Source organism: Epinephelus lanceolatus, chromosome 19 (genome assembly GCF_041903045.1).
Source record: "Epinephelus lanceolatus isolate andai-2023 chromosome 19, ASM4190304v1, whole genome shotgun sequence".
Classification (NCBI taxonomy): domain Eukaryota; kingdom Metazoa; phylum Chordata; class Actinopteri; order Perciformes; family Serranidae; genus Epinephelus; species Epinephelus lanceolatus.
The window spans coordinates 35,378,351-35,498,578 of NC_135752.1; the positions used below are offsets into that span (position 1 = coordinate 35,378,351).

General features: G+C 40.0%; 4 protein-coding genes and 1 long non-coding RNA gene across 13 annotated transcripts; 1 reads left to right on the forward strand and 4 right to left on the reverse strand.

Moving 5' to 3' along the window:
• Positions 1-5,602: 5,602 nt before the first annotated feature.
• tacr1b (tachykinin receptor 1b) lies at positions 5,603-34,612 on the reverse strand. The gene is made up of 7 exons (XM_033646234.2): positions 34,067-34,612; positions 28,103-28,278; positions 23,849-24,043; positions 18,567-18,717; positions 18,175-18,371; positions 17,927-18,023; positions 5,603-12,120 (listed from the first exon to the last, which is right to left on the reverse strand). The coding sequence occupies exons 1-7, from the start codon at positions 34,301-34,303 to the stop codon at positions 11,935-11,937; spliced, it is 1,239 nt and encodes a 412-aa protein (XP_033502125.1). The 5' UTR covers positions 34,304-34,612; the 3' UTR covers positions 5,603-11,934.
• Positions 34,613-50,115: 15,503 nt separating this feature from the next.
• slc4a5b (solute carrier family 4 member 5b) lies at positions 50,116-98,679 on the forward strand. 8 transcript variants are annotated; one of them, XR_013488131.1, is made up of 28 exons: positions 50,116-50,284; positions 54,316-54,380; positions 56,591-56,809; positions 63,865-63,994; positions 64,289-64,449; positions 66,085-66,240; positions 66,426-66,521; positions 68,989-69,044; positions 73,182-73,339; positions 73,427-73,514; positions 73,597-73,755; positions 75,418-75,539; positions 76,267-76,441; positions 76,560-76,693; positions 76,780-76,960; positions 77,051-77,141; positions 79,828-79,886; positions 81,132-81,323; positions 84,855-84,968; positions 85,247-85,408; positions 87,750-87,928; positions 88,033-88,105; positions 88,184-88,252; positions 92,414-92,587; positions 92,851-93,006; positions 93,650-93,761; positions 95,329-95,381; positions 97,858-97,943. XR_013488131.1 is itself a non-coding variant. In XM_078162024.1 (27 exons), the coding sequence occupies exons 2-27, from the start codon at positions 54,317-54,319 to the stop codon at positions 98,159-98,161; spliced, it is 3,525 nt and encodes a 1,174-aa protein (XP_078018150.1). In that variant the 5' UTR covers positions 50,116-50,284; position 54,316; the 3' UTR covers positions 98,162-98,679. The 8 variants fall into 8 exon arrangements, 7 of the variants coding, with proteins under 7 accessions (XP_078018150.1, XP_078018149.1, XP_078018151.1 ...); XM_078162024.1 differs by lacking the exons at positions 84,855-84,968; positions 93,650-93,761 and adding an exon at positions 84,486-84,599 and having other exon boundaries at positions 97,858-98,679; XM_078162023.1 differs by lacking the exon at positions 93,650-93,761 and having other exon boundaries at positions 97,858-98,679.
• LOC117269625 (uncharacterized) lies at positions 91,280-106,347 on the reverse strand. Of its 2 annotated transcripts, none has more exons than XR_004502747.2 (5): positions 106,086-106,347; positions 97,896-98,087; positions 95,685-95,741; positions 95,344-95,439; positions 91,280-92,928 (listed from the first exon to the last, which is right to left on the reverse strand). It is a non-coding gene; the product is annotated as an uncharacterized LOC117269625 (long non-coding RNA). The 2 variants fall into 2 exon arrangements; XR_013488132.1 differs by having other exon boundaries at positions 95,327-95,439.
• Positions 106,348-107,988: 1,641 nt separating this feature from the next.
• LOC144458742 (ubiquitin) lies at positions 107,989-108,789 on the reverse strand. Its single transcript, XM_078162030.1, has one exon. It carries the CDS (start codon positions 108,650-108,652, stop codon positions 108,419-108,421), a length of 234 nt encoding a protein of 77 aa, XP_078018156.1. The 5' UTR covers positions 108,653-108,789; the 3' UTR covers positions 107,989-108,418.
• Positions 108,661-110,897, reverse strand: ubc (ubiquitin C). Its single transcript, XM_078162382.1, has 3 exons — positions 110,762-110,897; positions 108,762-109,571; positions 108,661-108,694 (listed from the first exon to the last, which is right to left on the reverse strand). The coding sequence occupies exons 2-3, from the start codon at positions 109,562-109,564 to the stop codon at positions 108,661-108,663; spliced, it is 837 nt and encodes a 278-aa protein (XP_078018508.1). The 5' UTR covers positions 109,565-109,571; positions 110,762-110,897.
• Between the last annotated feature and the right edge of the window lie 9,331 nt (positions 110,898-120,228).

The following is a 120,228-nucleotide window of genomic DNA, read 5'->3' on the forward strand; positions in this document are numbered from 1 at the left end:
TGAAACCCAATCTCACCGCGAGCTCTTTAAAATGCTGGTGGTTTGAAAAAGACGCATCAAAACTGTCTTTATTCCCTCCGATTTCCAGATCAAGTATGTTCTTATAGTGTTAAAGGTTACCATATGTCGACCACACAGAGCTCCCCTTTTTTTCACATCTCACCTGTCTGCCTCATGTGTTGGAGGTGTTGTGTACGAGCACACAGATCGAGGTAATCCTCTGATTTGAATGCAGAGGAATTTGACCTCTTTATCTGCACTAAAGCCTTTATCTTCTGTCTTCTCAGAAACACGCGGCAGGGTTGTAAGTCAAAGTCTGGTAAAAATCTTTCCTGTTGGCTTGTTACTAAATATAAGCTTGTTGAATATTGTAGCTGATATTTGTACACATTCTCCAAATACAAATATAAACTGTGGTGTGACCACCACTTTTCACAGGTCCCCAAAACCAAATTGAGTGAAAACCTCTAAGGACATGATCAGGGTCCTTTTTACAGGCTTGGTGTAGCTCCTGCAGACACACAGGACGTTATACTTGGAACTCTGTGATGTGACAAAAGCAAAACCTCAGTTTTAAACGCTGAAGGATGCACACTTTTTCTCTTTAGAAGTATAACTTCTTTATTTACCATAAACAAAACAAGTTTAATGTAAATGTTGGAACACTTAAATCTGGAGTTGCACTTTCTTTGCTGAAAGAAAAACAGCTCTGGTTTTAGTTTCCTATCCCATCTGTGTTGGCCATCATGCCCCAAACCTTATGTTGGTGGGTAATTTACAACTTAATTGCTGCTCTGAAAAAAAATCTATATGGAAATCCATGGGGTTCTTCATTCCTCACTATAAATTACACAGACCCAAACCCCATAGCGCTGAAGAAATCCCACTCCACTGAAACCGACCGCATCAGGAAGGAGGTGGATGCAGGCAAATTCTGTGGAATGGTTGTGTTTGACCTTCAAAAGGCACTTGAGACTATAGATCATGGTGTCACGCTGTTAAAGCTGAAAGCCATGGGGTTGGGTATGCTGACCTGTCAGTGGCTGAATTCTTACCTCACTGGAAGACACAGATAGTGAAAGTCAGTTTTTTTAACAGAGCTTAAGCTATACGTTATGTGGGGTCCCTTAAGGGACTGTCCTGGGGCCACTCGTTTTTAGTTACGTAATACTAACTTAAAGCTTCTCTTACCTTTCTTGCATTTCACACAGCACTCCCGCTTCCCTCCAAAGTCCCATCCCCCTCCTCCTGCAACTCCACCTCCCTCCAAAGGCCTACTCCCCCCTCCTCCATTACGTCTATGATAGATGTATGTGTTGGCAAGGTAACATTAGATACACGGAAGAAGAGAGCGAGTGTAACATTACAACCAAGACAGTCAAACGCAACCCTGGAGTCAGTGATGACTAATGAGTTTAGAATAAGGTGACAGTGGTAACATTAGATAGTAGCGTTAAAGTTACTAGTAAGTGGAAACGCACAAGGAAGATAACGTTAATGTTTCAGGGGCTAGTGAGCGGTTACGTCAGTCGGAGGCCTCCACGTGGGGAAGACAGACAGGATGCTCGGCCAATCATTGCAATCTGGTTGGAGTTTTCTTAGAACCATATGAGAATGGTATAATTATGAGTTTTCATCTTTGGTGGAATTCACTTACATTTTAATGTGCCATCAGCTTATTAATAGCATTTTCACCTAAACAAAGAAAAGTGTAAAATTTCCAGAAAGGTAAGTGTCGCTTTAAAGGATGTTTGTTCATCTGACCTTTTTCTGCATATTATTCAGCTTGTCTCGTGTCTCATAAATATTCAGTCTGTTTCTCATGCACTGCTTTCACGTATACCTACAAAAAGTAATGCACCGGAATTCACTTATAACCCACGTAATCATGAGCCAGCAATTTGTGTCTAACCCATGTAAATGGAAAGGGTGTGACCATGTGACGACGGTGCTACTGGGAGTAAAGAAGGAGGTAGTATAAATCTGTGTAATGAGGCAAGTAAACAAACTCACGACTTTCCATTTGGAAAGTTTGCCTAAACCCAACCTACGTAACTTCACTTGCTTTGTGGGATGGGTTGGACAGGATCTTCCTGGCCTCGGGCTAAACAGGGCCAGGAAGATCCTGTCCGAACCATCCCACCCAGGCCATGGCCTCTTCAATCTCCTGCCCTCTGGAAGGAGATACAGGGTTTTGGAGAGCTGGACAAACCGTCTCAGAAGCACTTTTTGTGATTAGACGTTTAAACACTTAACAGGTTTAGGAAAAGAAACATGTTTGGGATTTGTCACATTACGTACTTAACGTTAAGTTATGTGCTTAATGTAGTTACGTAGGTCAAGTTTAGGAAAAGAAACATGGTGAGGACATACCTTAAAATAATTCAAAGATTACTTCCTTTCACAAATTTTAAGCACTCACCAGATAGCCCAAGCTACCTGGCTGACTTTTCTCCAGCCAGCTTCTTTTCTGTTTCTGTGTCTGTACAGCACTGAGATAGAATCATAGAGCTGCGGGTGCCCACAGACCACCACAATAATCTTGTCCTCCATCTTTGATTCAACAATGTCGCTGGGTGCCAGTTACGTTCAGGAGAAATTCAATGCTGATAGGCTTTTGTGATACAGTGTCATGTAAGTTTCTTGCTCAAGTTAAAAAATTTCAACTGGCACAAATGACTGTTTGCATCTTTGCGGCAATTGCGCATCAGTAGCACCACCTGGCACAAATTTGCATCTATTCAGGTCTTTGCATTGAACTTGTATATAATCTCACCTCGTGAAATGCACTTTTTGTGCTCTGTGTGAACACACCTTTATGCATACTTTCACAATTTATAATTTCTTTTTAACTCATTGGTCACCTAATTGCAGATTATGTGGGTTATACACAAATTCTGTATATGTACTAACAGTGCAGAAGAACAACCTGTTTGTTGATATGTCAAACATTTTTAAAATGCAATCGCTGTTATCTAAAACAGGAAATTACATTTCCATTAGTCTAAATCCTTTTTCAACATGTGGAAATTCAATTGTAGATATCTGTTATTGTCCTAAGTGAAAAGGGTATTACTGATACCCAATTAATTAATCTGAATTAAAGAAAATGATCTGTATATCAGTTTTGACTCATCAGCCGTACTGATTAAATGTTTAAGGGGGCTTGCCGTGGGGACTGGGCTGTCTGAAAACAATCATCTGGGGACAAGAGAGCCCTCCTTTTTTGTATCAAGAATTGAACTAGGAAAGACCCCAGTGATGCAGAAGAGACTGTTATTGTAGCTGAGGACACAGTGAACTATTTAGGATGTACATATGTTTGATAAACATCTATCGGGGGAGGCCATGGCTCTGAAAGCCCTCACCAACATCTGCAAAAAGATTCAATTTTTGAGGAGCATTAGGGTTGTTGGATAGATCAACACTGAAGATGTTTGCAGGAGCATTAGTTTAATGCCACTTTGACTATGCTGCCACCTCCTGGTTTAATAGTACACTGCAGTGCATTAAAAATAAATTCCAGACTGCCCGAAATAAGTGAACAAGGGTTGTGTTGAAGTTACCTCCTTGTACTCATCTTGACTCAGCTTTTTTTTCTACAACTTTACTGACTACCAGTTAAAAAAGAGTCATACAATTCAAGTTGGAACTTACACATGAAACTGTTCATAGGTGGATGTGATAGGTGAAGCAGTATTATGTGAATTGTTGGCTGAACAAAAGCAATTTGAAGATTTGAAGAGGGCATTTTCTCCATATTTACTGGCATTTGTCAACCCATTAATCAAAAGATAAATTAATGCATTTCACAAGTAATCGATCGATAAATCAATAATGGAAATAATTGTTTGTTGTATGGTAAGCGAGTATTTATGCATGCAGCTCCTTATACGTGGAATATTCTGCAGAGGGACCTGCACCCAAAGTTGCACCCTTTGGTTCCTCTCAGCCATTTCAAAGCACTGTTGCAAGATATTTGTACACATTCTTCTATATGCCAATGTCACGGCGTGTCTTAGCTGGTCTTTGTCATCATGTGTAGTTGCCCTTTTTTCCTTTTATGGTTGACCTCTAATATATATTAACTTAGAGCTTTATGTTTTTATTCTATATTTTTGTTTAATGTTGTCTGTAACTTACACTGCTGCCTGTCTTGGCCAGGACACTCTTGAAAAAGAGAGTTTTAATCTCTAGAGGTTTTTCTGGTTAAATAAAGGTTAAATAAATCAAATAAATGTGACAGAGTGATAGCAAACCCCTGCTGTAAAGAGAACACAACCTCCTGATCTGCTGCATAGACGAAATGTTTCAGCACAAAAGGAAATGGTTAAAGTGAGGAAAAGTTTTCTACAACTTTCTACACCACATTTGGTGGCACAATCACAGCTGGAAACACAGCACTGGGCTGCTAAAAAAGACAAATACATTTGGTGGCACAAAAGGCGCTGGAAACGTAGCAATGGGTCAGTAAAAAAAAATAACACACTGTTGGTGGCATAAAAGTTGCTGGAAATGCAGTGACAGGTCACTTAAAGCAGTGGTTCCCAACTGGTGGGTCTCAGGTCCATTCTGCATGGACTGCAAGTGATTTGCAAACATGTCAAGTTTGTAAAAAACACACTTTATTTTTAAGTACAATTCATTTTTTGCCACAGTGCTTTTATTTTGAAGTGCCGTGGCATGACAGAGACAGCAAGCTAGCTTGACAACATGGCCAAATGCAAGTATGATGCTGAATATATTAAACTATGTGGACCTTGAACTAATGACGAAGGAGAAATCTGGACCCTGCTGGACCAGTTGGGAACCACTGACTTAAAAAAACACCCACGTTTATTGTATTGTCAGATCTATGTGTATGTTCAGCATCTCTTTAGGTGTCTTTGAGCGTTGTTTAGGATTCTTAAGAAAAACCTTGTTTTTGTTGTTTAATGTGAAAAAGGAATGTAGGACTGTTTCAAGTGTTGCTTTCAAAGATCTGTTGTCAGTTGGAAGAAAGATGAAGGAGATAAGTGAAGGTTTGTGTCAGGGAGTTCTTACCTTTGGGATATTTGTATGCTTGTCTGTATGACAGTGTGCTCATTGTTCATACAACCAGTTTGCAATCTGGGGTTGAAAAGCTAGATGGAGCTGTGGAGATGCGTGTCGTGCAGCAGCGTTGAGCCACTTTTGTTGTGTTCGGGGGCACCAAGACTGTGTCAACTGAGTGAGCTGTGTGAAGTCTGATAATGTTCTTGAGTGATGTCACTTGAGTCAGCACCTGTTGAAGACTACAAGTCTGAAAGAAAAAACATTTGAAGGTGTGTAGTTAGAAAGAAGTGAGCTCATCAGACTTCTGTGGCCCCCTGTTCATCTCTGCTGCAGGCTAGAGGCTCCAGGATACGTCAGTTGCCACTAACATAACACACCCCAATCTGCCAACCCACTATCAGCAGGTTGAGTTGCATTGTGGGTAATGTAGGCATCAGGTTTTTGACACAGGAAGAAGATATCTCTTGTTCTGCTGCATCAGTCTTCTGTAGCTGGAGTCAAAGCTAGTATGTGTTCGTGTGTAAGCAGAAGCCCAACTGAAATAAATAATAGCCAGCCACCACTGCAATGGAATATCATTACATTTATTATACTGACAAAAGAACACCCTGTATTACATGGTAATATTCAGCTTTTGTAAAAAAACAAAACAAACAATAACAGTAATAATGAATCAGGACATCGCAATTGATTAACTGAGCATACCGGTATTTAAGAAAATATCACAGAGTCGCACTCTTTCGGGGCATTTATTTACATCATTGTGTTGTTTTATTCAGTAAGTCCTCTGGTTTCTTTACTTTTACAGAAAACAAAATTTCCTTTCTTGTGTTGAAAACTGAATATTCAACCTTTTATCCACTGGTGAGTTAAAATGAAGGAGTGTATTTTCTTTCTTTCTTTCTGGTCATTTATGTTTCTCTCAGTGTTATTAGGGTGCTGTTTCTCCTCTCTACATATCACTGTTCTTAACCATCAGCTGATGCTGATTTTTATCACAAACTCAGCACTCATAGTTTTAATTTACACACAGTAATGTCACACTCACAGAATACATCTTCAAGTTACAGTATATAGAGAGTCATAACAACACAGCAACACTGATATAGTCATTTGTTTGTGTACATAAGTACATGGACATTGGATGATTGAATATTTTATGACTTCTTGTGCTTCTTAAACACTTTATCAAAGGGATAGTTTGGATTTGTTTGAAGTGGAGCTGTGTGAGGTACTGATTCGTAGACAGTGCATTACATACAGTACATGTTATTCCGCATGCCCCCACTTTAGATAAGCAGGCTGGAGTCCAACATGGAAGCTAAGCAATGTACTGCTGTAGATGGGAATCTGTAACAAAACATATTTTAGCCACCTTAAAAAAAAGTCCCATCTACAAAAACCTTCACTAGTTTCAGTGTATATTGAGAGTATTTCCTTTTATAGATTAATTTGGGGGCTTTTATTGCACTTATTAGTGCAGTTGCAGAGTGACAGGAAGGGGGAAAGACAGGGAGGATGATATGCAGCAAAGGGCCATAAGTTGGATTTCAATTTTCAATTTAAATTTTACAGACGTGCAATAGATGTTGTGTGTACAAAACAGATCAACAATCAAATCAAGCCCGGCTCGCTGCAAAGGACTCAGCCTATATGGTGCACACTCTACCAGGTGAGCTGCAGGTTGTTCCTATATTGAGTGTTTTATTGCTTTACCTTTCTGTCAGGCCGCCTGTTTTAACATGGAAGCTGTTACATGCTTTAGTTTCCCATCTATGCTCTCCAGTGTCAGAAATTAGCAAGGGCCATGAGCCATTTCGCCGCAGTTTATCCAAGAATGCCCCCAAAAGCCATGTTCCGGGGGCCAAAATTGTCCCCAGGTTTTCAAAACAACTATATGTATTTATATTTTTAACAGTATTACAATCTGACATTAAAGTATAATTTTATTTTCATTAAATTAATTTATCGTCACGTCTACAACTCATTTTCCAGACATAATGAACGAGATTGCACTGATTACGTGAGAGTAATCTGACAGAGAAGGGGAGGGGGCTTTGCTGTACCATAAGTATAAATTAACCATTTCTTGGGTGATCTGTGTCTACACAATCACAAATTAATGAAAAATTAAGGTAGAATGAATGTTAAATTTTAAATTAACTTACTTCCAGGATTGCATCTAAGGAATTTATAGTAATTTTGGCCTTTTTAACAGTAAAAGTAACTGTAATGTGGTGAAACATTAGTACTGCTATCAGTAGATTAATGGTTAAATCATCACATTTAAACTGGTTGAATTATAGGAAATCTGAGTGATATTTTGCAACCATAACTTTATGTAACCCATTATTTATTTCATTTATAGTGGTTTCTACTGAAGAGTGAAGACACTATCTTAGTTGGTTTTGCTTTTCATGTGTTTATTGTTAGAACATAATTACAATTTTTTGATGGCCCCCAAACATTTTGAAAATGCCCCCATTTTTTAGACCGTGGGGGCCAAAACTGCCCCCAAAATATTTTGTTAATTTCATACCCTGATGCTCTCATCATTTTAAGATCCTTTCATTGGTTTATAAAGCTCTTAATGGTCTTTGTACTACCTATTCATCAGATTTGCTTTTATGGTATGAGCCGTCAGGTCTTCTGGTAGTGGCCTTTTAATCATCCCCACAGTTAGAGCAAAAACCCACAGTGATTTCATAAGTATGGTTCACATCTGTCTGAAGACCTGAGGGCCGCATAGAGTGTTGATGAACAGCAAAGCCTGGCTTGTATTTGAACTTTATGCCTTTTTTATTTATTTTATCTATTATTAATTTGTTTTTATAGCTGGTATATTCTTCTGTTTTGTTACTTATTTATTGACTCATTTAAAATTGTTTTCTATTTTGAGTTTTTATCCTGCCTCAGGTGTTTCCTTAGTTCCCATTTTTTTATGAGTGCTGTTATAATTTTAGTCTTTACCATTACAGTCTTTACTTTGTGTGTGTGTGTGTGTGTGTGTATTCTGTTTCTATGAAAAATGCTTTATAAATCAAGTTTGATTGATTGAGTAATCAAATCCACCAAACTCCATTGAGAAAATCAGTGATTTAACATTGCTGAACACAGGAGCTGCTGATCTATCACTGCCCCGATCAGTTAGTTAGTTTGTGTCATTGTGTGACTTTGGTGAATCTAAACCAACTCTTTTAAATGCCAAAATCACACAATCACACAAACAAACTAACTAAAGAAGGCAGCAGTAGACCAGCAGCTCCTGTTTTAAGCAATCTTAAATCACTGATTTCCTCAATGGAGTCTGGCTTTGAAGAAAGCGATGTAACAGCTTCCTTTTCCTGTTGGAAATCACTGTCTGACAATAAGGTAAAGCAGTGAAGAATACTCTTAATGAAGCTTACACTTTAAACACTGTTCTCTTTTTAGTGGTTAAAATACGTTTAGCAGTAGATTGCTTAGCTTTCATGTCGGATTCCAGTCTGCTTCTGCAAACTGGGGGCGTGTCAACTGATATCTATTGTAGGTACTAAACTGTTTATGGATCAGTACCTCAGACAACCTCACTTCAAATATCTGAACTAACCCATTAAAGACACTGTCAGAGGGTTATTTTAGCCAAATAACAGCTCGTCCTTGTTGCTGAAATACATAAAGGCCATAGCATGGGCACATACAGCAGGTGGGTCGGTAACATCAAGGGCACCTCCTGTAATTATACTGAACCAATGAATGACAACATGTCAAGACATGAAAATATTTGGTCCTAATGCATTCTGTATGCTCAACATCAAGCACTCACATCACAGTTAACAGAGCGGTTAAACAGGTAAACCAGAGCAGTATGTGTACATTATATTTGTGCAGCTGTTGTCTGCGAGGCTGAAATAGCATCATTCCTCACCAGTGACGTCCCAGTTCACCCAGTCCGAAGCTTGTAAACAAATGCATGAGGGTGGTGAACCCTCTTTTCTTTCCTCTAGGACTTCATCGGCTCCTCTACAGTACATGCGCCTCCCTGTCCCATCTTCTATATTTGGCTGGCCTGTGACCTGGCTGCTGCAGACTGAACTCTGCTCAACGCATTGTCAAAACAAGGGGCTAATCCTGCCCAACAGGTGCTAGATACACACTCACACACACACACACACACACACACACACACACACAAGAGAATCTGTCCCCCTGTTTCCACACAACACAAACACTGCGTCACCAACTTGTCGTGACACTGTTGCCAAGGGGAAGCAGAGGTTCACGCTTTCCAAAACCAGCCCGAGAATGCTGGGGGTCAAGTGTCAGAGCAGGACACATGCTGAATGATGAAACGGACCAGCGTGAAGAAGACTGATGTGTTGCTATCAGTATATCATGTCCGTGGTGTCCAACAGTTTGTGCACAGCTGTGTGTTGTCACCAGTGGTGGAAGAAGAACTCAAAACCTTTGCTTAAAGCCGGGGTAGGAAGTTTCATTTTGGCATTACTGCACAAATATCCCAAAATAAACTTTGAGCATATTGTAGTTATAGTGGCCTGAGTGAAAACTAGACTTCTGCACCTCCTCTTGGCTCTGTTTCCAGGCTTTAGAAAATCTATCCTGTGGCGGGAGACTCCAGTCAATCACAGGTCATTTCAGAGAGAGTGTGTTCCTATTGGCTGTTCTACAAAGGCAGATGTGCGTGCACGTCCCGTCAGTGACAGCCTGACTCAATGGTGGAGAATCCCACTGAGAGAGTTACGACTCCAGAATTGGCAACAACTGTCTACACTGCAAAGCAACCCAAAAACGCAAGACGGACTCATCAAAATAAAAATCTAAAATAGAGTCTGAATATCAGCAATGTGTTTCAGAGATGGAGATAAACGTTTATGTAGCTAATGTTAGCGAGCGCCTTGAATCACAGTGTGTCCTCCGCCTCACTCCCCGCCACTACAGACCACCTCACTGGGAGGTGAGTGGGCAGCAGCTCCGGAGACAGACCCCTAGTTAGTGGCCGAAGCAACTGGAATCTAGCCAGCACAAACCCCAGCTCTGGTGGACTGGACAGTCCAGACTGTTTGCTGGATCAGCAAACTTTCTGTTGCTGCTGTTACACAAGTTAGACCCAGCACTGCTGTGACACCCAGTGTTGGAGGGTTTGGGCAGGTCAAATGACATGCCCCAGGGATGACATTTTTCTGTGCTGACACGTAAGTTAGCATCGCACTGGTTCCCTCGTCAAAAAGCCTCTGGAATTTTCCCATCGGATTTAGGAATGCTGCAGAAAATAAGCTCTGTGGCAAACAGATGTTTATGATTACAACATAACATTCAACAAGACAGTGAAGCCGTTTTCTGCGCGATGACGTTCTGTAGTCTCATTTAACCATTTGTTAGAAACCGCTTTTTTGTAAGTCATGTAGAAGCCTCAAAGTTCAAGAGTAGGGTATTTACTGATGTATTTTATGTTGTAGAGCAAAACGTGAGTCTCTTAAGCTTGTGTAAACCAACCTTTTGACTTTGAGACAAGGGAACCGGGAGTGCTAACTCATTTCCAGGTTTTAGGACTCTTAAGTGGGGCACTCTATTCAAGCTGCTATAGCCAACGACCCAAGGTGGGACTTTGGAGCTTGCACTCACTCTCTGCTCAGGGAAGCAGCTCAGTAGGGAGGAAGGCGTAGGGACAGCAGGGTGGCTGACATTAGGTAGCAAATTCTTGTCTTACGGAGCGACCGAATTCTTGGCAAGGAGGGGCTAAGCGAATAAGCAGCTGGCAACTGTACAATGTAAATAGATGCAAGTGTACTCATAGCCCCTCACCAGACATATTCTAAAGTATAGCACTTTGTTTAACACTGTTTTCCATCATAATAGTAAAAAAAAAACCTCTGAAAAGAGTTTAGAAGCAGATCTAGCCTTCCTTTGTCTCTGAGAAATTCTAGATCTGGCCTCTCACCCGTCCACCACCAATGCTTGAGGTGGGTTTTGCTTTCCTGTTTCTCCAGCATTACTCGCGCTACGTTGACCGATGAAAGAGTGACAAATCAGTGTGCATTAAGATGGTTAGCATTAGGGGAAACTGTACAGAGATTCGGCCATACACGTCTGAGCCTCAGTCAGACCCAGACTAGCAGACATATCAGAATGGTTGGTGTAGTTAGCGTCTTTTATTCACGTTGTTTGTTAGCTTGTAATTAGCAGTGGCTAACACAATGTTAGTGGCTGTGAAACACACCATAATGTCTGCTACAATGTGACAGTGTGTTCACATTGGTCCATTTACCTCCATACACTCACTGTGCTAATGTTAACTGCTCTCTGTAGTGACAATCTGCTTCGTGCTGGAGGTTTCGGGTTTCTTTGAAAGTGTTGGGTCGAAGTCTGTTCCCCTGTCGATGTGTGTGTCCCGGATTAGACAGCAATTGGCTTTTGCATTAGTGACATATCTAATTTAGCTGCCTGGCGTACGTTTGGATCTCCGATTTAAGGGAAGTGCACAGACATCTCTCCCTTTAGTAGAGGAATGTGAAGACACCTCTCTGGTGACAAAATATGTTTAACCTGTTTGGACTGTTTTTGTGTGTGAAATATTGTATAATCTGACCTCCACTGACATGTGACATTGAGCCCCAAGTTGACAGTGGTTTCTTTTTTGTATTGTATTTTATAACACATTAACACTTGTTTTCACTCTGATGAGTTCCCACCCACTGATGATCAGCTGTAGGCCTCTGTGTGGTATTAATGCACTTGTCTCACTGGTTAGAACAAAACACCAGAGCTAAATAATGCACCTGACCGGTACGGCAGTGTCGGAGCTCGACTGCCTCCTCGGAACAGTGAAAGCTGAAGGCAGGTTTGAGCCGCTGCTCTTCACACATCCACACTTGGTTCCCACACCACTTGATGGTGTTTCCTTTACTGGGAGGGGCTGTTGGGGCTCTTGGTAAATGTCTCTGAGCCCGAGCCGTTAGATGTGACCTCTGCGTGAGGCGGGCTGTGAGGGGGGCTGGACGGCAGCTCTGCTGTCTTTTGCTCCGTTGCTGCAGGGTTGACGGCGGTGGACACAACCGTCTCATTGCGACTGGCTCGATATATGCTCACCTGAAAATACAGATGGTTGAGTTATAGATAGATTCATTCATGTGCTCATTCCTGATTTGTTCTGATGTTTTCTGTGAAGGTCCTGTGTGTAAGATTTAAGGAGATTTAGTGGCGTCTAGCAGGGAGGATTGCAGACTGCAGCCAGCTGAAACTTCCCCTGGCTAGAAGTCCTTCAGGGTTCATTGTTCAGGTTTTTGCTGGGAGCTGAATTATCTGCAAAGGTCTCTTCCTCCCCCAAACAAACGGACCAGGGGTCTCATTTATAAACATTGCCTACACACAAAACAAGGCCTGACAGAGGTGTACGCCATCTTCTACAGGGAAAGCTGTGATCTATAAAAACAGATTTGATGGGAGAAACTTTGACCCATGCTTACAAATATTTTGGAGACGGGAAATTGGTGATACAGATGGTGAGGTGGAAGCCTGATTGTAGAAATATTTGACTTTCGTCTGTAAAATACATTTTTGTATGAATCCTACGCAATGTTTTATAAATGAGACCCCAGGTGATTTAAGCTGGTAAAAACACTGAATAAAGCAGTTTGAAAGTTTGACAAAAAATCAGTGCCCCTCCTCTGCTCATCAGGGAGTGGCTTCTAACTACTGCCATCTGGAGCCAGTGTTTGGTTTGTCCATTCTGGTCTACTGTAGAAACATGACGAGGATCTGCTCCCTATGTAGATATCTCTTTCTAAGGTAACAAAAACACAACAGTTCTTATTTTCAGGTGATTATACATTAAAGAAAATATATTATATTTGATTTCTGCCTAAATATCCCCTTAAATCCTTAGAACCATTTGATTTCAAGTGAATCTGGCATTTAGAAACAAGAAATAGGATTTGAGCTGACAAAAGACGCCTATCTCAGCGCCTGTTGTAGCATTTACAAGACTTAAACTAAGAGAGGCTCAGACATGGAGTTGCACATTTGAGGGTTTACTCGAGAGAAAGCCAAAGAATTAGTACATCATTCTCTGTCTGACAAACAAGCAGTATCAGCTGACAGATTAAGAGATGTTTCCTGTCCCTTAAGCACTGATTTCCTGTTATTCGGACAACAATCTCAGAGAACAATTGCTTCTCCTCACGAAACTTAATGTGGCCTGAATTAACACCATCATTTAGCTGAAGGATAACAACAACAGTTTAAGTAAGGTCATCATCTTCACTATACGCCTCATAGGAAAGCGACTCCCAGTGCTTGTTTTTTAAAATACACATATTGCGACTAGGGCTGTCCCGAATACCATTTGTTAACATTTGGACCTTCGGTAGAATTTATAACTTATAAATTTATAACACTCCTCTGGGGTTTTTTCGGACCTAATTTGCACAGCGGCAACCGGATCTTTGCTCTCAAACCACAAAAAAATGTGATGGCACAACAGTCTCCTTCAGTACATTATTCTATGCTTTCTTTTGATTTTCACATTGGCTAGTCATCCTGTTTAATTTGTCTTCTGATTAAATCAGAACTGCTGAAACAAGTTGTAGGAAGCCTCTGCAAGTAATTGGTTGCTGGCAGACACCCTGTGCTGCAATAAAATGGTTAATCAGCAGTGCCGTGCACTGTAGAGTCGATGCGCTGCTGGTTCTGCCGGCCTGAATAGAATATAATGTCTATAGCCTTACTGTTGTGTACAGCCTTTATAGACTGAGCTGAGTAGTGATGCGCGGGTCAACCCGTAACCTGCGGGACCCGCAAATGGACCTGTGGGTCGGGCAGCCGTAATTGTCTGTTAAATCGGTCTGTAAATGATATTTTGACATTATTGGCTATTACTGTCATGGCATCCGAAGGTACTGATGCGTTGAGCAGGTGACAGTCCACGGTCGTTTTCAAAACACACTTGTGTCACGCACTCCAAAAGAAACTTGTTGAAACTTTAAACAATAATTTATTGTACAAAACAGGGGAAACAAACGTTGACAAAAACGGTTCCATAATTCATATTGGGCGGCAGTAGCTCAGTCCATAGGGACTTGGGTTGGGAACCGGAGGGTCGCCTGTTCAAGTCCCCGTCCAGACCAAAATATGGAGCGTGGACTGGTGGCTGGAGAGGTGCCAGTTCACCTCCTGGGCACTGCCGATGTGCCCTTGAGCAAGGCACCCAACCCCCCATCCGCTCGGGGCGCCTGACCAAAGGGCAGCCCCCTCACTCTGACATCTCTCCACTTTGTGCATGTGTAGGTCCTGTTTGTGCATGTGTGTGTCTTTCAGACCTGGGTGTAATTGACAAGCAAGAGTGAAAACATTGAATTTCCCCTCGGGGGATTAATAAAGTAAATAAATTTAAACTTAAACTTAAACTTAAAATGCAAAAGATGATGAAAAAACAGCTACAAGTTAGAGGGAATAGTGATAAAGTGGTAAAACCTGGCATTGATCCACAACCTCAGACGGATGCGCTCAAGCGTGCCGTGCGCACAAGCTCAGTTGGTAGGCTTTACTATATTTTCACATTTTTAACAATGCAATTTAAAAGTTTTGATTTTTATTGATAACCTACATTTACCAACAACAAAAAGACTACATTTAGCACCAAAAAAATATGTAAAAAAAAATAAATAAATAAAAAAAAATAATTAAAAAAAAGTAAATTAAAAAACGAATATCAAATACCAAATTTTCATAACGAATACCCATAGAAACGAATATTCGAATATCCGAATATGTGGGTACAACCCATATCTCGACATTGGCGTTAGCTAGGTAACTAATGCGACGGTATGTCAACAGAGGGTTGACTACACAGTTTAAAACAAGCTTACAACAGTGATAGCACAACACTCACTAGCAACTTTCGAGCACGGTCTCACTCTGAAGTCGTCGAAATCCAGCGCTTGGGCAGTGACTTGCGGTGTCAGAAACCAACAAAAAAACGCTGGCATGATACACGGCCAGTTGCCTTTATAGTTTAACGGCGCCCAGCGGAGTCAGAGGAACACGCTGCAGGACAAGGACGAAAGTTAAGGCAGCAAACGCCCAAGTGGGGAAGGCGGGATGCTGCATGGGTCCGACAAACACCAACTTTACCCCGAGAGAGATTGTTCCTTGTCATACTCATGTAAGACTTTCCAATGTTTATTGCGGACTGCTTCCTTGTAGCTGACCTCGCCTGTCTCTGACTTCCCTGTTTCGTCTGCTCCCCGGTAAACCACTCTGCTTTCTGTCCCGAGAGCTCTGCTGCTGCCTTCCTGCTTCCTGTTTGCCTGTTTCCTGTGGCTGTTTGGAGAGATTGTCACCCAACACTCCCAAGTGAGTTTACTGGTTCAACTATCTACGGACCTCTGTGCTGTGGATTGCTTCGCAGTGTGGCTGCACATTCCACCTTTGTGTATGCACCATGGACTCCACTCATCATCGCCGCTGTCAAGACCCTCGCTGCCTACAGTCGGCTCTGCTCAGGTGTGTTGGCTTCTCCTGTGTGTACTCTTGGTTCAGGACTCCCTGCTCGTCAGACATTGCCTTCAGCCTACTCCCTCACAGTACCGTTGCACACATTCGAACTGTTTGCTGTTTGTGTGCATCCAGCAGACGCCACTGGCTCACCAGCTCTCTGCTTGGAGTTTCCACGTCCACATACCACGTGCAAGGTACCCTGGGTGCTTTGGTTGTTGACGTTCTGAGACACCATGTCAACACAAAAGGAAGTGGTTAGGTTTAGGCAACAAAAGGAAGTGGTTAGGTTTAGGCAACAAAAGGAAGTGATTAGGTTTAGGCAACAAAAACACGTGGTTGGATTTAGGCAACAAAAGCATGTGGTTAGGTTCAGGCAACAAAAGCACGTGGTTAGGTTTCTGCAACAAAAGCGTGTGGTTAGGTTTCGGCAACAAAAGTGCGTGGTTAGGTTTAGGCAACAAAAGGAAGTGGTTAGGTTTAGGCAACAAAAGCGTGTGGTTAGGTTTCAGCAACAAAAGCGTGTGGTTAGGTTTTGGCAACAAAAGTGCGTGGTTAGGTTTAGGCAACAAAAGGAAGTGGTTAGGTTTAGGCAACAAAAGCATGTGGTTGGATTTAGGCAACAAAAGCATGTGGTTAGGTTTCTGCAACAAAAGCGTGTGGTTAGGTTTCGGCAACAAAAGTGCGTGGTTAGATTTAGGCAACAAAAGGAAGTGGTTAGGTTTAGGCAACAAAAGCGTGTGGTTAGGTTTCGGCAACAAAAGCGTGTGGTTAGGTTTTGGCAACAAAAGGACATGGTTAGGTTTAGGCAACAAAAGGAAGTGGTTAGGTTTTGGCAACAAAAGGACATGGTTAGGTTTAGGCAACAAAAGCATGTGGTTGGATTTAGGCAACAAAAGCATGTGGTTAGGTTTCTGCAACAAAAGCGTGTGGTTAGGTTTCGGCAACAAAAGTGCGTGGTTAGATTTAGGCAACAAAAGGAAGTGGTTAGGTTTAGGCAACAAAAGCGTGTGGTTAGGTTTCGGCAACAAAAGCGTGTGGTTAGGTTTTGGCAACAAAAGGACATGGTTAGGTTTAGGCAACAAAAGGAAGTGGTTAGGTTTTGGCAACAAAAGGACATGGTTAGGTTTAGGCAACAAAAGGAAGTGGTTAGGTTTAAGCAACAAAAGGAAATGGTTAGGTTTAGGCAACAAAAGGAAGTGGTTAGGTTTAGGCAACAAAAGGACATGGTTAGATATAGGCAACAAAAGCACGTGGTTAGGTTTCGGCAACAAAAGCACGTGGTTAGGTTTCGGCAACAAAAGCGCGTGGTTAGGTTTAGGCAACAAAAGGACATGGTTAGGTTTAGGCAACAAAAGGAAGTGGTTAGGTTTAGGCAACAAAAACATGTGATTAGGGTTAGGCAACAAAAGGACATGGTTAGGTTTAGGCAACAAAAGGAAGTGGTTAGGTTTAGGCAACAAAAACATGTGATTAGGGTTAGGCAACAAAAGGACATGGTTAGGTTTAGGCAACAAAAGGAAGTGGTTAGGTTTAGGCAACCAAAACATGTGGTTAGGTTTTGGCAACAAAAGGACATGGTTAGGTTTAGGCAACCAAAACATGTGGTTAGGTTTTGGCAACAAAAGGACATGGTTAGGTTTCGGCAACAAAAGGAATAATAATAATAATAAATCAGTTTTATATAGCGCCTTTCAAGAAACCCAAGGTCGCTTCACAATTGCAAACAACCACAAAATCACACAGACAACCACAAAATCACATGACATGAACAAACAGAAAACACAACTAGCTGGCGAAAGCCAGCAGGAAAAAGGAAGTGGTTAGGTTTAGGCAACAAAAGGAAGTGGTTAGGTTAAGGCAACAAAAACATGTGATTAGGTTTAGGCAACAAAAGGACATGGTTAGGTTTAGGCAACAAAAGGAAGTGGTTAGGTTTTGGCAACAAAACCACATGCTTTAGGAAAAAAGAAGAGGGTTTGGTTTTATAATGTTACGTGAACACTGCTCTCTAGGATGAAAGTCAGTGTTTGTTGGACCCATCCACCACCCGTCATGCCAGCCCCTCTCGGACTTTCGCTGCCTTAAGTTTTGTCCTTTTTTCTGCTGCATTTCTCCCTGACGCCGCCGGGTGCCATCAACTATAACAGCAACTGGCCGCATATCATGCTGATGTTAAAGGATGCCTTTTTTTGTAGGTGTCTGACACTGCAAGTCACTGCCCAAGCGCCATATTTTGATGACTTCAGAGTGAGACCGGGCTTGACGAAAAGTTGGTATTCGACACCCCAGGAATAAGAATGGCCTGGCGTGAGGGTAAGATGATGCACATTGTTGTTTTCATTCTATTCCACTGATCAACAGACCCGTCATCTTCTTGATCTGTTTCTCTTGAACTCACCTGTGTTTGCAGGTAACGCGGTGATTTGAGCTCCAGCTCCTCCTTGCCGACGGTTGGAGCACAGCAACAAAACACCTGCTGGAAACCTGCTCTGAACCTGCCGGACAGAAGACAAATATGTCGTAACAGGATGGATTAAACAGGCAGGATTACAGACACAAACACAGATTACACACTAGCAGACAGAGAAACAGATCAACATCCACACAGACAGGCAGCTAGTCATTTTTACAACCAGGCTTTCCTACCTGCTGTTGAGGCAGTAGTAGATGATCGGGTTGTACATGGTGGAGCTCATGGCCAGCCACATGATGGCCAGGTACACCTGCTGGATGTAGCGCTCTTCGAATAAATCGGGGAAGAACTGATGCAGTAGGAAGTAGATGTGATAGGGCAGCCAGCAGACAGCGAACGTACACACAACCACGATCATCATCTTCACCACCTGCCACAGGGAAACACAGACAGAGTGCACGCTGGGTTTAAAATAATCTGTCAGTGTTTTGTTTTTTTCACGTGGGGATTAAAAAACCATTAAATTAAATGATAGTGTTTCGTATGGCCACAACTTGTGTGTGTGTGTGTGTGTGTGTGTGTGTGTGTGTGTGTATGTGTGTGTGTGGGTGTGTGTTTGCATCACCTTGCGTTTGGCAGTCAGCTGCTCTTTGTAGTGCTCCGAAGAGTCTCCAGGAATCTCACTCGCCCAGAGGGTGACACCCACGATCGTGTACGCACATCCCATAATGCAGAGGGGCAAGAAGTAGATCAGCAGTGTCACACACACGTAGTATCTGGGAAATGAGAGACGGAGGAATAAGATATTAATAATGTGTTGTGACTTGCACTCGAAGTACTGCCAGTAATTATGCATGCTGCACAGTGTGTAATGTTATTTAGCTGAATGTGTCTTCAGGCTGCGCGGGATTAAATATTTACCAAACCGGCAAACTGATCACAGGCTTGAGCTCACTCTGTCTGACAGTGGTATTAATAGTAATAATTATAACCATGGCTTCACAATGCCATCGAGGACACTGTGTTACGTCTCCTTCGAGGTCCAGACCAGGGCTGTTCTTTCCATTTTTGTAAAGTGAAATGACATTTTTTGTATAGAATAGACAACCCAAACACTAACTCTAGATAGGGACATTTGTGTTATCTTGTCAGCCACTGTAAAACACAGATTTGTAATGTGTAAAGTGTTTTTACCGGTTTAAATCACCAGGTCTGTTTGTTTTGGAGAGGAAGAGACCTCTGCAGATAATTTAGCTCCAAGTAAAAACCTCCTGAGCAATCAACACTTAAGGATTCATCTGGAAAACTTTTAGTTGGTTGCAATCTGCAATTCTCACCATTAAACGCCACTAAATCCCCCTAAATCTTACACACTGAACTGTCATGTGCTTGATGCCCAAAATTTCCTGAGGAAAATCTGAAATGAACTGAGGAACGAACAGATCATTTTAGGACGTGATTCAGTTCAATTTGTTTACCCAAAAGATGTTATTTTGAATGAAACGACAAACAAACAACACAACGCTAACACCTGCAGAACAAATATTTTTTATGCTGTATTCCGACGGCTGATTATTTGAAAACAATAGCTGTCTGAAAAATGACCCCCTGGACTGAAAAGCCCCTTTTACGACAGCCCGTTTATCCCAAAAACAAACAATCATTCCTCTGAAAGCCCTTCACTAGAACTAGATACAGCATTTGAGCCCCGTGAAAGTTGCGCATGAACTACCGTGTATAAAATTACCCAGATGATCGGTGCTACTTCCGCACTGTGCAGCCCATAGAGCAGGCATGCTAGAGATTTACAGCGGCTGAGTGCGACCAAGTGCGGGGGAGTGTCTCACTTCTGCCGGCCGAACTGCTAACTTCTGGTTTAGCATTCTGCTAACTTGAACAGAATGATACAATGATTGAATCTTGAGGCTCTACGAGACTTTCCAAATGTTATTGGACTGAATGGATCAATTGTTGATGGTGGGTTTTGACGCTCAGGAAAAATTATCCACTGATTTACAAATGCCTTTCACAATGTAAATCTATGGGGAAAAAGTATTTTTGGGCCACAGGGAATTATGTGACAGACCCCGGGTATTGCAAAGCTACTATGAAAATTTGCTTCTAAGCCCGGCGTACTTCCTGGGGACTGCTGTAATCAATCTTTTCTTTTTTACTCTCTATAGTGAAGCCATCCTGCTCTGCCTCTGATTAGCTTACCCTGATTTTATCACCCAAACCAAGTTCACCTCTCTTGCTTAAACCTAATTAACCAAACTAACAAGGGCAACTAGTACTAGTCAATCCAAGGCAGGGTAGGGCAGGTAAACTGGCTCCGAGGAAGGTCCGATGATCTGTGTGGGAGAGTGTGTATTTTTGGAGCGATGGGCGCTTGTGTTTGGAACCATGGGTTGTTGGACAAATAGGCTTTATGTCCAATGGGACATGTTGGTGAAGGTTCTCAGTAATCTTAAGTGCTACATCGTAGGTAACTGGACTTACTTGAGTTTCTTGAAGACGTTCCACCTCTCATCCAAGAGGCAGAACTGAAGAAACCTCTTGGATGAGAGGCAAAACGTCTTCAAGAAACTCAAGCAAGCCCTGTTGCCTATGATATAGCACTTACAATGTCTAATGGGCCATTTTTCAAACAAATAGGTTTGGAATAATGAACCGTCAAGAATGGGCAGTTCCTACTGTACTTTGTGTTTACTGCCAATCAGCTAAGTTAGCATGCTAACATGCCAAAGTAAGATGGTGAGCATTGTAAACATCATGTAAGCACATGCTGACATTAGCATTTAGCTCAAAGCCCCGCTGTCATCTTAGACTTGTGTGTGTTCTACTGTGTGAACTCTTTACAATCACAGCAAACTGAGATCTTAGATCACGGACTTCATGCATACATTCATTAACACACACACACTCGAATACACACACCAACATGGAAGTGATTTCTCATCTCCTTTTTCTGCAGAGAGGCCAGCTAAAGAAATCCAGACCACTAAATAAAAGATGCTTTAATTTGCAGAAAGGTCGAGAAGGTGTGTTGGGGAGGCGCTCATAATAAGACTCATTTTGGAGGCAAATTCGTCAAATGCCCCTTTTCCTGTTTTAGCTCCACAGATTATTTCCAGAAGAAATTGAGGACGATCCTCGCAGACAGATTCATCACCTGAACAGGAGTCATTTCAGCTGCAGGGTCTATTTTTTCATATATTAAATTAATCCCTCACAGAGTGATTATTGCGCTGATTCATCCAGGCTGCAGCATCCCTGCAGCAGCAGGTATCCTGTCCGGTGTGAGATGACGAGATCAAACCTTATTAATGTGTGCTGCAGCCACAGGATATATGTAATAAGCATGGAATAATGTCATCAAATACTTGACAGACCAGCGGCAAAAACAGAGGAAGAACTGAACCCTCAGAGCAGAATAGTTTGTTTACTTTAGTGTGAGTTATTATTCTGAATACTGATGGAGCAGGTTCAAAATGGACACCACGTTCACACCACGCTCACTGAATCAGTTTAATGGGTGCCTCAGGAATGAGTCCTAAAACCTGGTGCCCTCTTCCTGACGTCAGTGGGTTCCTTGAATGGGTTTTTGGAAATAACCCCCCCCCCCCCCCCCCCCACACACACACACACACACACATCTGTGTGTCGTTGATAAGCGAAATCTGTGTTTTACTCAAATTTCCTGACATTGTCCCCTGGATATGATGCACACAGTCGTTTGTAACTCCACTCTGCACAACACAGAAACACAACGCAGCACTAGCAGCAATGAACAGCGTTAACCTCCTTTTTTTCTTTTAAATGTGATTAAAACAAGCAGAACCGATTCTGCCACACATTGTCATGTTATCCATGTCATCATCTTTTGCTCCTCTGTTTGCAGGAGCTCTACATGCTGTCATGAGCTTAGCCTCCTGCACCCAAAGTGATGTCAAAACTTTCATTTATATTTGCCAACGCAGCCTCCACAATTCTTGACTGGAGGAAAGGCAGAAACAAGGTGTGGAGAAAACAGGGGCACGTTCACTCTCAAAATGTTGTGCGCTGTTTTACTATGGTTTACAGTTTGAAAGACATTCTTTGAAACGATGTGAAACAAGCTCCGAGGTCTGTTTTCTCTCTTTTGGTGTGTGAGTCAGAGGTCTTGCCTAATCAGCACTGGCTTGTATATAAATAAATGCCCAGTAGATCTTTACTTATCTACATTTTTTGTTTACATTTCAAGCTTGCTTTGGCAATGTGAACACATTTTCCGGGCTGATAAAGCCCCTTTTAATTGCTATTTACAAGGGAAGGAGTGATATTAAACACATGGCATGTTGTGCAAGATATTTTGGAATAGAACGGCAACAAGCCCCTGAATCTTATTTTGCCACTTTCCCATTTGTATCAGGATACTCTGCCAAATTTCATACTTGTATGACTATTTGTGCCATGGTAGTGCCCTAATATTTGCATTTACATCATTTCGCCAGAAACATGTCCCAAAAAAGGGGTTTTGGGCCCCAAGACCAAACGACCTCAAGCTGGGGGTACTCATTATCAACTTGTGATGGCCCAAGGTACAGGCTAACAGGAAATAATAATAAAAAAAGGTAGCAGAAAACATCATGACGGCTAGAAGTGGCTCCTGGCCTGTTAACCCCATCGTACTCAAAAGCTCTTTTAAACAGGAATTGTGAAAATTTGCAGGAAAGCCCAATCAGTCTTTTTTCAGCATTGGCAGTATAAAAACAAAATCGGGGAGTGCAGCAAAATGCCGCCTACCTACTTTTGTTTATACAGAATGTGCCTTTTTCGGGGCAATGGGGGGCGTGAGCAAGTAACAACACGTGTAGCTCAGCATGTGACGTAAACAGTGACGTGGGAGGGAAGCTGCAGCTGGTCAGTCCTTCGGCAATTCTCTCGTAAGTCGGCCCGTTCTTCACCGTCCCCGTCATCTGACGGTTAATGGCCTCTTCGTTTGCGAGGACAAGGAGGGCGCGCAATTCCTTGTCTCCCCAGTTGCTCATCTTTACATTGTCTGTCAGGTTTGTGTTTCCCTCTTGCTACTAGCTGCTCGCTAATTCCTGCTATCAGCTGTTTCACTGTTTACCCACGCTAGTGGCTCGCACGTGCGGCGTCATCAACAGCTCCTCCCACAAGTCATCAACAGCCCCTCCCGTTGCGGAAGGCCGCCTCAGTCTGTTTAAACTAAAAGGGTTCCACCAATATGTCTACCCTACGAGGCGGAAAATTGGGCACCTCAGATCGACCTGCCAATCTGGCTCTGTGTGTCTAAACGCTCGCAGCTTGCCGGCAAAACGGCCCAACATTCGCGGAAAATCTGGCAGTGTAAAAGGGGCTAAAGACAGTGCACTTGCGTTACACAACAGAGTGTTCAATGCACTACTGTGTTCGTTTGAATTTTACTATGCTTTGCTCCCTAAGTGACCTAAAAAATCAAATAATGACATGAACGTTGCATCAATCTTCTCTTCTCACTCTTGCAGGAAACTTGAAAATGTTGAACTACACCTTTAAAGCAGTGGTTCCCAACTGGTGGGTCTTGGGTCCGTTCTGAATGGACCGCAAGTGACTTGCAAACGTGCCAAATTTGTAAAGGACACACTTTATTTTGAAGTACAGTGAATTTCTGGCACAAAGCTTTTATTTTGAAGTGACTAACAGACAGCTAGCTAGCTGGACGACATGACCAAACTCAAATATGACACTAAATATATATAACTGTATGGACCTCTAACTGATGACTGAAGAGAAATCTGGACCCTGTGGCTGACCAGCTGGGAGCCACTGGTTTAAAGCTTGAGAGGAAAGAACACCTTCGTCTGCTGTCGGTTCAGGTTTACAGAGGCTCTGTGTTCTGCTTTGTCCCCCTCAGGTACTCACATCTTCTTGAAGTCCACCGAGGTGTACTCAGGCCAGTCAATGTAGCAGACTGTGCGTCCAGGCAGCAGCGCGGTGGATGAGAAGTAGTACTGAGGGAAGGCCAGAAGCAGAGCCAGCACCCAGATCACAGTGATCACCACGCGGGTCTCTGTAGACGTCAGCCTCTGCTGCAGGGGGTGGATGATCGCCATGTATCTGAAGACGTGGGGAGATATTCTGTTACGTTCAGGTGAGTTTGCATGTTTTGTTTATGTAATTTACATATTTGCATTGATTTCCCTGGTATCTCTCTGGCAGCCATTGGTTTCTGTTCATTTCACCACAGTGTGAAAATCAACCAGAAGAGACAGTGCCTGGGAACGAGACAAATCTACCAGCTCATGTCTTATTTGCTCTGGCAGATGCATCTGATCCCCTCCGCTTTGGACAGATTTCAAGCAACTTGGGATAAATCACAATTGTTTATCGAATATGGGGCCTTTGAGACAGTGACTATAAAGAGGAGTGTCGCTGAGGCATTTTCAAAGATCAACAAGTCAATAAAAAAAGGTTTCGGCCGTTCCTGTTTCAAATTATTTAATAGAGTGAGTAAAAACATCTTTTATCTCCAAATTCTGATGCAAAAATGGCAACTGTGTGAGTACGTAATGTGATGACTCCCAACCATGTTTCCTCTCCTAAACCTAATCTACATAACTTTCTGTTAAGTACGTAGTGTTCCCTTGAATATGTAACTTTCCATAGTACATAACGAGATGACTCCCAACCATGTTTCTTTTCTAAATCCAACCTTCATAACTTGACTTGCTGAAACCAAAACTTCATCACTTGGCTTTAGTAACTTTACTTGTCTAAACCTAACCTCCATAATTTTACATTAATTACATAACTGCACGTTGAGGACATAACGTCATTCATCATGATTTTTCGGACATTTTCTAAATATTTGTCGGACATTTTATTAACATTTTTTGGATATTTTATTAATAATATTTCGGACATTTCCATATTTTTTCGGACATTGTATTTATATTTGTCAGAACTTTTATTAATAATATTTCAGACATTTTATTAATCATTTTTTGGACAATTTATCAGCATTTTGTCGGACATTTTATCATTATTAGTTGGACATTTTATTAATCATTTTTTGGACAATTTATCAGCATTTTGTCGGACATTTTATCATTATTAGTTGGACATTTTATTAATAATATTTCGGACATTTTATTAATCATTTTTTGGACATTTTATCATTATTAGTTGGACATTTTATGAATAATTTTCAGACATTTTATGAATAATTTTTCGGACATTTCCATATTTTTTCGGACATTGTATTTATATTTGTCAGAACTTTTATTAATAATATTTCGGACATTTTATTAATCTTTTTTTTGGACATTTTATCATTATTAGTCGGACATTTTATTAATAATATTTTGGACATTTTATTAATATTTTTTTTGACATTTTATTAATATATTTTCGGACATTTTATCATTATTAATCAGACATTTTATTAATCATTTTTCGGACATTTTATCATTATTAGTTGGACATTTTATTAATAATATTTCGGACATTTTATCAATAATTTTTCAGACATTTTATCAACATTTTGTCAAACATTTTATTAATAATATTTTGGACATTTTATTAATATTTTTTCTGACATTTTATTAATCATTTTTGGACATTTTATCATTATTAGTCGGACATTTTATCAACATTTTGTCAGACATTTTCTCATTATTAGTTGGGCATTTTATTAATAATATTTCGGACATTTTATTAATCATTTTTCGGACATTTTATTAATATATTTTCGGACATTTTATCATTATTAATCAGACATTTTATTAATCATTTTTCGGACATTTTATCATTATTAGTTGGACATTTTATTAATAATATTTCGGACATTTTATTAATCTTTTTTTTGGACATTTTATCATTATTAGTCGGACATTTTATTAATAATATTTTGGACATTTTATTAATATTTTTTTTGACATTTTATTAATATATTTTCGGACATTTTATAATTATTAATCAGACATTTTATTAATCATTTTTCGGACATTTTATCATTATTAGTTGGACATTTTATTAATAATATTTCGGACATTTTATCAATAATTTTTCAGACATTTTATCAACATTTTGTCAAACATTTTATTAATAATATTTTGGACTTTTTATTAATATTTTTTCTGACATTTTATTAATCATTTTTGGACATTTTATCATTATTAGTCGGACATTTTATCAACATTTTGTCGGACATTTTCTCATTATTAGTTGGGCATTTTATTAATAATATTTCGGACATTTTATTAATCATTTTTCGGACATTTTATTAATCATTTTTCAGACATTTTATTAATCATTTTTCAGACATTTTATCATTATTAGTTGGGCATTTTATTAATAATTTTTCGGACATTTTAGGAATAATATGTCAAGCATTTTATCATATGTGTAGCCTATACACTGATTAAATTTTTTTTTTAACATTTCGTCAACTAAAATGTTCTTCATACATCTGCGGCCTGGTGCTTTTTTCCTCTAAATGTTGCCGAACCTCAATAGTAGTGGCTGGTCTTGAGTCTCCAAAGCTTAATGAGCTATGGATTCCAAAAAAGGAGAATTTAATAGCGTGTGGACAGATTTGTTTGCTTTCACTGCAGATACAGCAAAGTTAAAGACGCTAATATTCATAAAGAGCCCACTGCAGAGTAGCCACCTTGTGGTAAAACATATTCATCATGGGTAAAACATTAATGAATGGTCATTTAGACACATTAATAAGGTTGATAGGCTAATTTAGACTTAATGAGCCGGGAAAAACTTGTCCATACATTTATCTTTAGTAGAATTGACTCCAGTAATGGGGTCTTCACAGGTCTCCCTAGAAATCGATCAGACAGCTGCAGCTCCTTTATATTCATTGTCTTTGGTGGCGATCAGCAGTGATGTGGTGGTTCACTTTTACACTGTGATCTGTAGCCTATAGTTCGGCTTTAGCTTCTAACTATCTTTGTCTTTTTAACCTGTTGTTGCTGCTGAGTCAGTTTGACATCCTGGATATATCCTTCAAACACAGACTGTAGACCCCTCTGTCGGCTTCTCTCTGGAATCACTCTTTTATTTTACCAAAAATATGATAATATTTCTACTGGGAGTGCAGTTAGTTCAAGGGGCGGGGCTTATCGAAAGGTCAGTTGTTTCTTTGTCACAGTGTTTTTGTCTGCTTTTAATTAACTTTTCTTGCTTTCTGACAGGACACTTTGGCATACCAGATGTCACTGCATGCTCACTGTGCATGCACCAAAGATGGTCGCTATGGTCACTGCTTGCAACCACATCGCCATGTGAGATTAAGTACATTAAGTATAACAATTTTTTTTAACGTAAAATAAAGGTTTTTTGGAATTACTTAACTAGGTTTCAGGTTTCTACATGTGTCCATGGTATTGTGAGGCAGTTCACAATTGTTAAGTTTATGCCCACTCTCTTCCCTTACAAATGTGTCCTTGTTGATACATCTAACATTTTGATTGGTTAGCTGATGTGACAAGATTACGTATGAGGACAGCAAGTTTTAGCAGGAGTCAGTTAGAAAAGGTTGAACGGCACTTGCGGCTTATTCCGAGCTAGAGACCACAACCCAGCAGAGCTGCCTTCACTGATGTAAATGGCTGTGTGTTCACAGTACTCACCTGCTGAAGTTCAGTAAAGGGCAGAAACCGAAGGTTCGTTGTCGTGTGAAATTATTTCCACCCACACACATCCAGACGGATTAGCTGAGTTTACGTCAGAGGCCGAAAGTGTGACAGTATATTGAAGTCAACTCAAGCATAAAACTAATGTGAGGACTTTAATTGTTCCTTTGTATGTTGAATTTAATGGGCTAAAACATGCTAAAAACACACAAAATAAGTGCTAACATGCTAACTGGTGATAATTGCTAAACATCAGTAAGTTAACATTGTCACTGTGAGCATGTTAGCTTTTAGTCTTGTTTGCTTTTCTCTTTTTCATAACCTTCCACAGAGCAATGCAGCAGAGAAACTGTGGATTATATTGAATAATGTTTGCTCCATATTGCTCCTATAGTGCCGACTTAGCCTCAAGGTACACACTCTCATTTTGATGCTGTGCTGGAGAGTCAGAGATTTCTGGCTGTGTGGGATTTAAAATGTTTATACATGTTTGTCCCATAACACACACACAGAGTCACACACACACCTGTCCAGAGCGATGGCCGTCATGGAGTAAATGCTGGCGAAAATGGCCGCGATGGGGAAGAAGTTGTGGAAGCGGCAGTAAACCAAACCAAAGTACCACTCGTTGTGAACAGCGTAGGCGAAGTTGATCACTGTGTTGAATGCTGACATGGCCGCCTCTGCAAAGGCCAGGTTCACCTGCAGAAGAGTGAGAGAAGAGGTTAATGTATTCATAATTAATCCTCAGACATACAACCAGGCACTGCTGGAAGGTGCAGTCAAGTCACAGTCAGCAGATAAAACCATTGCTCTGCATTACGGGCAGATTATCAGACAGTGGACCTCTGGGCACAGACAGGCAAAGGATCCCACCACTTCTCTGATATACGAGCAAGACACACAGACTTTGTGATGGTTTTGCATCATTTTTAGATGTTATGCATCTTTTTGTAGTTTGTAGTCAAATTTTGTTTTGTGTCTCTTTAGGTTTGTGTCGTTTTGTAGTTGTTTTGTGTCTTTGTGTGGTTGTTTTGTGTCTCTTTGTTGTCTTTTTATGTCTCCTTGTGGTTGTTTTGTGTCTCTTTGCCGTCTTTTTGTGTCTCCTTGTGGTTATTTTGCTTTTATTGTAGTCATTTTATGTCTTCTTGTGGTTGTTTGTGTCTCTTTGACTTTTTATGTCTCCTTGTGGTTGTTTTGTGTCTCTTTGTTGTCTTTTTATGTCTCCTTGTGGTTGTTTTGTGTCTCTTTGCCATCTTTTTGTGTCTCCTTGTGGTTGTCTTGTGTCTCTTTGTTGTCTTTTTATGTCTCCTTGTGGTTGTTTTGTGTCTCTTTGCCATCTTTTTGTGTCTCCTTGTGGTTGTCTTGTGTCTCTTTGTCATCTTTTTATGTCTCCTTGTGGTTATTTTGTTTTTATTGTAGTCATTTTATATCTCTTTGTCGTCTTTTTGTGTCTCCTTGTGGTTATTTTGTTTTTATTGTAGTCATTTTATGTCTCCTTGTGGTTGTTTTGTGTCTCTTTGTCGTCTTTTTGTGTCTCCTTGTGGTTGTCTTGTGTCTCTTTGCCGTCTTTTTATGTCTCCTTGTGGTTGTTTTGTTTTCATTGTAGTCATTTTATGTCTCCTTGTGGTTATTTTGTGTCTCTTTGACTTTTTATGTCTCTTTGTGGTTGTTTTGTGTCTGTTTGTTGTCATTTTATGTCTCCTTGTGGTTGTTTTGTGTCTGTTTGTTATCTTTTTATGTCTCCTTGTGGTTGTTTTGTGTCTCTTTGTTGTCTTTTTATGTCTCCTTGTGGTTATTTTGTTTTTATTGTAGTCATTTTATATCTCTTTGTCGTCTTTTTGTGTCTCCTTGTGGTTATTTTGTTTTTATTGTAGTCATTTTATGTCTCCCTGTGGTTGTTTTGTGTCTCTTTGACTTTTTATGTCTCTTTGTGGTTGTTTTGTGTCTCTTTGTTGTCTTTTCATGTCTCCTTGTGGTTGTTTTGTGTCTCTTTGTCGTCTTTTTGTGTCTCCTTGTGGTTGTCTTGTGTCTCTTTGCCGTCTTTTTATGTCTCCTTGTGGTTGTTTTGTTTTTATTGTAGTCATTTTATGTCTCCTTGTGGTTGTTTTGTGTCTCTTTGTCGTCTTTTTGTGTCTCCTTGTGGTTGTCTTGTGTCTCTTTGCCGTCTTTTTATGTCTCCTTGTGGTTGTTTTGTTTTCATTGTAGTCATTTTATGTCTCCTTGTGGTTATTTTGTGTCTCTTTGACTTTTTATGTCTCTTTGTGGTTGTTTTGTGTCTGTTTGTTGTCATTTTATGTCTCCTTGTGGTTGTTTTGTGTCTGTTTGTTGTCTTTTTATGTCTCCTTGTGGTTGTTTTGTGTCTGTTTGTTGTCTTTTTATGTCTCCTTGTGGTTGTTTTGTGTCTCTTTGTCATCTTTTTATGTCTCCTTGTGGTTATTTTGTTTTTATTGTAGTCATTTTATATCTCTTTGTCGTCTTTTTGTGTCTCCTTGTGGTTATTTTGCTTTTATTGTAGTCATTTTATGTCTCCTTGTGGTTGTTTGTGTCTCTTTGACTTTTTATGTCTCTTTGTGGTTGTTTTGTGTCTCCTTGTTGTCTTTTTATGTCTCCTTGTGTTTGTTTTGTGTCTCTTTGCCGTCTTTTTATGTCTCCTTGTGGTTGTTTTGAGTCTCTTTGTTGTCATTTTATGTCTCCTTGTGGTTGTTTTGTGTCTCTTTGACTTTTTAAGTCTCCTTGTGGTTGTTTTGTGTCACTTTGTTGTCTTTTTATGTCTCCTTGTGGTTGTTTTGCATTTCTTTGTAGTTTTTCAGGTCTCTTTGAGGTAATTTTGTGTCTCTTTGTAGTTATTTTGTTTCGTTGCAGTTCCTTTGCATCTCTTTGTGGTCATTTTTAATCTCTTCCTGGTTGGTACATCTTGATTTAATTGACATTTTGCAAGTGAAAGCCAGGGGGCCCCTGACATTTTTGGTCCCTGGACCTCTGTCCAGCAGCCGCCTTCAGTAATCCATCCATGCTCTGCATTATGTGGTGAGAGAGAAACGTAGGATGCATGATTTTCTTCTTGCACAGACATATTCACCCAGTAACATAAAGGCCGTCCTTTGACAATGAGTCTGTCATTTATATCTATTTGCACCACATGTTACCCCAACCATGATTTCTGCAGGTTCACCAATAAACTAAAGACTTTCCAGGACCATTTAAAACCTATTTCACACTGGCCAAATCAGTAGGAGAATCAGCAAGGACAGTATGACCCATTATTAGTTATTTCTATAGCACATGCTTTTCAGTATTCCTAGCAGTAGCTTATATAACAGCGATTCCTCCAGTTTTAATTACTTGGATTTAAAACAACTGGCCAGATTAGCAGCAGAGAATGGATGGATGGATTAAACAATTAATCGACACTAGCCCATTATGAGAGGATGGGCAGCCTAGTGACTGTAGCAGCAGGAGCAGCAGCAGCAGGGACAGTGTTCGCTGCAGGTCTGATGGTGCTGAGTGCTGATTGAACGGCCTCCTGCAGCACAATCCACTGTCACAACTGTCACACTGTCCCAGCAACCTGCAACCAGATACAGCGAGCAAGAGAGGATACATAAGACTTTTTTAAAAAATGATCCTTTAATGGCTTTTTTGTTGATGAAATAGAATTCAGTGCCTTTTTAAGACCTGCAGATAGACTGACCCTGCTAACAAACAACTCACTGATCAGACAGGTCACAAAAAAAGGCATGCTGGCTGCTACAAAACCGATGCTTGGGTAGTGACTTCTGTGTCAGACACAGATAAAATAAGCTGTCCTTTCACATTGGCATGACACATGGCGGGACGCGGCAGTGTGTAACGGCTCCTGGTGGAGTCAGGGGGAATGTGGCTGGACACCTCTTAAATTAAGGGGCTGAAAAGTCTGAATGGGGAGGTGGGAGGGGTGTTGGATGGGTCCAACAATCACCGACTTCTTTCTCATGAATCGGGCAGCTGTGGCTCAGGAGGTAGAACCAGTCGTCCATCAATCCCCAGCTCCTCTAGTCCACATGTCAAAGTATCCCTGGGCAAGATACTGAACCCCAAATTGCCCCCAATGGCTGCTCCATTGGTGTGTGAGAGCGTGTGAATGGTTACTGAGTAGCATCGGTCACCAGTGTGTGAATGGGTGAATGTGACATGGTGTAAAAGCGCTTTGAGTGGTCCGAAGACAAGACAGGCGTGTTACAAGAACTGTCCATTTACCATTTAGAGCCAAAACCTGGTATTTTTTCTAAACCTAACCAAGTGTGTGTGTTGGCTGAATGTCACCATGTGCATTCATTGTTGAATAATAAAAAAAAAAAAGTCAACGTAGTGCTTTTATTTTGAAAGAGACTGTATGTAAACTGTACATTTCCTGTGAAAAATTAAGTGTATTTTGAAAAGACATAGTGCACTTAACAAGCTGAAGCTGACACGGCGTCCCAGAACATCAAAAACAGACGCACCCAGGGTACCTTGCACGTCATATGTAGGCATGAAAAGTCCACGACCAAGTGATGATATGTGACAAGATCGGATTGAGAATGTGTTGGTTTTGTAGCGACCTGTCGCTGCGTTTCCTGTGGGGAAAGTCCCCCCAAAACCGGTTATTTTTAACCCAAAACACGATCTTTTCCAAACCATATCTAAGTGTTTTTTGTGCCTAAGCCTAACCACACGTTAACCACAGTGTTGTTAAAATGTAAAGTTTCTCTACATATTAACATACAAACGAAACATATTCCTGGTTTGCATAAATGCCCAGTGCTTTTTTTTCTGGCAGTTGGGTTGAACTAAAGCATCTGATTAGTTGGTGAGGACAGGACACAACTGGGAGGACAAGCTGCCTGAGGGGACAAACATCTACTCTCTCTTGTCTCTGGAGAAGAGACAGGTGCTTATCCTGATCAATAGTAACAGCTCACCTATGATACCTATGATATATTATATTATCTTTTCATCTATATGCTAGTCAGAAGAGGACCAAGCTCTAACACATTAATAACATTATGAATTTTTTGTATTTGTATCCTGTTTTTGGGCTCATATCAAACAAGTCTAAACAAAACATGTAGTATTATCATTGATACATGATACTGTTCTAATTATGCACATTTGTTGCAGGATCAATCATTTTCTGACTTTGAGATAAAGCTGAAAGGATTAGTCAGGTAATAAATTAGTCAGTCGACACAATAATAACTATTTTATCAACTATTTTGATTGTTTATGTTGCAAAAATGCCTCAAATTGTTGTTTCTAGCTTCTGTGATTGTGGACATTTGTCATTTGTTTTGTGTCACCTTATGGTTGTTTTGTGTCTTTTTGTAGTCATGTTAGCCTCTTTAAGGTAATTTTGTGTCTAACTGACATAATTTAGTGTGTTTGAAGTCATGTTTGGTCTTTTCTGGTCATTTTGTGTCTTTCTGTAGTCGTTTGGGTCTCCTTGAGGTCATTTTGTGTCTCTTTGGTGTCATTTTTTGTCTTCCTTTCTTGCTTTGTAGCAATTTTGTGTCTCTTTTAGGTAGTTTTTGTGTCTTTTTTCCACAGTTTTGTGTCTTTTTTGTAGTCATTTTTTTGTCTCCTAGTGGTTGTCTTGCTTGTCTTTACAGCTGTTTGGGTCTTTTTTGTGGTCATTTTGCGTGTTATTGGGGTCATTTTATGTCTCTTTGATATATTTTTTTGTCTTCTTTGGTTGTTTTGTGTCGCTTTGTAGCAATTGTGTGTCTCCTTGTCATTGTCTTGCTTCTTTTTGTAGTTGTGTGGGTCTCTTTGAGGTCATTTTGTTTGTTATTGGGGTCATTTTGTGTCTCTTTGAAGCAATTTTTTGTCTTCTTGTCGTTTTGTGTATTTTAGGCCAAATGATTTATCATGTAATCTTAAAACTAATTGATAATGACTTTATTTATAGAGAGCAATGAGCTTATCCTGAGTCAATATGCAAGACTTTGAAGCAGTATTTTCCAGTGATTTAATACACCACGTTCAGTTCTTAATCATCATATAGTGTATAATAGATACATCAAAGTGATGCCAGATCCTGATGTTTTTTAAGTGGTGAAAACGTTTGATGTTTTTAGGAGTCAAGAGAGTTGCAATGATCATATTTATTCAGTTAATTAGCTCAGGCATGTGGGAGTCAGTCAGTTGCATTTTTGGTGTACAAATGAATAGAACATGTATTTAAATTAAAGATTGCTTCTGTTTATCATCCTCTCTGTATGGATGGTCATGGATGCATCTGATTTGTGCTGGAGGAGTATCTTCGTTTCACGCAGGACTAAATTCATGATGGTTTACAGGTGCAAAAATAAAAACCATTATTGTGAGGACACAAATTAAAAGTCATCCATGAGAATCTCCCTAAAGACAAGGGAGCTTAAAACTCTTATCATCAAACAAACCTCACATTCAGGTGAAACATAAATGAATACTTGGAGTTCCTTCAGTCAACACACAGCAGCCTACTCACCAGAAAGTAATTGGTGACGGTCCTCATGCGTTTATGCGCCAGAATAATCCAGATAACCACCATGTTCCCAACCACAGACACCGCCACGATGCTGCAATAGGCGACAGCCCAGAGTGTGATCTGCCACACCGGCTGGATGAACTGGTTGAAGCCGTCGCTGCAGTTAACGCACACATTTGTCCCGTTAGTGCCGTTAAAATCGGTGCCGTTGTACAGAGTGTCCATCTTTCCGGCCATCAGTGAGTTGGACGTTTAAAAATAGCTTAGTGTCCTGTTACAGGAACGGATTCCTCTCCAGGAGGATCAGGAGCAGCCCGTGTGTAAACGCAAAGAAGCGCCAATCCACACATTTTGTGCTGGAAGTGTCTTTACGCACCGTGAAGCCGCGCGCTCCTGAGGACAGCACCGCACCAAAACGCACGACGCAGCTCGCCAGCCATTGACGTTATTCAGGGTGGTTAACCCCCCCACCCCCTCCCTCCACTACTCACTGCCCCCCTCACACACTCACACACTCACACACACCCCTTCACTATAAACACGCAGTGATCAGTCTCGGTCTGCTCGGTATCAGCTATTGGAAATCAGTCGGTGTGACCCTGAAATGAAACATAACTCATCTGCACCCCCTCAAAGGCTCTCAGCAGGATTAGCCCGGGGTCACTCCAGGTCACTCTGATGATATTGGCTTATATAATGTGATGGATTTTAATGCCCACAGCAGGTGACAGAGGCAATTTATAAATGGTTTAAACACTATAATGTTGTTGTAAACAAGCGATAATGACATTTTTAGGTGTTATAAAGCATCCAGCTGGCGTATTAAGAGATAATAAATGACTGGATGTGGATATGAAATATGTAGAATTTATTTATAATGTTGATTATTGTCTTTTTATTCTGCTAATTAATGACATATTTATTTGGCTACTTGTGAATTATATTTATTAATAAATTAGCGTATTTATTAATTTATATATAATTATTATTCTCTGTTCATGACAGCTGCAACAAGTTATAGTGATATGGGTGAAAGCTCTGAGAGACATTTATACCTAAGTACCACAGATTCACTCCTGAAAACTGTAAAATAAATGAATGAATGAATGAATGAATGAATGAATTAAGAAACATTCTACAGAATTCTGCAGATTAACTCCCGAAAAAAAATGTAAAAAATAAATAGATAGATAAATAAATAAACATCCCGCAGAATTCCACAGATTCACTCCTGGAAACTGTAAAATAAATAAATAAATAGATAAATAAATAAATGAATAAACATCCTGCATAATTCCACAGATTCACCCCTGCAAACTGCATAAATAAAACAGATAAAAATAAATAAATAAATAAATAAATAAATAAATAAACATTCTGCAGAATTCCACAGATTCACACCCAAAAACTGTAAAATAAATAAATAAATAAATAAATAGATAAATAAATAAATGAATAAACATCCTGCATAATTCCACAGATTCACCCCTGGAAACTACAAAAATAAAATAGATAAAAATAAATAAATAAATAAATAAATAAATAAACATTCTGCAGAATTCCACAGATTCACACCCGAAAACTGTAAAATAAATAAATAAATTAATTAATTAATTAATAAACATCCTGCAGAATTCCACAGATTCACCCCTGGAAACTACAGAAATAAAATAGATAAAAATAAATAAATAAATAAACATTCTGCAGATTTCCACAGATTTACCCTGAAAACTGTAAAATAAATAAATAAATAAATAAATAAATCTGCAGGTACATATATGGCAGGAGTATTTCCATTTGCTGCTACTTTATACTCAACTAATATCATACTCTGACTCCACTACATTTATCAGAAAGCTTTACTATTATCTTTTCAGATTAAGATATTATATTACTTTGAAAAATAAGATGCATTGTTATAAAGTAAACTACATAACAGTATAGTCACATAAATATTATAATATATTCTAATAATGTATATAAACTACCCTGTGTTACAGTGGTGTTATCCAGAAGATAGCAGATACATAATAGTTGTAACTTACATTTATTATGTCAGTTTGTTATTTTACTTGTGGTCTCATATTTATTGATTTCATGCTTCAACATTTACATAGAGACCATCTTACAGTGGGATCGCTACAGCCATGATACAATTATCCACGACTTAAATCAAATGACAATCAGGTGTGTAAAGTGGGGCCTCCTCCTTACTTCCTACACCTCCTTCTTCCAGTGCCCACTCTCATGCCCAACTCTTCGAATACTATGGCTTTGTCACTGATCTTGGCATCAGAGGCCAACGAAGAGAGGTACCTTTAGTTATAGTTTGATACACACTGGGCACATCAGTTTTAGAGGCAGTGGACAGCAACCCAAGTCGTCAAATGCTGCTGCTTTGTCAGTGTACGTCGGCATCAGACACAGACGCAGGAAGGCACCTTTGTATGTCACGCATCGGTCGAAGGCAGTTTGTAAGTACGCCAGCAACTACTGTCCTAACAAGAGCACAAAGTCCACAAACACCAGGATCCTACTGTTCACTTCACATGTGCATTTTAAGCCAAACTATGATGTCTTTCATTAAACCTAACCACATGCTTTTGTTGCCTAAACTTAAGGAAGTAAACCTAAAAACGAAGTGTGTTACCAGCGTTGTAAGTTTATTTTGGAAGAGACTATATGCATTCAGCGAGGACTGTACATTTCCTGTGAGAACGTAAGTATTCTAAAAAGACAGCCCATGTAACAAGCTAAATTGACAGGTTGTCCATGAACGTCCAAAGCAGACGCAGGAGAGTACCTATTGTGTCATACTGTATGTCAAACTCTGCCTTCATTGTGATCTCATTTACACACCTGAAAAGTTTCATGAGCCAGGGGCGTAAAGTGCAAGGCTAATGGCCCCTTCTCATCTACCTACCCTACTTCTTCCTGCCCACTTGCTTGGACCACACCCATCTTTGAGCTCTACTTTCATTTTGATCTCAGCTACACACCTGCAAAGTTTTGTTACTGCATCTTGCACCGTTGCGATGTTATCACATTGACAACATGTGTCCACAGACAGACAGATGGACATAGCTTCTGTGGTCAGCCTAGTGAGTCCCGCTATTATTGATGTCACTAGGATCATATGTCGCCATGATGACACACACAGACTAACAGGCATCTCAATCTAAACAGATCAGCTGTGTTTGTCTCTGTGTGAATTAAAGGCTCAGTGACTAAAGGTCACGAGGTCACCAGATCACAGCCCGCCCTGCTTGATTGCATGTGAGCTCATCGTAGTAATGAAAGAATCAGATCTGTTGCACTGCACATGAATGGAGTGTATTTATCTCTCAGCTCCACTACAGCTCGCTCGCCGTCCGTTCGTCTGTCTGTCTGTCGCATCAGATCGGAGTTATTAGAACCCACTGGAGGAAAACGCAGGAATTCAATCTCATTTGTCACCTGCGCCCCTCAAAGCTGCTGCGGCGCAGGTAGTGAAGGCTCGTGTCTGAACAAGTGACGAGGAAGAGATGTGACACGATCAGAGACAGAGATGGAACTCATCCAAGAATGACACAACTTTTTCCTTTCATTTATCTGTTTATCTGCACCGACACCTGCTTTCATATCAGACTCAAATTAAAAAGTGAGAGCTTGATAAGAGGAACATGTCGAAACAGCGGGGAGGCTGTGACTTTAATCTCACACAGATGGAAAAGACAGAGAGAAGGGAATCACTGGAGGTGATCGAGGAAGACGAGGGGAGACATTTTATTATTTAGCGGAGGATTCAGAACACTGTGTCTCGGAGTTTTGTGACACAGAATTCTAAATTATCTTTGATTTATCGGACTTTTGAAACTTGTGTTGTGATAATACAGCTTACATCAACATGATATCAATATGTATTGTTGGTTAATACTTTATATTTCATGAATAAACTGCATAATTTACCAGTGTGCTGATGGACAGTGCAACAATGCAACATGAGTTGACTACATCGTGTTCTCAGCACATCTTTGTCAGTGGCCCGACACGTCTGAATATGACCCGCCAGATATCCTCCTGTGTCTGCTGTCGACGTTCTCGGACGTGCCATGCATTGTGTCTTCTCAAAATACACTTTCACTTTCACATGCTATGTTTAGTTTCAACTCGTTAAATGCATCGTTTCTTTCAAAACACACTTATAACTTTGGTCAAACGCTTCGTTTCGACATTTATTTCCTTGTGCAACATAAGCACGTGGTTAGGTTTGCAAAAAAAATCATCATGGTTTGGCTCAACATTCACACAGGAAGCAAACAGCAGGCTACCGAGTGAAAGTCCAGGGTTTGTTGGACCTCCCTCGCGCCTGCCCTATAGAGACTTTCCAGCTCGCTATATTACGTTGTTACCAGAGGTGTTTCAAACTGACGCAGTGGCGTATCACAATGCCACAAATGGTGCCCTTTGGCGTCCGTGTCTGACACTGATATCGCAAAAAAAGCATTAAGGTTTTCAACTTCAAATCACTGAGGTGCAGTTGCGTTCTTATACTTTTTTAAACATTTTGTGAACTGGTTTTAGTATTCAAGTTTGGTTTAAAGCGACACTTACCTTTCTGGAAATTTTACGCTTAACTTTGTTTAGGTTAAAATGCTATTAATAAGCTGATGGCACACTAAAATTTAAGTGAATTCCACCAGAGATGAAAACTCATAATTGTACCATTCTCATATGGTTCTAAGAAAACTCCGACCAATCATTGCTTTCGGGAATGCATTCGGAATGCAAGGATTGGCCGAGCGTCCTGTCTGTCTTCCCCACGTGGAGGCCTCCGACTGACGTAACAGCTCGCTTATTATCTTCCTTGTTAGTTGCCAGTCACCAGTACTATCTAACGTTAGTGTTTACGTTCTATTATAAAACTCATCAGTCATCACTGACTCCAGATAAGTTTCAAAACTCCGGGGTTGCGTTTGACTGTGCAGGACAGGTAACGTTATGTTTAGTTTGCCTCTAATGTAACATAGGCTATAACATTATATATGAGACAGGGTATCCGCGGGGTCTTAAAAAGTCTAAAAAAGTCTTAAATCCAATAATTTGAATTTAAGGCCTTAAAATGTCTAAAATTCTCATAAAATCTCATAAAAGGTCTTAAATACGATTTTGAAAGGTCTTAAAAATCTATTGACGTTACTTTTATTTAAAACATGCATAAACTTCAGTCTCGCTTTTAAATGTTTGGATTTTTGAGGACGCTATAACGTAACTACAAAGCGGAACTGAAGTAGGCTACCTGTGCTGCCCGGTCAGAATTTATCGAATTTATCGATGTGAAATGGGTCTTAAATTGTATTCATTATGGTCTTAAAAAAGTCTTAAAAAGTCTTAAATTTGACTTGTTGAAACCTGCAGAGACCCTGTGAGAACACAACATCCAGTTGCGGCTAATGTTAGCCTACTGTAGTGTAGCCTCTAAAACATTAACGTTATCGTCCTTGTGCGTTTCCACTTACTAGTAACGTTAACGCTACTATCTAACTTTAGCGTTTATGTTCTATTATAAAACTCATCAGTCATCACTGACTTCGGATAAGTTTCAAAACTCTGGGGTTGCGTTTGACTGTGCAGGACAGGTAACATTATGTTTAGTTTGCTTCTAATGTAACATAGGTTGCTAATGGCTAACATTAGCCTACTATAGCGTAGCCCTGGAGCATTAACGTTATCTTCCTTGTGTGTTTCCACTTACAAGTAACGTTAACGCTACTAATCTAACATTAGCGTTTATGTTATATTATGAAATTCATCAGTCATCACTGACCCCGGATAAGTTTCAAAACTCCGGGGTTGTGTTTGACTGTGCAGGAAAGGTAACGTAATGTTTAGTTTGCCACTAATGTAACATAGGCTATAACATTATATATGACAACACAGCATCCAGTTGCTAATGGCTAACATTAGCCTACTGTAGTGTAGCCTCTAAAACATTAACGTTATCTTCCTTGTGCGTTTCCACTTACTAGTAACGTTAACGCTACTATCTAACGCTAGCACTGTAACCTTATTCTAAAACTCATCAGTCGTCACTGACTCCAGTTGAGTTTTAAAACTCCAGGGTTGCATTTGATTGTCTTGGTTGTAACGTTACACTCCGTGTACACTTCCGTGTATCTAATGTTACTTTGCCAACACTTACGTCTATCATAGACGTAATGAGGATGTAGTGGAGGAGGGGGGGAGTAGGCCTTTGGAGGGAGGTGGAGTTACAGGAGGAGGGGGATGGGACTTTGGAGGGAGCCAGGAGTTGTGGATGTTCACATTTTTTCTGAGTGCTGTGTGAAATGCAAGAAAGGTAAGAGTAGCTTTAAAGTTGAAAGTAGAAATTGGATTAATAGCAGCTCTCAAGTCAAATCAACTTTATTTATAAAGCCCCAAATCACGTAACATACAACACCCTCTGTCCTTAGAATACTGGCGAGGTTTAAAGAGCACAAACATCTGCACTCCTGTTGCTTTTTAGAGTCTCTGTAATCATGCTTCTACTGCATTTGAGATATTGATAAATGACTGAAGACGTAATGTTAACATAATTAATGAATGACACTGTGCTGTGGTTCAGAAACCTCTGAACACACATCAATATTTGATGTAAACTTTAAGAAATAGTCTTCAAATCCTGCCATAGAGTTATTGAAGCACATTTTTCATCATCACTGTATGTCACTGTGTGCTCTCACATGTGTTGGTGCTCATATGTGTACGTATCAGGGCTAAATCCAGAAAACCAAGTCAAATCAGCTTTCTTTGCCCCGAGGTCCCGATCTGCACCCCACATGTGCCATCAGATATAAAAAGCTGTGTGTGTGTTTGTCAGAGTGACGGTCTCACTGGATTATTCCACAGAGGACTCTTCAAACAAAGGATAATGCCTTATCTTTGTGATATGCATTGGTTGATTCATTAAGCGGCGTGGCAGAAATTAATGAGTTACTATGAACATGTGAAGATGCTCCTGTTGAAGGAGGATGATAAGAGAACAAGACACCGAGGTGATGAACAGATACACTGGAGGGATGGAACAAGGAGCGAGTCGGGAATATGAAATTTGAATCCTGACATGCAGATGAATACATTAAAAAATGATTGAACACACATAAAACTGGAACTAAATAAAAGAAGATTATTCACGTGCCAAGAGCAAAAGTCCGTACGAGGATTATTCAATAGAGACATTATCTTTAGAACATACAGTGTTTCCTGCAGTGGTGGAAGACGTATGGAGTTCCTTTACTTTAGTAAAAATACAAAGACCTGCAATTATCTATTAAAGGGTAACATTAATATTTTTCAAAATAAGACAGTCATAAACACTGTAGTGAACTAGTACGTATGCACAGAACTTAGGTAAATATAGTCAAGCTTCTCTTCTTCTGGTCTCCACATCTGGTTTCTTTGCTGGTTTTTCTCCACTCTCTGTGGGGGTCTGAGCTCGACCTCTGACCTCTGACACTAAGCTGATTAAAATTGTGTTTCACGTTTCTCAGGAGCTGCTGTAAATCCTCCTCAGACAGAGTATGTTGCTCCTGCTGTGTCGGAGGCTCTCGGCTCAGATGGGACCTTGAACTCTGACTGGAGGTGGATGAGCCAAGGAATGTCGACAGTCTTATGTGATGCCTTCCACTTTATGTCTGCTCTTGTTTCATAACCCTGTCTTTAATAACATCATCAGTCACTGTGATTACCTGCATACTATCAATCTATGGTTGTTAATAATACTAATTTATGGATATCTGTCATTTATTATGTTTGATAGAATATACTCTGTCATCCTGCTGTTGTTACCTCTTCATTCTCCTGCTCTTAAGTACAGAAACTTACAACAGCAAGGAAGAATTTGGATTTATACAGTTTGTTTTACTATGTGTAGACCAGAACTGTTACCAACCACAATTGCTGATTATTCCACCAACATGTCAGGATGTGCAACAGCAATAGACCTGCATAGCATTGCTGTGAAAGTAATAGATTAAGAAGTAAAAATGTCTGACATTATTTTATGTACATTGCATTATTACTTATATGGCTTTACAAAAACACCGTTTTTCTAATGTTGTCATCATCCATCTTGTGATCTTTGCCTCATCCTCCACATACATAAATGACACAGAACTTTCTCTAAGCCAATGTCTCTACGATATGTATAAGGATTTGTATGGGAGTATGTACTGTATGTGTGTTTGTTTTTCATTTAATTTCATTGTAATTTAAATATTGGTTGTGCTGCTTCGACAGCTGAGAAGACAGTTCTTATAAGCTGGTTTGATCCAAGCATTGTTGTGAAAAGAGTCTGGGCTGTAATGTTTTATGATATGTGTCTTATAAAAAAATCTACAGCCACAGGTGCAAATCCTAAGACACTATCCACCTGGTCCCACGCCATCGCTTATATCCTCTAATTGTTATGTTCAAAAACAACACAAAAATAAAGAAGAAAAAAAAAGTTTGCTCTTTGACTTGCTCCTGTATTGTACATTACCATGTATGTTTGTTTGACGCCATTGTTTCTTTTTTAATTTTATCATTATTATCATTATAACCCTTAATGTTTTTGTAATAACCTATGCCCCCTGCTATGATTTTTTAAATTAATTTTATTATTAGTATCATTATTGCTACCATTAATTTTTTGAAATAACTTGTGCTATATTTTTAATTTTCTATCGTTGTTATTATGCCTCCTGCTATCAGTTTGTACTTCTGTACTGCTGTTAAATAAGGAAATTATTAAAAAATAAATAAATAAATGAACCTCATAATATTGTTGTTATTGTTGTATTTTATTTATTTATCTATTTTTTTTTAAATTTATTTTATTTATTTATTATCAAATGTAGTTAATTTATTGCAGTTCCCCTGAATGTCCACAAGATGGCGCCTGTTGCCTGAACAAGGGGTTTGTAGTGAGTAGAGGTGAAACCAATCATGGAGAGACAGCGAAGAAGAAAATGAGCATAGTCTGGCTAAGTAAGACTTACACGTCGCAAACTGGTTTAATTAGTGAGAAAAATCAAGTTTTATAACATAAAAGTTAATGTTAAAGTTATCCAGGACAGAGTGTCTGCGTTCCGGGATGTTGCTGTCTACCGGAAGATGAAGAAGGATGCGACATATTGACGTGTTTCGATGACGGTAAGTGTGTAAAAGCTTCAAACTATGGTGCCGTTAGCTCGTGTTCACGGTCATGACTATGTATATAAAGGTAGAAAGTAGTTGTTTGTAACAGAAAGCGATAGAAATGATTAAATTGTTTTGCTCGCTGAGAGTAGCGACGGTTTGTGCCTCCCGTTTATTGGTAAACAGCCACCTGACAGCGGTTAGTTGACTTTTGTATCCAGGTGGGTAGACGGCGGCGGCCATTTTGTTTTAATTTGTACACTACATGGTTGAACTAATGTATGGGGATCCGATAAAATGTATTTATCAAGCACGTTTTTAAAGAACCAGAGTTGACCAAATTGCTATATACTAAAATAAAATAAGTATAATAACATAATATGGTAACAAAACTTTAGATTAATGACATACTAAACCCAATTTGGATCATGGAAGTTCACTGTTATGCTGCTTATTATAATAGTTTATTAGACGTCCAGTGGTGGACAGTAACATAACTAAGTGCATTTCCTCAAGTAACGTCTCTGGGGTGTTTGTACGTTATTGTTTATTCAATGATCCCCATTAGAAACACATGATTGTACCTCCAGTCTTCCCAGGGTCCTACACGTTAAAGTACAGTGCAAACATTAAATAGGAATACAGACAGATCAATATCTGAAAACAATTATTAAATAACAAATGAAAGAAATTAAGGATAGTGTAATCATAATTCAGCATAGCAGCAGCAAGAAGACACTACAAACACGAATTATAATAAAACAAGCAGAAAAACAGGGTAATTTATTTTATAAAAAATGATGATATAGAAATAAGAACATTAGTAAATTAAAATAGTGCAAGGCGTTTATCTTGTTGCCTGGCCAGATATTTCTTTGTGAGCTTTTTAAAGCTAATTTTGACATTGACAGTACGAATAAAATCAATAGGCAGAGAATTACAGACCTGTATATTACAACAGATTTATGAAAAAGATTTACTTGAGTGCTATTTTACACTTCTACATCTCAGAGAGAAATAATGTACTTTTTACTCCACTATATTTATTTGATGAATTGAATTAGTGAAGGTTTAGATTAATAATATAGTGCAATGATACGACATATTAACAAACAAAATATGATTTATTGTTTAGGCAATATTACACCAGAGAGTGTAATATTGCCTAAACAATAAATCATATTTTGTTTGTTTATATGTCGTATCATTGCACTATGTTTAGATTAATAATATAGTGCAATGATACGACATATAAACAAACAAAATATGATTTATTGTTTAGGCACTATTACACCAGAGAGTGTGCTTTTATTTCAACTGTGGCACGATGAAATCACTTACTATTAGGAGTAGGAATCACTAGAGGCCACAAAGTAAAATATTTTCAGCATATTTAAGTCATGACACAGTATTATTATGATTTTAAACACTGTGAAACTTGTGATATGCTGAGTATTGGGATAAAATATATTGCGATATATTTCAGGATGAACAATATTGGACTTTTTTGGCAGATATCCAATATGCCGATATGTAACAACTTAATTGGCAATTACAGATACCGATATTGGTATAAATTCAGTTTTTTCCCCACCTAATTTTAGTGATCATCAAGTCTCTTCTGTAGTGGAATTAACATCACATCATGCATGCATACTCTTTTCGTGATGGCCCACCAGCAGATAGAGAGACATGAAATACGATATTTTCCAGTGTATGTAATATTAATTAAGTGCAACATTAAGGAATAGCATGTTGGCTGATTCTGGTAGTTCATTTTAAAGCCAATATCAGCTGATACTGATGACGTGCCGATATTATCATGCATCCCTAGATATATTGCGATTAATTACTTTTTTTCAAAAGCAAATTATGTCCCCAAAGGAAAGCTTTGTCAACATCTGTATGTATTATCTAATAGGATAAAGTTCAGTTCACATTGTTCATCTCACTTCAGTCATTTTTATTGCAGCAAAATGAATCTAGTGAACTGAATAGTAGGGCTGCAACTAACGATTATTTTCATTGTCTACTAACCTGTCGATTATTTCTTCGATTAGTCGACTAATCGTTTTATCGAAAAATGTGCTAAAATGTTGAAAAATGTCGGTCTGTCTCTTCCAAACCCCAAAATGATGTCATCTAATGTCTTGTTTCATACTCACGCCAAAGGGTTTTAGTTCACCGTCATGGGAGAGTGTGTAAAGCTGCCAATATCTGAACATAAGAAGCTGCAATAAGAGTATTTTGGGGTACTTTTATAGTACTTTTCTATGAAAAATGACTCAGACCGATTAGTCAGCTACTAAAATAGTCACTGATTATTTTAATACTCGACTAGTCATTGATTAGTTGACTAATCGTTGCAGCCCTAAAAATCAGTTAATTTTATTATTGTCGTGGGCCAACAAAGTTGAATTTGTATTTGTAATATTTATAATTAATATAATAAGAAAATCGATATGTGGCATCTGTGTGTCGACACAATATTGCCACACAAAAACATTACGATATTATGCTGTAGTTTACTTTTCCAATTTTTGCAAACATTCTCTATTTATCTGTATTTATATCTATCTGAATTTTCCCTCTCAAGTCCTTTATTGTCACATTCGCAACAATTTGGCTACAGAGAAGCTGGCAAGGAAAAAAAAATTGCCGGTTGATTATCTTTTAGACTTGAATATATATATATTATTACACGAGAGGCACAAACTGGGGCTAACAAAAAAGTTTTATTTTCTGACACAGACACTGCTTTGTGTTCTGTTTTGTAAGTATTTGAGTGGCAAGAGTGATAAGAGCGATAAAAGATTAGAAGATACCAGCAAGATCCTGCAGTTTATCTGTACCTGTAAACAGAAATGGACTTTACTGAAGTTAAACTTTATGGTTCACAGGCTGTGTTTTTCATGATGAAACTCTTGACGACTGCTGCTGCTTTTGGGCGAGCCAAGGAGCCACCTGATCGATATTTATGCCCCAGATTCTCCCGTTGGATCCCAGGTAAAATAACTAATATTTTGAGGTGGCAGCACGTGAAGAGTCACCTCTGCATGATCTGATACTAAGTTGGCCCATTTGTCACATGAGGCAGCATACGAAAGGAGATAATGGGAAACCAAGTAATAATCTATCCTTCTAAAGACACAATGGTAGGATGAATAAAAAGTGTAGTCCCTACTGGTGGGATTCTTTAATAGTATTCTATAGATTATTTTGGTAATTAACTGAGTAATTGGATAAAAAATACTGTGTGTTTTCATTAAATTACTTTAGCTTTATTTAGAGACAATCGTAATATATAAAAGAGAAAATTAGGAAGGTCTCTGAAATGAGAGAAATGAGCAACACGTTTGTTTCCTTTTTTGAAAGTCAGAGCTGCCCACCAGTCATGCAAATGACCGATTTCATACGTACTCACGCTACGACACTATTTCTCACACTGTCAAAAATAATCAGTGTTAGGAAGTAGCTCACAACAATTTAACAGCATTCTCACTAGTGTGGTGGTGACATCACTACTTTCTGAGTCAAATAACTTTACAGTAGTGAAGTAGTGCAGTGGTGTCCATAAAAGTTACAAACTCTTTTCCTGCAGACGTCTGGATAAAAGTAAGGATAGTAAAACTGAGGATAAGTGGTGTGACTGATGCAAGTGCCACAGTGAGGCACGTAGACAACAGAGTTGCCCCCTCGTCCCTTATGAAAAATAAAATGTAGTGTCCCTTATTGATTCAGTACAGGATGCAGTTTGTCCCGTATTTCTGTGGAAAGAGTTTAACAAGAGATATCAGACAAATGTTAAATCAAGAGGAGAATGTCACTTAATGGCAGGTCTGTCACTCAGTGTCATCGTTGCCATGGTCATGGTGTATAGTTGTACTGAATTTAACAAAGCCACAACTCTTTTTGGTAATCAAAGTATTCAAGTTACTCAAGGAATCGTTTCAGCCCTAACTCCAACTACAGAAACTCAGCCTCCTGTTAATATCCTGCTCACTTATAAGCTAAATTCAGACGTATCCAAGGTGAGATGAAACAAAACAAATGACTGAACTGAACAAAAAATGTCAAGGAAAATACAACCACTCAAGTGAAGATAAAGAAAGACTCAAAAAATATATATATTGAGAGGCGGGTATCAAAAGAAACTGAAGGGTGGACAACTTGATTTAATTTCTCTTGGTTTAGTGTTTAGTGCTCAGTTTAAAGGCCTATTCTTTAATTATAATTAAGCAGATTTAAATGAAATTCTGAAGGGTGACCTGATATATTAAATAATATAGTCTGTTAAACTCCATTTTAATTTTGTAGAATAAATGTGTGCTGTGCTGTGTGCAGAAGTTGTATTTTCCTTTTCATCCTCTTTATAGAACCTAGAGCCTTAAAAACTGGTGTATCGCTTTTTCTTCAAATAAATTTCTGTGTTTACATGAAATATACTGCACATAAATTACATTTAACTTTCTGTACTTTAATATATTACTATATGAATTATACTTATTATTCATACTTGTACCTGAACACCACATAATTCACACATCATGGATGCTGGAGTCGCACTACTGGACGTCTTCTGCACAAATATTTGCACACATATTTAGTCTAAGGTATTGTAATGTATATCATGTATGCAGCTTTTTAATATGACTTCTCTAATTGGTTTAATTTCTTATATTTTCCATTAATTTCATCCAAGTAGTTCTTTGTTTTTTACCTCTAATCATCCTCTTTCCTGCTGTTATTTGTGAATGTCCCCTCAGGGATCAATTAAGTCTTATCTCATATAAAAACATACAGAGATAACACCTAATTAAACTATCTCGATCCCAGCTATGCACTGTAGGTCCACTTAAACGTTGCCTCAGTCTTTAGGTATCCTGGATTGTTCTCACTCTGATCATCTTTGTGCAGCAGATCACACAATCTGATTCATGCATTGAATTTATTCTCCTGTCTGGAGCAGTAAGAGGATTACCACCAACATCTGAGCAGGGTTTCAGAGGCACTCATCATCTACTGCTCCATCTACTTAACAGGAAACCAGTTTTTTAGAGCCATCTAGTGGTGACACTGGCTGACACAGTTCAAGTGGGGTGGTCAAGAGTTTGTGTGGCTAATGGTGTCATGTTAGCATGGCTCCACCGTGTGGTTAGTATGTGAACGTAGCCTTAAGAATTGGTTATAGTTTATGTGATAGATGTTCAGTCATAATGATGACACTCTTTATAAGGATAAGGATTTTTGATATTGTAGAGATATATAAAGACAAGTAAATGCATAGGAGTGAAATGTACAGCTTTTACATCTGAAATATAGCATAAAATACATTACAGGAATACTAAGGTACAGTTTAAAGGAGCAATAAGCAAAATTCATCATTTCTAGATTGAAGGATTTAAAAAATTGCTATGTGAAGAACTAGAGGTGTAATTTCATTTGGAGTATAGCATGACGTCACACACCCTCTCTCTGTGTTGATCTCTAGCCCATTGTTTACAAGCCGGTCCGGCTGCGCGTTCATGTACGTTCATGTGAATAGTCAAATGTCTGTTTTAATTAGTGTTACAGTAACATTAGACACATGTCGCTATGTCGATTCAATTAAATTTAATGTTACAGTTGTAGCATGGGTTAATGTCCGGAGCTTGAGTTACTAGCGGCTCGGTCCCAGCAATGGGTCAGGTGTTACGGTTGTGTTAGGTGAGTAGCCCGGCAGCCCAGCTAACATTTGCAATTAGCATTGTAAAATGTAGCCCGGCGGGCAGCCTGGCGGGCTGTGTTTAGCTATTTCCCTGCCTACTTCAATGATGATGGTACCTGTAATAAATGTAATATATAGCTGGTAGAGCTGGTAGAAACGCTCCATAGCTGTAAGTTACTCCAGTAGCCGTAGTAGCTCTAGTGCTAACTCCAGGAGCTTACGCTAACGTCCCTACTCTGCATGAGCCGGAGCCATGAGCCGCGGGCTCACGGGCTCACGGAGAAGAGTAGGAACGTTAGTGTGCCAGCCGACTAGTGCTAACACTAACGTCCCTACTCTTCTCCGTGAGCCTGGCGGGCTCGTGGATTCGCATGGCAGCCGACTAGTGCTAACGCTAACAGGAAAGCAGGGAAATAGCTAAACACAGCAGAGACTGAGAGTGAGTGAAAGACATTGCTAACTGCTAAACTAAGTTGGCTGTTTAGGTTTTATTTCCTCGCCCCTGTGGCGGGTGAATCTGCCTGCAGTGAAACCGGGGCTAACCGGTGCTTCCTCCTCAGGCTCCACTTCACTCAGCTGCCAGCACAGCCAGTTAGCCTTCGCTAGCTTCCCAGCTAACGTTAGCCCCGGCTCTCCGTTTGGATCCAACCGGAGCACCGAGCCCTGGTTTGTTATTCAGGTTAATGTGGGAAGAAGCAGCGGGTATATCGGGCAGCTGAGTGACGTGGAGCCTGCAGAAGAAACACCGGGACCGTCTGGATGTAATAGTCCGTGGAGATGCTACGGTGCTGGGCTGCACAGACAAGGCGAGTGGGGGGGGGGGGGGGGTGGAGAGCAGAGGTAGAGGGAGGAGTGGCTCATGACACTCTTTGTTTTGGTCTACAGGCAGTGCACAACAGCAAACCTAGCGGTGAAACGGTTTTGCTTTTTGCCCCTTTAAGTATCGCAAAATTATACTTTATTACAGTTCTGGAGCAAATGTTTTACAAATGAGTTTACACCACTAGACTCAATGTTTTGTGTTTCAAGATAGAAATCTGAGCAAAATGTGAATGGACGCCACTGAGCATGAACTGATCACACTGTTACCACACACACACACACACCCAACCCCCCAACACACTCACAAAGTGTCACTCCAGCGTCATCCGGTGCCCAATACTCAGATTGTCCATACAGTCACTGAGAGCAGTTTGTTGGTGTTTAGTTGCAGCATTTTGCTTTATAGACTACAAACAGAACATTGTTGAAATCTGTAGTTTTATGCTTTGTTTGGGTACTTTACTGTGACAGTACAAAAATACTCCAATAACTTCTTGGTTTGGTTGTCACTGCTTCGTCTTTCACATCAGGTAAGGCATGTATTACACTGTCTATTAGGATGCAAATTTGACATGGCCTCTGTTTTATAATTGTTTTGTTATTGATTGGGAGCTGCCTGATGAAATTGCCTGTGAAGTGTAATCAGGTTGACTGATGTATGCGAATGTATTAGCATTTTGCTCATTTGAACTACTGAATCTGACCGAATATGACATAAGAATGACTAGAGATTGGAGGACAGTTTAGCTTAGGCATAATCATGTCATAGAAAGATGGATTGGAGAGCATGTTTGTCCTCTTTGACTTCATTATAGCTTTCATCTGTGCAGGTCATTGAGTTTAGTTGTATTTATTTTGTCTTAGAAAGATAGAAAATCTGTTTTTGGTCTGAGATAATTTCACTTAAGGGCACTCTCGGTATCTTCTGATTCAATAAAACTCTTTGATAGATAAATTGTATGGGTGACAGATTAAGTTTATTTAAGTTTATGATGTTGTGTAGTTTCTCTAAATGGCTTGCAAGATGTCTTTGATATTTGTTTGTGTATCTTGTTTTTATTATTGATATTTTTTAAATAGAATCAAAGTCATTTGATCAGGAAAGACTAAGATTTGGCTATTTGATGAGTTTAAATGTTGCATCAAGTGTTTATTTTCTGATTGAAAAGACGTGAATAGATAATACATGATCTAATAATTGTGTGATAGTTGGCTCTAAGTAGCTGGTCATCACCAGCTGCGAACAGTGTGTGCATCTGTTAATATTTTATTGACAAAAGGTTGCTGGCCTTTTTCCAAGGCGAATTCCCAAGCCAAGGGCTGGACTGAGAGTGATTGCTAGTGACTGCCTGTTGCCTGGGCACGTCACCACAGGGCATGGTTGTGCTCAGTCCGAGAGAACGATGCAGGGTCAGTGCACACTCGTTGGAGTTTGCCCAGTAATTTAAGACACTTAACTCCATGAAACTGTGTGTTCACGGCACGGGACAGCTCGTGCCCATGCAGAGGGTTGGGTGGCTTCTTGGACCAGAGGACAGTGGGAGAAACAATCAACCAAACGTGAACCAGCTGCAGTGTTTTAATCCTAGGCTAATAGATTGAGTGTAATTGGACAGAAGCACCTTCCAAATTATAATGCAATGTATATACTGTATAATTTTTAGGAATACGTTCGTATCAACTTGGGCCTTGCATCGTTGACTGTGTTTACATGTACCAAGTATTCCAGCCGTTGTCCTTATTCTAAAAACGACAATATTTCTTGCAGATTGGCACGCTTTGGTTAAAGTGCCCTAACATGTCGGTTATTACGTCAAAATATAGAAAAGTGGAACGCTTGGAACTGCTTCTCATTTTGGCTCTTTACGTCAAAATAGAATTATGTCAAAGTTTTCCATTGGTGGTGGACTTGTTGGACTGTGCGAATGCAGCCTCCTCTTTTATTCCTTCAACCAGCTTCTTGAAAAGGTCTGCGTTAACATATTCGAGGATATCCAAAAAAACTGTGGATATCCAAGTCTTTCTTTTTTCCCTCCGACCAGAAATGTTGGCTCCTCTTTTGAGCATGCATCTCTACCAGGCCTTGTAGACTGTTGGCGAGTGGGTTTATGTTCAACGTATTCATGACAATGTACAGAGCTGACTGTAAACAAACTGTGGTAAAAACCCCAGTTGAGAATCATATTCTCAATGTGCTGTATACATTCCCAAATAATACTATTACATGACCCCTATCAAATTCAGAATATTGTCATAATCTGAATTATTGTAGAATATTAGTGTGCATGTAAACGTACCTAGTAGTAGGGCTGGGTATTGGTACTTAATACTTTTTATAACCTGGTACCAAGTGGTATAGAAACTCTCCAGTTGAACAATCCCTGCATTTAATACTTGTTGCACTGGGGATCTGACCCAGGACCATCCTGACACCCTGCCAGATCAGAAAACTTCTTGTTGCTGCTGTGTCTGGAACTGCCCTGCCCTGGCGAACGCTGAGTTCAGCATTTGCATGGTTAGCCTGAGCTAAGGCAGCAGCAGGGGTTCACCTCTGACACAGAGCCGTTAAACGGTCCCAACAAACTCATACCGGCACTAAAATGGCCTGACTCTGTCAGTTAACCTGTTGGTAACCGTAACGTTAGATGTGTGATGCTAACAGTTAGCCCTGTCACTGTGTGTGCAGGTGAACTCCATGGATGTGTAAAGACACTTAGATACAGTGCTGGAGGCACGACCTTGTTGATTCTTATGAAAGTTGCTCAGTGGGGCATGAAACCAAAATGGTTCAAGTGCTGCATGATCGGCACTGCTTCTGCACTGTTTGGCCCATAGAGCAGGCTCATTAGAGATATTTGCCAGCCGAGCCAGCTACTTCCTGTTTCGTGCTCTGCTAACTTATATAGGGATCAAACGATTTAATCTTGCAGCTCCTTTAGACTTTCCAAATGTTATCAGACCATCACAGTTCTTTTACAATTAAGGTTTATGTGAAAAAGTCTTTTGGGCCACAGAGCATGACGTGACGGACCCGACAGTTGTAACTACACAATAGTTGACCTAAACACCCGGCGTATTTCCTGGAACCCTGGTGGACTCTCACAAATGTCCCTGGGGAGGATCTACCACTCTAGCAGCAGCAGCTAAAGCCCATACAGTCTGTGATGTGATGAAGTCAGAGTTGGCGGTTCAGTGAGCTGAGATGCCTCTGATGCCACTCCATTCACATTATGGGTATCAGATGAAGCACTCTGTTGGGATCTGTATCACTGGTTTACTAGTGTCATAATTTTTTACATAATACCCAGCCCTAATATTTGCTATATGGCTGTATATCTTGGATATTTGTATGAAGAGAGGAGCTGAGCTGTCAGCTGATGCTTGACCAACCTTATCTCGAAGGCAGACATTACATATTTACTCTAAAGCTAAGTGTCACAAAACAAATCGCCATCTGTAAACATAATTTCGAGTGAACAGAGTTGATCTGACAGACCCTTTTTTCCGACATCACTAACTAGTTTTAAAATGTTCAGTATAATCGTATCATGCAAGAATGCTTCTCATTACTCCATGTTCGTGCGTGTGGTCGTGCCCACGAGTTTGTGTGCATGACTGCACTCATGTGACTGTCCTTCACAGTCAGTGATCAGGCTTCAGGGACTAGGAAGCAATCAGAAATGACATCTATTGATCAGCCTAGAAAACTCCCCCAAATCAAGGTTTAGGAAGGGAGAGCTACGTCAGGAGAGCACAGCAACACCCAGTGATCAGTTCACTGTATACAAATAACAATTACAAGAATATGTCTGCCTGATATTAAAGTGTGCATAGTCCCTTTTTTGCTCTATGAGTTATGATACATGATTTATTATTTCTTAAGTTAGAATATGAGACTGTTTTTACCAGAGGATTGTAAGCTCAAAGTCCAGCAGCAGTTTGGTGGGAATGCTGGGAATTCCCAGCTGCTTCCTTTGGTTTCCAGCCTGGTTTGGTCTGCAGTCTGGTGCTGAAGGGCTGCTGGGGTTTCCATTGAGTTTTCCTCTTGTCATCCATTGATTTGTTTAGGTTTGCCATGGCACATGTGTCGCCATGTGGCCCAGCAGCTCACATGGTACAGTTAGAGTCACTGTAAGACCAGGAGGATTCCCTGACCTTTACAAACAGAGAAAAAAATGTATATTAAAGTGTGTTGTGTTCTTGTTTATCTCAGGTTTTTAATGCTGGACAGGGTTCCTGTGGATCCTTAAAAAGTCCTTAAAGGCATTGAATTCATTAATCTAAAAATAAGGCCTTAAATGGTGTTAAAATGCCTTAAATCGATCTGTCAGAGGTCTTAAAAATGTTTGGGACATGGAAAGTGGAATTCTGTGAATCCCTTTTCTCTGACATTGCATTGTAAAATCTCAAAATAATTGGTAACATCTGTTTAAAAAAGAAAAATCTGAAATGCCTCATGCATTAACACCAGGCAGATCAGGGTAGTAGGTGTTAAATAGGTCTTACATTTCATTCCAGTGTCATTCAAAAAGTCTTAACTCCTTGTCTCTGCATGTTTCAGGATGGATCATCATGACTGGCAGCGAGGGAGGAGTAGAGGTCACAGGCGCTACGATGATGATGATGGTGAGAAAACCATTACCCTGCAAGAAAGTAAAGTGTTAACTGTGTAGAGACTGGTTTGTTTTATAGGAATGTGATAAGCTGTTGTTTGGGTTTGTATTATTATAGAGTTAGTAGTTAACATGGCAGCAAACAGTTGCTGATTCACACATTCACACATTGAGCACACTAGTCATTTGTCATTTTTTATTAACCCTGATGAATGTAAGTCCAATATTCACTCTGTTGTAGCCCTAGTTTGGTTTGTACAAACTCCTCAAACATATCTGTCTCTTAATCTGCTCGATGTTTCACTATTTTCAAAGTCAACTTCTGGTCTGTTGCTGCTACACAACTATGACGTGGGGGAACGATCACTTCCAGTACAGTTTGGAGCAGTGCAGCAGTGCATTTGGCCTCAATATTCTTCAATCAAAACTGTAACTTAAGGTTGTGAAATTTACCACAAAGAATGGAAAAACGAAGCTCGCTCAAGATTTTGCAGTGTATAGACCAGAGAATACACACCGCCTTTTCCCTAAACAAAGATGGTGGCGATCTTGTGACGTCATGTTGACTTAAAGGATATGGCCACTTTAGAATGCAAATACAGACAGTACTTACTCACCCTCATGCCGACAAGAAGTCTAGTGTAGTTTTTTAATCCAGAAAATCGTTCGGGGTATTGGAAGATAACTGCTATGGGTGTGCTGTGTTTACATGGCAACTCGCGCAAGACTAGCTGATGGCTAGTGGTGGTGATAGTTCTCAAGTCTCGCGTGAGTTGCCATGTAAACACAGTGCTCTGCAGGGCAGGCTAACTGACCACGGTGAGAAATGATGCTATAAAAGTGGAGTAAATTACGTCTTTTCAAGTCAATTTTGCTTGGATTATGACGGACGAGCCGTTCTGACGTTTTTGAAATGCATTAGCGGAGTTATATTACATTTTCAAAATGTGGGTTCCATGCATTTCAAGTGTATGGAAAAAATCCTAGCTAGCTGTTATCCTTTGATACCCCGAATGAGTTTTGTGGATTAAAAAACTACACTGGACTTCTTGTCGGCATGAGGGTGAGTAAGTACTGTCTGTATTTTCATTCTGAAGTGGCCATTTCCTTTAACCATATAGTCTCTAACTGTGTCTGTATACTCTTTGTTGCTGAACAGGTAACGTACAGTGGGTTTACCAGAACTTTTTTTGCCTCCATGCTGGTGATAGTTGTGGCCAGAGGCATTATGCTGTCTCTCCGGCCCATTCTTGTGAATGTGATATCTCAAGAACACCTTGAGGGAATTTCCTCAAATATGGTACATATGTCCACTCGGACTCAAGAATGAAGTGATTAGAATTTGGTGTCAAAGGTCACTGTGACCTCACAGAACACATTTTTTAGCCATAACTCAAGTATTTATTTGCTAGTAATGACAGAAATGTCTGACAGGATAAAACGATGAAGCAATGTCATTATATATACCTAAAAGGTCAAAGGTCAACTTAGCTGTGACATCATAATGTTCTGCAAAACCACTTTTTTGGCCATTACTCAACGTCACATCTCAGGAGCAGACGGGGAGACATTTGGTCAGATACTGAATTGGTGACACTAATCTTCAAACTGTGGGGATGAAGATGTGTATGAAGCATCCATGTTTTCACACACATGGATTTGGACTGTAACTGCAACTTGACAGGTTCGCAGAGGTTCACAACTGCAAATTGGTGACTCTAGTTTTTGTGTTTTAACTAAAAACAGCTGCCTGCAGCTGCTGCTGGAAACAGCTGGACCAATACAGTGCAGTTGCAGCTGTAAAACCGAAACAATGAGTCGTTTAGGAGTGATTGTAATTTAGAAAAACATGAGGATAAGTGTGAATTGTGTCACTCTATCCATCCTCCCCTTCAAAGAATAGCTTGATTATAGGAAGTTCCCAATTTCTGATATTTGTACTAAGATATCTGAAGCTAAGCTAAGTGTGCAGACATCTCATCTGGGCAGTTTTTTTGTGTAATTTATTTCAAATGAGGCAGTTCAAAATGCTTTTATTGGCATAAATATGAGATGGACACTATTGTCAAACATAATGCAGCAGTAGACATTTCCATTTATCTGTGTGTCTGTGTGTTTACAGTTCTGTTAACACTTGTTTGCTAATGAGAACTCTGCTTTCACCACACTCCACAAGCCGTTACCGCATTGATCCGGCACCTACATGTTCTCTCTCTCTTTCAGAGGCCCAGCCGGTCTACATCGGTGTTCCAGTTTCCCACAGACGGAAAAGGCGCAGACATCATTCCTATGCCAGTGACGCTGAACGTGAATCCCGGCACTGGCACTATGATCACCACTCACACCGTGAACACTCCCACCGAGGATATTACAACGACAGAGAGGAGCACTATGACGATGACGAGGGCAGTGTAGGGCGTCACGAGCACTCCAACCCCTCAGGTTAGACAGTACATGTCTGTATAAGATGTGTGTCCCATTATCTCTTTGTCTACATGCTTTGATAAAGTTACTCACTATACTAGAGTAACCTTAATAAATAACAGCCCATTAATAAAACTCTGCCCCCTTTGGCAGTGACAGTAAATACACAAACACTGACTCGTACTTGTGATGTATGCCTGCAGATGAGCTCCTTGCAGCTCCCCTGTTCCCAGAAGCGATCACTTCTTGTGTAAATAAGGGCAGAGGGAAAGAAAAGCAGTCGACGTGTTCTAAATGGGCAGGTTTTAAAAAGCACTGCACCAGTCTTTTACAAATATCAACCTGTCCAAGAACAGTAGCATGAAATCTGTGTCTGTGCTTAGTTCCCTTCTCTTCTTTCAGCGCTCTCCAATGAGAAAATCTACACCAGTGGAGAGCCGCTTGCTTCTTTGCTGCCAGTTGCTTTCTGTTTTTGACTTTAATCCTTTAATCCACTGAACACCGATTTTCTTTTTTATCTGGAGCATCCACTCCAGAAACTTTTCTTGAAGGCTTTTTCAGGAATTTCCACCATAGCTTCCGCCATTCTCCTCGCGGCTGCTCTGTCACTATGACACCACAACTCGCCCATGTTTTCTCCTTGTGTGAGGTAGCTGCATAACATTAGGTTGTAAATGTCCTCGCGGAGGACAGCTGAAAGTTAAAATACTTTAACTTTGAACGGCAATACCTACTACTGTCACCGTTGCCAGTATTCTCTGCTGGCCTCTCGTAAGTTTACCATCCTGCTCTCCTCCACTAAAATGATATCCAGTTTGCGGTCTACTTTCTCCTTGATTCCATGTGATTGCAGCATGAGGTTAATGGCACAGACTGTCCCTGGACATGGCGATTTCAGTCAGTCAACCACTTTTGTCCAGACTGAAATATCTCAACAACAAATAGATGGATTGTCATGAAATCTTGTGCAGATTTTCATGATTCCCAGAAGTTGAATCCTCATGACTTTGGTGATCCTCTGACTTTTCCTCTTGCACCACCATGAAGTTCACATGTGTGTTTTTTTAGTAGAATATCACATATAGATAGGTCGCCATGAAATATGGCACAGACAGTAATGTATCCCTGTGGGTGAATTTGCCAACTCTGGTCACTGCAGAAACTTAAGTGTAGCACCATCATCAGGTCAAAATCTTAATCTGTCTAATGCTTTAGCAATTACTGTGTTGAAGTACAGCCACAGAGAGCTGCAAGCATGGCTGCAAAACCTTAAATAAACCTTGCCCACCGCTGCTTCATGGACCAAATATATTTTCACTTCAAATGAAAAAATGAAACGCATGAAACCTATTTGGTTATCTTAAACACGGCCCAACGAACAGCACACACAGCAGTGAGAGGCATCTGACCAGGCCTGGTCTCTGCTGTCAGGTAGAGAGGCCAAAGGGCTGCCTGCGTTAACACTGTGTGATGAGGTAGAAGTTGTAAGTGCATGCATGTATGTGATGGATATTTTGCAGCGTGGTCTCTGCTCCTGAGGGGCCATGAAGTCTGAAGCCTGTAAGCTGATTAGAGCTGAGAAACTCCAAGCTGTGTGTGCACATATGGGTGTTATTTGGGGTGACTGTGAGTGTTTTGTGCATGGTTGGTATGCTTTGTATTTGAGTCCAGTCAGGATTCATACCAAGTGTGCACACCAAACACAAGACCTGAGGTGGATAGTTCGAGGCTCTGATGCAGGAATGTTGGGGTCATCAGAGCAAGAAAGTAGAAGTTATGTCGGTGATGATGTCCTTTGCTTTTTCTTGCATGTGTGTGTTTGAGTATGAGAGTGCATGGGCTTCTGGGAGGAGAGTACTAGAGGGCCCTGTGGTGCGTGTCAGCCCTCTTAAAGCCTCTGGCTCTTTGCTGCTTTGGAGATTTCAGTGGATTTCTGCCACAGCTTAGAAAAGACCTTTTTCCAACTGGTTGAGGTGCAGGTCGGACCACGTAGACCGGCCAGACACCAAATCACACATGGCTTATTAGAATAACAACTGGCTATGGAATAAAACTCAGAAGGAGTCGGCGTGGAAGCAGCAAAGTGGGGAAAGGAGCAGAAAGGACGTATGTGAGAAGGAATGAGAGTGTGTCACTTCTCTCTACTCATGGTGGAGAGCTAAGGACTCTCAGCCTCAACAAGAGGACGCCTCTCTTTTTCTCCATCCAAAGCAAACCTGAGGATCTCTCACCAGTTACGTTTGGGTTTTACTGTCTCTGTCAATGGATTCAGTGAACATGCAGGACTCCGGGTTGTCTTTACCCTTGGTCATGGCCTCCCGCTGGACCCTACCTGGCTCCCAGACAGGTAAAGATGGCATAAGGGAAGAGGAGAGAAGCCTGGAGAGTAGATAAGTGCTGCATTTTAGAGAAGTTGGTGAAATGTTCACTGACTACATGCAGAGTTGTTTTAATTGCAGTATCATTGTATTTGCTTTATTTTTTATCTAAGCAAAATAGGAAAATTTAAGCAGTTTATTAATGAGTAGAGAATGTAACCTTCACTTTCTCTTATCTAAAAATCTAATTAAAAAAAAAAAAAAAAAACATTAAATGTTGAGGATCGTCTGTGCTAATACATAATTAATCTAGTCCATGCATTTATTTATGGCTGTGGCACCCATGAGACAGTTTTAAAAGATCTTCAGTATCACTCTGTAGTCCCAGATGTGATAAAAAAATCTATTGATCCACAGTTTTAAAAGCACACATGATTAAAAAGTCAGTTTTTTTAAAGCAGCTTTAATGGATTTTTTTAGTCGCTTGGGGACAGTGGGACAAACTGAAATCTCTCCATTTACATAATATCACCACATAAAGTTACATGTCAGCAAACAAGCGTTAACAGTGTGTTGTGTGTACCATCCAAACCCATCAGTCTGCACCTCAAACAGTTGTCACCAGGTCAACTGTAAACACGCGTCACACTGATCACCAATGCATTGATTATATAGACCCTGATTATATTTATTCAGCAGCCATAAACACAGTCAGTCCCCATTACCCGATAACTAACACAAAATGACTTGAAATACAAGAGGCGCCAGGGCTCAACGTTAATGCTCACCTATGGCAGGTAACTATGTTCAGGCAACTGTAATGCAGATTGATAAAGTGAAAAATAAATTTGATGTATGTAACTTTATCTAAAAAAAAGGCTGCGTACTGTTTCGCTGAAGTGAAGCTTTTCCAACTTAGCTGCGCGAGTCTGTCTCACCACTGAGCGTTTTAAAGGAGACAGATGAGAAAAACGTGACATACTGGACACTATTGAAGTTAAATCTGGGGTTGACAATGTCATACATGACATAGTGTAAGACTACATGCTAGAGAGACTTTGTTTTTTAGCCTATGCTAACTGTCGTGCTGTTTCAACAAAGGCTCCGATGCGATCGTATGTCTTTCAAAAGCTTCGTAATCCAGCTTTGAACTGCGATGTCTTTTTGGAGACTTAATACATCCGTAAACATCTATCCAGCACTGAATGTCTTTTGTGATTATTGATCCATTTTTCCATGTTGAAAACAGTTATTGTCGTAGTTAGCTGTCCCCACTAGCCGTCCATGATGCCTTTGTCGAACCATTAAGACGATAAGAGACAGTTTTTCTGACTTGTCGACCAATCACAGGCTATGTTTCTGACTTTGTCCATCTGTGGCTGTCGGGAGAGTCCCAGGCGAGTGTCTGAGGTGTGCTGGGTTTCAGTAATTCCCTCTCAGAAGTTGCATTATGGCGATTCTAACATAAACATAGTACGTCATGGGGTGGCTGTACCTCAGGAGGTAGAGCAGGTTGTCCACTAATCAGAAGATCAGCGGTTCGATCCCCGGCTCGTCAAGTCTGCATGTCGAAATATCCATTGCTCCCGATGGCTGTTCCATTGGTGTGTCAGTGTGTTAAAAGGTAGCATGTGTGAATGTGACTCGTAGTGTAAAAAGCGCTTTGAGTGGTCGGATGACAAGAAAGATGCTGTATAAGTGCAGCCCATTTACCATTTACTGTCATGATCTCCCACTGTAGTAGGACAAAGTATACTCGACACATATAAAATGCACAAACTACGGACATAAACAGAGCTCTTAATGTGACCTGACCTAATGTGACGGAGCTCACATAGTAATGGAAAGTGTTGGGCACATTGTGGAACATTGTATTGTCTTATAATTACACACCACGCTGTAGTTAACAAAGATTACATAATTGTCCCCTGTATGTGGAAGTATCGACTGAGGGTGTGAACGTCACCGTCACACAAAGCTTGTGACACTAAACGGTTAAAACTGGATTCAGATCAATGACTTCGTGTGTTCATCTGCTTTGGATGTTTTTTTAGCTTCTGAATCAAAATGAAGAACAAAGTAAGCAACAGGAAACTGAGAGTCCAGTGACACACGCACACACAGTGGTGGGATGCAAGTGAACAGCGCCTCCAGGCTCGGATGTTAATGGGGATTGATCTGCTCAGAGTAAAATTAGAAAAAGGTGCTGGCTGATCAGATGGTCATTAGAGGAGCTCGTCGAAGAAGAGTAATGGGGATTGTTTAGATTAGACATGGATGTTTCTAATGTCTGGCTGACTAGAACAATTCTCCAGAGGTCTCCTGTTGGCTCACATGTTCTGTCTAATTTATAACGTTGTGGGATTAAATACAACAAAGGGCTTTTTTCACATGTAATTCCCAACTCTCGCTTTTCCAATTTAGTAGTCCAGGTTTTTGCCCATATTAAACAAAAAGACAGTATTCATACAAAGCTGTTGTAATGGCTAACAAAAATAACTATTCCACTAATATTCCTGTTTACATGCAGCCGTGCATACTCAGATTAACGTGCCCTAACCTGTCGTTGATCACCACCAAAAACCTGTTGATATCTGAGTCTAACATGGGTACCAAAAGCAGGCAGGCAGCGCTCCGCTGAAAATTGGCACACTTCATGGTGCTTCTGCATCCACTGCGAATGCAGTGTGTCTCTCCCTCCGACTACAAATGTGGGCTTTACTTTTGGGTAAGCATCTCTACCATAGCCTTGCAATCTGTGGGCAAGTGTGTTTGTGTACGGCATATTCATGACAACACATTGAGGTGGCAGTAACTAGGCAAGAGGCTGTGTGTAGCAAACTGTGGTTAAACTTCAAATTACACTGGCATATCTCACATGTCTAAACAGCAATTAAAGAAATACATATTGAAAAAATACATTTTAGATATTCTGTATTTTTTACGAGCTGACATTTGTTAACTTTAAATTATTTGTAAAACAAAATATATACTGTTATTGGATGTATTAAAACTGATGTGTTGATTAACTTTTTTTAGGTCTTGGTGTGTGTGCTCGTGTTAAATAAAGCTTTTGCAAACTTTTTTTTAGTAGCATAGCAAGTATAATTTAGTGTACTAGAACAGTGGCTTTCAACCTCTTGTCAAGGACGTCTAGATTGACACACATTAGGTCACAGACCCACATTTGATAAGATTTTGCTTGAGGGACCTCAACCTGAGAACATCTGGGTTGTTAGATATGACTAACACCAGAAATCTGTGGCTGTCAACTACAGTTGAGGAGATAACTGTGGAGGAAGTGAAACCTGTGATCAGAATACTCACTCTTACTCACCTTGGGCTCACTTTTATCAGGAATTAAGTAGTGAAAAAAAAACCTTTTCCCCACTTTTCAATGTCAATGAAAGTGAATGATTTAATGTGTTCATCCCTGGCCAATGCTACATTGTTCCACCAAGTTTCATGAAAATCAGAACTGCGTTTTTTCCGTAATTCTTCTGACAGTGAAACAAACAAACAAACAAACCAAACTGAAAACTAACCTCCTTAGCACAGGTTAATCCAAGTCTCATGTATCTGTTCGTATGCGCAGTACTTTCCAAACACATGAATTTTTACTAAAACGTTACTATTTAAAACACTTCTGCAAAAAACAGTCTTAGGCTTGGATTGGTAATGCACGTCGGCAACTCACCAAAACATGCGCTTGTTGAGGCGCGCTACTCGTATGCACAAGTGTTTTTTAATTCCTCATTCACCATTGAGACATGCAAGAAAAACAAAAGTGTGAATCAGTGATACACAAATGGTCATTTTGTGGGTGAAATTTTCTTTAAAGAGAAAATTTGCTTTGCTTTTTCTTTGTTTTTGTGTATATTTTTTTTGTATATTTTGACGGGAGGAGTGATATGTGCATACATGTATTGATTTATCTGATTATGTGTAGGCACGTGTATACATACACAGTATTTGTGTACATGTGGTACATTTATTAGTGATAATCCTGTTACTACTGTTATTATCTGAGTAAGATGGTCCCTTATTTGTGTAGTTATTCATTTCCTTGTCTTACTTATCCCTGTATGATTTTATTTTTGAGTTTTTTTGTTGTTTTTTGTTTGCTGATTTGTCTTTTACCTTTATTTCCCCCTTCCCTTGTCACTCTTTGTATTAAATGACTTAGGCATCAGAGGTCTCCTAAACCAGCCAGGGTGAGGAGGATTAGACAATAGGTTGATTTGTTCTTCTGGAGTTTCAATAACTGCAAAATTTGTGAAATATATGGACACATATGGATGAGATATGGCGATGTATATATGATTTATTATTAATACTTTGCAAAGAAAGTAAATAAAAATTGGAAAATTTGCTACTTTTTAAGTGAATGTCCAATCACTGTTGATGGTAAATGTAGTTGATTAGTATGTGCTGTATTGACCTAAAAAGTTGCAGCTGCAAAGTTTGTGTGCATTTACCAAGTTCACCATCTAAGTTTGGGGTTTTAGCATGCTAACATTTACTAATTAGCACCAAACACAAAGTGAAGGCTGAGAGTAATGTTATTAGTTCTGCAGGTATTTGGTCACAACCCCTTAGAAAAATTAACATGTAAGCTGAAGTTGGAGGTCGAGGAAAAGTCACCAGAGTTGTTATATTTCATCCTGAGGGAACGTGATGCTTTATATATATGTTGCTTCTGACATGGCTCAAATGTGAATTTAATGGAAAACTGACTCTATCTCCATTTTGCAGTCTCCCCTGCAGCAGAGCGTCTGCGCCACATACTGGGGGAGGATGACAGCACCCCGACACCCACAATATTCACTGAGATGGACACACTGCAGCATGAGGGCGGTGAATTAGAGTGGAAAGAGTCTGCAAGGTACACACACGGACATACACACAAACATGCAGGCGTCAGGGGGTCAGAGCTTTCATTAGTTTGGGATTTGGGGTCACTTTTGATGGGATTTAGAGGTGGAAAGTTGAGCCATCACAGGGGCTGGGTGACAGAACTTTAACACTACATGTGATTAAAGCTACAGTTTAAATTACATAACAGCATCCTGCTGCTTCTTAAACAAATCAATCATCCTGTCTCTCTTTAACCCGTCAAATAACACCACCTTATTGACTGAATTCCAGAGTCAAACAACTTTTCCTTCCGTCTCTGTAGGTGGGTGAAGTTCGAGGAGAAGGTGGAGGAGGGAGGAGAAAGATGGAGCAAGCCTCACGTGTCCACGCTGACACTCCACAGCCTGTTTGAGCTCAGGACCTGTCTGCAGACAGGAAGCATCCTGCTCGACCTGGAGGGCTACTCACTGCCACAGATCGTGGGTGAGTCCGACTTAATTTCTCCTCTGTTGTTTCCCTACATCAGAACCAAACAAATCAATACTGCTAAAAAAAACTGCTCATAATGTTCCTAAACATTTTATCAACATGTTTCCATCCAGACAGCAGTTTCCATTACTTTTTATACTCCATGAAAACCAACTTGCAGATACTTTTATGTGGTTGAAATGGTTAAAAACACTTTAAACTTTTTATATAGCTGTTTGAAAATGTAGGTGCAAGAAGGGAACTCCATGTACTATTAAACAAAATGTTGTTCCAGTTAGTATTCAAGAAATCAATGCACTGTTTGGTACTAATCAGAGCTTATGCAACACACGCAACAATAGCATCAATCACACTGTGTCATTGCCTCTACCAATTACACATTAACCACTAATTGATTTTTTTTGCTCACTTGTGCACAGCTGAATAACCCGAGAACACAACATGAACAGATTGTCACCAGATTGTTAGCTCATATCTACACATCCAACAGTTACAAAGCAACATGATGGTTCATTAGGAGTCTTTGTGTTTGTGTCCAGTTGATGAATGTCAGTCCAATAGCTCTGTGTTTGGTCTCCACCATCTCCTGAGGGAGACTGCTGTCTCTTTAGCTGCTGAACGCTCCATTGTGTTCACTAGCTAGTCTCTAACTGCGTCTGTCAACTGTTTGCTGCTTACAGGAAGTGTATAGTGGATTTACCTGAGCTTTTTCTTCTGCTGTTAATGGAAACTGCAAGGTTGGGTGATAATTAGGGGTGTAACGAAAACAAGTGAAGTGAAAGTGAAAACATTGATTCATATCATCTTTAGGTTACGCCTTTATTTTGAAATTCTGTGTCACTGTCAAACAGCAGCAGGCAGATGGCTGAAAGACAGACGATGAGGATAATGTTCTTCCAGAAAGGTCTCTCTGACACAAAGCCCTAAAGGTTAACTCATCCCATGTGCTGTTTTATGCATGTTAGAGGAGTCAATTTATAGTAACACTTATTATAGCACTTATTATTTATGTGTTGCTTTTGTCTTTTATGGCCAAAAGTAAAAAGAAAGGGATGGCAGCTTTTTTGTAACAGATTTTATTATATGGGCATGTAAATATCGTCTCATATCAATCGCAAGCCCCTGAATTGCATCGAATCGAAATCATATTGTGGCAGACTTTGTAACATTAGCAAAAATGGTATCGTTGTCCAAAAATTGATATATTATGGTATCGTGATGAAACTGGAGATTTACATCCCTAGTGATAATTCTCCATGGTTTTATTAATACTACTGGCAGCCGGTCCAAGATTCCAAGTATGAAAATACAGATGAATGCAGGTTTAACAAATACAGTATTAAAAAGATTGTATTCTTATTTTGTTTTTCAAGATCTTTCTGGAGCTGTTTCACAACCATCTGCAATTCACCTGTTTTACAGCTCTAAAACACCACTTTCATGTGTTCATTGCATTGTGGGATTAGAGTGTGCATCAAAGACACATCCACAAGAGTTAGAATAGTCTGCATACCGACCCTTTTGAGTTAGCAAAAAGCAGTACAATGCAGTTACTTAAGTTGAAGTGGTTAAAAAAAATCACTTTTACTTTTAATGTTACTTCAACCTGGCTGTAACCTTTTACTCCAGATGAGATTGTGGATCGGCAGATAGCTGACGGTCTCATCCCTCCGGACCTGAAGGAGAAGATCAGCTTTGTGCTGCTCAGGAAGCACCGTCACCAGACCAAGAAACCAATCCACCGCTCTCTGGCAGACATAGGAAAGTCCTCCAACACTGCTTCCAGTAAGTTTGTGCGCCGTTTGTGTTTATCTTCAATCACCAATCAGCAAAAAGTAACTCAACTGTCTATTTCCATACTAATGCCTCCTTTGTTTTCTGTCACGTTGATCACCACCTTTCCTCGTAAAATCACCTCTTCTGCGATCATTGTTTTCACATCTTCTTCTTCTGCTGCTCTGCTCTGTCAGACCGTAGTCCTCTGAGTCATAGTGCTAGTTCAGCTTCTGGGATCCACCGCTCCACAGAAGACCTACGCTCTAAGTCAAGCAGCCTTAGCCGCCTGCGTGAGTTTAACCACAGAACACCAACACAAACATTAACGCTTCACAGGTTCCTTCCTGGTTTTACCTACACACCAGTGGTGGAAAGTACATTTACTCAAGTACTTTATTAAAGGGTAACTTCATTTTCCCATGTTTTTGTGTCTAAGTGACTAATGGGAACAACGATTTTTAAAATTGGTCCAGTATATATAGAGACGGCCACGAAACAGGCTGCAATGTAACCACTCAGGGTGTGTTTGCAGCGTCAATGTACGTCCAGTAAAGTGTTTGTTTTTGCCACGGACAGGCTCAGATTGTTATTCTAAGTGTCTCACATTATGTAAAGGATCCTTACAGCGATAGACCTTTCTGCATAAGAGTAAGATCCTTTTTGTTTAACCAGAAACAGCCCTGAAATCACCAGACTCACCAGACTCCATTCAGGCAAACAGTAATTTTATCATCATAAAACACACTTCTTGGTCCCCCAGTCTAGTGGGACCTTGACATAATATGTTGTGTCTTCCCGCTCCCAAGAAAGGCCAGCTTCACAGTATAACAGCCGTTCGTTTGAGGCTTCGGTGATGAGCCATGCCCCAAAACAACAAACAAAAGTTTCACCTGCCCCAAATGCTAACCTTCCCTAACAAAACAAAAAGTTTAACAAATGTCAGCACCTAACTGTAAAACACAAGAAGTAGTTGAGTGTCAAACAAAAATTGCACAATTGGATTCATGAATCTAAAAATAAGGCCTTAATTGGGATTAAAATGTCTTAAAGCCTCAGTGTGTAAAAATGGTAGTAACAGTAACAGTGACATCTGCGGTCAAATTCTAGATTGCAGGGCTCACTCGCGCTCACTCGCTCACCCCTCCCGTCTGGCCTCTTAGGACAGAAAGCCTTGCGCAGACAGAGATTGCATCATCAGTGCAGCAAATATAGGTTGGTAGGTTTATAATATATGCGTCTCCAGAGTGTTCTTCCACAGGAGTTCTTTCCACCTGGAATAAGCAACGCCGATATTCACTCGCGTTTTGTCCCGTCCTCGCTTATCTGATCTTTTTCTTTTTCTGGTGGCGTGGTTTCCCTCTTACAGGGCAAAACATATGTGTGTACAGAGCAGGTTCACACAGAAGTGCCCCGAATTGAGTTTCACCTTAACCATCTCCAGTACGGCAAGTTCTAGGTAAACGCGAAAGGCGAAGCGCGTATATACCTTTCGGCCACTGTATCAATCAATCAATCAATCAGTTTTATTTATAAAGCCCAATATCACAAATCACAATTTGCCTCACAGGGCTTTACAGCATACGACATCCCTCTGTCCTTATGACCCTCGCAGCGGATAAGGAAAAACTCCCCAAAAAAACCCCTGTATTCAAATATGGTGATGCAAGAAGGGAGCCTCCAGCAGACCGCGCCCTGCCTGTGAATATATAGAGAAATCATTCTAAGCCTATGAGAAAGCTTCCATTTGTATGTGAATTGCATCACACTTTAGCAAATATATATTTATGACAGCAATAGTTGATATTTGCTAATAAACAACCACATAAATTACACGTTGCAACTTTAAATCAACCCTTAAAACGTCTTAAAAATGCTCAGACAAAGGAATTAGGATTTTATGAATCTTTTTTTCTTGATGTTGCAACGTAAAATCTCAAATAAGTGGTAATTACACTGCATCATTACACTGCATTCAAAATCAGCGGAGACAAAACTCACAGATGCTGTCTTGGTTTGTCTTCGCGCTGTTCCAACAATCACCAGCACTGGTTTGAAATAAACCCTGAATTCACCCAGTTAGATGTGGAAATGTGCTGACTCTATGCATGCTATAATTACTGTTTATTTAAAGGCAGGACTTTTGTCACATTGGTACTTTAACTTAAGTAAATGATCTGAGTATTTGTTCCACCACTGGCACACATTCAGTATTTGCAGCTATTCTCCCACTTCCTTAACTGCTTTATGTTTTTTTAATAAACTAATATAACTGATTCCAGCTAACTCTTTGCTGCTGCATGATTTCACCCCCTGAGATTGGCTTTGTGTTGGAAATATAGTGTGTTTACTTTAGAGATTTTGGTCCTATTGTGTGCACCTTTGCTAATTTACTCTGTGAATCTATGTGGGTGAAGGGGATTATGAAAGGCTCTGTGTGGTATGTTCTTGTTCTCTCTTTGTTCGATTTCATTTGTTCCCAAATCTGCTTTGAGGAGGGTAAAAAAAGGAAATGGGTCATTAAAATATAATCCCTCAGAGAAACTACTGGTCATGGCGAAGCTCTGGCACACATTAGGGACATAGCTGAATGCCCTCTCTGTTGCTCTTATAACCCCTTAATTGGATGAAATTTGCATCTTTACTCAGCCGTTACTAAATAAACTCCACTGAGACACAACTTTCTTTCTTGTTTAAACCTAGGATGGCATATTGTGTGTGTGTTCAAATGTCAAATGTAAGTGTGTGCTTCATTTGCAGATCACGCCCAGAGCCGAAGCATGAATGATATTTCAGACACACCAAGCACAGACCAGGTAACGTATCTTTGATATTTAATGTGTGTGTGCGTTTGTGCCTTTCTGGCTTCAGCACAGAAACAGCTCATCATTGTAGTTTTTATCAAACAAACAGGAAATAGTGCATTTGTCTGGGACTATTTTCAGCGGTGGATTAATCCACATTTGGCGCTCTAGGGAGTATTTGTGGCAGCAGGACGGTGTATGTGGGATTGAGTGAATATAAACTACAGTGTGTGTGTTCATGGTAATGAAGGAATGTGTCACCCAGAGCAACAGTGTGGCTCATTAATGTGTTTTTAACAACAATGGAGCTCCATGGCACAGAGGAAGAAGATAATCAGGCACTGATATATTTGCTGTTGGTTTCGGTCTTTTCATAGGTTTTGTTGACACTGAAAAAAATGCACAATATTACTGGTCTTATTCTTTAAAGGTTCTGTATTTGACACAGCGCGAACTTGAATACAAAAGTATATTTATTTAAATAAAGCAATGTAAATAAACATAATGCAGGTATGGGGTGTGTTAGTCAGTGTGATCAGTAGTGTACATGTGGATGTGTGGAGCATGCGAGGTGTGGTGTTGTGGAGATAACCTAAAAGAAAATAGGAAAGCCCAGGTGCTCGTGATCTGGATAATTAATCAGCTGATGACCTCAGGGAAAAGACAAAACATCATGTCACCAATTACGTCATCACAATAGCATGAACTGAACCAACCAACGCAGCCAAGCAGGGGCCGTCACAGTGACATTCAGAGCATTATTCAGCAGCAAGCCACTTTGCTGTGTAAAGATATGGTGGAGTATTAGTGTCCTGAGCAGAGAATGAAGTCACACTCTCCTGTGTGTGTTTTGATCTGAGCGTCTTTGCTGTTTCATGTTGTAACTGGGCCTGCTGCGCATGCATGTTAGCACATGTGAGTAGGAGTATGTCATATCATCTTGTTCATGATAATACCGGTGTAATTTTTAATCATATGAAAATTCATATTGTGATACTCGCCATATTTCGACTTGTTGACATATTGACATCATATTGTTACCCACGGCACAGCAAGCACGGCTGAAAGCAAAATTATTACTGAAAAAAAATATTATTTCAGTTCTGCTCACAATGAACAGATGGCATCAAGTGACACATTCAGTCTCTGTTAGTGTGTGTGTGTGTGTGTGTGTGTGTGTGTGTGTGTGTGTGTGTTTTGCTGTCTGCTTGTTGCTTTGGTGTTTGTGGTTGATGAAAAAGTTGAGCCTTGTTTTACAGAGTCGTCAGAAATAATTAATCCCTCTAATCCACACAGCCTGGTAGCTGTTATATTGTGTTTGTGTGTGTGTACCTGTGTACCTGTGTGTGTGTGTGTGTTTCTATTTTCTAAGCTTCCGTTGTTTCCCTGAGCTTAACTGTTTGAACCTCTCCCAAAAAAGAATGACAGCAAAGAACAATACAGTTTCAGTCACTTGCTTTTTCTGTCATTGCTTTAACCAACTGCAGTAATATGGGGTGTGAGTAAACATCTCGACAAGAACTTCAAAGCAAAAATGAACGCATGCATGTGACCCCTGAGTCATGACACCTCCAGCTTCTGTGATCCGAACAATAGTCACACTAAAGCCCTATTTGGACAGGATTAGTTTTACATAGGTACGTGGGGTAAAGTAATAATTACCAGAGATTTTAGTCCCGTCCGAATGTGCCATGTCAGTAATCATTACCGCACAATGTCAGTAAAGATTACCGCGACTTTTACGTTGTGTAAAAGGGTCCCGGACAATTACCTCAGGTAATACTAATCCTGTGCGAATAGACCAGCAGTAAATGTGTGTGTTAGGGCTGTCAAAAAAAAATCGAAGTTAGAAATATATATCCGAATATATATATTTTTTTATAAGTTCGAACCTAAATTTGATAATTTGAATATCATTAATAATAAATTAATACTATCAGTAATGTTGTATATCACGGCGAATCCCGTTCGGGCGGAGATGGCTCGCCGAAAGCCGGGCCAGAGAGGGACGCAGTGACGGAGGAAGAGGCGCCGACGGAGGAGCCCACTGCACCAACACCACCCACTACGCTGTCCGCGATGTGTGACCTGTTCGGGGAGACATACAGGGAGAGTGTTTCACCTGCTGCCTCCCTGCCTACCCTTTTTGAATTACAGATGAAACGTTACCAGAATGAGACACCACTATGAACCGACCAGGATCCACTCTTGTGGTGGAAAACTACGCACTGAAGTATCCAAACATTGCTCAGATAGCGAGGCAGAAGTTGGTCATACCTGGCACTATAGTGAGGTCAGAACGGGTGTTTTCATCCGAGTGTGACGTTCATATTGTGTCAGCAATAAGCATCTTATTTTTTGTGTGTGTTTTTTTTTTTAAATAAATAAATAAATAATAATAAAAATAATAATATAATAAATTCTAATATTATTCGAACTCTACTAAATTAATTCGAAAATATTCTAACTCAATTTCATGGTGCTTTTGACAGTCCTATCATACGCACGTGACGGCAGGAGGGGACGGCGGTGTGTGAATGGATTTACCCCTCCCACTTGTGGTAGTTTTACTGATATTTCTTACCCCGTGCGAATTGGCCATTAATATTACTGACGTCCTGTGGTAAAGTGACATTACCCCACATGCCCATGTAAAACTAATCCCGTCCGAATAGTGCTTAATGCAGTAAATTGCATGACAACACAACATGTAATCCTCACTGTAGGAGTGTAAAGCTGCTAAACTCACTGTAATATAGCTGCACATGGCAACTTAAATGGATAATTCTTAAATTAGTTGATAGTGTGAGAGGTTGAAATGTCTTGTTTATGGTTGCTGAGGACCAAAAAGTAAGGAGAGAGTGAGAGAGGACCAGTTGTTGAATTGACTCCGAAAGCAGCATTAACAGATTATGGAGAGATTTTAATTTAAGCACCCACCACTCCACTGCCACGTGCTTCCTTGGACAGGAGGAGGGGTGCACCAAAAGAGCTGCTGCAGCATGGTGTTGTGCAATTTTATACTTTCTCTTGGGTGTGTTTGTGCACCAGATATGCTACTGATATTGTGGAAAACTAGTGAAGAGTAGACATCCACTCTAACAGCTTTGTTAGGCTGAAAAGCCGAATTGTAAGATGGAGGTCAAAAGTTTGTTTTTGATCTGTCGTAGTCATGGTGAAGCAAATGCGGAAACTGGCTGAAAGGTGATTTCAGGATGAAGGTGTTGTCGTTAGTTTGTGGTGCAAGCATCAAGGTTGATGATATAAAGTAACTGGTGAGATATTGTCATCACCAAAGTTGTTATCCAACTCATAAAATTGGATTTTTTGTGCGAATGTAGAACATATCCAGTGTTGACATTTGGTGTCTGGGCTCTGATCTTGTCACTATACTCAATAATAGCTTTCCCTGCTGGGGAATGTAGACTCAGAGCCTGCGGGTGGTTGCTGGGGTGGAGGAGAAGTTAATGAAATGCTAAATGAAGAGGCAGATGCAGACAGTGTAGCTTTCAGGGGAGCAGTGTGGCAGTAAGCTTGGCACTAACAGAGTGGCACAGCAGACTGATGGCCACCGACAAGTCAGTAGGAAGCGTCCTCTAGGAGTCATTAATGTACCAAACTTTGTGCCAAACCGTCCAGTAGATGTTGAGATGTGTAACTGGATAAATGAAAATCTTAAATGCTGCTGACTCTAGATGAAAATTTGGGGGATTACCAAAGTTATTAGGATTCATACTTGAGGGACCTTGAATATTTGAACCACAGCTCATGACAAATCGGTCCAGTTTTTGTCAAGACATTTTCCTCTTAAAGTGGTAGACCCAGAGAGCGATCAATATGGCCATCCCTAAAACGTTACAGTGAGGAGATCCTGCTAGAAGTTATGGATGAACAGCTATCCAGGTCTAAGGAGGAGCTAACTTTGGTTGTGGTTGTCCAAAATCTTGTGTGTCATTTTCTGTCACGTGTCAACTTTTCTAACTACCTTGATCACTTGATGCCACCTGCTCACATGATCTTATTAGCCATCAATGCACTACACAAGCCAGTTGATGATGGCACACATAAGCAATTTGGAAAGGTCATCTGCAGTGCAACATGCCTCAAACATGTGATATCTGCTCATTCTGTTCCTCTGTCTTCTGCCAGCTGAAGAATAAGTTCATGAAGAAGATTCCTCGTGATGCTGAAGCTTCCAATGTCCTGATCGGTGAGGTAGATTTTCTGGAAAAACCCTTTGTCTCTTTTGTACGTTTGACTCAAGCCACGACTCTCGGAGGCCTCACCGAGGTCCCTGTGCCGACCAGGTGGGTGTCTCCTGTGTCTCCCTTTTTTTAATCTCTCTTTAACGTGTGTGTCTGTGTATTTATTTGCCTCTTCTCCTTTCCTGACAGGTTTCTCTTCATCTTGCTGGGTCCTCATGGCAAAACCAAGTCCTACAATGAGATTGGAAGAGCGATCGCTACGCTCATGGTGGACGATGTAAGTGACATGCACTCTACCACCCCGATGGACTACACTCATACACACGTTTAATTTCTTTTCTTGTCTTATTTCCTGTTAGCTGTTCAGTGATGTTGCCTATAAAGCCAGGGATCGTGAGGACCTGATTGCAGGTGTCGATGAGTTTCTGGATGAGGTGATTGTCCTTCCTCCAGGAGAATGGGACCCCAAAATACGCATTGAACCTCCAAAGAAGGTTCCATCGGCAGAAATGAGGCATGTACATTTAACCACATTTAATCCTGTAATAACTGATTTTTTTTTTGGGCCACTTGGAGGCTGTGGAAACAAATTGTGAACACAAAACTGACATATGATCTTAATTTAAGATGATATTTCGTGGCTGGAGACATTACGTTTTCGGGTTGTCCATGTATCCATTCATCCATGCCATTCTTGTGAACACAATAGTGATGACATTTTATATCCAAAAAGTCAAAGGTCAGATTTACTGTGACATCATAATATTCTGCAAAAAGAGTTTTCTGGCCATTACTCAAGATCCTAACCCAGGAACAGAAGGGGAGACATATTGTCAGATACTGAAATGATGACACTAATTTGGGTGTCCACCTTGAAACTCTGTTTATTGTATAGATCTCCTGTGCTGCCAAAAATACAATGAGATTTAGACTTGTCAAACCAAAATATAGGAATATTTGATAGCTGGCTTACCTCACTTTAGCATTTCTGTTGGCAATGATAATGCAAACCGACAAAAGACCATGAAGGAATGTAATTCTAGGCAGAGCTCCTCAGTGGGGCAGTTTCTCTTTGGGACTCCTCCAATCTCAGAACCCATCAGCTATCGATCTGATGACTATAAGCCTCCAGGGGTCGAGGGCCAATATTTTGGGCTGATCCGGTGTAGCAAACAGTTTCTTCCTCCTCCGTGAGCCGGTCACTTCTCCTAATCTCTATAAACAGATATCTGCATATGAATGGAGATACATTTTTAAACGGTATAAACCTAACTTGTCGTCAGAAGATAGCCAGTGGGCTCTGAGATTAGCCTGGAAATCCAGACCCAAATCTAGAAAGATTCAGGGTCTGGCTATGAGTAATGAAAATGGCCCAACTCGAGGGGCGGCACCAAGCATGCATTTGTAAATATCACTGCATGCAATTGGATAACACTATGACCAATCAGAACAATACACGGGGTGACGTATCCAGAGCTTAGCTACCAGTGGAGCTAACTGGTAGATTAGACTCTTGCCGTATCCGGTCGGCAAAACAGCAAAAACGTCCTTCTTGCAAAGGAAAGATTCGAGCGCCGTCTTCTGTTCCTCTTTTAGAGAAAAAGCCAAGTCTAACTCGTTCATTGTAGCGGCCAACGCCGTTTCAAACAACTGGTGTTCATCCGTAGCCATCTTGCAGTGTTTACTGACTGATTCCAGACTTCGTCGTCGCAGTGCTGTCGTCATCTGTTTAGCTCGCCTCTGGCCCGCCTATACCAGATACACCGACGTGATTGGTGCAGCTCGGCTCCAACGGCATGGGTAATGAGCATCATTACTGATTGCCAGAGTGACTCGCTGAGCAAATTCAAATTGTGCTCTCGCGAGAACTCTGGATTTCCAAAGCCAAAGCATTTTGCTTTTCCACACACTGTTTACCTGCTGTTCAAAAGTGATTTGTCAATACTACTTGGACTACAAAGGGACTACAGACATGAACAGAACACTTGGATACTAAAATCTTGTCCCGTCACATCCAGATTAGGAGTCCCCAGAACTGTTTAATCTGAAAACACCTATTGCTTTACAAATTAAAGCACCTTTAATGTCCATGTCTTTAGACTACTTCTTGACTAATACCTTTAAGTGAGTCCAGTCCTGTTCCTGACACATTTTTCTGTCTCCATGTTTCCTGCAGGAAGTCAGTGCTGAACCTGAACGAGCTGGGTCAAATGAATGGCTCGGCCGGTGGGGCAGCTGGAGGAGAGGATGAGGAGCTTCCAGCTCCACACGAGCTCGGAGAGGAGCTGAAATTCACTGGGAGGTATGAGAGCACTATTTCTTATGACACAGTTAAGGCCCTGACACACCAAGCCAATGGCCAGCTGTCGAAGCTGGGGTGTTGGTGAGCCTCCGTGTTCCTGGTTGGTATGGTGTGCCCTGCACTGTTGCCCCTCGTCAGCCTCCATCAGCTTGTCTTTGGTGGCATCTGTGGCTGTGGAGCCCGTCGGTAAATGAAATCACTCTGATTGGCCATTCAGCACAGCGCAAGAGAAGAGAAACAAAGTGAGGAAAGTAAACAAAGAGCTAAAGTCAAGAGGGAGTGAGACAGAAACAAACTTACTTACATAAATTAAGATTATTTTTCTTTAGCCATTGAGCTCTTCAGCAGAAACATTTCCTGATGAAGAGCTCAAAGGCTAAAGAAAAATAATGATGATGGTTTGTGTTATTATTCACTAGCGCACAGTAAAGTGTTGTTAATATGCTAACTGGCTAACTACTGTCAAGACAGTCTTCTGGTTTTCCTTTTTGAATGAGGATTACAGACTACCACCGTCTACTGGCATGGAGAATTATTTCTTGTCACGCAGGGGCAGAACGCATGTGCTAGTTGACTGTCGGCAGTAGTCTTTACGATGTGTTCATGTGCCACCTTTTTGGCCAAGACACAGTGACGTGTCTTAGTTCTCTGGAGTTGGTTTGGTGTGTCAGGACTTTTAGATCCCAGTTCTGTCACCTTTATGATATGCTCAACCTTATTCTAATAGGATTGGCGGTGGATTATGGCTAGACATCAAAAGGAAGATCCCGTGGATTTGTAGTGACGTCTACGACGGCTTCCATATCCAGTCCATCTCTGCAGTTCTCTTCATCTACCTGGGCTGCATCACCAATGCCATCACCTTTGGGGGACTGCTCGGAGACGCTACTGACAATTACCAGGTTTTCATAAATGCTGCAACTAATGAACTAATCTAGAAACATTCCAGCCAGTGTTCTATCTGACCATATTTCACCTCACAGATTAATTGACGTCTGTCTGTCCTGTGTCTTCTTCAAGGGAGTGATGGAGAGTTTCCTCGGCACTGCTCTAGCAGGGACTGTCTTTTGTTGTTTTGGTGGACAACCTCTCATCATCCTCAGCTCAACTGGACCCATTCTCATCTTTGAGAAACTGCTATATGAATTCAGCAAGTAAGCAAAAGCACATAGACGTGTACAGCACAAAATAACAGATATGAGGCGACGTGAGCACTTTCACACACTTTCTGTCTCCACAGAGGAAACAATGTAGACTACATGGAGCTGCGTCTATGGATCGGCCTCCACTCGTGTCTCCAGTGTTTCCTGCTGGTAATCACAGACGCCAGCTACATTATCAAGTACATGACCCGCTTCACAGAGGAGGGTTTCTCCAGCCTCATCTCCTTCATATTCATCTCTGATGCCATCAAGAAGATGGTGGGTAACATGTGAAACAGACAAAGACCAAGTGTTCAGATGGACAGCAGAACACAGTACCACAAGATAACACTGATTTGTTTTTCACAGGTAGGAGCTTTGAAGTATTACCCAATCAACCGCGGCTTTAAGCCCGACTACATCACTGCCTACAAGTGTGAATGCATCGCACCAGACCAGGGTGAGTCTTCAAACTCTCTTAGGTTTCTTCACCTGTGATCATATTTAATGGCATCACATTACTGAGATACAAAGTCTTTCCCAACCTACTGGAATAATTGGTTTGCTTGGTAAAATATTTAGAGAGGAAATTAAATAGTTCAGCATTTCTTTTTGAGAGTGAGATGACAAGATGGATAGTTTTCTCATGTCTGTGTGTTTAATACGCAGTTGCGGTCAGGACATGTTAGCCTAGCTTTGCATAAAGACTGCTAATTGAGGGGAACCAGTTTGGTGCCAAGTCAATGTCAAAATTCTGAAAACGTGACAGTGCTCATTTTTCTCCAGTAATGTTGGGTACCGTAGGTAGAGATGTACCGATACCACTTTTTCCTTCCCGATACCGATTCCAATCCCTGAACCTTAGGTATCTGCCGATACCGAGTACTGCAAAATAAAAATGGATGGGATATGAATTGTTGTATGTCTCAACTCCTAAAACTCTATGTAAAATATTAACAAATAAATATGTAATAGTAGAATGAATGCCATAATTTTTTTTATTATTATTATTATCCAGTGATGACACAGATCAAGACACAGGTTAAAGTGCAGCCAAACAATTTGGTAAAAAAGACATTTTAAAGGCTACAGTAGAATGCTTTTTAAACTCCGCTCCGTTTCCATTTCGTTTGCCTGTAGCGTGCGTATGCGTAATGACGTGAAGCATTACGTGGTATCGAATTGGTCATAGGCTGTACTCGCCGATACACAATACCGCATTTTAGGCAGTATCAGAGGCATTTCCGATACTGGTATCGGTATCGGTACAACTCTAACCGTAGGGCAGCATATACATCTACAGTTGTTCTAATCTGCCATTAAAAAGGAAGAAGAACAACACCTATTAGCACAAAACAACAAGTGGAAGACAGCAACAAGTGCAGCGACAGATCCACCTTGATATGTCGAAAAGAAAAACGTTCGTTTCTGAGGCTGTCTTATTTTGTTATTTCTTAGCATTAAGAGCGCCGCATATAAATACTATGCTACAAACACTGGCAGCATAATGAGGCACTGAGCATCTATTCTGTGCTGAACTTTGCATGTTTGGCTTTTTTTTTTTCTGGTCATGGGGAGTTGAAAAATCACCTACAAAATCTCATGAACCCACACAGACTAGCTTTGACTTAAAGGTGGATCATCATGGGATGAATATAATTAAATTGTAACTGTTTTTAATAAAGGATTATATATTTAAGAGATAGGGTGAGGAGCTTGGACATCAGGAGAGAGCTCGGCGTAAAGCCGCTGCTCCTTCGCGTCGAAAGGGGTCAGTTGAGGTGGTTCGGACATCTGATCAGGATCCTCCTGGGCACCTCCCATTGGAGGTGTTTCAGGCACGTCCCACTGGTAGGAGGCCCCGGGGCAGACCCAGAACATGCTGGAGGGATTACATATCTCATCTGGCCTGGGAACATCTTGGGGTCCCCCAGGAGGAGCTGGAAGGTGTTGCTTGGGAGAGGGACGTCTGGGGTGCTTTGCTTGGCCTGCTGCCCCCCTGTGACCTGGCCCTGGATAAGCAGCTGAAAATGGATGGATGGATGTTTAAGAACATTTTGGTTTTAACTATCGAATTGGGTATCGAGAATCATTGAATTTTACTGGCGTTGGTATCGACCACCAAATCTCTTGTGTCATGACATGTCTAACTGAAACTGAAACCTAAAAATGACAAATTGGGTTTTATGGTGACGTTACATGCTAGTACTATTTCTTGGCAAGCAGCTGAACTGTACAGAAGTGCTCGGTGGATGGATATGTTGTTGTTTGTTTGGAAATAGCCACAACACAACTATATAAACTTGTGTTGTAAATTAGTGAGCTTTAGAGGTGTTGAGATCTTCAGAGGTAGATGCATTTTTTAACTCAAGACAAAGAAAGGCGAGTTTCCCCCTGCTTACAGTTTTTATGCTAAGCTAACTACATCCTGACTCCAGAACGTAAGATTAGTACCACTCTCCTTATTGCTTTCATGGAAGGAAAGCCAATCAGTGTTTCTCAAAACTCTGCTTTTAATGACATGACATAATCTGACATGGTATGAAATTTTGTTTCGATGTACAAATGCTCATTTTGGGGGTGAAGAATCCCTTTAAAAAGATTTTTCAATGTGATTAGATGCAAATATTTGGTCTTTACACTGTGATGATTTGTGTGTCTTGTCTGTTTCTGCCTCATTTTTGGATACTGTCTGACAAAGTGAGTACACACGTCGTGTTTGAACATTTTAAGTAACTTTATTAGAGGAATACTCCACCAAAAGTTTACTTTTAGCAAACACTCACTTGAAAGATGTTTTTTAAATAATCCAGAGTATTTCTTTAGTATTCTAAGGACTTTGTGGACACTGCTGTGATTAACGCACATAATAAAGAAACAGAGGAGCCCAGACAAAACAAAACATACAGATGCATTACACAAATCTCTCCTGTGAAACAAGCCAATCTAACTTCAGCAGAATATAGTGCGGTCATGGCTCGTTCCTCAGTGCCCTACAGCTTGTGGATTTTTCTTATTTTTTCTTGACATTTTCTTTAATTTAATTCTGCTTAATTCATATCAAACACTACACTGGTTTTTACCTGTCATGTTACCCATCATTCATTTGGTTTTCTCTCCTCTCCTCTTGTGTCTTTGTTCTGTAGTATCTGCTCTGGGCTTGAATGTTTCAGCTCCACTCGCAGACGATAACATGACTCTGCTGGTAAGTGACAGAAGAGAAAAACATCACTCACATTAATCTTTTCTATCCCTCTTTGTAAAAGTAAATGTTACAACTGAGCTTTGGAAACCGAGTTGCATCTCCAGTTATTTGGGATTTTGTACTGTATGTGTTAAGACAAGTTTGATTTAAAGAAATGGGGCCCATATTTATCAAGCATCTCAGGGCAGGAACTCAGTCCTAACTGGCCGAAAAATTCTCTTAGTGATGCGTTCTGTGTTCCTACTTTTAAGAATAGGAGCGGAGGTCTTTTTTCAGTTTTCTCAATTTAGGAAATTACTCTAATGTGATCTGATAATTAGGAGAGCTGCAGAGATGTTCGAGCCTGTTCAGAGCTGCCAGGAGAAGATGTTAAGGCAGAAATATTCTGAGAAAGGACAGACGGGATGACAGTGAGCTGCTCGCAAAAACTGATTGATTTTTTTTTTAATGACTCTGAGGGGTATGCTGTGGAGAACATGTTTGTATTTCTCCGGAGGCTGATATCCTCAGTAGCCAAATAGATATTACCTTGTGAGTCATAGCTCTGGAGATCGGTCCTTGAGGTGAGAAATCAAGTCAAATTAGGGGCTGTCCACACGTGATTTTAAGCTAATGCAAAGGTGAAGGAAGTACAGATCTTTCTGTAAAAGTAGTAATGACTTTGTGTGGTCGTCTGTTTATGAGCTTCTGTCTGAGGCATCCAGTCAGCAGTCTTTATATTTTCAGAAAACAGTTGTAGGGTCCGAAGGGTCCTTTAATCAAAACAAAGCTTATAGGCCTAAAATTACAACCTCACAAGGCCCAAACCACCCTACAAAAGTGTCTGTCCAAAGTCGTATTTTATTAACACACAAAGTAGTGGCAGGAAGACGACAACACATCATCATAATTTGTATTTTGTGGCTCTGAATGTCATAAAACAGTGTCGCCATGCTCTTCTCGAGGAGAAATTCTCTGCTGAAAGTCAGTTCAACTTTCAGTATGATTGCTGGGATTGATTCTGAGACACTTGATAAATTTGGGCACAGACGTGCCTATAGAAGAAGAAGAGGGGTCAAAGTTGCAGAGCTCTGTGGCTCCTGTTTCTATGTTCTGTACTGTTTTTTTCGTCTGTTATCGCTTGTCTTTCTCTTTGGTGTCTACTTCTTCTCCACTCCCGAACCCACCCTTTGATTTTCCCTTCTCGACCTGTCCTCCCCCTCTTCTCCCTGCTCTTCTTCCTCCACCCTTGTCCTGTCTTTGTAGTTTAACTTGACAGACATGGACTGGAGTCAACTGAGTAAGAAAGAGTGTGTGAAATATGGTGGTGCGCTGGTGGGGAGCTCCTGTAAGTATGTCCCCGACCTGGCCCTCATGTCCTTCATCCTTTTCTTCGGCACCTACTCCATGACTGTTTCTCTCAAGAAGTTCAAGTTCAGCCGCTACTTCCCGACAAAGGTAAGACAGCCTCACAGAAAACATTCATTGCTTTCCTACAGTGGCTTTAATATTGCTTTCCAACCCTGTAAAGAAGTCAACCTGCATGTGGAATGCTGGATTTTTACAATGTGGATGTATTTATCAAAGCATGAATGCAGTCCAACTGAAAGGATAAGGCTGGTGAAATTCTGTATTTTTCATATCATTGGTCAGAAAACACCAAACCAGCTGTGTGCCACCTAATACTGTAGGCAGAGAGCCAGGTCCAGCCCTCATAATGTTTGCTGCTACCTTTTTTTTTTCATTATTATTTCCTATTAGACTAAAACAACTCGTGGCCGTCTGGTCTCAGGGCACAAAACCCCTTTTTTGGGAACTGTTTCTGGTGAAATGATAAAAATGCAAATAGTAGTAGGGCTGTACCCAAATATTTGGATATTCGAATAATCGTTTCTATGGGTAGATATTCGTTATGAAAATTTGGTATTCGATATTCGTTTTTTTATTTACTTTTTTTTTAAACATATTTTTTGGTGCTAAATGTAGTCTTTATGTTGTTGGTAAATGTAGGTTATCAATAAAAATCAAAACTTTTAAATTGCATTGTTAAAAATGTGAAAATATAGTATCACCTATAACGGAGCTTGTGTGCACGGCACGCTTGAGCGCATCCATCTGAGGCTGTGGATCAATGCCAAGTTTTACCACTTTATCACTATTCCCTCTAACTTGTAGCTGTTTTTCGTTATCTTTTGAATTTAATATGAATTATGGAACCGTTTTTGTCAACGTTTGTTTCCCCCGTTTTGTACAATAAATTATTGTTTAAAGTTTCAACGAGTTTCTTTTGGAGTGCGTGACACAAGTGTGTTTTCAAAACGACCGTGGACTGTCACCTGCTCGACGCATCAGTACCTTCGGATGCCATGACAGTAATAGCCAATAATGTCAAAATATCATTTACAGACCGATTTAACAGACAATTACGGCTGCCCGACCCGCAGGTCCATTTGCAGGTCCCGCGGGTTACAGGTCAACCCGCGCATCACTACTCAGCTCAGTCTATAAAGGCTGTACACAACAGTAAGGCTATAGACATTATATTCTATTCAGGCCGGCAGAACCAGCAGCGCATCGGCTCTACAGTGCACGGCACTGCTGATTAACCATTTTATTGCAGCACAGAGTGTCTGCCAGCAACCAATTACTTGCAGAGGCTTCCTACAACTTGTTTCAGCGGTTCCGATTTAATCAGAAGACAAATTAAACAGGATGACTAGCCAATGTGAAAATCAAAAGAAAGCATAGAATAATGTACTGAAGGAGACTGTTGTGCCATCACATTTTTTTCTGGTTTGAGAGCAAAGATCCGGTTGCCGCTGTGCAAAACTCCGCAATACAATTAGGTCCGAAAAAGACCCCAGAGTCCGCCGCCTGCCGTGAACGAATATTCGAATATTCGTTATAAATTCTGCTGAATGTCCGAATGTTAAAAAATGGTATTCGGGACAGCCCTAATCATTTCTCACCGTGGTCAGTTAGCCTGCCCTGCAGAGCGCTGTGTTTACATGACAACTCGTGCGAGACTCGAGAACTAGCACCACCACTAGCCATCAGCTAGTCTCACCCGAGTTGCCATGTAAACACAGCAGAACATTTACACAGGATGACTAGCCAATGTGAAAATCAAAAGAAAGCATAGAATAATGTACTGAAGGAGACTGTTGTGCCAACACATTTTTTTGTGGTTTGAGAGCAAAGATCCGGTCGCCACTGTGCAAAACTCCGCAATACAGTTAGGTCCGGAAAAACCCTGGTTAAAAAATGGTATTCGGGACAACCCTAAATATTAGGGCACTATGATGGCACTAATAGTCATACAAGTATGAAATTCAGGAAGGAGTATCCTGATACAAAGAGGAAAGTAGCAGAATAAGATTATGGGGCTTGCTGCCATTTTATTTCAAAAGCCCCTTTTACACTGCCAGATTTTCCGCGAATGTTGGGCCGGTTTGCCGTCAAGCTGCGAGCGTTTAGACACACAGAGCCAGATTGGTGAGCTGATCTGGGGTGCCCAGTTTTCCTCCTCGTAGGGTAGACATATTGGCAGAACCCTTTTAGTTTAAACAGACAGAAGCTGCCTTCCGCCACAGGAGGGGCTGTTGATGACTTGTGGGAGGAGCTGTTGATGACGCCACATGTGCAAGCCACTGGCGGTGGATAAACAGGAAACAGCTGATAGCATGAATTAGCGAGCAGCTAGTAGCAAGAGGGAAACACAAACCCGACAGACACTGTAAAGATGAGCAACTGGGGAGACAAGGAATTGCGCGCCCTCCTTGTCCTCACAAACGAAGAGGCCATTAACCATCAGATGACATTAACATAAATTGTTATTATGAGAGCCTCATACCTGTAAAGGCGAGTATTGATGGGCGGCTTCATCTACATTATGATCTGGAATTTTTCAAATGGAAACGTGCCCTCAGCTGGTAGCAAAAATTAGTGATGTAGCTTAGAGCGCTGATAATAATCAGACAGCTTTTCTGACGGGTAGCTGAAGCCATGTTATTGCTCTCTTCAAAGTCACCTGACTAGCAAACCAATAATGTTACCTCACAGAACATGGGAGTTGCTGGTGTGTTCGTGAATTTGTTCGTGTTATTGTGTGACTTTCAGGTCTGATCTAACGACCGTCCACGGCAGAACGTTGCATAGCTTCCGTGCCGGTTTGGGGGTTAGAGGATTGTAGCAAATTTGGAAGATTTGGAGGACACAGAATCCTCAAAGGAAGCTTGGTTCAGTCAATAAGAGGAATATTAGGCGGGCTAAAGGGCTCATATGTAACAATGACATCATACAGATATATTCTAGTACCAAAAGTTGTATTAAAATGTGTATTTGCAAAAAAATTATAATGTATATAATAAAAATAGTCCACAGCAAATGCACATTTTACTTCTGTTTGAGTGTTTGCTAAAAGTTTTCAGTTTCTATCACCAGCTTTATTCTTCAAAGCTGCTGATTATCTGCACCAAACATCAGCAGCTTTCATTTGTAAATATACCGATTGCAGCGACCCTCATCCCTCCTATCTCCTTATCCAAACCGTAAGCCTTCATATCAGTACCAGAATGTCCCCCTCCATGTTCTCCTCTGCTCTCCCTGACTGTGCTCCAGTTCCGATCCCTGATCAGTGATTTCGCCATCATCATTTCCATCCTGGTCTTCTGTGGACTGGATTGCCTGATGGATCTGGACACCCCCAAACTGCATGTGCCCACTAAGATCAAGGTCGACTCCTCCCTGAATATCTCTTCAATCTTTCCCAAACTTTTCTATATCACTGCTTGGATGCACTTCTTTCCCACATGGATAAAAATTTCATACATTTATAATCAGTCATTTGATTTTGTGTGGATTTGTCAGTCCAGTGATTCTCTTTTTTCTGTCTTTCCTCATGTACACACCTCTTTCTTGTTCTGTTGCACATATGTCTCCCCTCCTTTGTGTCGTACTGCGTGTCTCCCCGTCCTCCTTTTGTCTTAGCTGAGGAAGCTAATCAGTGATTTTGCCATCTTCATGTCAATCATGTCCTTTGTGGGTCTGGATATGTTGATGGGGTTAGATACACCCAAACTAATCGTTCCAACCGAGTTCAAGGTATTTGATTTCTCACTGAAATATGTGTTTGAATATGTGTATATTTATAACCTTACAAGCTCCTCTGCATGTGTATCTGTTTTTTTCTGTGTGCATGCTAGTAGTGGTTGATAGTACATTTACTCATGGACTCTACTTAAGTAGAGTTGCATCATCATTAATGTAGCTGTAAAGTGTTTGATTCTTTAAGATGGATGTGTGCAGTCACTCCGTCATCTTTTCACCTGTTCTATATATTTATGTGTCCTTATTATGTGTGTGTGTGTTTGTGTGATCAGCCCACACGTGCTGATCGCGGCTGGTTGGTAATGCCGTTTGGTAAGAATCCTTGGTGGTGGTATGTGGCCAGCTTTGTTCCCGCTCTCCTGGTCACCATCCTCATCTTCATGGACCAGCAGATCAGCGCCGTCATCGTCAACCGCAAAGAAAACAAACTGAAGGTAAAAACAAAAACCTTAATATTATAAATACTAACTAATTTTCCTTACGCAGGGCTCAAAGTTCTCTGGTACTGTCCTAGAATTGTGGCCTGGTCCATTTTTAGATTTAAGAAATAAGCAATTAGAGGCCGTGGTTTGCAGTGATTTTAGAACAGCTACGGGACGTTGTCATGTTGTGGTCACACCAAACGCGACACGAATTTTCGTGTTGCATTAGGGAGCGATCACACCGAGATGAAACGCCAGAAACGCGATGCCAGTAAAGCCATTATTTTCGTATGATGCAGCGCATCTGACCAGCGTTCAAGCGTCTTTTTAGACAGCCGTTTTTCCAACGTCTTTTTAGACGCACGTTTTTGTAGACGCTACTTTTAAGACACGCGTAGACGCTGAAAAGTTAAAATATTTTCAACTTTTTGAGCGTCAGACACCACCAACAGCTTCCAGCGTTTCAAGCGTCTTTGAGGCGTCCGCGTCTCTAGCGTCTCATTTCTGTGTGATCGCCCCCTTACTCACATGAGTTTGAACCCTAGAATATTTTGTTTTAACTTGCTTTATACACACATAAAATTGCTGAATCAATGAATAAACTTCTGCTGGTATGTCCTCAGCGTCATGCATTCCCGAAGGATCTCAGTGCTGATATCAAGACGCAGATTGGTGGCTGGAGTTCAGATTTTTCAACTCTAGTGAATAAGCGTATGACACAATATCGCTTAATTTGCGCCACTTAATTTGAGTGTTTCACGTCATTCACATCACATCCATTGCGCAGTTCGGCAGGAATATGTGTCTAATCACGTCTTTATGTTGACTTTACTTGTAATATACTCGCACAAATTGTTTAATTCGCACCCGGTGTGAACACAACATCAGACACCACGCAGAGAGGAGTTCCTAAAACCCCTGTAATGGTTCTAAAATTACTGTAAACCAATGCCTCTTGCTGCTCAGACATACATCCACATAGTCTTTGTTTGTTTGGTTGGTTTTTTTTGCCAGCATCTTTGTGTGTTTTTTGTACATTAATTGAATGACAGCATGTTTCTGACCATTCTCTTCCTGGCTGATGATAAATGACTCGGGCTTCCATTGGCAGCTGTCCTCCTTTACAGACTGTGAGATTTTATCAGTCTTATAAGTTTAGTGCAGCTACACTGTGCAACATGGATCTGATAAACTTGGGTACGACATCAAGTTTGATGTCTGCAGACTGTACGATGACAACGCTACTAAATCACAGGCTACCAAGTATAATGCAGTAGCTTCCCATACTTAGAGTTATTAATTCTCCAACTGTGAAGCACAACATAGAGGGTAACATTATTAATAAGTTTGATGGACTCTATATACCGCTACTACTACACATCCTTCTTTACGTGATCATGTCAAGAGCTGGAGGACACGTCATACAGGCAAGGCTCCTGCTGCCACAACTCCACAAGGTTTTCCTCTCTGCTGGAATCTCACACATTTCTTTTAGCGTGCTTTGCCTGCATGGCGAGCTGCTATCCGTCCGTTTGTTTGGGTTTAGCACCAGTCCGTCATTTCATGCTGCATTTCTGTTGGTTGGTTAGTAGATGTAGGTGGTAACAGCAGTCACACAGTGAGATGGTCTCCCCAAGTTTCTCACACTGTCAGAATTTTGTCCCAGGCTGTCTTTGATCGCAAGACTATGTATCCTTGAACCTCTCATTGTGCGACATTGGACCACCGCTTTAGAGCCATGTTTCTTTTACATTGGTCATCCTTCATCTGGGACAGCCCAAATCCACACAGTGTATACTGGGCTATGCAGCTGCACTTCGAACCAGACTTTGGGCCTCACTCACCAATTGCTCTTAGGAAGAAATTGCGTCTTAAAAGCCACTTACGCAGTGTTCATGAAGATAACAACATTCAACAATGTTTAATGCGAACCATGCTGTCTAATAAGTAGTGATTGATTATGGGAAAAAAAGAAAAAGTTACAAAGCAACGTTTTGAGTAGTTTATCTATAACTGACAGAAACATTGTAAAATTGTCCACCTTCACCTTGTCTCCCTCTTCTCTGTCTCTTTGATCTGACACTGTGAAACAACATTTAATAGGTGCAATAATAATGTTGTAATGTGGTCACAGCTGTGTGTGCATGAACTATTTTACAGTGGCTTCAGATGTGGCTCAACAAATCATCAAGGACCTGAACTATCTGTTTTAGATTTGAACATAGATGATATGTGTAGTTAATCACAGATCTATGGAAAACATTCTTACATATTTGTTCCTCAAACTATACAGTCCTCCAGCCATGGTTAGACTTGAATATTTTTTGTCTTCCTGTTTTGTACACACTTGCAGAAAGGTTGTGGCTACCACTTGGACCTGTTCTGGGTGGGTGTGCTGATGGCTGTGTGTTCCTTCATGGGTCTGCCCTGGTACGTAGCAGCCACGGTCATCTCTATCGCACACATCGACTCTCTCAAGATGGAGAGTGAGTCCAGTGCGCCTGGAGAGCAGCCACAGTTCCTCGGAGTCAGGTAAGATTATTCTGACTTTGTGTGTGTGTGTGTGTGTGTGTGTGTGTGTGAGAGAATCTTCTGCACTGCATCCATTTCATACTACTATGATTCTTTTTTTCTAGGGAACAGAGGTTGACTGGCATTCTGGTGTTCGTTCTGACTGGACTCTCAGTTTTCCTAGCTCCAGTCCTCCAGGTAAGTTAGTAGATGCATGAACAACGACATTTCTTTTTTGTTTCACTTCACACTTAACTGCTGGTGTGTTTATTTCAGTTCATCCCCATGCCCGTTCTGTATGGAGTGTTCCTTTACATGGGAGTGGCCTCACTGAGTGGCATTCAGGTAGATCGAAGATCATATTCTTATCTCTGTTTTACTTGTGTACTCTACTCATGTCGTTCCAAACTATGAAAAAAAGTCATAGTATAGTATGTCGTCCAAAACCATGAAAAAAAGTCATAGTACAGTATGTCGTCCAAAATCATGAAAAAAAAGTCATAGTATAGTACGTCATCCAAAATCATGAAAAAAAGTCATAGTATAGTATGTCGTCCAAAATTATGAAAAAAAGTCATAGTATAGTATGTCGTCCCAAATCATGAAAAAAGTCATAGTATAGTATGCTGTCCAAAATCAAGAAAAAAAGTCATAGTATAGTATGTTGTCCGAAACTATGAAAAAAAGTCATAGTATAGTATGTCGTCCCAAATCATGAAAAAAAGTCATAGTATAGTATGTCGTCCAAAATCAAGAAAAAAAGTCATAGTATAGTATGTTGTCCGAAACTATGAAAAAAAGTCATAGTATAGTATGTCATCCCAAATCATGAAAAAGAGACAAAGAATCAGAATCAGCTTTATTCGCCAAATACGTGTGTACATAGAAGGAATTTGACTCCGGCAGACTTGCTCGCAATATACCAGAATTGACATAAGTATTCAAAGTTTAGTCAAGAGGTGGAATATACAGAACTATACAACATACAAAACATATACAAATAAACATCAAATATAAAAAATGTTCAATATACAAGGATGCAAGTATTGATGCAAAGAAACTGTCTTTGTGACAGGTAGTTTTGGCAAGGTGTTCTGTAGCTCCTACTATGGTAGTATGTCGTCCCAAACCATGAAAAACAGTCATCGTATAGTATGTCCAAAATTATGGAAAAAAGTCATAGTATAGTATGTCGCCTCAAATCATGAAAAAAAAAGTCATACTATAGTATGTCGTCCAAAATCACGAAAAAAAAGTCATAGTATAGTATGTCGTCCAAAATTATGGAAAAAAGTCATAGTATGTCGTCTAAAATCACAAAAAAAGTCATAGTATAGTATGTCTTCCAAAACCATGAAAAAAAGTCATAGTATAGTGTGTCGTCCAAAATCACGAAAAAAAAAAAAAAGTCATAGTATAGTATGTCGTCCAAAATTATGGAAAAAGTCATAGTATAGTATTTTGTCCAAAATTATGGAAAAAGTCATAGTATAGTATGTCATCCAAAATCATGAAAAAAAGTCATAGTAAAGTATGTCATCCAAAATCATGAAAAAAAGTTATACTTTAGGATGTTGTCCAAAATCACGGAAAAAAAGTCATAGTATAGTACGTCATCCAAAATCATGAAAAAAAGTCATAGTATAGTATGTCGTCCAAAATTATGAAAAAAAGTCATAGTATAGTATGTCGTCCCAAATCATGAAAAAAGTCATAGTATAGTATGTCGTCCAAAATCAAGAAAAAAAGTCATAGTATAGTATGTTGTCCGAAACTATGAAAAAAAGTCATAGTATAGTATGTCGTCCCAAATCATGAAAAAAAGTCATAGTATAGTATGTCGTCCCAAATCATGAAAAAAGTCATAGTATAGTATGTCGTCCAAAATCAAGAAAAAAAGTCATAGTATAGTATGTCGTCCCAAATCATGAAAAAAAGTCATAGTATAGTATGTCGTCCAAAATCAAGAAAAAAAGTCATAGTATAGTATGTTGTCCGAAACTATGAAAAAAAGTCATAGTATAGTATGTGATGAAAAATCATGAAAAAAATGCATAGTATAGTATGTCATCCCAAATCATGAAAAAGAGACAAAGAATCAGAATCAGCTTTATTCGCCAAATACGTGTGTACATAGAAGGAATTTGACTCCGGCAGACTTGCTCGCAATATACCAGAATTGACATAAGTATTCAAAGTTTAGTCAAGAGGTGGAATATACAGAACTATACAACATACAAAACATATACAAATAAACATCAAATATAAAAAATGTTCAATATACAAGGATGCAAGTATTGATGCAAAGAAACTGTCTTTGTGACAGGTAGTTTTGGCAAGGTGTTCTGTAGCTCCTACTATGGTAGTATGTTGTCCCAAACCATGAAAAACAGTCATCGTATAGTATGTCCAAAATTATGGAAAAAAGTCATAGTATAGTATGTCGCCCAAAACCACGAAAAACAGTCATAGTATAGTATGTCCAAAATTATGGAAAAAAGTCATAGTATAGTATGTCGTCTCAAATCATGAAAAAAAAAGTCATACTATAGTATGTCGTCCAAAATCACGAAAAAAAAGTCATAGTATAGTATGTCGTCCAAAATTATGGAAAAAAGTCATAGTATAATATGTCGTCTAAAATCACAAAAAAAGTCATAGTATAGTATGTCATCCAAAATTATGAAAAAAAGTCATAGTAAAGTATGTCATCCAAAATCATGAAAAAAAGTTATACTTTAGGATGTTGTCCAAAATCACGGAAAAAAAGTCATAGTATAGTATGTCGTCCAAAATTATGGAAAAAAGTCATAGTATAGTATTTCGTCCAAAATCACGAAAAAAAGTCATTGTATAGTATGTTGTCCCAAATCATGAAAAAAGTCATAGTATAGTATGTCGTCCCAAATCATGAAAAAAAGTCATAGTATAGTATGTCGTCCCAAATCAAGAAAAAAAGTCATAGTATAGTATGTCGTCCCAAATCATGAAAAAAGTCATAGTATAGTATGTCGTCCAAAATCAAGAAAAAAAGTCATAGTATAGTATGTCGTCCCAAATCATGAAAAAAGTCATAGTATAGTATGTCGTCCAAAATCAAGAAAAAAAGTCATAGTATAGTATGTCGTCCCAAATCATGAAAAAAGTCATAGTATAGTATGTCGTCCAAAATCAAGAAAAAAAGTCATAGTATGTCGTCCCAAATCATGAAAAAAAGTCATAGTATAGTATGTCGTCCAAAATCAAGAAAAAAAGTCATAGTATAGTATGTTGTCCGAAACTATAAAAAAAAGTCATAGTATAGTATGTGATGAAAAATCATGAAAAAAATGCATAGTATAGTATGTCATCCCAAATCATGAAAAAGAGACAAAGAATCAGAATCAGCTTTATTCGCCAAATACGTGTGTACATAGAAGGAATTTGACTCCGGCAGACTTGCTCGCAATATACCAGAATTGACATAAGTATTCATAGTTTAGTCAAGAGGTGGAATATACAGAACTATACAACATACAAAACATATACAAATAAACATCAAATATAAAAAATGTTCAATATACAAGGATGCAAGTGTTGATGCAAAGAAACTGTCTTTGTGACAGGTAGTTTTGGCAAGGTGTTCTGTAGCTCCTACTATGGTAGTATGTTGTCCCAAACCATGAAAAACAGTCATCGTATAGTATGTCCAAAATTATGGAAAAAAGTCATAGTATAGTATGTCGCCTCAAATCATGAAAAAAAAAGTCATACTATAGTATGTCGTCCAAAATCACGAAAAAAAAGTCATAGTATAGTATGTCGTCCAAAATTATGGAAAAAAGTCATAGTATAATATGTCGTCTAAAATCACAAAAAAAGTCATAGTATAGTATGTCTTCCAAAACCATGAAAAAAAGTCATAGTATAGTATGTCGTCCAAAATCATGAAAAAAAGTCATAGTAAAGTATGTCATCCAAAATCATGAAAAAAAGTTATACTTTAGGATGTTGTCCAAAATCACGGAAAAAAAGTCATAGTATAGTATGTCGTCCAAAATTATGGAAAAAAGTCATAGTATAGTATTTCGTCCAAAATCACGAAAAAAAGTCATTGTATAGTATGTCGTCCAAAATTATGGAAAAAAGTCATAGTATCGTATGTCATCCCAGTGTCATTGCATTGATTAAGCAGCACATGGACAAGACAGTAAAACAAAATTATAATAAAGTAAGTCAAGTTTATCTATATAGCTATCTATACGTCAGGAGCAAGGCAATTCGTCGTACCGTACACTAAACAACCATAGTGCAAAAGAAATGCATTTTAAAATGACAATAAAATCAAACTGAAATAAACAATAGAATCAAAAATAGAAACTCAACCAAAGCATTTAGAGACAAACGTTACAAATTAAGTGAGCATGCTATGGTGTAACAGAAGCAGGATATCCTTACAATTAAAATGTTGTAATATTCTTTTTTACATTTGTAGAGACTAAGACATGTTCTGTCTTTGTGTTCCAGTTCTGGGAGCGTATCAAGCTGTATCTGATGCCACCCAAACACCAGCCAGACTTCTCTTTCCTGCGTCATGTTCCTCTGAGACGCGTCCATCTTTTCACCCTCGTCCAGATCGTGTGTCTGGCTGTCCTCTGGATCCTGAAGTCCACCTTCCTTGCCATCATCTTTCCAGTGATGGTGAGTGTGTTACTGTGTGTCCTGTGTCCTGTGTCCTTCTGTTTGTGTCATTTACCAAGGTGTCAGATATGTTTAATTTAGAAGATGCGAGAGTGGACACATGACAGCCAAAACTACAAGAATGAATAATGTTAATTGCAGTTGTGGAATGTAGCTCAGTACATTTACTCAAGTAATGTGAAGTCAAGCTGACATGAATAGTCCATTGACAGAAAACGGATCAGAAACTATGTGTCCCTTTATCCTCCGTCCCGTGTCTGTAGATTCTGGGTCTGATGGTCGTGAGGAAGCTGCTGGATCTGATGTTCTCACAACACGACTTGGCCTGGCTGGACGACATCCTGCCAGACAAAGACAAGAAGAAGGAGGATGACAAGAAGAAGAAGAAAAAGGCGGCAGAGCCAGAGAGCGACGAGGAGGTGAGGGAAATGTTGACAAAAATAAAATTAAAAGATTACTCAGCACACACTCAGATCCCGTGTCTGCCTGCCAACACACAGCTACTGTAATCTCCAGAAGTTGGCGAGTGTGTATCTCTTGTTTTCGGTTATTTGCTGTGTATTTAAATGTGTGTCGCTCCATCTGTTGTGGGTGTGTCGTTCCTGGGTTTTGTTTGCTCTGACTAATACTGTATGTTTCTCCTCTCTGTCCCACAGTGTTGCTGAAAAGGCACTGTACAACACTTACTACAGTCTTTTTGTCTGTCCTTCCTCCTCTTAGGATATCTGTCTCCCTTTACCACTGTGTTCCAACACTTGTTGACGCTTTTAGCATCTTTATGACCCATTATGTTCACTGCTGATTGTGACTGAAGGATAAGGCGAGTGCTATTCTATACTTGTGTCCAAACATCCCTTAAAATGAGTCCTGTTTTAAGGTCTGGTCACCCCAGAAAGTGAAATTAGTCCACGTGTTCCCTCAAAATCTAAAGTGTAAAACACTATGAAGTGACTATGAAGAAAAATTTTTTGACAATAACAAAAGTATAGAATACACTGAGCCTTGTCCTTTACAATCCCAGTTAGCCCTGCATGCCAGCCTTTTGTTCTTTGTATCCCTTAGCCCAACAGCGTTGTTCCCCGTCCTGTGACGATTCCCATGGAGGCCATAGCGCCCCACACAGAGCCAGTCCCTGCCCCTGTTAACCCTCCCACCCAAAACCAAACCTCTGACTGTGAGTACACCAACCCCTACCTCCACCTCTTGTTGTGTTCATTTGGTTAGTTTAATGTTTGATGGCATTTATTAAATGTGACAGGTCGAGTGCTAATAGAGCTTTTGGTAGATGTTGCTTGTGACCATGGGTGAGCTGTCTTGTAGAGATTTCATATCAGCAATGTCGTCATGGTAAAGTATGTCAAAAACAGAGATAAAACAGTCTAGTGTAGTGTGTCCTAAAAGTGTCACAGTATAGCATTTGAAAAAAAAATTCACATTCTATACTGTGACTTTTAGGACACACTACGACCTTTTTCACATGCCAAGAGTCTATCTATAGATACACACATACACACTAAAGTCTCTGTAGCAGCAGGATACCTCAGTGGTTAAGACTACTGACTATGGCGCAGGTTCTAATCCCAGTCAGGGCAATTTACACATAGCCAATACTGCTATACTAATTCTGAAAATGCTACGGCAAGGGGGAGCCATCATCATCATCATCCCCACAGATGTATTACTATTATAAGAAGAAAATCATAAGAAGAATAAGTAATAAGAATATAGGACCAGTAAACTGAAGTGGCTGAAAGATAAATGAAATACTGGTATCCCTCCTGAGCTGGGGTATTTACAGGACGGAGGCAGGGCAGGATATACAGGTACATATGGTAGGTGGGGACATACAGATAGTTAGATTAAAAAACAAAAATTGTACTTGTTACTACATAGTGCTAAAACAAGAGATTAAAAAAATCATAAAACAGATAGCTAAAAAGGATGATAGATAGTTAGGATGATAGGATTTTAGAAAGAATGAGTTAGGATGATAGGATGTTAGAAAGAATGATGGATGATAGATAGGATGTTAGGATGTTAAATAGAAAGAATGAGTTAGGATGATAGGATGTTAGGATGTTAGATAGAAAGAGTTAGGATGTTAGAAAGAGACACTTTTAAGACACACTATATTTTGTTTCCATAATAATTCATGTTTTTTTAATTTAACTATCTATGACTGTTTTTGCTATGCTTTACTGTCACACACTACTGTCACACTACATGCTACTATGACTGTTTTAGGACACACTAACTAATCTTACTTACCTGTATATCCTGCCCTACCTCCGTCTTCTGAATAGCCCAGCTCAGGAGGAATACCAGAATTTCATTTATCTTTAACAGTTTACTGGTCCTATAGGTTTACTTTTTCTTATTACTTATTCTTATTATGATTATAATAGTACAACTGATATGGGGATGATGATGACATCCCCACTTGACCTGGCGTTCTGGCTCCCCCTTGCCGTAACATATTCAGATTTAGGATAGTAGTATTGGATATGTGTTACTAGCCCTGACTGGGATTTGAACTCCAGCCTCTGTGCCATAGTCAGTAGTAATAGCAACTCCTAAAGATGAAGCGGTGGTTATCATGTTTTAGTGTTTTTGTTCATCTCTATTATCTTTGTGTCTGTGTTTGTACTCATGTGTTTACATGCTTGTGTTTGCTTGTCTCTTCGTGTGTTGTGCACATGCTCTCTTTGTGTCTCTGTGTACGTGTGTGTGTTTTCCTACAGGAGACGAACCCTTACTCGACAGTCAACTCCGATCAGAACGACTTAGACCGCAGGTACTGTGCGCCGAAACTGCACGACAGCAAACACTGGCTGGGACAACGACACCGTCACCTTCAACCAAACACATAGTTACAACAAGAAATACATGTACATGTAAATTCAATGATAATGTTAGGCTTTTTTTTTCCTACATTGTTTTGACATGGCAGGCTTGTACAGTAGAGATCATGGAGAAGTTGTTAGTTGTTACATAAACTGCTTAAGTTAAACATACTCCAGGTCAGGGGTTTCCAAAGTTGACACTTTCTACCAACAGAAAACATGTCTGCTTTCTAATTATAGATCATTTGACTCACTGCAGAATGTGTCATCATCTTCGTCACTCCAACCTGCCATCCATGTGAACAGTGTCTCTGTAGATACAAAAAAAATCAGACATTAGTTTCAGTATTAAGATCACTGAATGTCATGCAAAGTTCTGTGTGTCAAAGTTCAACAGTCTGTCAGTTACATCTGCTATTTCTTCCTCACATTAAAGTTAGTGACGATAGTGATTGTTCCTAATATGCGCAGTCATCTCAGACAATTTTCAACACCAACATGAGAAGAGAAAACTAAACTCTTTGAGTCACGAGATAATTATTTTACAGTATTATTTAAAAGCCTCCTATACATATTTCTGTTGTGAGTTTTGTCTTTGAAGGCCTGTGGCTAATCCTTCAAGGGAGCGACGATAAATTGAATCCTCTGATTTGACAGTCAAATGTACAGCTATCAGTTCTACTGCAAACATATTGTATATCAAAGAAATCACCATCCCTTCATGAGGTATATGATGTTAGTGCAGAGGTACTATATGTCTGAGTATTCACTTTATCTTCACTGTAATACAGAAGAGTAATAAACATAAATATTGCGGCTGATGTCTAACTCGGTGTGCAATCTTTATTGGCCTTTAAAGCTTCAGTAAGACTGACGAAGAAAATAACGTCAGACAAGTATGGCAGGAAAAAAGAGAGACGAGTCATAGTATAGTGTGTGGAAAAAGTGATGGCACAGTACATCACAAAAAAAGTCAAAGTATAGTATGTCAAAAAAAGTCATGATAAAGTACGTTACAAAACTGTCTTGGTATAGTGCATCACATAAATAGTCATTGTGTAGTATGTCACAAAAAAGTCATGGTATAATACATTACAAAAAGTATTTGTATAGTATGTCTCAAAAAAGTCATGGTATAGTAGGTTACATAAAAAGTCACGGTAAAGCAAGTTACAAAAAAGTCTTGCTATAGTACATCACATAAAAAGCCATAGTAGTAAAAGTGATGGCACAGTATGTCGCATAAAAAGTCATGGTATCGTACGTTACAAAAAAGTCTTGGTATAGTACGTCACATAAAAAGTCATGGTATAGTATGTCACATAAAAAGTCATGGTATAGTACGTTACAAAAAAGTCTTGGTACAGTACATCACATAAAAAGTCATGGTACGGTATGTTACAAAAAAGTTTTGGTATAGTATGTCACATAAAAAGGCACAGTATAGTGTGTCAAAAAAGTTATGGTATAGTATGTCACAAATAAAAATCAAAGTATCGTGTCAAAAAAGTGATGGCACAGTATGTCGCATAAAAAGTCATGGTATCGTACGTTACAAAAAAGTCTTGGTATAGTACGTCACATAAAAAGTCATGGTAGAGTATGTCACATAAAAAGTCATGGTATAGTACGTTACAAAAAAGTCTTGGTATAGTACGTCACATAAAAAGTCATGGTAGAGTATGTCACATAAAAAGTCATGGTATAGTACGTTACAAAAAAGTCTTGGTACAGTACATCACATAAAAAGTCATGGTACGGTATGTTACAAAAAAGTCATGGTACAGTATCTTACAAAAAAGTTTTGGTATAGTATGTCACATAAAAAGTCATGGTACAGTATGTTACAAAAAAGTTTTGGTATAGTATGTCACATAAAAAGTCATGGTATCATACGTTACAAAAAAGTCTTGGTATAGTACATCACATAAAAAGTCATGGTACGGTATGTTACAAAAAAGTCTTGGTATAGTATGTCACATAAAAAGGCACAGTATAGCGTGTCAAAAAAGTTATGGTGTAGTATGTCACAAATAAAAATCAAAGTATGATGTGTCAAAAAAGTGACGGCACAGTATGTCGCAGAAGAAGTCATGGTATCGTACGTTACAAAAAAGTCTTGGTATAGTACGTCACATAAAGAGGCACAGTATAGTGTGTCAAAAAAGTTACAGTACAAATAGTCACAAATAAAAATCAAAGTGGCGCCTAGAGCACAGAAATGCGAGGTGCGTTGCAACAAAACCCGTGAGCTAAATGCTTCATTCTCGTTAAAAACTATTACAAAAAGGCGCTGCCAGCTGCTGAAACACTTTCTGTGTGATCAAGGTCTCAGGCTGCATTAACTTTAGCTAGCTGTACCTAATAAACTGGTAACTGAGAGTGTGTGTGAGAGATGGAGAGTAAAAGTGTAACCTGGTTCCACAGCATCACTCTGCACCTGAAGATCTCCTGCCCCGACTCACCTGCCCACTCCCAGACCTCCAGCCTCGCCCCCGGGGACGTTCCGTCACACCTGCCACCTCCGCTGCCGCCACAACGCCCACCCATGCCCCAGGTCAGCATCCAGGTGGACTCAGACCGCGACGACTCAGGCTCCTACTCCAGACAACAGCAGCTCCGCCTTTACCCCCCTCAGGACCAGCTGCCTCCTCCACCTGGAACACACAGAGACTTTGATCAGAAACTGCATGCTCGCTTCTTTGACTCCTGCGCTGAGACCATCCTGTAGACACACCGCTGTGACCCTGTGGCGCTCACACACACACACACACACACACACACACACACACACACACAAGGACGGTGCAGAGCATTCAGATTATAGCCCATAATCTGCCTGATGTCTATACTTTATCTCAGTTTAAATTTAATTTGTAGAGGCAGAGCCTAAGAGCAGAAAGCTCTCTGACATATTAATTGGATCTTTATCAGATTTAAGCCACGTGTATTATAAAACTCCCCGAATTAAAAAAACTCTCTCAGCTCTCTGAGACGTGTCGGAGCGCAGAGAGCTTCCTGTAGTGACAATAAATAGCTGCAAAGAAACAACCAAAATGTGTTAATAATAATAATAATGATACTAATGAATGCATGACCCCACTCTGAACCTGTATTATTCATCATGATTTGTTCATCTCTGCTTTTTGTGCATTTAAAAAATAAATAGAGACAAAGGTGATTCACATGATGGTTAATGTGACTTATGGATGTAAAGACTGAAAATGTAATAAAGAATTTAAAATCTGATCATGTTGCTTCATCTGTACTTGATTAACACTCACACAGAGGTGGAATGTGACGGAGTACATTTTCTCAACTACTGTACTGAAGTGCAAATTTAAGGTTCTTGTCTTTTCTGTTAACGCCACATTATATTTCTACTCCAGTACATTTATCTGACAGCTTTGGTTTTTACACACTAAACAAAGACTGAGAGAATTAATCCATTAATCAATTAGTCGATTGACAGGGTATTAATTTGACACTGTTTTAATGGATGAAGGAATTTTTAATTTTAAAGTATTTAATGGTTTCAGCTTCACAAATATCTCCTTTGAATAATATCAATAAATGTTATGTGTTAGTATCAATGTTGAGGTATGGACTGTTGTTTGGACAAAAACATTGTGAAGGTATCACTTTGGGCTCTGGGTCATGGTGACAAAAATTTCTCACTATTTCCCAAATTTTTACAAACCAAACAATCAGTTAATAAATGGAGAAAATAATCAGCAGATGAATCCATAATGAAAATAATAATTAGTTAATTATGGAAGCAAATAAAAGACAGTATTTGAATTTTAACAGCCACTGAATACTTTATATATGAAATTTAAAATTTAATTTATGGGTCAGTGACAAATAAGGGTTGGCAAGATGAGCAATTCAGAAATATCTTCAAAAATAGTTTTCAAAGCATGCATCAGATTTGTTAAAATGTACATTCTGTATTTTTGTTGGTTTTATGTCATTTGAAATGACATTTGCACCATTTTTTATTAAAAGTAAGACTGAATGCTCCTGAAAATGTCAAATGGTATAACCACGAAAGAATGATAAATATTAAATATTTTATCCACCTACAGTAGATTTAAGTGTACTTATAAAAAAAATCTTTATTTCAAAAGCATTAAATTGAAATAAGATATTTCTGGAGTATTTCTATATTTAAATTTTAATGCATTTTGGCAATACTGAGCAGGACATTTCCTAAAAACACCCCTTTTTTTCTAAACAACGCGTGACAAATTATGTAAAATTTGTTAAAAAACACAGTGTACTGTGCACTGCAGAAGTGGATTACATTTGTTCCACATTTTACTCCACATTTATTTTCCTGTATATAATCATATTTTTATGAAAAAATACCAGTTACACTAAATGACACTGGGTTGTGTCAATTGGTGTAACTGGTATTTTTCATAAAAATATGATACACTGCCTAACCATGTTCCTTCTACAGTCAAACACCATTGTTTGGTGAAGGAATTGACACTGAAAATCAAATATGACAGTCAACAAGGTTAAGTGAACTTGTTTTTTTCATGTTATTTCATTTCAGAAAAAAGAACATCTGACAACAGTGAGCTAATTTCTTCTACTGTAAATTCTTTGCTGAGAAAAACATTTTACAATCATGTTTCATTTTAAAATTTAACTTAACTACATTTAACTACTTTGTATCTTAAGTTCTAATAAGAAAAAAGTCACCTGACAAGAACTCATAAGGGTGAACTGGTCTACTATTGTGAATACGGTTGATAAAAATTTAATGAGAGGAAGTTCAGAAAAAGGAACAGCTGATAACAATTAACTAATTTCTTCTACTGTAAATTCTTTGCTAACAACAATCATTTAATTTTAAAATTTAACTCATGTTTCATGTTTTGTGTTTTAAATTCTGATAAGGGGAAAAGTCACCGACAACAACAACTTGTAAGGACGTAATTGGCCCTTGCTGCAGCATTAGCATTCATTAGCATTAGCACTCTATGACGAGCCACTTTTTCCTTGTTTTTTTTTTGTTTTTGTTTTTTATTTGCACACAAGAAAAAGAGTATAGGATGTCAATAAGAAGAAACAGAATACATACAGTATTGACACATATAAAAACGATGACTTAAAAGAGAAAAAAAAAAGTGTGCGGGAGGAGCCAAAAGAAAACCCTTAGGGCTTGTCAGGTGGCCCTGGCATCTATTGGGGAAAATTGATTTTATTTATTTAGTTTGATTACTTTAGTTTTCTATAAATGTATCATACATTAGTAATGAAATAGCAGAAATGTAAATAATTGTATTTTACAGACAGAAATTTGAATGTTTGAGTAACAATTCTACTTTAAATGAATTATTGGATTTTTAGGTATTTTAAAGCTACTGTACAAGATCAAAAGTAGTTTTTTTTATAATACATCTTTAATTAGCATCATAAACTACTGATATCTAACAAATTACTGTCATAAACTGCTGATATTTGACATAACTGCCTATAACAGAAAAGCTCTTAATAGGAGTTAAATGGTGTAACCGGTTACACCAAATTTGACTAAACCATATGAACACAAAAAAAGCAGCGTCACGTCATTGACCCATATATCATTTAAATATTTTACTTTGAGAACCATTTAAATTTAAAAAAAAAAAAAAAAAGTATTGCAATCTTAAAAAATATCAGATTTCTGTTTGGAATCTACTACCGTATGAACTCTGTCACCAGCCTGTTTGAGGTGTACTTGATTTATTAAACATAATAAAAAATATGTAATGAAAAAAATATATAAAATACATACATTTAATGAAATATAAAATAAAAAAAAAATAAAAAAAATTCTACAAATTCATATCCAGAATGATACGTTTCACAATTGAAAAATGAAAAATAGATTCAGGTTGCTCAAATTCAATTCTGTTTAGATTCAGATCTAAAAATTCAAGTTTAAAATAATTAAATGGCAACATCCAAGCTACCCAGGACAGGACACATGTTCAAGCCTGAATGTTCTTCTGACCAATAGAATTTGTCTAATGTTCAATTTGAACTTTTGGAATTTGAATTTTTAGGTCTGAATTTGACCAATTGAATCTCAGCAACCCTGAATCTGTGTTTAATTTCATATCATAATTTCAAAGAGGTAAATTCAGAAACAATAAATTTAGATAGATGGTTTCAGAGTTAAATATTTCCAAGCTGTGAATTCAGTTGTGTTTAAATTTCAATACAGTATTCACTCTAGGGTTACAATAGTATAAGATTTTGATTAAGGTAGTAACTGGGCAAAACTATCCTTTAACGCTTAGAAATCGTGCTCATTAAAAGTCTACAATTCATCAGGAATAACTTTGATCATTGGAACATTGACTTTTATGCATCAACTAAATGAAACAAGAATATTGAATCTGGCTTTATCCAACGTCCAGATATCTGTTCTGGACCAGCAGCATTATGCAAATCAGCGCATATTTAATTACATAATGCATGAGGGTGATTAGAACAGTATAGCTATACAGGTATGGTTATGGGTGAATGGGACAGTATGGTTATGGGTGAATGGGACAGTATGTTATGGGTGAATGGGACAGTATGTTATGGGTGAATGGGACAGTATGGTTATGGGTGAATGGGACAGTATGTTATGGGTGAATGGGACAGTATGGTTATGGGTGAATGGGACAGTATGGTTATGGGTGAATGGGACAGTATGTTATGGGTGAATGGGACAGTTTGGATATGGGTGAATGGGACAGTATGTTATGGGTGAATGGGACAGTATGGATATGGGTGAATGGGACAGTATGGTTATGGGTGAATGGGACAGTATGTTATGGGTGAATGGGACAGTATGGTTATGGGTGAATGGGACAGTATGGTTATGGGTGAATGGGACAGTATGGTTATGGGTGAATGGGACAGTATGGTTATGGGTGGATGGGACAGTATGTTATGGGTGAATGGGACAGTATGGTTATGGGTGAATGGGACAGTATGTCATGGGTGAATGGGACAGTATGGATATGGGTGAATGGGACAGTATGGATATGGGTGAATGGGACAGTATGTTATGGGTGAATGGGACAGTATGGATATGGGTGAATGGGACAGTATGGTTATGGGTGAATGGGACAGTATGGTTATGGGTGAATGGGACAGTATGTTATGGGTGAATGGGACAGTATGGTTATGGGTGAATGGGACAGTATGTTATGGGTGAATGGGACAGTTTGGTTATGGGTGAATGAGACAGTATGGTTATGGGTGAATGGGACAGTATGTTATGGGTGAATGGGACAGTTTGGTTATGGGTGAATGGGACAGTATGGTTATAGGTGAATGGGACAGTATGTTATGGGTGAATGGGACAGTATGGTTATGGGTGAATGGGACAGTATGTTATGGGTGAATGGGACAGTATGGTTATGGGTGAATGGGACAGTATGTTATGGGTGAATGGGACAGTATGGTTATAGGTGAATGGGACAGTTTGGTTATGGGTGAATGGGACAGTATGTTATGGGTGAATGGGACAGTATGGTTATGGGTGAATGGGACAGTATGGTTATGGGTGAATGGGACAGTATGGATATGGGTGAATGGGACAGTATGGATATGGGTGAATGGGACAGTATGTTATGGGTGAATGGGACAGTATGGATATGGGTGAATGGGACAGTATGGTTATGGGTGAATGGGACAGTATGGTTATGGGTGAATGGGACAGTATGTTATGGGTGAATGGGACAGTATGGTTATGGGTGAATGGGACAGTATGGTTATGGGTGAATGGGACAGTATGTTATGGGTGAATGGGACAGTTTGGTTATGGGTGAATGGGACAGTTTGGATATGGGTGAATGGGACAGTATGTTATGGGTGAATGGGACAGTATGGATATGGGTGAATGGGACAGTATGGTTATGGGTGAATGGGACAGTATGTTATGGGTGAATGGGACAGTATGGTTATGGGTGAATGGGACAGTATGGTTATGGGTGAATGGGACAGTATGGTTATGGGTGGATGGGACAGTATGGTTATGGGTGAATGGGACAGTATGTTATGGATGAATGGGACAGTATGGTTATGGGTGAATGGGACAGTATGTTATGGGTGAATGGGACAGTTTGGATATGGGTGAATGGGACAGTATGTTATGGGTGAATGGGACAGTATGGATATGGGTGAATGGGACAGTATGGATATGGGTGAATGGGACAGTATGTTATGGGTGAATGGGACAGTATGGATATGGGTGAATGGGACAGTATGGTTATGGGTGAATGGGACAGTATGGTTATGGGTGAATGGGACAGTATGTTATGGGTGAATGGGACAGTATGGTTATGGGTGAATGGGACAGTATGTTATGGGTGAATGGGACAGTTTGGTTATGGGTGAATGAGACAGTATGTTATGGGTGAATGGGACAGTATGTTATGGGTGAATGGGACAGTTTGGTTATGGGTGAATGGGACAGTATGTTATGGGTGAATGGGACAGTATGGTTATAGGTGAATGGGACAGTTTGGTTATGGGTGAATGGGACAGTATGTTATGGGTGAATGGGACAGTATGGATATGGGTGAATGGGACAGTATGGAAATGGATGAATGGGACAGTATGTTATGGGTGAATGGGACAGTATGGATATGGGTGAATGGGACAGTATGGTTATGGGTGAATGGGACAGTATGGATATGGGTGAATGGGACAGTATGGATATGGGTGAATGGGACAGTATGTTATGGGTGAATGGGACAGTATGGATATGGGTGAATGGGACAGTATGGTTATGGGTGAATGGGACAGTATGTTATGGGTGAATGGGACAGTATGGTTATGGGTGAATGGGACAGTATGTTATGGGTGAATGGGACAGTATGGTTATAGGTGAATGGGACAGTTTGGTTATGGGTGAATGGGACAGTATGTTATGGGTGAATGGGACAGTATGGATATGGGTGAATGGGATAGTATGGTTATGGGTGAATGGGACAGTTTGGTTATGGGTGAATGGGACAGTATGGTTATAGGTGAATGGGACAGTATGTTATGGGTGAATGGGACAGTATGGTTATGGGTGAATGGGACAGTATGTTATGGGTGAATGGGACAGTATGGTTATGGGTGAATGGGACAGTATGTTATGGGTGAATCGGACAGTATGGTTATAGGTGAATGGGACAGTTTGGTTATGGGTGAATGGGACAGTATGTTATGGGTGAATGGGACAGTATGGATATGGGTGAATGGGACAGTATGGAAATGGATGAATGGGACAGTATGGATATGGGTGAATGGGACAGTATGGATATGGGTGAATGGGACAGTATGGATATGGGTGAATGGGACAGTATGGTTATGGGTGAATGGGACAGTATGGATATGGGTGAATGGGACAGTATGGATATGGGTGAATGGGACAGTATGTTATGGGTGAATGGGACAGTATGGTTATGGGTGAATGGGACAGTATGTTATGGGTGAATGGGACAGTATGGTTATGGGTGAATGGGACAGTATGTTATGGGTGAATGGGACAGTATGGATATGGGTGAATGGGACAGTATGTTATGGGTGAATGGGACAGTATGGTTATGGGTGAATGGGACAGTATGGATATGGGTGAATGGGACAGTATGGTTATAGGTGAATGGGACAGTATGGTTATGGGTGAATGGGACAGTATGTCATGGGTGAATGGGACAGTATGGATATGGGTGAATGCGACAGTATGGAAATGGGTGAATGGGACAGTATGTTATGGGTGAATGGGACAGTATGGATATGGGTGAATGGGACAGTATGGTTATGGGTGAATGGGACAGTATGGTTATGGGTGAATGGGACAGTATGTTATGGGTGAATGGGACAGTATGGTTATGGGTGAATGGGACAGTATGTTATGGGTGAATGGGACAGTATGGATATGGGTGAATGGGACAGTATGTTATGGGTGAATGGGACAGTATGGTTATGGGTGAATGGGACAGTATGGATATGGGTGAATGGGACAGTATGGTTATAGGTGAATGGGACAGTATGATTATGGGTGAATGGGACAGTATGTTATGGGTGAATGGGACAGTATGGATATGGGTGAATGCGACAGTATGGTTATGGGTGAATGGGACAGTATGTTATGGGTGAATGGGACAGTATGGATATGGGTGAATGGGACAGTATGGTTATGGGTGAATGGGACAGTATGTTATGGGTGAATGGGACAGTATGGTTATGGGTGAATGGGACAGTATGTTATGGGTGAATGGGACAGTATGGTTATGGGTGAATGGGACAGTATGTTATGGGTGAATGGGACAGTATGGATATGGGTGAATGGGACAGTATGTTATGGGTGAATGGGACAGTATGTTATGGGTGAATGGGACAGTATGGATATGGGTGAATGGGACAGTATGTTATGGGTGAATGGGACAGTATGGTTATAGGTGAATGGGACAGTATGGTTATGGGTGAATGGGACAGTATGTTATAGGTGAATGGGACAGTATGGTTATGGGTGAATGGGACAGTATGGTTATGGGTGAATGGGACAGTTTGGTTATGGGTGAATGGGACAGTATGGTAATTGGACAGTATGGTTATGGGTTAATGGAGCAGTATGGTTATGGGTGAATGCGTGTTGTTGTACTCACCTGGCTGCAGGAGTCTCGTGCGCCGCCATGTCCTCCGAAATCTGCTCCAGCCTCTCTGTTCGTTAACGTTAGCTCTCGTTCCACGACGTCACCACCTTTCTCTGCCAGTATAACCAGCACAAACAATTTAATGACGGTAAAAGTTCCTTAGAGAACGAGGAATCCGCCCTCCACGAGCTCTTCGGCGTTTAGCATAACGATTAGCATGCTAGCAACGCCCATCATGCACCTGGCGATGACGTAATACCTAGGTGTGTTTGATTGGTGCCACCAAGCGTGCCCGCAGGGTGGAGCTGTGAATCACTGATTTAAGTACATACATACATACATACATACATACATACATACATACATACATAAATAAATAAATAAATAAATAAATAAATAAATAAATAAAATTAAAAAAACAAAAAATAAGTCAAATTTCTGATTTTAGAAAAATATATTAAAATACTCAAAAAACGTAAAACTACACAAAAAACCTACTTCCTGGAGTTTATTTCTCTAACAGACAGATTTATTTAAACTTACTGGAATTTGTCAAAGTTTGTTTGATAATTTAAAAAAAAAAATTATTTTATTATAATAAAAATAATAACTAAGTCATCAAGTGATTTTGAGAAAAAAAATGATAGTCAATTAATCCTTGGTGCCATCTATCAAGAAAAATACTTAGAAAAAAATAAATAAAATAATAAAGAATAAAAATAAAACAAAAAAGAGAATATTTGCTGGCTCTATGTTAGCAAGTGGCAGATGACATTAACATCCTTTACATCAGTTAAAGATAAAATATTTCGATTCAAAATCACTCCATCATGATTAATCTGCATCCAAAATGTCACTGAAGAAAAAGTACGTAAGTATTACGTCCAAAAAGTACTCACAGTATCAGACGTAAAAGTACCTGGCCCATTTCACTGGTACACAACATTATTGGTTTATTAATGCTGATACTGTGTGTACGCATTTTACTGTTGTAGCCATTTGAGGTGGAGCTAAGTTTAAATACTTTATATTATTTTATATTTTATAAGCTTGTCTTGTGTTGTATGCAAAAAATGTAATTTGTAAAGTAAACAAAGCTGTGAAATAAATGTACTGTAGTAAAAAGCACACAGTGAATTATAGGTGTAAAATAATTTAAATAGATATACTCAAGTAAAGCATCTTATATTTGGTTTTAAGTAGTGTTTGAGTAAATATGTTTATTTATTTACTTATAAATGCAATGCCTATACCTATATTACACTGAGCAGTCAATATTTTGGAGTTTTGGACCGTTAGTTGGTTCTTGAAAATTGCGGTATTTGTCACATTTCATAAATTAAATAATAAATTGTTCTGGAAAATATATTTCTTAATCAGAGCTTTAAATAATCATTATACATAAACTGAGACTACAACACATTTGCTGTAAAGTATGAATTGAATGAACATGTGTTGTTTTGTTTTATATTTGTCACAGCTGTTCATTAAGATAATGAAGCTTCACTTCATCCGAGCTAAACCAGTAAAGAAATATAGATACTGTGCTTTACTGCTACAATATTTTTACAGGAGTAAAAGTATATTTAAGTATTTCTTTCACCCCTGGTTTGAAACACCCCATCAGCAACCTGTTAAAATGATTACTGTTGAGCTGGTCTCTGGTTACAACTAGTGGACAAACATTATGCCTCACTCCAGCCCCATAAAACCTCAAAGCATTAGGAAACAACCTCAGTGTACTTTAAACTCTTAATATAACGTGACTGGTGCTTTGACAAAGTAACAAATACTTGTCTGGCGTGGATTTTAAATACTGCTAGGAATACCATGTTGAGAAAAAATGATAATAACCAAATGAATTGCTTGATGTTACTGAACCTGTGTTGAACTAAAAACAACAGAAGTCAGCAGGTTATGGTGAGAAGCCATTTTATTAGTTATCATTAGTAACAGCAGTGTTTCCATGGAGATTTTGCTCTGACGGTTGCAATGAAATACAGTGAACACTTTCATCTATCAAACTGACGATTTAAACCTGTTAACTTCTAATCAATGTTGCACTACTTAAACATGTTTCCAATATTATCATTTTAACATCATGTTTGTGCATATTTTTTTAATCTAAAAATCACACTGTGGAACCCAAAAACACACCACTGTCAGCTAAGCAGTTCAAATTGCAAAGTGAAATTAAAAGCAAAATTCAGGAATAATTGTAACTCGAATAAAAAAAAAAAAAAAAAAAAAATTAAAAAGGAATGCCTGACTGCTTGAGGAGAACGAGCGATTTAAACACTGAAATAGATGGTGGGTTAACTGGGAATTCTTTTAGCAGAAGCAGATTAGTTTCCTCCACGGAGACGCAGCACAAGATGGAGGGTGGACTCCTTCTGGATGTTGTAGTCGGAGAGGGTGCGGCCATCTTCCAGCTGCTTGCCAGCAAAGATCAGACGCTGCTGGTCAGGAGGGATGCCCTCCTTATCCTGGATCTTAGCCTTGACGTTCTCGATGGTGTCGCTGGGCTCCACCTCCAGGGTGATGGTCTTGCCAGTCAGGGTCTTGACGAAGATCTGCATGCCTCCCCTCAGACGCAGCACAAGATGGAGGGTGGACTCTTTCTGGATGTTGTAGTCGGAGAGGGTGCGGCCATCTTCCAGCTGTTTGCCGGCAAAGATCAGACGCTGCTGGTCAGGAGGGATGCCCTCCTTATCCTGGATCTTAGCTTTCACGTTCTCGATGGTGTCACTTGGCTCCACCTCCAGGGTGATGGTCTTGCCAGTCAGGGTCTTCACAAAGATCTGCATGCCTCCCCTCAGACGGAGCACAAGATGGAGGGTGGACTCCTTCTGGATGTTGTAGTCGGAGAGGGTACGGCCATCTTCCAGCTGCTTGCCAGCAAAGATCAGACGCTGCTGGTCAGGAGGGATGCCCTCCTTGTCCTGGATCTTAGCCTTGACGTTCTCAATGGTGTCGCTGGGCTCCACCTCCAGGGTGATGGTCTTGCCAGTCAGGGTCTTGACGAAGATCTGCATGCCTCCCCTCAGACGCAGCACAAGATGGAGGGTGGACTCTTTCTGGATGTTGTAGTCGGAGAGGGTGCGGCCATCTTCCAGCTGTTTGCCAGCAAAGATCAGACGCTGCTGGTCAGGAGGGATGCCCTCCTTATCCTGAATCTTAGCCTTGACATTTTCAATGGTGTCACTTGGCTCCACCTCCAGGGTGATGGTCTTGCCAGTCAGGGTCTTCACAAAGATCTGCATGCCTCCCCTCAGACGGAGCACAAGATGGAGGGTGGACTCCTTCTGGATGTTGTAGTCGGAGAGGGTGCGGCCATCTTCCAGCTGTTTGCCGGCAAAGATCAGACGCTGCTGGTCAGGAGGGATGCCCTCCTTATCCTGAATCTTAGCCTTGACATTTTCAATGGTGTCACTGGGCTCAACCTCCAAAGTGATGGTCTTACCAGTCAGCGTCTTCACAAAGATCTGCATTTTGACACTGTTGAGAAGAAAAAAAAAAAACCAAGTCCTTTACAAATGCCAGATCACTGTTAACACAGGAAGTAATACTGTGCAGTTGTTTTTGTATCAGTAACAAGCTCCTCTGAGGGGAAGTGGTTTATCCACAAACATTAAGCTACCTACAACTTTCAGTATTCAGCTGAGCTGAACAGTCACCATTTTAACAACCACCTTTATACATCCTGTTTCTCTTTTTATTGCTAAACTCCTCTAAATGCTACTATAGTCTACGCAACATTAATCCAACACCCAATATATTCAGTTAAGGCACAGGACAAAAAAAAGGAAATTCTCGTGATTGTGAAGGAGCTAAAACTAAATAATATTTGGCACTTATTAGTAAATACTTAAAGTAAAAGTACAAGTTAACGCGGTTTTTCTTTCAGTCACATTCCTTCATTTGTCCGCCCGTCTCTATTCTGTAATAACCTAAAGATCCTTGGATAAACTGTATTGTAGTAAAAGTACACATTTTATTTCGTAAATGAAGTGTAATAAAAGCTGACAAATGTTAATAGACAAATAAAATGCAGATATTCCCCGAAGCATTACTTCGTGACATTACGCCACAGCTGTTCAGGCCTACGTAACGGTTAGTGAAAAACATCTAGCTAGCCTATCTGTTTAGCTAACAGTTAGCCGACGTCGCAGTTTATTTATCAGGTTAAACGCTCCACTTTTTGCCTCGGACGTTTTAACACCATAACAAAAACCGTCTTCTAATCACCGGTAGATGGAGGTAAAAGCTAACGTTAACACAAAATATTGTTAAATTTTTCAAATAATCAGACACTTCCTGTTATGAGTCAGCTAACAGCTGACGCAGCTAATGAGCTAAAGTTGCTAATGTAACCGGAAGCCAAAATAAACGGTCCTTTCTGTTGTTCTCACCGATTAACTCCCTTTTACAGATTAATGTGTCACTCTTTGTCGGGTTGCCTGACTGAATTAAAAACTGAATTCAGGTTTAGTTCAGCCGTTTAGCGACGTTTTCTTAAGCTAGGCCCCGGTTAGCTTCGTTAACTTAGCTAGCAAAACACCGGGCGTAGCTAACGGTTTATTTGTTACAAATAGTTATATTTGAATCGATTAAACACACATAATGATATATAAGAAAATGCTGGGCTTAAGCAAAGTACCTATACTCGAAAACACACACATACTTACAAACAAATGATTCCCACCGGTGTTTAACAGCGCTACTCCCTTGGTTGTCTCAGGTTATAATACACAAAGGGCAACGGAGCGGGCTATATAGGCAGCAAGTCCCATATCCTTCCGCCGTCCCGCCCGGTGGAACTATAAATATGGTCCTCGACAAACACACCATTAAATAACTTCAGATTTTTTTTAAACACGAATATTTTATATTAAGGTATATTAATAGTTTTAACGGGGGAGATGAATCGTGTTTACAGACCAGAGTGAGGGTAAAAACTGACCCTTTCACAGCCTGCGCGGATGTATACTTGTCATACATGTAAAGGCAGTCTGCCTCATACTGATTCACTGATGACGTTTTTTTTTTTTTTTTTTTAAATCATTCTTTATTTAAACAACACTGTGAAACATGACTCAGTACATATGATGTGCTGATGATGTACCTACAGTCTCTGATGTAGTGAAGTAGTCTACAATATTATGGTACTCTATACTTATACTCTTCCTCGTTTCAGAGGTAAATGTTCCACTTCTTTAAATCAAATCAAGTTTATTTATAAAACTAATTTAAAAACATTCGCAGTTGACCAAAGTGCTGTAAAAATTAAAATGAATGGCACAAAAATATATAAATTCTAAATCAGCACAACACCACCACCAAAAATGGCAGTAGAAATTGCACAGCATTATTATATGTAGATAAATATAAAACTAGGGATACACGATATTCAATTTTTTTGTCCATATCCGATATGCCGATATGTAACAACTTATTTGTTTAATAACCAATGTCAATATATCCACCTTTTCCCCCCACCTAATTTTAGAGATCATCAAGTCTCTTCTGAAGTGGAATTAACATCATATTACGCAGGAGATTTCAAGGGTAAGTGATAGCAGCTGGCGGCTAACTCAAAGAAGAAGAACAGCGACCATAAATGTCTGCAAATTGGGAAAACAATGAGATTCAGGAGCTTCTAACCTTCTGAGCAGAGGACAAGACCAACTGCTATATAGCAGTGATGGTAAATGATTGCTATTGTCATATTAATGCCATTGTTATTGTTAAGAAAGAGCTGCCAATGTGTATGTTTTATGTCACAATAGACCCTTTGAGGATCAACGTCACAATGACATCATTTTATTAGCTGGGGCAAAACCTGCCTCTCCCCCACAGGGCTGTAGGCTACATAGGAGTCTTAAAATGTGTTTGTCTTGTTGTGTTATTGGGAGCCAGAATAGAAGGAGTCATGGCTCAAAACCAGCCACCACTGCCCGTCAACAAAAACAAAGACAACTATGGTTAAATGTGATAAGACCAAAGGAATGGACGGAGGCCATCATCAAAAATGCTCACATGTGCAGCGCACACTTCATATCAGGTTAGGGAAAAAGTATTTCCTGTTGTAGGGATGAATAAGGTTATGTGTATTAAGGGTTATCATGTCCACCTCATCAGAAACTGGGGAGGGATTAAGAGGAATATTGGATTTCATTAGCTAACGTTAGCTTCAATAGCTAAACAAACTGGAGGGAACCGTTCAAGTGTGGTCCTCCTTTGTAAGATTGGCTTCCTGTGACATCATCCATCCACTGAGTGAGAGCATACGGGTCGGCCAGTCTGATCCCGTTGGTCAGTGTTTACTTATTCAACTAACACTGGCGGTCCTGGAGAGTGAGTGACCTGACATGGTGCGTTCATAGATTCAGTCTGACGCTCTACACTAAAATGAGAGCCCTGTTGGTGGAAGAAACACAGCATTATATTTCTACATGAATGAACAAATGGTTAAGTTAACCACACATTCACTCTGCTCGGCGCTCTGCTGCTCTGTCTCCACAGACAGAGTGTCCAGAGTGCGCTCTGACACTCTGAGAGTGTGCTGCTTTGATAAACTTAACGGTACATTCAGACAGCGCTCCGAAATTACGAACTGTCCAGTTTGTGTCGGAGTGCGTTTCGACACTCAGAATGAGTAATTCTAAATGCACCATTGCACACTGGAGAGGTATAATGCCGGCATCATTTGGTTCTGTGTAAAAATGCAAAGGAAGCATAAAGACAGGACTTTGTAGCGACCCTATAGCACGATCTCTGTAGAAAAAGGGCTAAAATGACCCAAAAGAGACACAAAAAAGAAAAAAAATACCTAAAAGAGATTCAAAACAACCAAAATGAGACACAAAACCACAATAACTACTACAAAGAGATGCAAAACCACCCCATATCTGTGCCCATGGCAACAACTTTTCCCAATTCTGTCCCCCGGTCCTGAAAGATTTACTGTCCAATTATTACCATCTGGGTCCAGCTCTTCATTGACTGCAGAGAACAGATGGTACTAGTCTTCCACATTTGGGAAATAAGGCCTGCTACAGCTAAAGGGATTGACAAGCTTCATAGGTGGTTACTGCTACAACTATAACATATAGGTATTGATTAGACAAGTCAAGTCAGCTTTATTTAAATAGCTTAAACACATTTGCCTCTGAGGGCTTTAAATCTGCGCAGCAAACAGCCCTCAGAAACAACCATTAAATGCTGCGTTTAATGACTGAGATTCCAAATATTATGAATAAAAAGCAGAATGATAACGAAAATGTTTCTGTTTCCTTCTCCCCTAGAAAAGATAGGGAATAATTTAGCGCCACCATGAGCTTGGCACTTTGATTGAATTCGAATGTCTCAACAACTATTTGATTTATTGCCTTCAAATGTAGTTCAGACATTCATGTTTCCCTTCAGGATGAATTATATGGACACTGGTCATCCCCTGACTTTTCATCTGGTGCCATCATCAGGTCAAAATTTTAATTTGTCCAGCATTACAACCTCATTATGAGTTTCATGATTTTTATTAATCTTCGCTGCGCCCCCTCCTTCTGAAACCCAGCCTCACTGAACATAATGTAATGTCACCCTGTATTCAAATCATTATTCCAACATCTCATTTTGTCCCTGACTCTCAGCTCATAATTACCTCACCAGAGAGCCGAGGACCTGCGACGACCTCCGTGTCCGTTTGTGTCTTCGAACCTCCTGAAAACAAATCACTAGGTTAAAGTGAATTTTAATTTGTGTTTTCATAACCACACCAGGAGAGAACATATTGATCGTGTCGACCATGTGACCTTTCCCCCGGCACCACTGTCGTGTCTGCATATTGCCAGACAAGCAGAAGCTTCTGAGTCATTATTCATAAATTGACTGAATATTTTACATATTTTCCCAAAAGGAGTAAACGTATTGATTTCAGTTACCCCGTGACCTTTTACCCTTGTGCCAGCCTTCATTACCACGCTGTCATTAACCAATACAGCCCTGCCAGTGAAAACTAATGACTAACTGGGGAGATTATTAGACAGTGGTAGAGGACTACACTCTATTGAGTGCCTCTCCTCTGTAATTGTCTTTTGATTTCAGATAATCGCTAACACAACATTTTGTCTGAAGTGCACTTTCTATCGCCGGGGGTTTTGAAAATGAGCTGCCTGAAGAAAAAAAAATATTTCCTAAATGTCAGCTTTATTTTGAGGGGTTTCTGGAGCCACATTTTACACTTGCAATATAAAAATAATATATTTTCAAGTGCAAAACTGAACACAAAAGTGTTGTTTCACATGTTTGTCAGCACATTACTGTATATATGAGAGCTACTGCACCTGCAGGAGTTTTAGTGGTTAAAGGTCCAGTCTGCAGGATTTATATTGGCAGAAATGGACTATAATATAATATATGAAGGAAGTTTATTTAGGGTATAATCACCTGAAAGTAAGAATTGTTGTGGTCTCCATCTATGGAGATCATTATGTTGCCATGTTTCTGCAGTAGCCCAAAACGGACAAACCAAACACTGGCTCTACAAAGGGTCAGTCATGCTTTCGTGTTGCTGCCCTGAAGCACCCCCTCCACCATGTCCAATTATAGGACAGATATAGCGTGAAATATGGGGAATGACATGCAGCAAAGAGCCATGGGTCGGAACCAAACCTGAGGCAGCTGCAGCAAGGACACAGCCTTTGTATATGGGGCAACTGAGTGAGTTAGAACTTTGAAAATGAGAAGCTTGACATTTTTAGTGCAAATTGCTGTAGCTTATTAAGCACTAAGGTCATGATAAACTTCATAACCACTGTAGGAAAAAGTACCAAACTCAAGCATTATTTAAATTAAAGCATTTAAAAAATTTAGACGGAATATGTCTTTGTTTGATCACCATAAGAATCTTAGCCTTAGTTGTGGAATGTAAACAGGAAGTATAATGTTGCTGTTGATGTTATGGATTCAGTGATCGAGTCAGCTGTGGGCTACAACTTTTTTTTAGCCTATATTCAGTTACATTTTTACAGATTGGCAGCATTAAAAGTATGACGAATTAGCTATTAGCACTTGTCTTTAGCACTGTACTCATGGATGTATGGGAAACTATCACCGGATTACTTTGATACTGAAGAAACTTTAAAAATATCATGATTGTCCAATCAAGTCACAAAAAACAGTTATAAAGAGCGCCATTTGTTCAAGGATTTCTAAGTTAATTTATGGATATTTATTAATGATGGACAGAATAATGGTAACGGTGGGAACTGTGTGTCATACTGAATCTAAAAATGTGTGTATCACACATAGACTGTATTAAAGAAGAAAATGTAGCCACCGTGGCGACACCCATTGGTTTGTGGACTCCAACTACCCATTACCTAAGGTTGATAATTTGGTTTTTAGTTTTTATGCTTCAGAGTCTCACAGTATTTGCTGTAGTGACATTACTGTGCGCGTAGAAAGTTAGCAATTACTAAGAGCAGCCTCTCTAATCATGTAAGTACATTTTTAAATAAAACACTCACACATGAAAAAACAATACATCATTTAAAAACATTACCAACACGAACTGGTGGAGGGTGAGTAACTTATCAATGCGGGTGAGGGACTGCAGATCTCAGAACATAATTGATTTGGGTGGGTGGTGTCTATCTGTCTGTCTGTCTATCTATCTATCTATGTTAGTAATAAATATGTACATAAAAACACTAATGTCCATATATTTAAACTAAGCAAATATTCTCTTTCTTTCTCTCAAGTGTGTGCCATGCCGTTTTTATACATCGGGTGCTGAAAGCACTTCTGCAAAGGTTACACCGGTGTATCTTCGCTTGCTCCTCGCTACTCAAGATCCATTTTAGGAATAGATATCCTTCAAGATGGAGCACTGAGATTGATTTCGAGGTGACAAGCTGGAGGATTGAGGATCGAGGAGTCAAGGAGGCACAAAATTGGAAAATGGGAAAGGCCTCATGTTTGGTCACAGGGTGGAGCTGTGGAGGAGCAAGGGGTGGATCGGACCGAGAACTCGAGGACACTGCTGTAGCAGTGACTTCTCAATCATAAGACTGCCACACATTAAAGCATGCCCTGTTTTATGGTCTATTTTCCTCTGGATAGGACCATGATTAACAAAATGAACATCATGTTGTATTGAGGAAGACTAAAAACTAAAGATTGAGACCATAAATTCATCAGTAAAATGTTTACTACGGCAATAAATCAAGTGAGAAATAGGCTCATTTTCTCTTAGGCTTTTAAACAATCTGACTTCAACCAGTGGAGTCGCACCCTGCTGGCCATTAGGAAGAATACAAGATGACACCTTGATGTCACGCGTGTGTTCAGATTTGACTGGGTTATTATGATTTTTGACACAAATTACGTTTATCCAGCGCCAAGATTTTTAAAGTTATGATAAACTTTAAACCACTGTGTAAAAAGTGCCAAACTAAATGAAATTCATTATCTAAGTTTTCCCTGCATCTCTTTATTGTACATTAAAATCCTTGACTTGACAAATATTTGCTGCATGTATTGCCTCAGTGGTGAGAGCCTGACCCATGCTGTTAGCTGTTTGTAATATTAATGATCTCATTGTGTTGCTGCGCTCATTACCAGTCTCTCTGGGTAAAAGCACCAAATAAACTCTTAAAACGCAGACATAAATGTAATGTATTTCTGGCTCTGTGAATGCCTTTGGTTCATTAAACTTGTGTGGGTAGCACTCAGTTTCCTCGGAGTGCCTAATATCATCAAGCATCTGGTTAAAAGCTTCTCAACAGTTGAATTAACCGCAGCAGGAAAGCCTCTGGAAATTGCAATCGTGGCAGGAAGCATTATCTTCTTATTAGCATTCAGGATGGCAACAGAAGGAATCATTAGGACAGTAAAATGGGAAGGGAAATGCTGCAGGGCAGGATTTGCCTCCCACCCATTGGGGTGTATTTGCAAGACAACGGCTCTCAGTCCAGAAAAAAGTTGCTTGTCAAACTGAATGGGAGCCAAAAACTGCAGGCTGTGGTTAAAGTAAGGAGTTCATACTTCAAAGAAGCTTTTCATGAGTGTTAAGTAGGTTCACGTCTTTTTATGTTGGGACTGTGTTTTGCTGACGATCTGAGGAAGCGGTCCCCAACTCCCCAACCTCAACAACAAGAGGTCACAAAACAAATCTGAGGGGTTTGTGAGATGATTAGAAAATTACTGGATAATTTTACACAACAAATGATTACAAAAAACAAACAAGGAAAAACAAAACACACTGGTTGTTTGTAAATGTAGCACTTGAAGCTGAAGTTGATGTATTTGCATGATTCTGGATAATTTTTGGGTTGTTTCCACATGGCTGAATGCACCTACAGTAGCTGCTTTAGAATGAAACATAATGGTTGATGTTGTCATAACTTATAAACAAGTGAACGGCTGACAAAAGGTCACAAGCAGGCATCGCTTTTGTTATGATATAGCTTAATAGATCATGTCATGAATGTCTTGTGGGTGTGGTTTAGGCAGGTGGTAGGAGGCAGGATCAGCACTTACGTCACACTTGGGGGTTGGTGGAATGGACTGAACCTAGTGCCTAGAGCTGGACAGGCCTTTGGGCTGAACGGGAATGCCACGAGGAAGACACCGGAGGCAAGAAATTCTAAAGACAAAAGAGACTGAGAGAGTGTTTGAGACACCACTACGAATTATCCATGTAAAAACACATTCACTCTAAAGAACCACGAAGAAGAGCGAGCTGGTGGACTGGTCCGATGGAACAGCACCCAAGGGGCGTCCGATCCAAGCAAGTGCGATGGCCTGCCAGTGAGTCAAACACACCCCCCCCCCAGATCCCACTCTGAAGCCTAAAATTTGGTATTTTGGCTGTTGCCATCTTGTTTGTTGGAGGCAAACGTGACCATATTTGGATGAGAGGGTGGAGCTGTAGAGAAGCAAGGGGTTGAACTGACTGAGAAGTCGAGGACACCACTGTGGTAGCGACTTCTTACTCATAAGGTTGTCAGACGTTGACTTTTGCAATTCTCACAGGGCCCTGCAATTCAATTGGAAAAACTCTTCATCACAACATATATTGCTATGTAATCATGGTAATCAAAAGTGCTACATCGTAGGAAACTGGACTTGCTTGAGTTTCTTGAAGACGTCCCACCTTTCATCCAAGAAGCTTCTTCAATTCTAACTGACTAGTGCTGAGTCGCAGGCTTTAAACTCTGGGTGTGAACCCTTACAGAGTCCTTAAGGTCACCTGTGAGTCATTGCCCCCCTGCTCACCTGCTGTGTCATTAGGGTCAGATGGTCCAGGTGAGGATGGGTGTGAAGTCGTCTGGGGAGAGATCCCAAGACTGCATTGTAGATGGGTTGGGTGGTAAGTGGTGTCGTAGGGTACCTCCTGGAATTGATCCTGCGTCGCTCAGAGTGAAACGCAGGTTCTTTAGAATTCCCGTACCAGTTGAAGGACATTCTTCCGAAACTGATTGGTAGATTCTCAGTCATCCAGGTCATGGCAATAATAAGTGCAATATCGTAGGCAACTTGTTGGATTACTTTTCTGCAATGAATTCCATTATTATGCATTTTCACATTCATATAGTCCATTTTAAAACTTGCATTTAAATGAAAGCTAAATTAAATGTGCAATATGTCCATATTTGAAGCCAATAACACCAGTGGCATGCACAGACTTTTTGAAGGGCAGGGGCGAAAAGAAAAAAAAAGGGCACTTTAGCTCACATTTTGGCTACCAAGAGGGCACTTTAGCTCACATTTTGGCTACCAAGAGGGCACTTTAGCTCACATTTTGGCTACCAAGAGGGCACTTTAGCGCGCGTTTTGGCTCCCAGGAGGGCACTTTAGTGCGCGTTTTGGCTCCCATGAAGGCACTTTAGTGCGCGTTTTGGCTCCCATGAAGGCACTTTAGCTCGCATTTTGGCTCCCATGAAGGCACTTTAGCTCGCATTTTGGCTCCCAGGAGGGCACTTTAGCGCGCGTTTTGGCTCCCATGAAGGCACTTTAGCGTGCATTTTGGCTCCCAAGAGGGCACTTTAGCGCGCATTTTGGCTCCCAAGAGGGCACTTTAGCGCGCGTTTTGGCTCCCATGAAGGCACTTTAGCTCGCATTTTGGCTCCCAAGAGGGCACTTTAGCGCGCGTTCTGGCTCCCAAGAGGGCACTTTAGCGCGCATTTTGGCTCCCAAGAGGGCACTTTAGTGCGCATTGTGGCTCCCATGAGGCCACTTAAGCTTGCATTTTGGCTCCCAAGAGGGCACTTAAGCGTGTGTTCTGGCTCCCAAGAGGGCACTTAAGCTCGCATTTTGGCTCCCAAGAGGGCACTTTAGCGCGCGTTGTGGCTCCCAAGAGGGCACTTTAGCACGCATTCTGGATCCCAAGAGGGCACTTTAGAGCGCATTTTGGCTCCCAAGAGGGAACTTAAACGTGCGTTCTGGCTCCCAAGAGGGCACTTTAGTGCGCATTGTGGCTCCCAAGAGGGCACTTAAGCGTGCGTTCTGGCTCCCAAGATGGCACTTAAGCTCGCATTTTGGCTCCCAAGAGGGCACTTTAGTGCGAATTGTGGCTCCCAAGAGGGCACTTAAGCGCGCGTTGTGGCTCCCAAGAGGGCACATTAGCGCGCATTCTGGATGCCAAGAGGGCACTTTAGAGCGCATTTTGGCTCCCAAGAGGGAACTTAAACGTGCGTTCTGGCTCCCAAGAGGGCACTTTAGTGTGCATTTTGGCTCCCAAGAGGGCACTTAAGCGCGCGTTTTGGCTCCCAAGAGGGCACTTTAGTGCGCATTGTGGCTCCCATGAGGGCACTTAAGCTTGCATTTTGGCTCCCAAGAGGGCAATTAAGCGTGGGTTCTGGCTCCCAAGAGGGCACTTAAGCTCGCATTTTGGCTCCCAAGAGGGCACTTTAGCGCACATTTTGGCTCCCAGGAGGGCACTTTAGCAAGTGTTTTTCAACAATTGGCTCCCCCCCGTGCACACCACTGAATAAGACACTTTGAGAGGCAGATAAATAGAAGGAAGAAAGTTCGGTTTGGGACTGAAAGGATTAACAGTCATGCCAAGTATAAAACAAGTGTAGCTACTGTATACACTTTCTGCATAGACCTTAACAGACGGTTTTGAGCAACATGAGATATGAGATAT

What these genes read in the sequence shown, in the direction of transcription:
- tacr1b (XM_033646234.2), bottom strand. Translation starts at nt 34,303, where the DNA reads ATGGCCGGAAAGATGGACACTCTGTACAACGGCACCGATTTTAACGGC. An exon ending in CCGTCACCAATTACTTTCTG is followed by an intron (nt 28,279 to 34,066) that starts GTGAGTAGGCTG and finishes ACTCTTCTGCAG; the next exon opens with GTGAACCTGGCCTTTGCAGA. An exon ending in CGCGTTACCTGCAAACACAG is followed by an intron (nt 12,121 to 17,926) that starts GTGAGTTCAAGA and finishes CTGTATTTTCAG; the next exon opens with GTGAGCATATATCGAGCCAG.
- slc4a5b (XM_078162024.1), top strand. Translation starts at nt 54,317, where the DNA reads ATGGATCATCATGACTGGCAGCGAGGGAGGAGTAGAGGTCACAGGCGC. An exon ending in ACGCTACTGACAATTACCAG is followed by an intron (nt 76,442 to 76,559) that starts GTTTTCATAAAT and finishes GTCTTCTTCAAG; the next exon opens with GGAGTGATGGAGAGTTTCCT. An exon ending in CTGCTATATGAATTCAGCAA is followed by an intron (nt 76,694 to 76,779) that starts GTAAGCAAAAGC and finishes CTGTCTCCACAG; the next exon opens with AGGAAACAATGTAGACTACA.
- LOC144458742 (XM_078162030.1), bottom strand. Translation starts at nt 108,652, where the DNA reads ATGCAGATCTTCGTCAAGACCCTGACTGGCAAGACCATCACCCTGGAG.
- ubc (XM_078162382.1), bottom strand. Translation starts at nt 109,564, where the DNA reads ATGCAGATCTTTGTGAAGACGCTGACTGGTAAGACCATCACTTTGGAG. An exon ending in GAGGGCATCCCTCCTGACCA is followed by an intron (nt 108,695 to 108,761) that starts GCAGCGTCTGAT and finishes TACAACATCCAG; the next exon opens with AAAGAGTCCACCCTCCATCT.